General features: G+C 43.0%; 1 protein-coding gene across 2 annotated transcripts; it reads left to right on the plus strand.

The window, feature by feature from the left end:
• The first annotated feature begins 52515 nt into the window (after positions 1 to 52515).
• Positions 52516 to 113064, plus strand: CCDC50 (coiled-coil domain containing 50). Of its 2 annotated transcripts, XM_044289481.1 has the most exons (12): positions 52516 to 52788; positions 72679 to 72741; positions 73138 to 73267; positions 76363 to 76453; positions 85944 to 86037; positions 96094 to 96579; positions 97799 to 97896; positions 101060 to 101104; positions 103071 to 103169; positions 104936 to 105009; positions 107337 to 107452; positions 111197 to 113064. In XM_044289481.1, exons 1-12 carry the CDS (start codon positions 52740 to 52742, stop codon positions 111214 to 111216), a joined length of 1365 nt encoding a protein of 454 aa, XP_044145416.1. In that variant the 5' UTR covers positions 52516 to 52739; the 3' UTR covers positions 111217 to 113064. The 2 variants fall into 2 exon arrangements, with proteins under 2 accessions (XP_044145416.1, XP_044145417.1); XM_044289482.1 differs by lacking the exon at positions 96094 to 96579.
• The last annotated feature ends 31115 nt before the right edge of the window (positions 113065 to 144179 follow it).

Genomic DNA, 144179 nt, shown 5'->3' on the forward strand with positions numbered 1-144179 from the left:
TTTGTCAATTCAAAAAGAACAAATCACAACTACACCTTTATTCACACTCAAGGATAATAAAGTGGGTTTTTAGACTGGATTAGAAATATGGTGTGATGCACTGAGCATTCCGGCATAGTATTCATTGTCCTTCATTATAATCAGTCTTGTACTGAACTGAACACAACAAGCAAGATAAGGATACAATAAACTCTCATTCACTTTAGCCAACTATTTTATATACAATAGTTGTGAATAGGGGGAAAAAACACACACACATATATATATATATATATATATATATATATATATATATATACATACACACTCACCTAAAGAATTATTAGGAACACCTGTTCTATTTCTCATTAATGCGATTATCTAGTCAACCAATCACATGGCAGTTGCTTCAATGCATGTAGGGTTGTGGTCCTGGCCAAGACAATCTCCTGAACTCCAAACTGAATGTCAGAATGGGAAAGAAAGGTGATTTAAGCAATTTTGAGTGTGGCATGGTTGTTGGTGCCAGACGGGCCGGTCTGAGTATTTCACAATCTGCTCAGTTACTGGGATTTTCATGCACAACCATTTCTAGGGTTTACAAAGAATGGTGAGAAAAGGGAAAAAGATCCAGTATGCGGCAGTCCTGTGGGCGAAAATGCCTTGTTGATGCTAGAGGTCAGAGGAGAATGGGCCGACTGATTCAAGCTGATAGAAGAGCAATGTTGACTGAAATAACCACTCGTTAAAACCGAGGTATGCAGCAAAGCATTTGTGAAGCCACAACACGCACAACCTTGAGGCGGATGGGCTACAACAGCAGAAGACCCCACTGGGTACCACTCATCTCCACTACAAATAGGAAAAAGAGGCTACAATTTGCACAAGCTCACCAAAATTGGACTGTTGAAGACTGGAAAAATATTGCCTGGTCTGATAAGTCTCGATTTCTGTTGAGACATTCAAATGCTAGTGTCCGAATTTGGCGTAAGCAGAATGAGAACATGTATCCATCATGCCTTGTTACCACTGTGCAGGCTGGTGGTGGTGGTGTAATGGTGTGGGGGATTAATTGGCCATCGTTTAAATGCCACGGGCTACCTGAGCATTGTTTCTGACCATGTCCATCCCTTCATGACCACCATGTACCCATCCTTTGATGGCTACTTCCAGCAGGATAATGCACCATGTCACAAAGCTCGAATCATTTCAAATTGGTTTATTAAACATGACAATGAGTTCACTGTACTAAAATGGCCCCCACAGTCACCAGATCTCAACCCAATAGAGCATCTTTGGGATGTGGTGGAACAGGAGCTTCGTGCCCTGGATGTGCATCCCTCAAATCTCCATCAACTGCAAGATGCTATCCTATCAATATGGGCCAACATTTCTAAAGAATGCTATCAGCACCTTGTTGAATCAATGCCACGTAGAATTAAGGCAGTTCTGAAGGCAAAAGGGGGTCCAACACCATATTAGTATGGTGTTCCTAATAATTCTTTAGGTGAGTGTATATATATATAAATATATATTGTAAGAAGGTACAAGGAACCATTGTGGATAATAGGTAAGTGTCACTGAGGTTCCTGGCCAGATGGAGTAAAGGTGGAGTAAAAGCCGGTTTTTATGTGTCAGCAGCAGTTGCTGTTTGACACCTTAATACTTAGTATGGCTTTGTAGCTGATCCGGGACGGCTCTTACTGGGAGTAGTCAAAGAGCTGTGTAGGTGACTACTCCCCATGTTCCAGGCTGGGTTTTGCCAGGCCTAAAAACCAGCCAGCACTGCCAGGAGATGAGGATTATCTCAGTATGACAGTGGAGTTTAGGAGGTGTGTGTGCTGGGATCTGAGGCTTGTGCCGTGCTGGAGGGCTGAGACCCGTTTGTAAGGGAAACGGGCCCCCTAAAAGCCTGCTATGGACTGCTGGAGGCAGAACTGCCAACAAGGTGATTTTTTAAGTGTGGAAAAACAACACTAAAAAACCTACAGTATTTGTGCATTAACTCATGAAATAATACAACCCCATAGGCACTAAAGCATGTACTAGGGTTTCACCGGGTATCGAATTATCTATACCCAATCGATACTTTTGTACTGGTATCGATTCGATGCCGGGATTTGCCATTTACCTGATACTCTCTACTGCGCAGCCTAGTGTCAGAGAACATGGAGCATGCTGCTCTCAGCGTACGCCATTTTCCCTCAGCAGCACAGGGGAAGAGGAGTCACTCTCTCCCTCCCCCTGTGCCACTACCACCAATGAGAAGGGAGAGGGGCGGAGGAGGAGGGGGGCTGTGGCCACGGCGCCACTAATAAAGATAAGTAACTCATTAATACAAATACAGGAGGCGGGTGCTGGCTGCAGAAACACATAGCCAGCACCCGACCTCTATGACAGAGACCTCTGATCAGCGGCAGTTAGCCCCTCAGGTGCGGCACCTGAGGGGTTAACTGCCGCTGATCGCAGCTCCCTGTCATAGAGATTGGGTGCTGGCTATGTGTTTCTGCCGCCGACAACCGGCTCCTGTATTTGTATTAATTATTTAAAAACATTGGTGGCGCAGTGCACCCCCCCCCAGTATTAAATTATTGGCTGCGCAGTGCCCACTAGTATTAAATCATTGGTGGCACAGTGTGGCCCCCCAACCCTATTAGGGTGAAAAGGACAAGATATTAAAAGATCCCAGGTTCTAGCCCCTAAGGGGAGAAAAAGTTATTACATAAAAAGTTTTAAAAAAAACAACTAAAGTATAAATCACCCCCTTTCTCAATTTTACATATAAGGCTACTTTCACACTAGCGTTCGGGCGGATCCGTTCTGAACGGATCCGCTCATAATAATGCAGACGGAGGCTCCGTTCAGAACGGATCCGTCTGCATTATTTTAGCATATAACAGCTAAGTGTGAAAATAGCCTAGTACGGATCCGTCCAGACTTTCAATGTAAAGTCAATGGGGGACGGATCCGCTTGAAGATTGAGCCACATTGTGGCATCTTCAAACGGATCCGTCCCCATTGACTTACATTGAAAGTCTGGACGGATCCGCACGGATCCGCACGCCTCCGCACGGCCAGGCGGACACCCGAACGCTGCAAGCAGCGTTCAGCTGTCCGCCTGTCCGTGCGGAGGCGAGCGGAGCGGAGGCTGAACGCCGCCAGACTGATGCAGTCTGAGCGGATCCGCCTCCATTCAGACTGCATCAGGGCTGGACGGCTGCGTTCGGGTCCGCTCGTGAGCTCCTTCAAACGGAGCTCACGAGCGGACCAGCGAACGCTAGTGTGAAAGCAGCCTAAAATATATTAACAATAAATAAATAAACATAAACATTTTTTTATTTATTTAATTTTAAAGGCATTTAGTGGTATGGGGCCCCTTTGACAAAGCAAGGTGAGAGCAATTACTTGGTAGCCAGAGTATATGAAAAGAAGTGTTGAGCGAATCAAGCTTCGGATCATAGATCCGAAGATGATTTGTTCAAACACTTTGTATTAATGCTGTACGGAGACCTGTCTCCACATTAAAATGTATTTCCTCCGATGAGGACAAGGAAGGGGACATAAACCAGGAATTTTATACTCAGCTAGGTGGTTTATTTGCCCAAGTGACAGGAAAGGAACAGGAAGAGCATGAGGAGCTAGAGGGCAACGACGAAGACAAAGCAGATGACCCGACAGACCATGGCAGTATGCAGTGGAGGCAGGGAGGCCCTCAGAGTCCCTTACGCAACTAGCCAGATGCTGTCCTGTTCGAGTAGTGACAGCCGCATTGTCATGATATGACAGAGGGATGACTACTGGCTATCCACATTGTTAGACCCTCGATATGGGTCAAATAATGGGGCATGCAAAAATGCACTACTATAGAGACATGCTGTGTAGTGGGTTGGTCGCTGCCTATGAGTGCCATTGCTCGTCCGCAGGAAGGTCTGACCGAGGGTACCCTCTGCGCTCAGGGTCCACTGCGAAGAGCAGCACCAGCTCCATAAGCAGCAACCTCAGTCTGGAGTCTCTGATGAGCAGTTTTCTTCAGTCGCCTACTGGGAAAAAAAACAGCAGCAGGACCTCAAGCAGCAGGTGGTGTCATACTAGGACAGCACCCTGTCACCCCTAATCTGATGCAATAGAATAGATCATTCTGCCACTAATGATCATAGTGTAGGGTGCTGCCACACCGGAATATTCTGCACAGTGGGCCATTACTTCTGGCCACGTGCTGCCACCATTCTGATGCTGCAACTTGCCTGATGTTGCCCACCTACTGCCTCTACTGCCATTCCTGCAATGGGGCTTCTTGGCCTACATATTACATTTTTAAAAGGATTTGCATGCCACCAGGCCTTCCTGTCACACTGCTGTTGCTAGGTTCTGCTATTACTGTGATCTGCCACCATCTTGTTCTATATGCCAGTGCTATTGCCCCCCTCCCCACTCTGCCATGGGGTGACTATTGTAACTGTCACTGTTGCCCCCCCCCCCCCTTTCCCCACTCTTTTATGGGATCACTATTGTCCCTGTTGCTGACACTGCTGCTGGCCCCCATCACCACTTTGTTATGGGGCCACTATTGTCCCTGTTACTGCCACTGCTGCTGGCCCCCATCACCACTTTGTTACGGCATCACTATTGTCCCTGTTATTGCCACTGCTGTTGGACCCCATCACCACTTTGTTATGGGGCCACTATTGTCCCTGTTACTGCCACTGCTGCTGGCCCCCATCCCCACTCTGTTACGGGGCCACTATTGTCGCTGTTTGTCCGTGTTGACTTCACCATTTATTTTTCAGTTCTTCTGATCCGTCAGAAGAACAGGAAAAAAAAAAAGTATCCTGTATTTTGAGCATCAGTAAGGGCTCTTTCACATGGTCAGTATTTGGTCAAGGTTCGTGAGCCAGAAGCAGTAGTGGGTCCAAAACACAAAAGAGATGCAAATACCCTGTATTTCCATTACATTTTATCTGTTTTGGACCCACTCCTAGTTTTGGCTTACAATTACTGACCAAACAGTGATGCAAAATACTCACTAAAAAGGCTTTATGGATTCCCAAAATACAGGATTTTTTTTCCCCGTTTTCATTTTTTCTGGTGGATCAGAAGAACGGAAAAATAAACAGTTATGTGAACACAGCCTTACTGCCACTGCTGCTGCTCCCCCGCCACTTTGTTATGAGGCCACTATTGTCACTGTTATTGCCACTGCTGTTGCTTCTGCCACGCTCCCCATTCTGTCATGGGGCCACTATTGTCACTGTTCGCCACTGCTGTTGCTGCTGCTACGCTCCCCACTCTGTCATGGGGTCACTACTGTCACTGTTACTGCCACTACTGCTGCTGCCATCCTCCCCACTCTGTTATGGGGCCACTATTGGCACTGTTACTGCTACTACCATCCTCCCCACTCTGTTATGGGGCCACTATTGGCACTGTTACTGCTACTACTGCTGCTGCCACCCTCCCCACTCTGTCATGGGGTCACTACTGTCACTGTTACTGCCACTACTAGTGCTGCCACCCTCCCCACTCTGTTATGGGGCCACTATTGTCACTGTTACTGCCACTACTGCTGCTGCCACCCTCTCCACACTCTGTCATGGGGCCACTATTGTCACTGTTACTGCCACTACTGCTGCTGCCACCCTCCACACTCTGTCATGGGGCCACTACTGTCACTAGTACTGCCACCCTCCCCATTCTGTCATGGGGTTTCTACTTGAATCTTGGGGCACTGCATGGTTAAGTCTACAGTGATAAATTAGACCTGATGCCAACATTGACCTGTAATACCTTGCAGCGGTTTTGTGTCCGGCATAGGAACGCAACAAACCAGAACGGAATGCTTTCAGAAGGGCTTTCAAAAATAACTAAATAAATAATAATCATCAATAATAATAATCCATTTGACCGCGAAAAGGCCATGGTGGCCATCTTGACTGAAGACATTGCGCGAAATCTCACTCGTTGCGTGATGCTGTCATCATGCTGGCCGACATAGTGATGTCATACGTCACGGCACACAAGATTTCGTGAGGTGGCTTCAATCAAAAGAACCGCAGTGGCTCAAATGGATGAAGTATGTATTTTTTTTACTGCCATTTCAGGGAAAATGTATTCGTTACCACAAAGCACAAAGAAATTCGGCTTCGCTGCAAATTCCTGAAATTTGGATCGAAGTCCAATTTGGATACTTCAATTGACTCAACCCTACTCAGCTGAAAAAGAAAAATAAAGAAAAAACGGATCCTGTAAAAAAATGGATTCTGAGCTACAGTTATGCACATTTGGTATTTCCGTCTGAGATCCGTTATTTTAGACAGAAAAAAAGTCCTGCATGCCGTTTTTTTTTTTTTTTACAGGAACGTTTTTTTTTTTTATTGATGGATCAGAAGAATAAAAAACAAATGGTGATGTGAACTCGCCCCCAGTTATAGTTTATTTATTCCTCCGCACTTTCTTAGGATTAGGATTCCAGTGGGTGTTCCTACTTAGTGATTGACATACCTGCATAACACTTAGGGCTCATTCACACGGGCGTAGCTGGGCCATTCCGTGCATTGGGGACTGCAATTTGCGGTCCCCAATGCACAGGCAACCTTCGTACGGCCGCCAAGATGAATCCAGGCCCATTCAACTTGAATGGGTCTGCATTCGTCCATTCCCCAAAAAGATAGAGCAAGTTCTATCTTTTTGCAGAACAAAAGTACGAAACAGAACCCCAGGGAAGCACTCCGTAGTGCTTCCGTAGTGTTCCGTTCCGTGATTCTGTTCCGCATCTCTGGATTTGCGGACCCATTGAAGTGAATGTGCCCGTGTATTACGGATCTGCAAATACAGCCCACAATGCGGCAAAGGAGGGGCAACGGTCGTGTGAACAAGCCCTTATACAAAGAAAGATTTCAATCACTGACCGGACCATCCAATGTACTCCCAAGCATAGGAAGAGCAAGGATTTTCATGACTTAGCATGTTTTGGGGTTTCCTGAACAGAGCAAAATTTAATCTTTTGGAAAGCTGCATTCTAATGATGAATGTTTTTTGTTTTTTTTTGTTTGTTTCTCCGTCTGCTCCAATGTTTTTTGAAGGACAGACCCCCCCATAGACCACTCCAGATGCCCATTAGACCTCTCCAGACCTCAGTGAGACCCCTCCAGACCCCCCATTAGACCTCTATATCAGACCTCAGATCCGACTGTAAAATAATAAAGTAACTTACCTCTCCTGCTGCCACTCTCCCTGTCCTGGCTGTCTTCTCTTCTCAGGGCCCGCTGCAGTCACCTGAACTCCTGCAGTGTCAGGTCAGAGTGCGCTCTGTACGTCCTGGCTCTGCAGGAAGCCACTACACAGCAGCGAGGGCCCTGAGAAGAGCGAGCAGGAGGAGGGGTAAGTACTGTACAGCATACAGCACTCACAGCGCTTCTCTCCCCCTCCTCCTGCAGACTAGTGAGCGCTTCCATTATGGAAGCGCTCTCTAGTATTCCCTTTATAAGATGCACTGCATCTTATAAAGGGAAAAGTACAGTACCACTGGCCAGGGGGCTTAGGGCCTGGTCGCAACCGCTGCGACCCCTATAGTTACGCCAGTGCCTGTGTGTCTATTGCAAGTCCACTCCTGGTTTGATGTGACAGGTCCCCTTTAAAGTTTTTCAATTTTTTTTTTTTAAGTCAAAGCTCATTTGATATACAAAATGCTTCTCTGTGATTAGTATAAAAGCCGTTTTTCAGTTTAAGAGCTGTGCTGATCGCTGAGCCTTTTACGGAGATTTGCATGTCTTGGCTGGGATTCAATTACTTCAGGCCACTTATTTAATGGACAATTTTGTAAATCAGACGGAATACCAAATATAGAAGTATAAAGCAGATCAATTATGTAAATAAATGGTGAAATGTGCAAGAGCTAAGTAATATAATTATTTATTTCTTAATTACTTCAAAAATTCATAGGGCTGTAAATCAGTCATTCAGCTTTACGTATGGTCTTCATATAATATATTACTAGGCAGTAGAGTAGATTTAATGTTGTATACCGTACCAAAGTCCCAGTAATGCATTATTTTCCATCATTCTAGGATCATTAGCTTTTTTTTTATAGCTATGTCAATTTAAAACAGGCTTAGGCTACTTTTACATTAGCGTTTTTTGCGGATCCGTCATGGATCTGCAAAAACGCTTCCGTTAAAATAATAGAACCGCATGCAACCGCCATGAATGGATCCGGTTGTATTATGTCTTCTACAGCCATGACGAATCCATCATAAACACCACCAAAGGTCACTGGGAGACGGATCTGTTTTCTATTGTGTCGGATCCGTCTTGCTCCGCACCAAATGGTGGACAGAAAAACGCTGCAGGCAGTGTTTTGGTGTCCGCTTCCAGAGCGGAATGGAGACTGATCAGAGGTGAAGTGATGCATTCTGAGCGGATCCTTTTCCATTCAGAATGCATTGGGGCTAAACTGATCCATTTTGGACCGCTAGTGAGAGCCCTGAACGGATCTCACCAACGGAAAGCCAAAACGCTAGTGTGAAAGTAGCCTTATGTGGAGGATTGTTCAAGGGAAAAATTCACTGCCTAGTGCATGGGCCAAAGGAAGGTTAATGTCAAACGATTCTAAGAACACCAAAGAAAGAATCTTGGCATTATTTTGTGCCCCCTCAGCATCAATTTTGCCTGGAGTTTTATTCTAAAGAGAACCTATCACTATCTTCAACCCCCACCTCTTCACAATGTAAAGGCACTTCAATTTCATGCAACCACCACTAGGGGGAGCTCAATGCAAAGTGAATATTTCAGCCTCCAGTAAACGGAAACTGTATCAATTCTTATGCACTGAGCTCCCTCTGGTGGTGACTGCAGGCAGCCAGGTTTTATAATAGAAGGTAAGCCGATTTATCAATATATTAATGCTAGTTTTCTGGCGTGTTGTTCACCATAAGCACCTGTTACACTTTTTCCCACATAGAAGTCAGTTAAAGTGGTTTTTAGTACAACTATATTAATTAAAATTTCTTATGCTTAATAAAAAAAAAAGGATAGGCCATCAATATAAAAATCCCATTAGAAAGAACCTCATCCCTTAGTTTTATTTTGGGTTTTCCTTGCTGAGCCAACAAATAACTTTTACGCGAGCATCTCACTGGTTTCTGAGTCACAGCACATTATAGCTCTTATAATCACTGTAATATTACATAATATTGCATACAATGCTACATTTTAGTATTACACTTATTTCATTGTCATATCTGCAATTAATAACTGTATAATTATATTTAGATTAGAAAGTGAACTAGAGCTGATGAGTCTGAGACGCAGTGGATGTGCCATTGTCATTTAATGAGGATAATCTGTAATTCTTCCTTTAGGAAAAACACGCTCACTATGGCAGCGCGGACAAAAAACTAGATTTTTCCACTGCAAACAGTCTGCTGCTTCACAACCTACAGTATTTCCTAGTGCTAAAGAACACGATTGTGGGAAACCTGTCACCATGCCACATCATCTATTTTTCTCAGCACTGTTACCGAACAACCTCTTTTGGAAGCTTCATGTCACAGTTCTTTCTATATTATAAAGTACAGTGAACTGAATAAGCTGCTATTTGTGAGATTGTGGATAACCTCTGCCTGTATAATGTTCATGTTTAATTTGTATTGGAACTGTCATTTGGCATTCCGGGCACTAGAGGCCACTGTTTTGCAGCACAGTCAGCACACTATGGGATCTGCATATGTAAAGCAGATGATGACTCATGCTTCCTGCTTCTGAAAACCAGGAAGTGCTGATCTGACATTGTGGAAGCACTGCTCTTTGAGAGACTGAATCCGATTCGATCCTGGCTTGCCGAAGTCCGGGAGTGAATGGACACGCAGAAGAAGGACATTAGCTGTTGTCCCCTTACTGGATCCGGCTCTTTGAAAGAGATATTGTTCCAGGAAGACATTGTACAGAGTGTGGGCAGAAGTGTTATTATCAAGCAAGGCTGAGAGGTTAGTGGCCATCCCGGGCAAGCGGCATCCTCGGGCCCCGAACGGACGCAGGTCAGTACACCTGGTTACTGATTGTATTCCATTGTGTGACGCCTAAAGTAACAGAGACTACCCTAGGCCTTATCGTAGTTAGATAGTTAGGGTTACATGTTTTGCTAGGCCTTACTGTACTGGACTGCGGCACAGTATTTGAATTGCAGGCTCTGCTGCGTCCGCCACCGGCTAGGTGTGTCCTCTTTAGCGGCACAGCAAGACTTTCAGGCTCTGCTGTGTGCGCCATCGGCTAGGCCTGTCCCTCGGACAGGGACAGTGACTGTGGGCCTGGGGTATAATTTAGTCGTGTATACTTATATTTTTGTGTGTTCACTATTGTTAAAGTAAAATTTCTGTTCTTGCATATAAAGCTGGTGTCAGTGTTGCTTTTCTTGTCTGTGACTTCGCTGCATCCTGGGGAGCCCACCCCGGTACACGGCTTACATATTGACCTTTCATGTGAACAAATATGGGAAGCTTTAACTCAAATAAGCAAATGTAGGCTATGGCCAGGATGTTTCCCAGATTCCCATAACCAGCGTCAACTGTGTCCTGAACAGTGCTAGAAAAGAGTAATTCTGAGTTTTTCTGATGACAGTCTTTTACAGTTTATTAAATTAGGTATTCTCATGTAAGATATTTATGACATAGCCATAGGAACCGGGGAACCCTGGTTTTAGAGATACTGTAGGTGCAGGTCCCAAAGATTGGACCTGAATCTATCAGACATTTGATTCTAGAACTGCAAAAAATTCAACATCGATTTTTTTGACTCAGGGGCCATGGCAACTTGGCAATTGCTGCTGCAATCCCATTTAGTTCAATAGCTGCACTATTAAACAGTGATATTTTCTCACTGTGTAGCCCCATCCTTAGACCATACAAGTTAAAAGACATCTACATTTCTGCTGTACCTTTAAAAAAAAAAAAAAATACTCAGTATCATAACACCTGACAAGCAGAGCAGAAAGCAGATGAGGCAGCTCTTTAGCTCAGTGGTGTGAAGTCACTTGTCCTGCTGTGTGATTAGGACAGGTTTTATGTGTACTAATAGGATGGCAGCATTTTATTTCTCCTCGTGATTGCTCCCTAGACAAAACAAGCCATTATAAATCAGCGGTCCCCAACCGCCGGGCCCTGGAAGATTGCTTGCCGGGCCGCGGCGATCAGGGCAGTCTTTAACGCGGTACTAATCAAGCGCTTCTATTATAGAAGCGCTTTATTAGTACAGGAGGACCAGGAAGCGGTGAAGGATTTGTACTCTCCGCTTCCTGGTCCTTGGCTCGGCTATCGGCTGTGCAGGGCTGCGCATAGCCTGAGGTCGCTGTGTGACCTCACACTGTGCACCGCAATACACAGCCGACAGCAGGATGAAGAGGATCGCGATGGTGACCAGGAGCAGGAGAGGTAAGTGTTTTTTTCTTCTTTTATTTGCCCTGGGGGCAAGGGCTAATGGCTGACATAAGGGGCTGATGGCTGACATGGGGGGCTGGGGGCTGAAGGCTCACATAAGGGGCTGATGGCTCACATAAGGGGCTGATGGTTCACATATGGGGCTAATGGCTGACATAAGGGGCTGATGGCTGACATAAGGGGCTTATGGCTGACATGGGGGACTGATGGCTGACATGGGGGGCTGATGGCTGACATAAGGGGCTCATGGCTGACATAAGGGGCTTGTGGCTGACATAGGAGGCTGGGGGCTGATGGCTGACATAAACGGCTGATGTCTGACATAAGGGGCTGATGGCTGACATAAAGGGCTGATGGCTGACATAAAGGGCTGATGGCTGACATAAGGGGATTTATGGCTGACATAGGGGGCTGATGGCTAACATGGGGGGCTGATGGCTGACATAAGGGGATGATGGCTGACATGGGAGCTGATAGATGGCTAAAGGTTGGGGGGTTGATCTGAGGCATTGGGGGTCTGATCTGAGGTCTGATTAACATTGGGGTCTGATTGCGTGTCTGACCTGAGATGTAATAAAAAATATTTTTTCTTATTGTTCTACTCTAAAACCTAGGTGCGTCTTATAGGGCGAAAAATACGGTACAGTGCAGCAGAGACCAGGTGCAGCAGAGACCCTAGTCAGTTTATATAGTCGTTATATAGTGTTATATATTTTAATATGCACCTTGTGTTTTGTTATGCGTGTGAATCAGTCAGAGCCGACAAGGACCCCATAAGCGCAGAAACACAAATGCAATCGCACTCTGCAACCAGCACTCTGCCCTGACTTTATGCTGCCCTGCCTCTATGTGCCCCCCATGTCAGCCATCAGCCCTGCCTATCCCCTAAGCCCCCCCCCCCCAGTATTGTGCACTGCTCTATATCAAATTGTTTCTCATTAAGCAGTTCATTGTAGTTGATAACCTAATCTGTTAAGGTCCTTTTACACAGGGCGACAAAGCAGGAGATTGCTGGGAAGGACGCATTCCTTCCCGAAAATTGCCTTCACTTTAACGGAGGAGAACCATTGTGTGGGGAGCAGTGATCACTACTGTCATTGTTCTTCCCCATACTGACTAGTTGTTTGATGGCAGCAGATGATTACACAGCACAATCTACTTCCAGTAAATGATCATTTTTATGTGCACACAAACGATCGAATTACGATACCCGATGAATGAGCGTTTCATTCATCAGGTAATCAGCCTACATGGCATCCACTGCAGCCAATACGCCAAAGAGCTACTAAAGCGAGCAACTCGGTAACCTGTGACACAGTGAACTACACTGTGACAATATGTCTATCTTTGTTTTTTTTACATAATAAAGCATTTTTTTAAAAATCATGTTTCCATTTCTAAAAGCCATATATTTTTTTTCTGCCAATGATCTTGTGTAGGGGCTCCTTTTTTGCAGGACGAGTTTGTAACACCCCAGAGTTGGGTTACTAAACGCTTTTACCCCGCTACAATCTGCAAAGAGTATTAACATGGTCATTTGATGTGATTTCCCTCATGTCATTCACAACTGTGCAGATAAAACCATTTTAAATGTGATATTTTCCTTGTAATGTTTCAGGTCTACCAGCAGGTGGCAGCATCATTGGTAGGAATAGTTTTAAGGTTATGGCCATTCAGAATGGAACGCTCCTGTTCTGTTCTGCCTCCCTGCTTAAGGGAAGTGGAGTTTCTCACATCCTGCAGCAAGGGAGGAGAAAACCAGTTAGATCCAGTTCTAGCTCTCCTTGCATGGGGAGGGCTGTGTGTGTAGGAGCTCCCAGATTTAGGGATCCAATCCAGGATCTTGTCTAGGATGAGACAATTGATCATCATTCCCAGCCTGAGCCTTGCAGCCTCAGCTGGTAGAAGCAAGCAGCCACCTCCAGAACTCCAGGAAGAAGCATACCCTGTGAGAGCAACTGTGAGTACCGTCCAGAGACCACGGGAAGCCAAATTCCTCCTCAGCTAGTCAGTCCCAAGACAGCAGAAGATAGTCAGTGCAGAAGATAAATCCCTGCCACATTACAGAGCTACTAAGCAGACGTCCTTTTCCTGCAAGAGCTCCAGGCACATGATAGAGCAGAAGCCAGATTCCTGCCACACGTTGCCAATAACTGCTGGGACCAAAGACTATTGCTTTATCTCACTTGGATGAAAGCTGCATCTAGTAAAGACAAGTTTGAACTTTATTCCAAGTCTGGATCTCAATTATTGCTGCAAATCCCTCAATTACTCCTACTAGCAACACGCTCATTTTATTGCAAGTGAGCCAGGATCCAGGAGTCCAGCCGTACCCAGGTAGGAGACACCGTTGACACCATCGCTATTACCACACAGAGACATTACACCACACTGGCATTCCTAACCTGATACGTGAGTTACAACACCTTAAAGGGCCCGAACAGGACCATAGACTATTATGTACATTTCCTGACCCACTGCATAATTTGGTGTCCGTGTAACTGCACCCACGGTCCGGCTCTATTGCAAGTTGACATATTTATTGTTGCATTTTTTGGGTGCATGTGTTTTTTTGATCGTTCAATGTTACATGGCTATTTTTTTGTGGCATTCACCTGAGGGGATAGGTCATGTCATTTTTAGGCTACTTTCACACTCACATTTGGTGTGGATCCATCATGGATCTGCACAAACGCTTCTGTTCAGATAATACAACTGCATGCATCCATTCAGAACTGATCCATTTGTATTATCTGTGACATAGCCAAAACGGATCCGTCTTCAACACCATTTAAAGTCAATGGGAGATGGATTTGTTTTCTATTGTGCCATATTGTGTAGTGAAAATGGATTTGTCCCCATTGACTTACATTGTGTGTCAGGACGGATCCGTTTGGCTCAGTTTCGTCAGACGGACACCAAAAAGCTGCAAGCGGTGTTTTGGTGTCCGCCTCCAAAGCGGAATGGAGACTGAACTGAGGCAAACTGATGCATTCTGAGCGGATCCTTTACCATTCAGAATGCATTAAAGCAGTGGTTCTCAATCTTTCTAAAGCCGTGACCCCTTAATACAGTTCCTCATGTTGTGGTTACCCCCAACTATTACATTTTTTTCCTTGCTACGTCATAACTAATTTAACTAATTTTGCTACTGTTATGAATTGTAATGTAAATATCTGATATGCAGGATGTATTCATTCATAACCACAGAACTTTAGCATAAATACAAAATATTTGTAAACCAAATAAATAACTTTAAAATAAATAATAAACAACAAATACCCCCTAAAAAATAAATCAGTGGTGCGCACAGTACCCCCCCCCCAAAAAAATAAAATAAAAAAATCTGTGGTGCTCAGGGTACCCCTCAAATAAATAAATCAGTGGTGCTTCAAGTCCCCCCAAATAAATAAATCAGAAGTGCTCAGGGTCCCCCAAATAAATAAATCAGCGGGGCTTCAGGTCTCCCCCAAATAAATAAATCAGCGGTGCTCAGGGTCCCCCCAAATAAATAAATAAGTGGTGCATCAGGTTTCCCCCAAATAAATAAATCAATGGTGCTCAGGGTCCCCCAAATAAATAAATCAGAAGTGCGCAGGGTCCCCCCCAAATAAATTAATCAATGGTGCTCAGGGTCCCCAAAATAAATAAATCAGCGGTGCTTTAGGTCCCCCCCAAATAAATAAATCAATGGTGCTCAGGGTCCCCCAAATAAATAAATCAGCGGTGCTTCAGGTCTGCTTAAATAAATAAATCAGAAGTGCTCAGGGTCCCCCAAATAAATAAATCAGCGGGGCTTCAGGTCTCCCCCAAATAAATTAAGCCTTGCTCAGCCAAATAATTAAAATAAAATTAGCCAGGCTCAGCCAGGCTCAATTAAATCATTGGTGGCAGTGGTGCTCAGCGGCGGTGTCATTAACGAAAAAACTCGGACCTCAGCAGACAGGCGGCCCGACTTACCCGTCCAGACGTCAGGCTCCTTCAAGCACAGGCAGTGATAGGACATCACTTCCTGTGCGCGAGGATAAGGGGCCGCTGCCGTTGTGCGGGCGACCCACAATAGGAAGCCTCAGGCGACCCCCCGGAAAGGGCCGATCGACCCCCAAAGGAGTCGCGACCCCTAGGTTGAGATCCACTGCATTAAAGGGATTCTGTCACCAGGATTAACGATATGTAGATATTTATATGTGCCCATTAGTCTTCATGCAGTGTTTACAATGATCTCTCTGTTTATGCTCTGTGAGCCTTAAATTCTTATAAAAAGTGATCTTATTCATATGTAAATCACCTCTGTCAGGAGCCCAAGGGGTTGTCCCACGATCTCCTGGAGTCCAGCACCGCCTATCGATCCGGAGCCCAGCACCACCTACTACTTAATTTATTCACTGCACTATCCTGACATCATGTAATCTCTGCTCTGTAGTCTCGCGCAGGCACAGTGGACACTGTAGTCTGTGCCCGTGAGGACTACTGGCACCGGCTTCAACTTGTCCACTGCGCATGCGCCGGCATCATGCGCACCCCGATCGGACCGGAAAAGACTCTTTCTCAGCGCAAGTCAATCCTAGGCGGAGGAATCTTCTGGCAGCAATCGCTCCTTTGACAATTTTGACCGACTTGCGCAGAGAAAGAAAGTATTTTCCGGTCCGATCAGGGTGCGCAGGGAGCCGGCGCATGCGCAGTGGACAAGTTGAAGCCGGTGCCAGTAGTCCGCATGGGCGCAGACTACAGTGTCCACTGTGCCTGCGCGAGACTACGGAGCAGAGATTACATGACGTCAGGATAATGCAGTGAATAAATTAAGTGGTAGGCGATGCTGGGCTCCGGATCGATAGGCGGTGCTGAGCTCCAGAAGATCGTGGGACAACCCCTTGGGCTCCTGACAGAGGTGATTTACATATTATTAAGCTCACTTTTTATAAGAATTTAAGGCTCACAGAGCATAAACAGAGGGGTCATTGTAAACACTGCATGAAGACTAATGGGCACATATAAATATCTACATATCGTTAATCCTGGTGACAGAATCCCTTTAAGGGCAAAACTGATCTGTTTTTGGGCCGCTTGTGAGATCCCTGAAGAGCAGGTCGTTACAGACGCAGCGATGCCTAATATGTCTATTTTATTTTTATTTTTTCTATTAAAAGGGATTGTCTCATCTGAGATAATGGGGGCATATTGCTAGCATATGCCCCCATTGTCTTATAGGTGTGGGGCACACCGCTGGGACCCACACCTATATTGAGAACAGAGCCCTGAAAGTGGTGGAGGGCACACTGCACATACGCAGCCGACCTCCATTTATTTTCTATGGGGCCGCCACAAATAGGCGTGCGCTGGCTCGGCTATTTCCGTTGGGCCCATAGAAATGAATGGGAGCGTTGGCTGGTCGTGAGCAGTGTGCTACTATTCACTTCTATGGGGGGACCACTTGGTGGTGACCGTACCGGAGTCCACCAGTCACCACCTTGTGGGGCTCCGTTACTGATATAGGTGGTACCCACATCTGTAAGACAAACCATATGCCCCCTTTGTCTGAGATAAGACAATCCCTTAAAGTTTTACACAGTGAAAGATATCTTTTTGTGTTACCATTTTCTGAAAGCCATATGTTTTACATTTTTGGGCAATTGTCTTATGTAGGAGCTTGTTTTTTGTAGGATGAGGTGACAGTTTGATTGGCACCATTTCGGAGTACATACAAGTTTTAGATTGCTTGGCATTAGACTTTCTTTTGGCACTGTTTTTATTTAGTTATTTTATGGCATTCACCTGAGGGGATAGATCGTGTGATATTTTTATAGAGCAGGTCGTTACAGAAGCAGCGATACCTAATATATGTCTGTTTTTCTTTTGTTTCTGTTATTTATGATTTTATATGACTTTATTATGGGAAAGCTGTCTTTAATTTTTTTTACTTGAAACCTAGGTATCCTACAGGTTAATACAAAAAACTAAAACAAAAAAAAAAAACAACTAAAGCACAAAATGAAACAAAAAATACAGTTTTTTTTTACATTTACGTCTACGGAGCTGTGTATGGACTCATTTTTTGAGGGGCCGATCTGTACTATACCAATACCGTATGTTGGAGTGTGTATGACTTTCTTAGCAATGTTCATTAAAATTTTTGTAGCTTTGCAATCATAATTGTGATGTAAAATTACAGCATGGTGCAGGAAAGCTACTACTCTCAGCAGGTCCTGAAGGTTTGCATTTCACAGGGCATGCTAGGAGTTGTAATTTCCACAGGGGAATGCAGTAATAGTTCCACAGATAGTAAAATGTGAAATTATATTTTTATAAAATTATAGATTTACCTATATTTACCTGAAGGGCTTATCTTGGCCTATCTTGTGTGATACACGTATGATACGACCATGATCAGCTGTGTATGAGTCAGTACAGGCTTTACATAGAAGCCTGTACACTCAGAAGATGGACGGCAGTCCCGATGCACGCACAGTAGTGTGCAGGCATCTGGACCAGGGAAGGCCAGCAGTAGGCGGTCATGTCAGTAATGACACACCATCTGCTGCTACAGAGAGGAAGACTGTGCTGGAGCGGAAGCCCTGAAAGCCCAACAGGATCCTGGGAACGCTGCTGCTGGTGGAGGTAAATATGTCTCTCTCAATCTTCTCTTCACAGGTTAGATTTGGCTCTCATTTTTATGACAGGTCAGAGAACTCCTTTAGGCCCCCTTCACACGGGCATCGTGGGTGAGGGCCGGATGCGATGCAGGTGCGTTCAGGGAAAATTGTGCGAGTAGGCATGCAATTTCAGTCAGTTTTGACTGTGATTGCGTTCCATTGTTCTGTTTCTTGAGCGCGAGTGCAATGCTTTTTGCACAAGTTTTTTTAATGTGGTACCCAGACCCGAACCCGGACTTCTTCAAGTTTGGGTTTGGGTTAGGTGTTCTGCAGATTTTATTATTTTCCATTATAACATGGTTATAGTGGAAAATAATAGCATTCTTTAATACAGAATGCAAAGTATAATGTCAATTGAGGATTAAAAAATAATAACATTACTCACGTCATCCACTTGATCGCGCAGCCGGGATCCTCTTCTTTGTTCTTCTTGAAGGACCTGCAAAAGGACCTTCGCTGACGTCATCTCGCTCACCACGTGGTGAGCGTGGTGACGTCAGCGAAGGTCCTTTTGCAGGTCCTTCAAGAAGAACAAAGAAGAGGATCCCGGCTGCGCGATCAAGTGGATAAGGTGAGTTATGTAGTGTCCCACTAGGTAAATGTGGGCACTACACAAGGGTAGGGACCGGACTTGTTCCTTTTTCCCAGTGGAGCTGCCTGATATGTATTGCAAATGTAGATGTGTGTGCAGTGGCGTATCTATCACGAGGCAAACAAGGCATTTGCCTAGGGCGGCACTTGCCAATGGGGCGGCAAAATGCCTTGTTATATGCCGCCGGTATACTCAGAAGATCCGATGGTATATTCTAACCTCCAGGCATTCCCATAGTGACGGGGACGCTTGCCTGGGGGTTAGAATATACAGGGCCACGCCGCTCACAAGAGACAATTGACAGGAAGGGGTGGGTCAAATTTATATTAGGGGGGTGCCCGGGTTTAGTCTCGCCTAGGGCAGCACAAAACCAAAATACACCACTGTGTGTGTGCCTGCTTTGCATTATGCAGTACATGCAGCTAGACAGCCCAGGCTTCTAGTTGCCACCAGGAAGCTAGTGAATGCAGTCCGGCCTGCCTGAGGATATTGAGCCAGAGTTAGCTCAGAAGATTGTCACCAGGGGAAGAGTTTACCTTCTGAGAGAAACCTGCAGTTCCCATAATCAGAGAGCAGAGCAGAAGTGTTCTCCAGCCAACCTGAGAGGAGCTGAAGGGCAGAAGGATTTTACCTAAAGCAAGGGATATATAACTGAGGAAGTTTTCTACCAAGGATAAAGCCAGAATTAGGGTATACATGCCTTGGAATCAAGACAGACAGGAGTTCTGAGGAATAGTGCACAGGATTTCTGAGGAAAGGTGCAGCCTGTTCTGTAAGTGTTTTTAACCCTCTGAGTATCTTGCAAAGAACATTATACCTGCCATTGATGTGAAAGCCTGCTTATGATTGCTGCTGCCATGAACTGAACATAAACTGTATAAAGTTAACTGTTTCCGGTAAAGGAAGTTTTGGTACACCATACCAACGTGTGTTCCTCCATTATTCCTATCATCAAATCGGTGTGCCACCGTTACCGGCACTGGCGTCACGAACTTAAAGGGATCTTGCCACCGGCACTTTAAACCTGCAACATCCAGGGCACCTTACCTACCACCGGCCTGGTCCCTATATACAGAGAGTGCCCCAGAGGATCCAAGTGCCAGCCTCTCCATCACTGCTGTACGCCTGCCCAGGGTCTCCCATAAACTGTAAGTAACCAAGAGCAACCCTCGTTTGCCAATTAACCGTGACCTCACCATCGCAATACCCTGCAGGGCTGCGTACTGCAGTTATGTTTTTTTTTTATTTTGTAATCCTCAATTGACATTATACTTAGCATTCTGTATTAAAGAATGCTATTATTTTCTATTATATTCTTGTTATAATGGAAAATAATAAAGTAAATGGGGTCCCGGGTCATACATCCCTCGTCAACCACTTGCTTGAGTATGCGATGCTATTTTCACGCAGCCCTATTCATTTCTATGGGGCCTGCATTGCGTGAAAAATGCTGAATATAGAACTTGGATTTTCACCCAACGCACAAGTGATGTGTAAAAAACATCGCTCATATACACAGCCCCATTAAAATGAATGGGTCCGGATTCAGTGCGGGTGCAATGCGTTCACCTCACACATTGCACCCGCGTGGAATACTCACCCATGTGAAAGGGGCCTTAACCACCTCCCGACCGCTGTACGCGTATATGCGTCCGGGAGGTGGTTGCTTTATTCCTCCTGGACGCATATACGCGTCTTCTCGCGAGACGCGAGATTTCCTGTGAACGCGCGCGCACAGGCGCGCGCGCTCACAGGAACTGAAAGTAAGCGAGTGGATCTCCAGCCTGCCAGCGGCGATCGCTCGCTGGCAGGCTGGAGATCCGAATTTTTTAACCCCTAACAGGTATATTAGACGCTGTTTTCATAACAGCGTCTAATATACCTCCTACCTGGTCCTCTGGTGGTCCCTTTTGTTAGGATCGTCCACCAGAGGACTCAGGTAGGTCAGTACAGTCGCACCAAACACCACACTACACTACACCCCCCCCCCGTCACTTATTAACCCCTTATAAACCCCTGATCACCCATGATCACCCCATATAAACTCCCTGATCACCCCCCTGTCATTGATCACCGCCCTGTCATTGATCACCCCCCTGTCAGGCTCCGTTCAGACGTCCGTATGATTTTTACGGATCCACGGATACATGGATCGGATCCGCAAAAAGCATACGGACGTCTGAATGGAGCCTTACAGGGGGGTGATCAATGACAGGCGGGTGATCACCCATATACACTCCCTGATCACCCCCTGTCATTGATCACCCCCCTGTCAGGCTCCATTCAGACGTCCGCATGATTTTTACGGATCCGATCCATGTATCCATGGATCCGTAAAAATCATGCGGACGTCTGAATGGAGCCTTACAGGGGGGGGTGATCAGTGACAGGGGGGTGATCACCCTGATCACCCTGATCACCCCCTGTCATTGATAACCCCCCTGTAAGGCTCCATTCAGACGTCCGCATGCGTTTTGTGGATCCGATCCATGGATCCGTAAAAAATCATGCGGATGTCTGAATGGAGCCTTACAGGGGGGGTGATCAGTGACAGGGGGGTGATCACCCTGATCATCCCCTGTCATTGATAACCCCCCTGTAAGGCTCCATTCAGACGTCCGCATGCGTTTTGTGGATCCGATCCATGTATCCATGGATCCGTAAAAAATCATGCGGATGTCTGAATGGAGCCTTACAGGAGGGGTGATCAGTGACAGGGGGGTGATCACCCTGATCACCCCCTGTCATTGATAACCCCCCTGTAAGGCTCCATTCAGACGTCCGCGTGCGTTTTGTGGATCCGATCCATGTATCCATGTATCCGTAAAAAATCATGCGGATGTCTGAATGGAGCCTTACAGGGGGGTGATCAATGACAGGGGGGTGATCAGGGAGTCTATATGGGTGATCACCCCCCTGTCACTGATCACCCCCCCGCCCCCCCTGGTAAGGCTCCATTCAGACATTTTTTTTGGCACAAGTTAGCGGAAATTTTTTGTTTGTTTTTGTTTTTGTTTTTTCTTACAAAGTCTCATATTCTACTAACTTGTGTCAAAAAATAAAATCTCACATGGACGCACCATACCCCTCACGGAATCCAAATGCGTAAACATTTTTAGACATTTATATTCCAGACTTCTTCTCACGCTTTAGGGCCCCTAAAAAGCCAGGGCAGTATAAATACCCCACATGTGACCCCATTTCGGAAAGAAGACACCCCAAGGTATTCCGTGAGGGGCATATTGAGTCCATGAAAGATTGAAATTTTTGTCCTAAGTTAGCGGAAAGTGAGACTTTGTGAGAAAAAAACAAAAAAAAAAATCAATATCCGCTAACTTATGCAAAAAAAAAATAATTCGAGGAACTCGCCATGCCCCTCATTGAATACCTTGGGGTGTCTTCTTTCCAAAGTGGGGTCACATGTGGGGTATTTATACTGCCCTGGCTTTTTAGGGGCCCGAAAGTGTGAGAAGAAGTCTGGGATCCAAATGTCTAAAAATGCCCTCCTAAAAGGAATTTGGGCCCCTTTGCGCATCTAGGCTGCAAAAAAGTGTCACACATGTGGTATCGCCGTACTCAGGAGAAGTTGGGGAATGTGTTTTGGGGTGTCATTTTACATATACCCATGCTGGGTGAGAAAAATATCTTGGTCAAATGCCAACTTTGTATAAAAAAATGGGAAAAGTTGTCTTTTGCCAAGATATTTCTTTTTTTTTTGTCGCAAGTTAGTGGAATATGAGACTTTGTAAGAAAAAATAAAAAAAATAAAATCATCATCATTTTCCGCTAACTTGTGACAAAAAATAAAAAGTTCTATGAACTCACTATGCCCATCAGCGAATACCTTAGGGTGTCTACTTTCCGAAATGGGGTCATTTGTGGCGTTTTTCTACTGTTTGGGCATTGTAGAACCTCAGGAAACATGACAGGTGCTCAGAAAGTCAGAGCTGTTTCAAAAAGCGGAAATTCACATTTTTGTACCATAGTTTGTAAATGCTATAACTTTTACCCAAACCATTTTTTTTTTTTTGCCCAAACATTTTTTTTTTATCAAAGACATGTAGAACAATAAATTTGGCGAAAAATTTATATATGGATGTCGTTTTTTTTGCAAAATTTTACAGCTGAAAGTGAAAAATGTCATTTTTTTGCAAAAAAATCGTTACATTTTGCTTAATAACAAAAAAAGTAAAAATGCCAGCAGCAATGAAATACCACCAAATGAAAGCTCTATTAGTGAGAAGAAAAGGAGGTAAAATTCATTTGTATGGTAAGTTGCATGACCGAGCGATAAACGGTGAAAGTAGTGTAGTGCAGAAGTGTAAAAAGTGCTCTGGTCATGAAGGGGGTTTCACCTAGCGGGGCTGAAGTGGTTAATGTCCCCTTACTGAGTCCTGTTAGAATAGTAATGTCCCACATTGTGCCCTGTTATAATAATAATGTCTCTGCTATATAGTAATGTTCCTCATTGTGCCCTGTTATATAGTAGTAACCTATAGTGTCCTTTGCAAGACTAAAATAAATAAAAATTATAATAAATCACCTAACCCTGTTCCCACAATGAGCATCCACTTCCTCCCGCTCGCTGTGAGCTGACTGGTGCAGGTGGTGTGATGCAGTGACTTCATCATGCCACCTGACATCTTCTGGATGCTTTTGACCTCCTGGGAGCTCAAACTCCATACATCTGGTAAGTAGGGTGGCCATTTGCTTCACCCTCACCAGCCGGACACTGTAGCCATGCCTCTGAGTCCGCCAAGCCACACCTCCAATTCTGCAAGCCATGCCCCCAGTTGCCGGGGAAGGGGAGGGATTAGAACTGGAAGATGATGAGGTGAGCTACACTGGGGACGGGAGTGCTTCTCTCCCCCTCAGTCAGCCAAAGAGAGCCATGTCCGCTTGCCCTAGGGACTGATTGGAAGTGAGAGAAGCCTTAGTCAGTTAATATGTTGCTGCAGCTCATGCTTAAATAGCACAATACTGCTGACTACACGTGAGCAGCTGAAAGTAAGGACATCAGTGTGTCCGTCTAGGCCCTGTGCCGGATGGAGGACAGGGAGCTAGAAAACTGGACTGTCCGGCCTAAAACCGAACGTCTGGCCACCCTACTGGTAAGCCATAGGCCTAAAACAGCCTGTGGCTTACCAGAGTAATTGGCGGGGCAGGGAGCCAAATGTCCTCTGCTTCACCACAGCTTTCAACTAGCCCAACATCAAGATGCAGATACAGTAAAAGCAGCACTTGCCTTTCCCCCCTAGGCCCAGTCGTGGTTGCATCCCCTGTGATTATTAAACAACTGGTCTCTAAACATCAAAGTGCTTATTTTACAGTACTTTGAATCTGAAACTATGCCATAAAAATACATTAAAGTGAAGGCAGGTAAAAAGTCAAAGCCTAGTGCGGTAGTTTATAGTACAGTGAACTTTGTGGTTTGCCCCCAAGTCCATATACACACAGATGTTAAGAATTGTTCTTTACTGTTTCCATGCTGCATGATCCCTTGGCCACAAGGGTTAACATGTATACAGTTCAGAAATAGCAGTACTGTATAGCTTTCCCTTCTCCTGGCTCAGAGGAAATTGAGAGTCTGCCACTAACACTCTTCTGTGAGGTGGGGCTAGTCTTCACCTGCTAAGACACACTGACCTGCAACAGACGGCTGTGTTTAGACTTCTTTATGGTATAGGTCTTTCTTCATTAGGGTCTCTGACATATCCCACACTTTATCGTGGTAGCCCAAACATTGAAAACTAAGTGTCAGGAAGAGCCCCTGTTTAATAATTTGTCATGTGCCAGCGGGAACACCCCAGCACCTGTGCCACACGCAACACTTCCCATAATCATGGCAGATGGGGCTGATACTCCTCAATGCCAATCCCGAACAGAGGAACATTGAGATATGATGACTGATAAGGGAAAGTCACCTGAAAACATACAGTCACACAAAACAATATTTTACACTTTGCTAATCTTTTCCATGTAAAACGGTGGTGGACAACCTTTTCTGGTGAGAGGGCCACATTGTCAGATCTACCCAATCCCAAGACCACAATTAAAGTTTAAAGTGTATTAGCGCCTGAAACATCTATGACAGAAATAATCAAAATTATATCAGTTAGGAAACCCAACTATCAAGAGAACGGGGGGCCCCTTCTTCTCTGCTCACATTCCAGAAAAGAAGAGGCCTTGCTTGCATGTGTACTTGTAATGACCGGCGTCACGCAAAGGGAGGGAAAAGGGAAGGCCCTGCCCAAGGGAGAGGGAAAGGTGGTGACCCCTGACTCACCTTGCGGCTGGCACCTGACTGCCCTGACGTCCCTAGACGGGTTCCTCACCCGTACGCCGATTACATGCCTAAACCCTGGCTTTCCCTAAGATGAGCCCTAGGTAGTAAACGGGGAGGTGGGATCACTAGTCCGCACCACTGACACTAAGAGGAAAACACCAAGGAGAGAACAGACAATACAGACAAACATATAATCCCAGGTGGGCGACAACAGCAAACCACAAAGGCCCAACAGGGATCCGGAGGGTAACGTTCTGGAACAACAACCAGGGAACACAGCAACACAGCTCCAGTGGGTCAGTATAGAAGTCCAGGCAGGAAGCTCTATATCTGGCAACCAGAGAAGTGGGAGAGGGGAATATAAGGAGGTTGGGAGTGCTGGACAAGGAACAGCTGAGGAGAAAAAGCTACGGATCCCTGAGTGAGCCAAAAAGGGTTGCAAAGCAAACCCAGAAAGCTACCATAAAGAAACAGCCCTATCTTACTACATAGAGGGCGCAGCCAACCACTGCGATTTCCTGGCCCCGGGTATAACGGAGTCAGGCGTGGTTCTTGACACCCTCATGACAGTACTTTATGTGAGTTACTGAAATAGCCAAATGTTTTAGAAACTCCAATAAGTTGCAATGAAAATAGTTGAAATCATGCATGGTACCTCTCCACCTCATATAGTTTTTTCTTGAGTACCACACATAGTCAGGATACCCTATTCTGCCAATATGGAGGTCCTAAGCATATAGTGCACCATTAGTACTTACCTGACCCTGCTTTCTTTCTCTCTTACTGGACACAGAAAAGCATATCTGTGACCAGACGGTTGGGGGCCACATAGAATAGCACAAAAGCCCTCATACGGACCCCTGGTTCACAATCTGTGCACCCCTATTGTAAAAGAACACATTTAATTCCTTAAAGGGACGTTACATCATCAGGTCTCATCTTGACTACAGAGGATGATTACAAAAATGCAATGTATATACACTCACCTAAAGAATTATTAGGAACACCATACTAATACGGTGTTGGACCCCCTTTTGCCTTCAGAACTGCCTTAATTAATTCTACGTGGCATTGATTCAACAAGGTGCTGATAGCATTCTTTAGACATGTTGGCCCATATTGATAGGATAGCATCTTGCAGTTGATGGAGATTTGAGGGATGCACATCCAGGCCACGAAGCTCCCGTTCCACCAAATCCCAAAGATGCTCTATTGGGTTGAGATCTGGTGACTGTGGGGGCCATTTTAGTACAGTGAACTCATTGTCATGTTCAAGAAACCAATTTGAAATGATTCAAGCTTTGTGACATGGTGCATTATCCTGCTGGAAGTAGCCATCAGAGGATTGGTACATGGTGGTCATGAAGGGATGGACATGGTCAGAAACAATGCTCAGGTAGCCTGTGGCATTTAAACGATGGCCGATTGGCACTAAGGGGCCTAAAGTGTGCCCAGAAAACATCCCCCACATCATTACACCACCACCACCAGCCTGCACAGTGGTAACAAGGCATGATGGATACATGTTCTCATTCTGTTTACGACAAATTCGGACTCTACCATTTGAATGTCTCAACAGAAATCGAGACTCATCAGACCAGGCAACATTTTTCCAGTCTTCAACAGTCCAATTTTTGTGAGCTTGTGCAAATTGTAGCCTCTTTTTCCTATTTGTAGTGGAGATGAGTGGTACCCCGTGGGGTCTTCAGCTGTTGTAGCCCATCCGCCTCAAGGTTGTGCATGTTGTGGCTTCACGAATGCTTTTCTGCATACCTTGGTTGTAACGAGTGGTTATTTCAGTCAACATTGCTCTTCTATCAGCTTGAATCAATCGGCCCATTCTCCTCTGACCTCTAGCATCAACAAGGCATTTTCGCCCACAGGACTGCCACATACTGGATGTTTTTCCCTTTTCACACCATTCTTTGTAAAATCAATAATTCTTCAATGGAAAAGGAGGTCAGATCGAAAAATATCTGCCTTCTAGATTATCCGGGATATAATTATCATTCTGGAGGAATAATCTTTAAAACATAACATGTAATGTCTTTGCTAGTAAAAATCCTTGATACAATGTGCGAAAAAAAGAGAAAGAAAGATTGAATATAGTGAGATGAACACGGTGTAGGACCATTAATGGCTTAGGCCCATGGTCATCTCAGTATATTGATATTAAATTAGAGTGCGCGGCGGCACCGTGAGGGTAACCAGTGTGTCCTACCGGTACCCAGGGAAGGATGTCGGCTGCTTCAACACACGATGTTCCGGTAGTCGTTCGTCCTGTATGGATGGTCGGATGAATCTGATAGGGAGATAGCAACCGGTTGACAGTCTAACACATGTGTGTAGGGTCCCTAAGGAAATCCTATGGCTGTCTAACCGATACCCTAAAAACTAGAAGTGTGGTAGCAGCCTGACCACAGGGCACTCGTCCTTGAAAGGACGACCCTGTCTGGAACCTTTCCCTAACTCTATTAACTATATGTCCCTAACTATGCATGAGCATTGTCCCTACAAGCATGTTTCACTGCCCGGACATTAGGCAGTTCATCAGGGGAGATGATATAAAACAGGTCATTTCCAGATGAAATGGTAATACCTGATGACCAAAAAATGACACTGTCAGTCAAAGTGATTTTGACTGACAGTGTCATTTTTTGGTCATCAGGTATTACCATTTCATCTGGAAATGACCTGTTTTATATCATCTCCCCTGATGAACTGCCTAATGTCCGGGCAGTGAAACATGCTTGTAGGGACAATGCTCATGCATAGTTAGGGACATATAGTTAATAGAGTTAGGGAAAGGTTCCAGACAGGGTCGTCCTTTCAAGGACGAGTGCCCTGTGGTCAGGCTGCTACCACACTTCTAGTTTTTAGGGTATCGGTTAGACAGCCATAGGATTTCCTTAGGGACCCTACACACATGTGTTAGACTGTCAACCGGTTGCTATCTCCCTATCAGATTCATCCGACCATCCATACAGGACGAACGACTACCGGAACATCGTGTGTTGAAGCAGCCGACATCCTTCCCTGGGTACCGGTAGGACACACTGGTTACCCTCACGGTGCCGCCGCGCACTCTAATTTAATATCAATATACTGAGATGACCATGGGCCTAAGCCATTAATGGTCCTACACCGTGTTCATCTCACTATATTCAATCTTTCTTTCTCTTTTTTTCGCACATTGTATCAAGGATTTTTACTAGCAAAGACATTAAATGTTATGTTTTAAAGATTATTCCTCCAGAATGACCATTCTTTGTAAACCCTAGAAATGGTTGTGCGTGAAAATCCCAGTAACTGAGCAGATTGTGAAATACTCAGACCGGCCCATCTGGCACTAACAACCATGCCACGCTAAAAATTGCTTAAATCACCTTTCTTTCCCATTCTGACATTCAGTTTGGAGTTCAGGAGATTGTCTTGACCAGGACCACAACCCTACATGCATTGAAGCAACTGCCATGTGATTGGTTGACTAGATAATCGCATTAATGAGAAATAGAACAGGTGTTCCTAATAATTCTTTAGGTGAGTGTATATCAACTGAGACAGTCCCCAAAAATAACCAGAGATAAAATATAAGGAGGAACTGAAAACATAAACATATAGAAACCCGCCTTCAGACAGGAAGCATGACTGCCGTTCCAATGTAACAGTCTGTAGTGAAATGTTCTATGTAGTTACTTGCTGTGAATTTTTCCCCAAAGAAGAATCAAAGTGGTGTCTCTGAATTGGACATTTATGGCATATGATCAGGCCTCACACCAATGTCTCCACTGGCTGCCACATCTAGGCAGAGAAACAATGGAGATATGGGAGCACGGCTTTTTCCATTCTCTTCTATTGGATTTAGGGAAAGAATGGAGCAGCTATGCTGGACATTGAAGTTCCCTGCACAGTTATTGGTGTTTTACGGGTCTTAAAAGATTAGGGGCACAAGTCCCAAGGCATATGTACTGCATCCTCTCCCCCCCATCCAAACACAACATTTACATGCAAGTCATATGTATATGCTACATATTTTTTTCATTAAATGCAGCACTACAGGCCATACAGGAGAAAACAATAACACTTAACAGTTATATCAGGTAACTCACAGGTGACGTTTTCTCAGATTGTAAATGTTTGCTTTCTTATTTTCTCCATTCGGTCCAGACTATCATGACACTTCATCTGCAGAAATATCACACAGACATCTTAGGTTTGTCACTTTACCATCATGCCCACATCTTTTTAACCCAAATTCCCCATCTTAGGGCTGTTTCACACAAGCAAGTCCATTGCGGGAATCACACTCCGTGTGTGAATGTGATCCTCCGCTCTGGACTTGCAGAAACAAGTTTATAAGGGAAAATAATAGCATTCTTAATACAGAATGCATAGTGCAATAGTGCTGGAGGGGTTAAAAAAAATTATATATAATTTAACTCACCTTAATCCATTTGCTCGCGCAGTCGGCATCTCTTCTGTCTTCTTCTTTGCTGTGTACAGGAAAAGGACCTGTGGTGACGTCACTCCGGTCATCACATGGTCCATCACATGATCCATCACCATGGGAAAAAGATCATGTGATGGACCATGTGATGACCACAGTGACGTCACCACAGGTCCTTTTCCTGTACACAGCAAAGAAGAAGACAGAAGGGATGCCGGCTGCGCGATCAAGTGGATTAAGGTGAGTTTAATTATTATTATTTTTTTTAACCCCTCCAGCACTATTGTACTATGCATTCTGTACTAAGAATGCTATTATTTTCCCTTATAACCATGTTATAAGGGAAAATAATAATGATCGGGTCTCCATCCCGATCATCTCCTAGCAACCATGCGTGGAAATCGCACCGCATCCACACTTGCTTGCGGATGCTTGCGATTTTCACGCAGCCCCATTAGCTTCTATGGGGCCTGCATTGCATGATAAACGCACAATATAGAGCATGCTGCGATTTTCACGCAACGCATAAGTGATGCGTGAAAATCACAGCTCATGTGCACAGCCCCATAGAAATAAATGGGTCCGGAGTCAGTGCGGGTGCAATGCGTTCACCTCCTGCATTGCACCCGCACGCAAATCTCACCCGTGTGAACTCAGACTTATGCAGCAAGCCCTTGAAGAGCGGCTGCATCCTTAATAAGGATGAGTTACAGTACATCCAACTGTTGTCTGTACAAGGTGCAATGTCTCTATTCTCAGATGATGAGGTATGGTGGCATGCAAGATGGCAGACAATAGCACTCTAGAGTAGTCCTTCTCTCTCTCCTGATTCTCTTACTAACAGTAATATTGTAAGTTGGAATTTGTAGATATAGGTGTCCACTTGTGAAATGAAGGCTTTTGAGTGTGCCTTTCCTGAACTGTGATAATCGAGTGTCTTAACTTGCTATCCCCTCACCTGCAGTGAGGTCTGTAAGCTATAGTTCTGATCACTCTACTGTCTGTAAATGCTAAATGGCAGTTACTCTGTGGTCTGGGACTTGGCAGCTTCCGTGGAGTAGTGGTCCTCAGAAGAGCTGTATCTTTAGTCCCTAGTCCCTTGGAGTGGAAGCAGATGGACACACTCCCTCACTCCAGACTTGCTAAGCTAGCTCTCCCAAGAATTTTCTAGAGCTCACCCTCCTGGGAGGAAGCAGGACCAGCCCACTGCTAACAAGAAGGGACGAATGGAATGGTACATTCCTAAAGCCAAACATATCTTATCATTCTGAAGTAGAAGGCAGATACATAACATAATATGACATTACAATATATAATAAACAATTGCAGATACTGTATTTAGGTCAATGTCATCCTACTACTACCCATAATACCATGCCTGCTGTGCTGCCCAATCTACCTCAAAACTGTACTGCAGAAACATTAGTGCCATACAGTCCTCCTGAAAATGCTATACCACACCAATAGGGCCCCGTATAATAATTAGTGCCACACATACAGTAGTGTCCCCATAATTTATTGTGCCCAGCAAAAAGTGCACCTGACAATCACAGTTCCACAGACATAGTGGGAATTTATGAATCTGTGCACTCCACAGATCTGTCTTAGGGCTCTGTCACCCAAGCAGGTTTTCCTCTCATTTCAATGGGTCTGTGTACATGAACAGTGCTTATCACTGATCTTCTCTGTGTTCAGGAAAAATCACAGCATGCTCTATAATATGGTAAATTTTTCATGCATTTCTGGCTGCATAGAAGTGGAGCCTTTCTTCAGTGTTTCTTCAAGTGAGTGAAGAACACATGCAATCCAGACACAATCTGGATGGAAAATATGCACACACTGAATGCAATCTCTGAAAAAAACGGATTCAGCTTGTGTGCAAAACCATCAGTTTTTTCCTGAACAGATCCTGACACAATCCGTATCGCACGTGTGAAAGAGCCCTTAAAAAAACATTTTATACTCAGTCCAGGTTGGCAAAGTGGATCGGAAAGTGGATGTGGTTAGCTATGTTAATTAGCTTTACTCCAGATTCACCACCACAACTTTTTTTTAAAGGTGCAATCTTAGCCCCCTTGCAGACGAGTGTGTACAGAGTAAGGACCGGATGCTTGCGTCTGCGATCAGGGAAAATCGCGCGAGTAGGTACGCAATTGCAGTCAGTTTTGACTGCGATTGCATTCCAATGTTCAGTTTTTATCGTGTGGGTGCAATGCGTTTTGTACACGCGTGATAAAAAACTGACTGTGGTACCCAGACCCAAACCCGGACTTCTTCACTGAAATTGTATTATTTTCCATTATAACATGGTTATAATGTAAAGTAATAGCATTCTTTAATTCAGAATGCTAAGTAAAAGGTCCATTGTGGGGTTAAAAATAAAAATAAATGTAACTCACCTCATCCACTAGATCGTGCAGCCGGGTTCGTCTTCTTTCTTCTTCTTCTTGCAGGACCTGGCTGGAAAAGGACCTTCGTGACGTCATCGCGCTCACCACATGGTGAGTGTAGTGACGTCAGCGCAGGTCCTTTTGAATGAAGATAGAAGAACCTTCTATCTTCATTCAGCAGGACCTGCGCTGACATCACCGCGCTCACCACGTGGTGAGCGCAATGACGTCACCGAAGTTCCTTTTCCAGCCAGGTCCTGCAAGAAAAAGATGAGCCCGGCTGCACGATCTAGTGGATGAGGTGAATTACATTATTTTTTATTTTTAACCCCACAATGGACCTTTTACTTAGCATTCTGAATTAAAGAATGATATTATTTTACATTATAACCATGTTATAATGGAAAATAATAAAGTAAATGGGTCCCAGGTGTAACCGATCTCCTGGCATCCCGACCAGGTACCTCCGTCGATGGATGCTCCTAGTGCTTCCCGAGGACTCCAAGCACTCCACTTGACACCATAAGCGCTGCAGACCCCACAAACCACCAGAGCTTGGTTGAGGTCTCACCGTCTCCTACCCACCCTGGATGTACGACAAGGCTCCAGGCTCCAGTGGGTGAACCTCTCCTAAATCCAGAGAGCAGGAACAGCTCTTACAAGAGCTAGGAGTTATAGCCAGGGGAGTATACAGCGTATAGCAATCCCCATACACATGAGACAAGGCTCTATGTTGAATGTAAAACAGGAACTCTTTATTGAACACACAAACATTGACTTATACACATTTTCCAACAAGGTTATCACCCACAGGGTTTTGTAAAAACAACCAATAAACACGTACAATACAGTAAAACACTCCCACACAAAATCCTCCCCTCTGCCTGTGATACAATTACATTACACAATGGGTTGATGTAATTATCACAGGCAGGAGAATACACAATGTCTTCTGTCATGGAGACAACTGAGGAGTAATTCAATTAACTCCCAGGACAAAGGGAAATCGCCAATACACACGTGGAGACAATAGGACAGAAATCACTACTCAAATATACAATGTCCCAACCATTACAGTAAACATAGACATTTAACATATCCCCAGATGGCTAGGATTTGAGCACTCAATATATCCAAACAGCGCCACAAACACAGTCAAATCGCCATGGGGTTTAAGTTTAGCATTGGCTGATGAGAGGGCCCATAATCCTGGGGCAAGAGGCTGGCAACCAGGCTTCTCCACCACCCAGTGTCGGTTTCGCCACACCAGGTAAATCATCCCTCATCTCCTTAGCAACCATGCGTATAAATCGCATTGCATCCGCATTTTCTTGCGGATGCTTGTGATTTTCACGCATCCCCATTCATTTCTATAGGGCCTGCGTTGCGTGAAAAAACGCAGAATATAAAACGTGCTGCGATTTTCACAAGTGATGCGTGAAAATCACCGCTCATCTGCACAGCCCCGTTGAAGTGAATGGGTCCGGATTCAGTGCGGTGAGGTGAGGTGAACGCATTGCACCCGCACGGAATTCTCGCCCGTGTGAAAGGGGCCTTACTCAAGTAGGAAGGTGGCATAGAAAAACTAGAGTAACATCTTCTGTCTTTAAAATGTGACAAATTTACAGTATCAAACATCATGTGACATTTGATAAATTCAGTGCAAATTACACCAAAGCAAACTCAAGCAATATCGACTCAAAGCTCGCCCCCATACTGTCTAGTGGTTTGTTGGCAGCAGATCTGCCTCCAGAAAACACTGATTTTTAAGCGTGCTTAAAAATCACAATTGCGCAATGAACGAGCATTTTGGGAAATCAGTGGCAGTATTACACTGCAAGTGATTATCGGCTGAAATATCGGCCAGTGTAGTACAGCCTTAAAGGGAACCCGTCACCAGGATTTTGGGTATAGAGCTGAGGACATGGGTTGCTAGATGGCCGGTAGGATATCCGCAATACCCAGTCCCCATAGCTCTGTGTGCTTTTATTGTGTAAATAAACCGATTTGATACAAATTAACCTTACATGAGTCCTGTATGTGAGATGAGTCGGGAACAGGACTCATCTCAGGTTAATTTGCATATGTATCAAATCGGTTTATTTACACAATAAAAGCACACAGAGCTATGGGGACTGGATATTGCAGATGTGCTAGCGGCGATCTAGCAGCCCATGTCCTCAGCTCTTTGCACAAAATCCCGGTGACAGGTTCCCTTTAAGTTCCCCCCAAAAATTATTTTGACAAGCAGAGTGCCCCCAACAGTAATAATTATCCTTTAAGTGATCTTTAATCTTTAATGCCCTCACAGCAATAAAAGAAGATAAATATGCCCGGTCCACTGGCTCTGACACCACCCTCAACATGTCCCCTGCTCAGGAAAGTGGCGAGGACGGTGTTGAAATGTGCCTAAGGGCTCATGTACACGATCAGTCTTTCACTGATCCGTTGTTCCGTATCTGAGGTTTTTTTCTCTCTGATTTAAGTCCTCTTCCGTTCCGATATTTCACGAAACATATCCGTATGGTTTCCGTATTTGATCCGTTTTTTGCGGATCGTATACAGAAACAGTAACATATTAAAGGGTTTTTGTTACCAGATGTAACCCTATTACGCTAGCTGACCTTAGCGATGTGCTAATGTCAGCTAAACCTAACTAGCCTATTCCTACTTTTATCTATGCCCCCGTTACTCCAGAAATCGAACTTTTATGATATGCTAATTAGCCTTTAGGAGCAGGGGGGGGCGTTGTTCTCCTAGAGGCTCCGTTCTCCGACCTTTGTCGCTTCCCTCCAAGTCCTGATTGACAGGGCCAGGTAGTGCTCGCATCCGTCTGCCAGCCCTGTGCTCTGGGGAAATCTCGCTCTGTTCATCATTCAGCGCAGGCGCGGTGAGGGAAAGACGCTGGCAGGCTTCCTCATCGCGGCTGCGCCGAAAATGACGTGAGGGGAATGGCAACTTCCCCTATGTATTTAACTGTATCAGCAAAGTACTGGATAATCCCTTTAATGTAAGTAAAAATAAAAGTAAAAAAAACATTTTTTACTTTATCTAAAAAAATTATTACATTTAGAAATTATACTCATCCCCTTTCCTCATAATAAAAAAAAAAATAAGCAATAAAAAAAAGATTATAGGCACTACCGCATCCCAACACATCTATACTATTAAAATATAAATGTAATCATCCCGTAAGTTGAATGCCATAAAGGGAAAACAAGATTGGCGATTCAACAAATAATGATACCTCATACAGGTCCGTTACGGAAGTCAGAATACGACAATAAGAAGAAAAAATTCATTTTTATCAAGTTTTTATTTTTTCAGTATTAAAACACAAGAAAAGTATATAAATGTGATGTAATTGTACTGACCCAGAGAATGAAGCTGGCATGTCAGTTTTACTGCATAGGGAACGCCCTAAAAACAAAACCCATATAACTGTGGCAAAATTGCCTTTTTTTTTTTTTTTTTTTACCAGCTTCCCAATACATTGTATTCAATATTAAATGGTGACATTAGAAAGTCCAACTTGTCCCACAAAAAAGCAAGCCCTCATATGGCAATGTAAACAGAAAAATAAAAAAGTTATGGCTCTGGGAAGGCAGGGAGTAAATAAAATAAAATGTAAAAAACTGAAAATTGCCATGTCAGGGTGTGGTTAAAAGGGTTTTCCAGGACTTTTTAACTGATGACCTTTCCTCTGGATAGGTCATCAGTATCTGATCAGTGGGGTCCGACCCCTGACGATCAGCTTTTTTTAGAAGGCACATGTGAGCGCTGCTGCCTTTTCGAAGCTCACCAATCACAGCGCCGTATATTGTATGGCGGCTCTGCTTGGTATCGCACTCAGCCTCATTTACTTGAATCGGGCTGAGCTGATCCTAGGCCATGTGACACATAAACATGTTGTCAATCGGCCTAGGAAACACAGAGAGAAAACATTTAATAGCCTATCCCCAAGGTAGGCCATCAATATCTAATCTGCTAGTGTCTGACACCCCGCACCTCTACTGATAAGCTGTTCTGCAGTAGCTCTGGAAGTAGGTGCTGGAACTATATAGCTCCAGTAGGATCTGGTTACTGCAATGCTGCTCTGATACACTCCAATGGGAGCAGTGCTGCTGATATACTCCGATGGGAACAGTGCTGCAGTAACCAGTTTTGTCCACTATGCAGTAGATGGAGCTGTGTACTGTAGCTGCGGCACTAAAGCTTCTGCAGAACAGCTGATCAGAGGCAGGCTGTCAGACCCATGCCAATCAGATATTGACAGCATTTCCTGAGGATAAGCCATCAATATAAATGTACAGGACAATCTTTATAAGGTTCAGTCAAATTTTATTGACAACAAGCTAGCAAGAAAATCCAAACCTCCACAGGTTACACAGATCAGAAACCTGAGTCATGCGCTTTCTCCTGAGATCCGGGAAAGATATATCTTACACAATAGGAAATGTACCCGGCACTGCCCAGGTATAAAGTGTGCATGTGCTGTCTGTGCATTCATTGGATTTGTTCCAAGGGTGCGCAGGAGGCCAACTAGTAATCCCTAGTAACCAGTGGCAGATTACAATAGGGACGTTCGGGTCAGCAGCCCCGGGCCCAGCACCGCTGGGGGGCCCAACACCGACCCGAACGCCCACATACTGCGGCGGGGCATGGGAGCGCATAGTTCCCTGCCGCCGTCCGCCTATCACCGCCATAGGCTTCAGGCTCAGTAGGCCTGAGGCCTATGCGGTAGTGAAATCCATTTTGCGGACAAGAATAGGCATGTCTACAATGGGCATGTCTACAATGGGTGGCTTCAGTTTTTTGCGGATCTGCGGTTTGCATGTAGCCTTAAAGGGTAAAACTAATATATGAGACAGACTCATTACATGCAAAGTGAGATATTTCAAGCCTTTATTCGTTATAATTTGGATGATTATGGCTTGCAGCTTATGAAACCCCAAAGGTACAATTTTGAGGTACCCTGTGCTCAGGGGGTATGGATTAATTAGCTGACTAGAGTGTGACACTTTGGGCCTAGAATATTCAACCTTTTCAGAATATTCTAATTTTAAGCTGCATTAATACAACTCCTTTTAATTTGCATTACTGAAATAAATGGTCTTTTGCACAATATTCTAATTTATAGAGTTTCACCTGTATATTTGGGGGAAATTACTACAAACCGGATTCCAAAAAAGTTGGGACACTATACAAATCGTGAATAAATACTGAATGCAATGATGTGGAGGTGCCAACTTCTAATATTTTATTCAGAATAGAACATAAATCACGGAACAAAAGTTTAAACTGAGAAAATGTACAATTTTAAGGGAAAAATATGTTGAATCATAATTTCATGGTGTCAACAAATCCCCAAAAAGTTGGGACAAGGCCATTTTCACCACTGTGTGGCATCTCCCTTTCTTCTTACAACACTCAACAGACGTCTGGGGACCGAGGAGACCAGTTTCTCAAGTTTAGAAATCGGAATGCTCTCCCATTCTTGTCTAATACAGGCCTCTAACTGTTCAATCGTCTTGGGCCTTCTTTGTTGCACCTTCCTCTTTATGATGCGCCAAATGTTCTCTATAGGTGAAAGATCTGGACTGCAGACTGGCCATTTCAGTACCCGGATCCTTCTCCTACGCAGCCATGATGTTGTGATTGATGCAGAATGTGGTCTGGCATAATCTTGTTGAAAAATGCAGGGTCTTCCCTGAAAGAGATGACGTCTGGATGGGAGCATATGTTGTTCTAGAACCTGAATATATTTTTCTGCATTGATGGTGCCTTTCCAGACATGCAAGCTGCCCATGCCACACGCACTCATGCAACCCCATACCATCAGAGATGCAGGCTTCTGAACTGAGCGTTGATAACAACTTGGGTTGTCCTTGTCCTCTTTGGCGTCCCAGATTTCCAAAAAGAACTTCGAATCGTGACTCGTCTGACCACAGAACTGTCTTCCATTTTGCCACACTCCATTTTAAATGATCCCTGGCCCAGTGAAAACACCTGAGCTTGTGGATCTTGCTTAGAAATGGCTTCTTCTTTGCACTGTAGAGTTTCAGCTGGCAACGGCGGATGGCACGGTGGATTGTGTTCACTGACAATGGTTTCTGGAAGTATTTCTGAGCCCATTCTGTGATTTCCTTTACAGTAGCATTCCTGTTTGTGGTGCAGTGTCGTTTAAGGGCCCGGAGATCACGGGCATCCAGTATGGTTTTACGGCCTTGACCCTTACGCACAGAGATTGTTCCAGATTCTCGGAATCTTCGGATGATGTTATGCACAGTTGATGATGATAGATGCAAAGTCTTTGCAATTTTTTGCTGGGTAACACCTTTCTGATATTGCTCCACTATCTTTCTGCGCAACATTGTGGGAATTGGTGATCCTCTACCCATCTTGGCTTCTGAGAGACACTGCCACTCTGAGAAGCTCTTTTTTATACCCAATCATGTTGCCAATTGACCTAATTAGTGTTAATTGGTCTTCCAGCTCTTCGTTATGCTCAAATTTACTTTTACTTTACTTTTTTGGGATTTGTTGACACCGTGAAATTTTGAATCAACGTATTTTTCCTTTAAAATGATACATTTACTCAGATTAAACGTTTGATCTGTCATCTACGTTCTATTACAAATAAAATATTGACATTTGCCATCTCCACATCATTGCATTCAGTTTTTATTCACAATTTGTTTAGTGTCCCAACTTTTTGGGAATCCGGTTTGTATATTGGGGCATCTGTATGGGGGTAAATTACTATTTGGGGAAAAATTATTATGGAAAGATTACTATGTGGGGGCTGTGTGGGGCCAAATTATTATGGGAGGGACATAACTATGTGGGGCAGTGTGGGGGAAACTACTGTGTTGGGGCAGTGTGGGGGAAATTACTATGTGGGGGGAAATTACTATATGGGGCAGTGTGGGGGAAACTGCAGTGTGGGGTAAATTACTGCGTGGGGGCAGTGTGAGAGAAATTACTGTGTGGGGGGAAATTACTACGTGGGGCAGTGTGGAGGAAACTACTCTGTAGGGGTAGTGTGGGGGAAATTGCTATGTGGGAGAAATTACTATATGGGGGAAGTGTGGGGGAAATTATTATGTGGGGGTAGTGTGGTGGAAATTACTATATGGGGCAGTGTGGGGGAAATTACTATGTGGGGGCAGTGTGGGGGAAATTCCTTTTATAGGGGGTAGTGTGGGGGAAATTACTGTGTGGGGGCAAATTACTATGGGGTGATTACTATGTGGGGGCAGTGTGGGGGAAATTTACTATATGGGGGGTTGCTATTGGGGAAGCACTGTAGGGGCCATTCTATTATTTTTGGGACACTATACAGGGATTACTGCCTAGAGCACAATATAGGGTGTTACTATTTCTGGGGGCACTCTAGGGGACATTATAGCTGCTGTGCACACTATAGGGACATTTGGGGTAATTTATCAAACTGGTGTAAAGTAGAACTGGCTTAGTTGCCCATAGCAGCCGATCAGGTTCCACCATTCATTTTTGACAGCTCTTTTTTAAATCCAGTTACACTTTACACCAGTTTGATAAATGGCCCCAATTATGTCTATTAGGGTCTCTATTTTTTCAGCAAGCAGTATAGTACCTGGGACATTGGGGGGCACAACGGGCACAGTATTGGGAGTGGCAGCAGGATGACACTGTTGGGACACCGGGGTGGGGAGGTGGATGGAAATTTCTTTGAAATCTAACGTGTCTGTATTACAAACTCTGTAGAGACAAAATGCGGCTGAAAGAATTTGCCATGGCGGTCTTGGTCAAATGGAGGAGAAGAGGAAAGAGAAGGTCTAGATGACAGGAGATGTCACTGGATGTAAGAGGTACGTGGTGCTGTGTTCTCCTCCAAGTCTTTTTAATTATAATTATATGTATTTTAAATTTGGTGACCACATTTTTCAGTTTCGGACCCAATTTGGGGTAATTTGAGGTATTTTTTTTAGTCTGAAGATGTCATATGGCCTAGGAAGAGACTGTGGTGCTCACGATGCACCGCAGCCTCTTCATACAAAAAATACTAAACCAAAATGGAGGGAGGGGCCCAAGTTGGGTAGACAGGCCCAGGCTGCCCCTGCTAGCAACCCTATATCCCCCGGCAGTTATACGCTGCTTATTTCATCTATAACTTCCTAAACAGCTAAACTGGTAGGAAATGGAGCCTGGAGATAACCAAAATTGCCAAGTGCATAGACATAACGATTTTTACCTCTCCTAAGGCCTCATGCACACAACAGCATTTTTTAATGGTCTGCAAAACGGGGTTACGTTGTTCCGTGATCCGTTTCCGTTTTTGTTTCCGTGTGTCTTCCTTGATTTTTGGAGGATCACCAGACATGAAGGAAAGTATAAAAAAATATAAGTCAAGTTTGCCATGCAAATGATAGGTAAAAAACGGACGCGGATGACAATCTTGTGTGCCTCCGTGTTTTTTCACAGACCCATTGACTTGAATGGGTCCGCGAACCGTTGTCCGTGTCACAGACCCATTGACTTGAATGGGTCCGCAAACCGTTGTCCGTGCAAAAAATAGGATAGGTCCTATTTTTTTGACGGACTGGAAACGCGGGTCACGGACGCGGATGGCAAACGGTGCACTATCCGAGTTTTCAACGGACCCATTGAAAGTCAATGGGTCCGCAGAAAATCACGGAAAACGGAACAACGGACACTGAACACAACAACGGTCGTGTGCATGAGGCCTAAGGCCTCATGCACACGACCGTTTTTTTTTTAAGGTCCGCAAAAACGGGGTCCGTAGGTCCGTGATCCGTGACCGTTTTTTCGTCCGTGGGTCTTCCTTGTTTTTTGGAGGATCCACGGACATGAAAAATGAAAAAAAAATCTAAGTCAAGTTTGCCATTGAAATGATAGAAAAAAACGGACACGGATCACGGACACGGATCACGGACACGGATGCCAATCTTGTGTGCATCCGTGATTTTTCACGGACCCATTGACTTGAATGGGTCCGTGAACCGTTGGCGTGAAAAAAATAGGACAGGTCATATTTTTTTCACGGCCAGGAAACACGGATCACGGATGCGGCTGCCAAACGGTGCATTTTCAGATTTTTCCACGGACCCATTGAAAGTCAATGGGTCCGTGGAAAAAAACTGAAAACGGCACAACGGCCACGGATGCACACAACGGTCGTGTGCATGAGGCCTAACTCTGTAGAAGCCGACATACAATTGTACAAGCAAAAAAACACAGGGTAGATTTATCAAAACTGGTGTAAAGGAAAACTGGCTTAGTTGCCTTTAGCAACCAATCAGTTTTCACCTTTCATTTTTCAGAGGTCCTTTGAAAAATAAAAGGTGGAAGCTGATTGGTTGCTATGAGCAACTAAGCCAGTTTGCCTTTACACCAGTTTGATAACTCTCCCCCGCAGAGACAAATTCCGGGTGACAGGTTCCCTTTAAGTGCAGGATATCCATATATGTGTAAATTCTGCCATTTTTCTGTGAGTGTCTGCCATCATACTTCATCTTTAATATTTCTATTATCACTTTAAGAGCTCATGAACATGACCGTTGGATGTTTTGCAGTCCGCAAATTGCAGATCCGCAAAACATGGATACCGGGCGTTTGCAACAGAACAGCCGTCCTCTAATAGAACAGTCCTATCCTTGTCTGTAATGCTGACAATAATAGGACATGTTCTATCATTTTGAAGAACGGCCATGCGGACATACAGACACAGAATGCACACAGATATTTTTTTTTGCGGCCCCATTGAAGTGAAGGTAACGGTACGGACATGGAAAAAAAATAAGTTTGTGTGCAGGAGCCCTAAGGTGGGCCCCCAGAATCAGTTACACTGGTGGACCCTAGGCACCCCAGTCCGACACTAGTTACATGGCTGCTGTAACAGTTAATAGGCCAAGATGTCTCTTTAAAGCAATTGTCCTCACACTGCACTTCTGTAGTTGACTTTAGCATAAGCCAGAAATAGGGGTGCGACACTAAACCAGAAATAGGGGTGTGACACTAAACCAGAAATAGGGGTGTGACACTAAACCAGAAATAGTGGTGCAATACTTTCTCACTATGCAACCATGAGGCACACCCCAACATCAGACTAGGTTCTGCACCTTTCTCACAGGTTGCAGTACACACAGTTGGATGTAGTATGGCGGGCATATCCAGATTTTGCCTATTTTAAGCTTGTCCAGAGCAGAAAGCCTTTTACTTTTTGGACCTTAAGTTCAGGTTTGGGTTCAAGGTTGTGTAGATTGTTTTATTTTCCCTTATAGCATGGTTATAAGGGAAAATAATAGCATTCTGAATACAGAATGCATAGTTCAATAGGGCTTGAGGGGTTAAAATTATTTATTTTTTAACTCGCCTTAATCCACTTGTTAGCGCAGCCGGCATCTCTTCTGTCTTGTTCTGTGAGGAATAGGACCTTTGATGACGTCACTACGTTCATCACATGGTCAGTCACATGATCCATGACCATGGTAAAAGATGTGGAAACAAGTGGATTAACGTGAGTTAAATTATATATTTTTTTTTTTAACCCCTCCAGCGCTATTGTACTATGCATTATGTATTAAGAATGCTATTATTTTCCCTTATAACCATGTTATAAGGGAAAATAATAAAGATCGGGTCCCCATCCCGATCGTCTCCTAGCAACCGTGCTTGAAAATCGCACCGCATCCGCATTTGCTTGCGGATGCTTGCGATTTTCACGCAGCCCTATTCACTTCTATGGGGCCTGCGTTGCGTGAAAAACGCACAAAATAGAGCATGCTGCGATTTTCACGCAATGCACAAGTGATGCGTGAAAATCACCGCTCATGTGCACAGCCCCATAGAAATGAATGGGTCCGGATTCAGTGCGGGTGCAATGCGTTCGCCTCACGCATTGCACCCTCGCGGAAAACTCGCCCGTGTGAAAGGGGCCTAAGGCTTTCTTCAGGGCTGTGTTCTGCTGTCTCAGCAGTCAGCACGCTACACTGTACAGACTCCCACGGTCTCTACACTGAATGCTTCTGATTTCACCACTCCCTATGGGACGGGTGTAAACAGCCCCACCTAGCAACTGGATGCTTAGGCCTGTTAACCAAGTACATGATAAAGTGCAATTTTAACCCTTTTGCAGCATAAATACAGGAAACACACAGAAAACCCATTTGCAGTGACACACTGCTGTAGCAGTGGGACATTGCAGGAGCATTATATATTCTGGCACTACAGGGGACGAAACTGGCACTACTGGGGGGACAGAGAAGCATTATATTTACTGGCACTATGAGGGAAGAGCATTATATAAACTAGCACTCCAGGGGATGGAGGATTATATATACTGGCACTACGGGGGAGGGGTAAAGGAGGAGCATTGTGTATATCCAGGCACTACAGAGGGGACAGAGAAGCATTATATATACTGCCACTACGAGGGAAGAGCATTATATAAACTAGCACTCCAGGGGATGGAGGATTATATATACTGTCACTACGGGGGAGGGGTAAAGGAGGAGCATTGTGTATATCCAGGCACTACAGAGGGGACAGAGGAGCATTATATATACTGCCACTACGAGGGAAGAGCATTAGATAAACTAGCACTCCGGGGGATGGAGGATTATATATACTGTCACTACGGGGGAGGGGTAAAGGAGAAGCATTGTGTATATCCTGGCACTACAGAGGAGCATTATATATACTGGCACTACAGGGGACAAAACTGGCACTACTGGGGGGACAGAGAAGCATTATATTTACTGGCACTATGAGGGAAGAGCATTATATAAACTAGCACTCCAGGGGATGGAGGATTATATATACTGTCACTACGGGGGAGGGGTAAAGGAGGAGCATTGTGTATATCCAGGCACTACAGAGGGGACAGAGGAGCATTATATATACTGCCACTACGAGGGAAGAGCATTATATAAACTAGCACTCCGGGGGATGGAGGATTATATATACTGTCACTACGGGGGAGGGGTAAAGGAGAAGCATTGTGTATATCCTGGCACTACAGAGGAGCATTATATATACTGCCACTACGAGGGAAGAGCATTAGATAAACTAGCACTCCGGGGGATGGAGGATTATATATACTGTCACTACGGGGGAGGGGTAAAGGAGAAGCATTGTGTATATCCTGGCACTACAGAGGAGCATTATATATACTGCCACTACGAGGGAAGAGCATTAGATAAACTAGCACTCCGGGGGATGGAGGATTATATATACTGTCACTACGGGGGAGGGGTAAAGGAGAAGCATTGTGTATATCCTGGCACTACAGAGGAGCATTATATATACTGGCACTACAGGGGACAAAACTGGCACTACTGGGGGGACAGAGAAGCATTATATTTACTGGCACTATGAGGGAAGAGCATTATATAAACTAGCACTCCAGGGGATGGAGGATTATATATACTGGCACTACGGGGGAGGGGTAAAGGAGGAGCATTGTGTATATCCTGGCACTACAGAGGGGACAGAGGAGCATTATATATACTGCCACTACGAGGGAAGAGCATTAGATAAACTAGCACTCCGGGGGATGGAGGATTATATATACTGTCACTACGGGGGAGGGGTAAAGGAGAAGCATTGTGTATATCCTGGCACTACAGAGGAGCATTATATATACTGGCACTACAGGGGACAAAACTGGCACTACTGGGGGGACAGAGAAGCATTATATTTACTGGCACTATGAGGGAAGAGCATTATATAAACTAGCACTCCAGGGGATGGAGGATTATATATACTGGCACTACGGGGGAGGGGTAAAGGAGGAGCATTGTGTATATCCTGGCACTACAGAGGGGACAGAGGAGCATTATATATACTGCCACTACGAGGGAAGAGCATTAGATAAACTAGCACTCCGGGGGATGGAGGATTATATATACTGTCACTACGGGGGAGGGGTAAAGGAGAAGCATTGTGTATATCCTGGCACTACAGAGGGGACAGAGGAGCATTATATATACTGCCACTACGAGGGAAGAGCATTATATAAACTAGCACTCCAGGGGATGGAGGATTATATATACTGGCACTACGGGGGAGGGGTAAAGGAGAAGCATTGTGTATATCCTGGCACTACAGAGGGGACAGAGGAGCATTATATATACTGGAACTACAGGGGACGAAACTGGCACTACTGGGGGGACAGAGAAGCATTATATATACTGGCACTACGAGGGAAGAGCATTATATAAACTAGCACTCCGGGGGATGGAGGATTATATATACTGGCACTACAGGGGAGGGGGAAAGGAGGAGCATTGTGTATATCCTGGCACTACAGAGGGAACAGAGGAGCATTATATATACTGGCACCGACAACGGATGCGGAACACAAACGGATGAACTATCAGCATTTTTTTGCCGACCCATTGAAATGAATGGGTCCCCATCCTATCCGCAAAAAAAATGGAACGGAGGCCGAGAAAAACAACTGTCGTGTGCATGAGGCCTAAGTGTTATAGCAAAGGGTCTGAATACATATGCCCATGCCAAATTTTATTTGTAATAAATTAGCAAAATGAATAAATCAATACATTTTATAATAAAATTAATAATGTTTTAATACATTTCTAAAGTTCCGTTTTCATTTTTTATTAATGGGGATTATGTGCAGATTGATAGAGGGAAATCCTGATTTTTCATTTTATTTTAGCACAAGACCACAACATAACAAAATGTGTAAAAAGTCAAAAGGTCTGAAGACTTTCTGAATGCACTGTATATGCTGGCACTACAGGGGGGAAAGTGGAAACATTATAGATACTGGAACTACCGGGGAAACATTGTACATACTGGCACTAAAAGGGGGGTTATAACTGCCAGGGGGCATTAGAACTACAGGTTGCATTATAAATACTAGGGGCAATATTATTATTGACCACAATATGGAGGACATTGCTACTAATCGGGGCACACTTGGGGGGGTACTATTACTAATGAGAGAACTCTGGGATTGAATCATTACTATGGGTGTGACTTTGGACAGCACTATTGCTAGGTGGGGGACTATGTATTGGACTATTATTTTTATACTGTCTGGGGGGGAAGCTGCAGGATGTCACTGTTACAGCACCAAGAGAGGGAGCATGGTGGAAAGGCAAAGAATCTCAGATGTGGCGAACTCTGCAGAGACGAGACGCGGCTGAAAGAATTTGTTATGGCGGTCTGGTCTAAATAGAGAAGATGAGGAAAGAGTGTCTAAATCGAAGGAGACATCACTGGATGTAAGAGCTATTTAGTGTATTCTTGTTGGCCTTCTTCCAATGTAAGCAGGCTGTCTAACCCTGACGTGCCTATGGTTCTCCGCAGTAAGCTCTTCACAACCTCTTCCATGTGCTGTCTGCATTTTTTACGAACCAGAGAATTGAATGGCTCTGCGTGCAATCTGCAAAAAATGCAGATTGGGTGTGGACCAAAACTATGGTTGTGTGCATGAGGCCTAAATGTGAGTATGTTACAATATTTTACTTCGGGTCTCCCTTCAAAATTTGCCCAGGGACACATTTTGTCTAAAACCGGACCTGGCTGGAGATGGAGCCTTCATGTTGTCTCGACAACAGCCTAGTGACTTCCGGCAAGGTGGGACCTGTACGGTGGCTCAGTGGTTAGCATTGGTGCCTAGCAGCGCTGGGGTCCTAGGTTCGAATCCGACAATGGGCAACATCTGCATGGAGTTTGTATGTTCTCCCTGTGTTTGCGTGGGTTTCCTCCGGGTACTCAAGTTTCCTCACACACTGCAAAGACATACTGATTGTGAGCCCCGTTGGGGACAGTTGGATGCTAATGTCTGTAAAGCGGTGTGGAATATAGTAGCGCTATATAAGTCCATAAAATAATAATCTATGTGCCAAATTTGGGCACAAATTGTTCAGGCGTTTATATGTCTATAGAGGACATTCACTTTTATAGTATAGCTTTTTTGGCACAAAATGGCATATCTTTAGCCGACCCCTTCCCCATACCGCCCACCCTATATTTCCATTAAGCTCCGCCCTCTTGACCCTGGAAAAAAACTAAATGTAGCCCCAAGTTGTAGGCAAATCCTAACTGACAGAAGGTGGGGCCAGCAGTACCTTAGTGCAGCACAAAATACCACAGTGCAGCATAAAATACTGCCTTAGCAGAACCAAATACCACAGTGCAAACCAAAATACTGCTGCCCTGCCACAGTATTCAACTGTATCTCAGTCCAGGTGCATACAGTCCCTGACAAAAGTCTTGTCGCTTGTGTACAAATTGACCTGCAGTGCCGCTAAAATATATTTCTAATCAAAATTTTGTTACAAGAAATGGGTCATTTTAATCCCAACAGCTTTTGTAATAATGTTTCAGTGCAAAACAAAACTGACAAAAAGTATTCTAATATTCACCGCTTGGTAAAGCCCATTGAGTCAATTTTGTCAAGTGTTGTCGCCTTGTCATATGAGCTTCACCTGTGACTAATAATGGATCAATTAGGTCTCAGGTGTGTATAAAAAGAACCCCAGTACACTAGACCTTCATATCAACTGCAACTAGACCTCTGCAAACATGCCTAAGAGTCACCCGGAAACTGTGTGTTGATTATCAAGAGGCTGAAGACCAGATCCACTGCTGATGTGGCAGACACCTTCAATGTGTTTCAGCGTCAAGTTCAGAGGATAACAAAAAGATTTGAAGAGACTGGAGACGTTTTGGACAAGGCCAGGTCAGGCCGACCCCGCAAGGCAACTGTTCGAAAATCCAAGGCCAGTCCATTTTCCACTGCAGCAGAGCTCCACGAGACCTGGTCGCCTGAAGTCCCTGTGTCAACCAGAACAGTTTGTTGGATTCTGTCTCGAAATGGCCTCCATGGTCGAATCAGTGCCCATAAGCCAGCACTAAACAAAAGACAATTGAAAAACTGTGTGGCATTTGCTATGTTCCACAGCCTGCTAAAAGGATAGATGCTGGAAAAGATTTTTCAGATGAATCTTCTGTTGAATTACACCACAGTCGCCGCAAATATTGCAGGAGACCTACTGGAACCCGCATGGATCCGAGATTTACCCAGAAAACAGTGAAGTTTGGTGGAGGCAAAATCATGGTCTGGGGTTACATCTAGTATGGGGGTGTGTGGGGATCTGCAGGGTGGAAGGCAACATCAATAGTCTAAAATACCAAGAAATCTTAGCTACCTCTTATATTCCCAACCATAAAAAAGGCCAAATTCTGCAGCAGGATGGTGCTCCATCGCAAACTTCAATCTCCACATCAAAGTTCCTTAAGGCGAAAAAGATCAAGATGCTCCAGGATTGGCCAGCCCAGTCACCAGACATGAACATCATTGAGCATATGTGGTGTAGGATGAAAGAGGAAGCATGGAAGACGAAACCAAAGAATATTGATGAACTCTGGGAGGCATGCAAGACTGTTTTCTTTGCTATTCCTGATGACTTCATCAAAAAATTGTATGAATCCTTGCCAAACCGCATGGATGCTGTCCTTCAAGCTCATGGAAGTCATACAAGATATAAAATTTGGATCTCACAGCACCACTACTTAATTTGCTGACATATTTTTGGATTTGCAGTAAAGTTGTTCAATTTCTGTATAGGCGACAAAACTTTTGTCTTGCCAAAATTTGACCTTTCCGTCTTGATTAAATGATAAATCTTTTTTTTCAGTGACACAAATTTATTTCAGTGCATTAAACATCATTTGGGAGGGCTTTAGCTTTTCATATGAGCTATTTCTAACACCAATTGATTAATTAAAAGTCAGGTTAAAAGCAGAAGTTTCTACAAAATAGAGAAGTGACAAGACTTTTGTCAGGGACTGTATGTATCTGGTGCTCCAATTATTCATTTATACAGATAGCATCAGATAATGTGGCCGGCAGGTGGCCGTCAAGAGGGCTTGCATGGCCCTATTAGCATCGGCCGAACGGGAGATTTCCCTGCAGGGTCTATGGGCAGTCCGTGCCCCACGTTAAACATTTACATCTGCTGCCCCCTCCACAATATTCAACTATATCACAGTTCAGGTGCATATACAGTACAGACCAAAAGTTTGGACACACCTTCTCATTTAAAGAGTTTTCTTTATTTTCATGACTATAAAAATTGTAGCGTCAAACTGAAGGCATCAAAACTATGAATTAACACATGTGGAATTATATACATAACAAAAAAGTGTGAAACAACTGAAAATATGTCATATTCTAGGTTCTTCAAAGTATCCACCTTTTGCTTTGATTATTGCTTGGCACACTCTTGGCATTCTCTTGATGAGCTTCAAGAGGTAGTCACCTAAAATGGTCTTCACTTCACAGGTGTGCCCTGTCAGTTTTAATAAGTGGGATTTCTTGCCTTATAAATGGGGTTGGGACCATCAGTTGCGTTGTGGAGAAGTCAGGTGGATACACAGCTAATAGTCCTACTGAATAGACTGTTAGAATTTGTATTATGGCAAGAAAAAAGCAGCTAAGTAAAGAAAAACGAGTGGCCATCATTACTTTAAGAAATGAAGGTCAGTCAGTCACAAAAATTGGGAAAACTTTGAAAGTGTCCCCAAGTGCAGTCACAAAAACCATCAAGCGCTACAAAGGAACTGGCTCACATGCGGACCGCCCCAGGAAAGGAAGACCAAGAGTCACCTCTGCTGCGGAGGATAAGTTCATCTGAGTCACCAGCCTCAGAAATCACAGGTTAACAGCAGTTCAGATTAGAGACCAGGTCAATGCCACACAGAGTTCTAGCAGCAGACACATCTCTAGAACAACTGTTAAGAGGAGACTGTGTGAATCAGGCCTTCATGGTAGAATATCTGCTAGGAAACCACTGCTAAGGACAGGCAACAAGCAGAAGAGACTTGTTTGAGCTAAAGAACACAAGGAATGGACATTAGACCAGTGGAAATCTGTGTTTTGGTCTGATGAGTCCAAATTTGAGATCTTTGGTTCCAACCACCGTGTCTTTGTGCGACGCAGAAAAGGTGAACGGATGGTCTCTACATGCCTGGTTCCCACTGTGAAGCATGGAGGAGGAGGTCTGATGGTGTGGGGGTGCTTTGCTGGTGACACTGTTGGGGATTTGTTCAAAATTTAAGGCATACTGAACCAGCATGGCTACCACAGCATCTTGCAGCGGCATGCTATTCCATCCGGTTTGCGTTTAGTTGGACGATCATTTATTTTTCAACAGGACAATGACCCCAAACACACCTCCAGGCTGTGTAAGGGCTATTTGACCATGAAGGAGAGTGATGGGGTGCTGCGCCAGATGACCTGGCCTCCACAGTCATCGGACCTGAGCCCAATCGAGATGGTTTGGGGTGAGCTGGACCGCAGATTGAAGGCAAAAGGGCCAACAAGTGCTAAGCATCTCTGGGAACTCCTTCAACACTGTTGGAAAACCATTTCAGGTGACTACCTCTTGAAGCTCATCAAGAGAATGCCAAGAGTGTGCAAAGCAGTAATCAAAGCAAAAGGTGGCTACTTTGAAGAACCTAGGATATGACATATTTTCAGTTGTTTCACACTTTTTTGTTATGTATATAAGTCCACATGTGTTAATTCATAGTTTTGATGCCTTCAGTGTGAATCTACAATTTTCATAGTCATGAAAATAAAGAAAACTCTTTGAATGAGAAGGTGTGTCCAAACTTTTGGTCTGTACTGTATATCTGGTGCTCCAAGCATTAACAAATGGCCACCAGGAGGGCTCGGATGGCCCTATGGGCATTGGCCGTCCAGGAGATTTCCCTGCAGAGTCTATGGGCAGTCTGCCCTTGCCTCTTTCCTCAGTGATCTGCATCATCTTTAGGGTCTTGCTGCTGCTGTGTGTGCAGGTAATATTGGCATGTAGCTATACAGTGGGCCCCCAGAATGAATTTTACTGGTGGTCCTTAGGCGCCCCGGTCTGACACTGACCCTATGCACAAGTAGACTGATTGCACTACATATCGATAGGCAGCATACAGCATCACAACCTGCCTATGCGTCCACATAGAAAAGCTGTGTGGATCATTAAAGAAACTCCCCAGTGTGTTATTGTAGACCCGATCAGAGCCGAGATGACTTCTAGGTACAGAGGAAAGCTGCCAGTGTCCTCTTTTCCCCAGGACCTACCTTCTCCAAGTTGCTGCAAGGGCCTCCATAATCAACCATGTGTGATCAGGTAATATTTGCATGTAGCTTTACAGGGGCACCCAGAATGAATTTCACCGATGGGCCCTAAGCTTTCCAGTCTGACGCTTCCTGTGTGTCCTGCATTTTATATTTCCCATAGACCAGGGATGACCAACCTGAGGCTCTCCAGCTGTTGCAAAACTACAACTCCCAGCATGCCCAGACAGCCTACAGCTATCAGCCTACAACAGGGCATGGTGGGAGTTGTAGTTTTACAACAGCTGGAGAGCCGCAGGTTGGCCATCCCTGCCACAGACCTTCAGCTAACATCTGGAACTGGCATACCTAAAAAAGGCATATGCAAAATACGCCACCAATTTATTTGTGAAACCAGCCTAAGGCTGGAGTTCCCACCAATGATTAGCTGCGGATTTTCTGTGGCAGATTTTTGCGCTGCAAACCTGCAACATTGTACAGTACAGTCAAAGTGAATGAGTTTTTAGCAATTCTCATCCACACGTGGCAGAAAAAAAAAATCTGCAGGCGAAACTGACCCGTGGTGTGAATTTTATGGCTAGGTTCACATGTGACTGATTAGCTGCGTTTTTTCTCCGGCATAAAATCTGCTGCGTTTCTGCTTCTAATCTGCAGCAGAAAAAAGGCAGGGTGAAAGCCGCAATGAAATCCATTTAATAAATTGACGTAGATTTAGGGTGGCTGCATACGATGCGGATTACGGTCGGTTTTTCCTGTGGATTTCATGTAAAAAAACGCAGCATAAAGCCTCATGCACACATCTGTGAAACACGGACCATGTGATACCGGCCTGGATTTCTTCTGAGACCAGAAGCGCACGGTGTCATTGGTTGCTATGACCCCGTGCGCTTCCTGCTGCCGCCGCAGTACATTATTACGCTAGTATGATCTATACCAGTGTATTACTGTACTGCGGCAGCAAGAAGCGCACGGCGTCATAGCAACCGATGACGCTGTGCGCTCCTGCACTCAGAGGAAATCCAGGCCGGTATCACACTGTCCGTGTTTCACAGACGTGTGCATGAGGCTTTAGGATCTATTCACACGTCCGTGGTGTATTGCGGATCCGCAATACACCCGGCCGGCACCCCCATAGAACTGCCTATTGTTGTTGGCAATTGCGGACAAGAATAGGACATGTTCTATTTTTTTCCGGAGCTGCGGACTGGAAGATCGGGGAAGTGCTCCGGAAATGCGGAGAGCACATAGTGTGCCTTAGTGCGCCATGGATGGGTGAGAATTGGTGAAATACTCATTCACTTTGCTGGTACTGTACAACGCTGCAGTTCCGTCACACGAAAACCGTCACGTGCGAACCCCGCCTAAATGTCAACAATGCATATCTCCAACATGAGCCACTATATATAGGATGTTCCTCTCACTTTTGTGATCAGTGGGGAAAAAAAATTCTGAATTTGAAAAAATAAAATAAAATCTGGAGTTACTGTACTAATGTAATAAAGCAGAAGTTATATAAAACACTATATTACCTCATAGTCCAGGCCAGGGCTATGATTCCTATTCAAACTAACTATAAAGGGTGCAGTCTATACAAAAGAGTGAAGCAGTAATGTGTACGGGGCACAGCAGAGCGGCGGCGGAGGAGTTAAACCTCCCGAGCACATGATGTCATGCGATTGTTTCAGTCGCCCAGCCCTGCACGTATTTTGTCCTCTCTGCCTCGCCATACAATGCTAGTAAGGCTTTCCTGATTACATTGGACAGCTTTCCATCTCGTCCATCGTGCGATCTGATCAGCCGCCGATGACGGCCCCCCGGCCTGTGGGCTGAATGACGGAGGGCCGCAGACATGACGGAAGTCACTATCGACAGCTCCAAGCTGCCCGGAGTCAAGGAAGGTAAATGCGCCGCGTGTTCGGCCGGCTTAGTGCCCCCCATTAACCCTTCCATGTGCAGAGCTGTGGTCGGGCAGGCCTGCTGCTCCTGGCACACATGGGGCTTCCTCAGACGACATGTCGCCGGGCATGTAGTGAGGTAAGACACAGCCCAAACTTTCAGCTTTCTACTCAGTCTATGGGTTAATGAATCCGTATGTGACTTTTTGCAGTTTTTTAGCGTCTCTGTGTGTTTTTGAGGTGAAACATGATTTTTTATTTTTTTTTTTTATCAAAAAACTGAAGCCATGTCCACAAAACATCTTGGGGGCCACCAAGTAAATGCGGTGCAAACCTCCCCGAAAAATGGGATGAGATCACGTAACCGGAAAGGAAGGCGACTCATCTCCTGGGGTGTGAAGGGTTTGAGGACCCCCCCCCCCCCCCATCCCATAAAAGAGCTCAGGTTTTTACGCCATAGCCCTTTTTAGGGTAGCGGAATACGCTCTGCGAGGAAAAAACGCAGTGTAGTACGGTACCAGCAAAGCGTATGAGATTACGCTAATGTTGTGCACATTTCGCGGGTTGTTTCCGTGCAGAAATTGACCTGCTGTGAGGATTTAGAAGTCCGCGGCACGTCAGTTCTACTTACGGTTTTGGCTGCTGATTTCACCCTTTCCCAGTGAAGGGTCTGAGATCTGAGGCAAAACCGCACCAAACACTGCTGTTAGAAATTGCGGTTTTAGTGCAGAAGCGGACAGAAATCCACAAGGAAAGTTTAGCTGATCTTTTGCGCGTTGACCTGAACCCGTGTACAGGTACTCGTACGGTCGGAACCACATTGGAAACAAAAGGATTTTTGTCGCCTGCAGAAGTTCGGAGTGGTACAAGTATATGGGGCTCCAGCGTGTAATGTTAAAAGGGGTTTTCCGAGATGTTAATACTGATGACCTATCTGGATAATAATCAGTATCTATCTGATCGGTTGAGAAGGCAGCGGCTCTCGCAGTAGCGCCGTGGCTTTTTGTCAGCTTTCCCTAGGCCAGTGACGTCACGTTCATCGGTCACGAGGCCTAGATGCAGCTCGGCCCCATAGAAGTGAATGAGGCTGGGCTGCGATACCAAGCACAGCCGCTATACGGATACGGAATAGACATGGAGTCATTTCAGTTTTTTTGAGGCCCCATTGAAATCGATGGTTCCTCATACAGGCCAAAACAAAAAGGAACAGACACGGACAAAAAAATGTTTGTGTACATGAGCCCTGACCCTGAGAAACCTGAAATTTACTGAATAAGGCCTCATGCACACGACCGTTGTGTGTTTTGCGGTCCACGGAACGGAGCAATGGATGCGGACAGCACACGGAGTGCTGTCCGCATCTTTTCGGCCCCATTGAAGTGAATGGGTCGGCATCCGAGCCGCCAAAACTTCGGCTCGGATGCGGACCAAAACAACGGCCGTGTGCATGAGGCCTTACACTGACAGCAGCACGTGTCTCGTGTTAAACTCGCTCGCCTCTGCAGCACGCTCGCGAATCTGTGTCGTAAACCCGACACGTGTGTATTGAGTCCATGCTAGGACCCCTAGCCTAGTCTTTTCTAGTGCTTCAGAGCTGGAATCTAGCTAAGGCCAATTGCTCCTTTACCGTTAATAAATCTTGCGCAGTGCTGTCTTTGCGACTTCTCTGCGTTTTAGGGATTCCAGTTTGTGTTATTGAAAGTATTTTGGATGAAGGGGATTAGGAAATGCTCCCAAATGAATGCTGTAAAGGGGATCTTTGGTCTTTCCCTTTAAGAGTAAGGTTTATCGTTCTGCATCTGCCGTCTTTTTCGGCTGTGGTATAAAAATAATGTGATATGGCTGCAGCGGGGGTTACAGGTCCGGTTCTCCCAGGCACCTAGCAGACTTCTTATATGATATCTGATATCATTTCTCAGGCTCAGGGATGTAGAGATTTCCGTACCTGTCTGCTGCCCCTCTATATCCTGTCATGTCCATCCTGCCAGGCTCGCCATACTTCCTCCCACAGTATGACCATTGCATCCCTCGCGGCAGTCCGTCTTCCTCCTCATTCTTAAGAAAACAAGCCAGTGCTGAAACTGGTCTTTACTAACAATAAGTGGAGACATTCAGTCGTCCCAAAAAAAATAAAAATCACAATTCTCATTTTTTAACCAACACCTTTCAGTTAGAGGGCTATCCATATAGAAATCATCTTAACGTAAGGCCTCCTTCACACAACCGTATGGCGCTTTCAGTATTTTGTGGTCTGCAAAAAAATGGATCCGCAAAAAATACGGATGACATCCATCTGTATGCATTCCGTTTTTTGCCGAACTGAACATCTGGCCCCTAATAGAACAGTACTTTCCTTGTCCGTTATGCGGACAATAATAGGACATGTTTCTATCTTTGGAACGGAAACGGAAGGCATACAGAATACCTTCCGTTTTTTTTGCAGATCAATTGAAATGAATGGTTCCGTATATGGAACGCAAAAAACTGAGCATAAACGGGGGACCTGCCTGTAAACGGGAATTATGCATATTAAACTGTCAGATATTAGTGCCGATCCCACTCCTATTGGACACTTATGGCATTCCCTGTGGACAGCCCCTTTATGGCTGGAATCATACACATTGTTTTTTATGTTTGTTATGCATTTTTCACTGCATTATTTGGGCGCAAAAACGTAACAAGATGTGTAAGTACACCTGCCCACTGCTGTTGTGGCACACAATGAAGAGGCGGTAGCGCTGGCACAGTGCATGTCTTCTCCTCAACCAACTGAAGGCAGGGGTCCGATCTATATTGACGACCACAGATGCAGTGTGTACTAAAGGCCCCTTTACACTGGTCGGCACAGGCAATTATTGGGAATGGACTGTTTGTTCCTGATGTCTGCTCATCAGAGGGGGCGAGCGCTGCGGATCGCTGTTTACACGGCAGAATCTGGTGCTGAAACGATGGTTTAGGTGACTGCACCAGCGATGCTTTAATCATCAGGCCGAGAACGCTTCTTCCTCATAATTGCCCTATCGCTGACCCATGTATAGGGGTCTTTAGACTATTTTGGTTGTTGAAAGTTATCCCCTAAATACAGGATAAGGGACTATAAGATGGGTGGGGGGTCCTACTGCTGGGACCCCCACTGATCACAAGAACAGTTACCTGTACCTCTCGGAGCCCCCTGAATGAATGAAGCAGTAGGACAGGCATGCAGACTATCTCTCCATTCTGGAAATAGCGGAGTGCAGTACTCTGCGGTCTCCGGAACTGCTGAAGCAATGAATGGCGCGGCAGTCCACGTGCTCGACCTGTCGCTCTGTTCATTTTGGGGGCTCCAAGGGGTAAAGAGTAAGGGTCCATTCACACGTCCGCAGAATGGGTCCACATCCGTTTGGCAAATTGCGGAACAAGTGCAGACCCATTCATTCTCTATGGGGCAAGAATGGATGCGGACAGCACACAGTGTGCTGTCCGCATCCGCATTTCCGGAGCGTGCCCCCGATCTTCCGGTTCATGGCTCCGGAAAAAAATAGAACATGTCCTATTCTTGTCTGCGGAGAAGAATAGGCATTTCTATGGGGGTGCCGGCCCGGTGTATTGCGGATCCGCTATACACTACAGATTTGTGAACGGACCCTATTTGTTCTTGTGTTTGGTGACAATCCCAGTGGTAGGGCCCTCTCCGATCTAATAGTCCTCTCCTATCATGTGGATAGGGGATAACGTAACAACCAGAATACCCCTTTAAGTGTAATTTGCATTGTCACCCTGACCAAAAACCTCTGTTTCTTCAGGCTCCACTCTGCAGCAGGTACAGGGAGATGTGATGGGACCTAGGAAGGTCCCTCTCGTTACTGCTGCTTATGGAGGGAGATCTAGGTGTTATCTGGAGACAAGTCTTCAAAATATTAGACTGTGGCTCTGGGAGATCCCACTGCTGTTACCCAGAGCTGTTAAGTAAACATGTGGTTAATTATTAACCCACTCACGTTGGTGACAGATTGTGCGGCCATTGACCAGAATGCTGCTGCTTGTAACCCTCTTAGATTTTTAGACAATTGTAGGAAGCTTTGTGTCATGTCCGTCCCTGGTCATAAATTATATTTCAGTGGCTGTGTCATTGCCACTGAAGTCACCACAACTGTTAGGAACTGATCGGTGTGGTATGGTTGGTTTTATTTGGTGGTCAGATATCACATGAGGATGAGAATTCTTTACCAGAATCGCCCAGATAACAAAGCTTCAAATAAAAAAGATGCAAAAACGCTGCTCATGCACTTGAGCTGATCACACAAGGGGGAACGAAGGGTGTTAGGGACTGATGGCAGGGGGTCTGATGAGTTTTTATAAAGGGAAACAGACTATCAATTTAATTTTTTTCATTGTAAAAAATAATCGATAAAATACTCGATTACTAAAATAATTGTTTACTGCAGCCCTAATTAGGGCAAAACTGATCCTTTTTGGACCGCTTTTGAGAGCCCTGAACGGATCTCGCAAACGGAAAGCCAAAACTGTAGTGTGAAAGTCGCCTAATTTGCATTTAGTAAAAAGTATTCTAACTCTGGGATGGAGCTTTGGATCAACGGAAGAAAATGATTAGCATTGATCAAGTGGACCACAAACGGCCGGATAGGGAGGTCGCTGGTGACAGATTCCCTTTAAGTAAGTCCTCTTGCTCCACATTGGCTACTGGGTCACCTTCCATAAAGTCGCCATATTCACCGTCCCGAACTCCCTCCGATCAGGCGCTGCTGCTCCCTCCGGTTCTTTGTTGCAGATCTCGGCATACTTCTTAGCTCCTTCGCAGTCTGTATCTGAGGAAGCCCCTGCTTCTGGATTATTATACCTGCATTTCAGTGGATTCATATGAAATGAAGTCATAGGCAAAACTATTCTTCGCTTGAGTGGCAGGTTCTCCTCAGTACATTACATGGTATGACATCCTACTTGTGCCCCTCTGCCGTGTATCCCTTGTTCTTCTGACAGCAGCCTCATGCCATATACCTCTGAGGCCAGTGATTTTCTCCAGAGGTGGCATACCGGTCCTCTTATTGGTACAGTGGAGAATGGAAAGTTCAAGAATCCTGTTCACTATTGTACATCCGGCTCATGAGGCCTGACACAAGACGAAGACGGTGCATGTAGCAATGTGCGCAGTGAGGGGCCAGTCGTGTTACATTGTGGTTATGTCATTTATGTAGGACTTCCAGGGCTTTAGAAGGGTGTCAGCAGAAAGTGGGTAGGGATAACTTTTCACACCCGGAATACCCCTTGAAAGAAAACATTTCTCCCATTATATTATTATTACTATAATGGCTCATGCACACAAATATATAAAAAAAAAATTCCCGTTCCATATTTTTACAAGTCCGTATGCTGAACCATTCCCTTTAATTGGGCTTGGGGGAAAAAAATAAACTAAATGCATTCCATGTCCGTTCCACAAAAAAAAATTATAAATAGAACATGTCCTATTCTTGTATGTCTTGCGGTCAAGGATAGGCATTATTACAATGGATCTGCAAAAAAATAAAAAAGATGCAACATGTTTTATTTAAAAAAAAAAAATTGCAGATCCGTGTTTGTCGTGTGCATGAGCCTAGTATTGTTATTATGCAGGATTTGGACATTTCTCAGGTGGACTGTTGTCACCCCCAGGAGAAGTTGTCTGTATATAGATGCTATGTCGAAATTCCCTAGACTACAATCCTCCATATTCGTATGTACTGAAACGCGTGACCATCCATTATAGTGCGGCGGCCAATGCTTTAGCTGTCTATAGTGCAGTTAGATTTATTTCTAAATAGTTTCTGGGCAATAAGGAACATTTCCTGGTGAGTAAGGGGCTACAAGAGACCCTTGTGTTTGTCTACAAGCATGTTTGAGGAAATATTTCCTCTCATAGGAACAAAAGGTTGTAAACTCTCTGTATGAGTTGATGCATTCCCTTAAAGGGGTATTCCAGGATTTTAATATTGATGGGGTCCAACACGCTGCTCTTCAGCCGAGCTACTGTTTCAGAGAAGCTACGGTTTCAGAAGTGTGCACCGGAACTACACAGCTCCGCCCTTTGTGCTGTGGGCGGAGCTTATAACTTCAGCGCTGCCTTCCTTAACTTCAATGGGAGTCTACTAAATGGACGGAGCCGTGTAGTTCTGGTGCCTGAGATATTCTGAAACAGCTGATTGGTGGAGGTGCGGGGTGTCAGACCCTGACAATCTGAGACTGAGGATAGCCTGGAATACCCCTTTAAGCCATATGAACCCAGGATTTTAAAGGCTCATTAAAAAAAAAAAAAAAAAAGTCTAAGAAAACATCTATGACCCAAAAATGCTGCCATATATTTCATAGGATGGAGTGCATGAGACCTTTTCAGTGGAGCAAAAGACCCGATATTGTGGGGAATTGTGTATATATAGGCTACTGTCACACTAGCGTTTTTTGCGGATCCGTTATGGATCTGCAAAAAACGCTTTTGTTACAATAATACAACCGCATGCATCCGTCATGAACGGATCCGGTTGTATTATGTTTTCTATAGCCATCACGGATCCGTCTTGAATGCTATTGAAAGTCAATGGAGGACAGATCCGTTTTCTATTTTGCCAGATTGTGTCAGTGAAAACGGATCCGTCTCCATTGACTAAAATTGTGTGTCAGGACGTCTTTCTCCGCACCACATGGCGGACAGAAAAACGCTGCAGGCAGTGTTTTGGTGTCCGCCTCCAGAGCAGAATGGAGACTGATCAGAGGCAAACGGATGCATTCTGAGCGGATCCTTATCCATTCAGAATGCATTAGGGCAAAACTGATCCATTTTGGACCGCTTCTGAGAGCCCTGAACGGATCTCACAAACGGAAACCAAAACGCCAGTGTGAAAGTGCCCCTATATGATTCCAGATTCCCTGCAGTTTTGGCGCAGTCTGGACGGCACGCTCAGCATTCAGACTGTCTGTAGCCTAGCACTGGGAGTTCTACATTCTGCTGCAACCACTGCACCAGTTTATCAAATGAGCGATATCTCCAGTGGCCGCTCCCTTACATTGAAAATAGTCACTATTTGTTTTGGTTGCACTTTCAGTTGAGCTTTGGGTAATGTATTACTCAGGCCCGAGCAGGAACAGGGAACTCTGACATCAATGGATTGAATTACTGACATTACATTATAGCTAACTCTGTAAAGTCCCTCCCCCACCTCTCACCACTGCCACCTCATCACTGCAGGGACAGTTTTTGGTAAGTGCATGTTTAATACTAAGGAACTAGAAGGCAGATGTATGTCTATTAACTTGGCCACTTACTGTTTAATGGGCTGTCGTCTGCCTAGAAAAACAGTCTAGGTGCTTGGCACCACATTGGATGGCGTTGACATTTGCATTGCCTGGCTGATGCATGTTTGCAATTGGGCCTTATGCGCGCAACTGTATTTTTGGTTTGCAGCTAATCCGCATTTTTTGTGGATCGGATATGGACACATTTCATTATAATGGGGCCAGATAAAATGCTGACGGCACAGCTGCGTTGTCCGCATCCGTGTGTCCGTTCCACCGAGCCACAAAAAAGATAATGTCCTATTTTTGCCCTTTTTGTGGCGGCAAGCACATGGCCGGGATCACATACGGTCGTGTGGGTGATGCTTTAAAGGCCACTCTAGTCATTTCAGGCGAGCAGCAGGGGTAGAGGGTATGGGGTCCCTGTTCTTGTGATCGGTGGGGGTCCCAGCAGTAGGACCACCACTGATCTGATAGTTGTGGAAGAGGATAACTTTTCCTACTGGAACACCCCTTTAATGTGTGTACTTTGCCCTTGTAAAACACTGGGTGGATCCTACGCAGACTAAATTAGTAAAGGGAAGACTTCAATCTCTGGCTGAAATAATAAAAAAGCATGCAAAGAAAAACACACCAAACTGCACTATGTGGACAAGGCGTAACGGAGCGCTCCTGATATACTGTGTTATGGCGAGTGCAGGGCGATACGTGACCCAGGAGTTCTCATCCGCTACGCATGACCGCATGTAGATGGTTTGCCTGGTATATTCCTAACGAGTAGAAGTTATTGGTCAGATGTAACCTGTTGTTCATGAGTTCCACTTTCAGGTGCCCATATGCGCTACATTCTGGCCGAGGGATCAGCATGTGGATTGTCAGTACTTAGCAGGCTGGATCCGTACTCGCTACAGCGCACCAATCGGCTGTAATCTGCACGTGGATCGCACAGTCAGACCGCACTGTGTATGGACACCCTTAGGCCTCTTGCACACGAACGTGTGCGCCCCGTGGCCGTGCTGAGGCCCGCAAAATGCAGGCCGCACTGCACAAACGCCGACCGCGGGGCAGCCGCAGCGGATGTCGGACCCATTCATTTTAATGGGTCCACGATCGCCCATTCCGCAAAAAGATAGAACATGTTCTATCTTTTTGCGGAACGGAAGTACAGGACGAAACCCCACGGATAGGGTTCTGTTCCGCACCATTCCGCATCTCCAGATTTGCTGACCCATTGAAGTGAATGGGTCCACATCCGTGATGCGGAATGTCTACGGATCCGCAATACGGCCACGAAGCGCACACAAACGTGTTTGTGTGCAATAAGCCTTATGCAACAATAGACCCATTTGATGGACATGATACCAGGCACCTGAGAAGGTTTTCTTGCCGGCTTATACAATGAGGCTAGGGCTACATGACTACACTGGTCAGCGGTGATTCCATAGAAATGAATAGGATCCAACACTGCTTTCTATGGGGTCACTGCTCCTCTGAGATTCCGGCGGTAGCAGCTGTCGCCTGAGCACACGTGTGCTGTAGAAACAATGGAAGATCTGGTTGTAATTTTAAGTAATTGTTTTACCAGATGGTCTTCAATACTGCACATGTCTATATTTGTCCTATTCCTAAGCAAAGATTTCACCCTTTGTTTCCTTGCTGAGGTGGAGCACGCTAGTGTAACGTTAGGACATCTATTATGTATGGAACAAAATACGGAACGTTCCAGTAAAATCAAGTGCTTCTTTATTTCTTCATATTCAGATATGTTAGGAATATGTGCAATATGCAAACTCCCAGATCCATACGGAAGTAGGATAATTATCACCACCCTACAGTCTATTGTGTATGGCCTGTGAGTGGCCGAGACACCAGGTAAGTACTTTACATATGGTTGACTTGTTATTATGTAGTTTCCTCCGGTGAGGGCTTAAAGGGGTTTTCCAGGCTACGGACATTGATGACCTATCCTCAGGATAGGTCGTTAATATCCGATCGTTGAGGGTCGTGTGTCACACACTCCCACCGATGAGCTGTGGACTTTGAATGTAAAAGAAAACACAGCTCCATTCAAGTGTAGTGGCCATGCCGCGTTACTGCAGGTCACCCCACATACACGTCAAACTTATATTTAAAGGGGCAGTCTGGTTACATTAAGTTACTTAATGTAACTATAAGGCTACTTTCACACTAGCGTTCGATCGGATCCGTTCTGAACGGATCCGATCATAATAATGCAGACGGAGGCTCCGTTCAGAACGGATCCGTCTGCATTATTTTGGCATATAAAAGCTAAGTGTGAAAATAGCCTCGGACGGATCCGTCCAGACTTTCAATGTAAAGTCAATGGGGGACGGATCCGCTTGAAGATTGAGCCTTTTGTGGCATCTTCAAACGGATCCGTCCCCATTGACTTACATTGTAAGTCTGGACGGATCCGCACGCCTCCGCACGGCCAGGCGGACACCCGAACGCTGCAAGCAGCGTTCAGCTGTCCGCCTGTCCGTGCGGAGGCTGAACGCCGCCAGACTGATGCAGTCTGAGCGGATCCGCATCCATTCAGACTGCATCAGGGCTGGACGGAAGCGTTCGGGTCCGCTCGTGAGCCCCTTCAAACGGAGCTCACGAGCGGACAGCCGAACGCTAGTGTGAAAGTAGCCTTAGATAGGTGAGAGTCCTACTACTGGGACCCCTACTGATCACAAGAACTGGGGCCGGTCGGGCATGCGTACAGCTGCCCCATTCATGTCTATGGGAATTCTGGAGATAGCTGGAATTCCCACATTTATCAGGAGTACTGTAAATATAAACTCTTATTCTGCCAGTCACTGCTCCTGCAAGTGCCCAGGAGGCGGTCCCTCCCTCTGACGTGCTCTCTGCAAAGGGCACGCATTTAGTCATCTGCCAGTGTAATATACAGTAGTTACCTAATTGGTCACATTGACTTTTTAGTAATGGCTCTGTGTGTGAAGCTGTTCACACACACTGTAGGCATACGTATCCAAGCAGAGAAGCTTCCTTTACAAAAGCTGTATGCAAATATGTCACCCAGGTAACTTCTGCCTGGATGAGCAGTCTTACAGCGCATATAGACAGTCATTGTAGAAGTAGCTGCTCCTTCTGCTGTAAGAGACAAATATGAAGAAGGCTCAACTGGAATAGAGGGTCAGGGTGAAGGAAGAACTGCGTTGAGGATTTGGAGGATCACTGTTATAGTAACAATCTCATATATAAAGCTGAGTGTATGTGGGTGTCCGCTAAAGGAATCCGCACCATCACGTTTACAACCACGAAATTTGTTCCCCCCCTTCACAGTAATGATGCCCACTGTGCCCCCTTCACAGTAATGATGCCCACTGTGCCCCCTTCACAGTAATGATGCCCACTGTGCCCCCTTCACAGTAATGATGCCCACTGTGCCCCCTTCACAGTAATGATGCCCACTGTGCCCCCTTCACAGTAATGATGCCCACTGTGCCCCCTTCACAGTAATGATGCCCACTGTGCCCCCTTCACAGTAATGATGCCCACTGTGCCCCCTCTGTATTGGAAAAAAACACAGTAACTACTCACCTTGTCCCGTTCCTGAAGCTCGCATACCTCTCTTCCCTTCAGGCACCGATCACTGTGTGGGTGGAGCTTATGCAGATTTCCAGGCTGCAGGCTCCGCTCACACAGGCTGAATGGTGGAGCGGGGAGAAGTCTTCCTGCATCACCATTCAGAGCGCCGCCGGCCTGAAGGAGGGGAGGAGCGCGGGGAGCTGAGCGGTGAGGGACAGGACCGCAGCTCCCAGTGCTCCAGCAATGAGTGCTTCCATCTGTATTGAGAGCCGGCACCCGGGGCGGACTTTCCCCCCCTTAGTACGCCACTGGTCCTTGCTTCCCATTCCTCGCTGGCTGGCAGGCTGGATATCTGGGGTTTGGCTCTTCTAACAGACGTGCCTAGCGTGATGGGTCTGCTGAAGGAAGTTTTTTTTTTCTTCTTTTCTTAAAGCTGCAGCGTGGCGGTGGAACAAGTCGCAAATGACGATAAGATGAATGGTACTGTGCTGCACTGAGGTGTAATGCCAAGGGCAGCCACTAACACATAGCACAGAGCTGTGCCTGGTAAAGGAGGGGTGGCATTCGTTGGAGTCTCTCAGTTGATCGGCAGGGGTGTCAAGAGTCAGACTGCCACCAGACTTGGGGCTAATGCACACGACCGTATGTATTTTGTGGTACGCAAAACATGGATCTGAAAAAACAAACTGATGACATCCGTGTGGCATGTGTTTTGCAAAACGGACAAAAATAGGACATTTTATTAATTTATAATTTTTTCTCCCCCCCCCCCCCCCTTTTATTTTATTTACATTTTTTTTTTTTTTTCTATTGTATATTCTTTAACCCCTTAGGGACCCATGACGTACCGGTACGGCATGTTTCCCGAGTCCTTAAGGACCCATGACGTACAGGTACGTCATGAGTTTAAATTGAGATTGTGCCGCCCCAGGGGTTAATCCGCACAGAATGCCGGCTGAAATCATTCAGCCGGCATCCTGTCACAACGCCTGGGGGGGTCATATGACCCCCCCGTATCGGCGATCGCAGCAAACCGCAGGTCAATTCAGACCTGCGGTTTGTTGCTATTTCTGCTGTTTCTGATCGCCGCGGTCCCTGACCGCGGCGATCAGAAACTTTAGTGTGGCACAAATCTATAGTGATCACCCCCCCTGCACCCCTGCATGATTTTAGCCTGGTGGGAGGTGCAGGGGGGGGTGTTGCGGGCGGTGCGGGAGGCGGGCGGTGCGGCAGGCGGGATCGCGATCCCCCGCCCGCCTCCCGCCGAATAATCGTTGGCTTCTAGTGGGTATACCAGGGTGCCAGCACATTGCTGGCACCCTGGTATAAACGGCTGACATCTGTGAATGGATGTCAGCCGTTTAACCCTTTCCATACAGCGGTCCGTACGGACCGCTGTATGGAAAGAGTTAACAGTAAGATGCGGCTCCCTCCCTCTCCCATCGGGGGGCTGCTGTGCCTTTGCAGCCCCCCGATGGGAGAGGGAGAGAGCCCCCAGACAGCCCCCCGAAGCCCCAGTCCTTACCCTTCCCAGTCTGCGAAGTTGTGGCAGACGGGGAAGGTTCCCATGGCAACAGGACGCCTGCTCAGGCGTCCTGCTGTCCATGGTGCTGAACAGATCTGTGCTGAAAGCATAGATCTGTTCAGTGTAAGTAAAATACAGTACAGAACCCTATATAGGTTCTGTACTGTATTATGCAGACACCAGACCCACTGGATCTTCAAGAACCAAGTGGGTCTGGGTCAAAAAAAAAGTAAGAAAAAGTGAAAAAAAAGTGAAAATCAAAAAACACATTTATCACTAATTAAAAATGAAAAAAATAAAATTCCCTACACATGTTTGGTATCGCCGCGTCCGTAACGACCTGATCTATAAAACGGTCATGTTACTTTCCCCGCACGGTGAACGCCAAAAAAATAAAAACTATGAGAAAATTTAAATTTTGCCCACCTTACTTCCCAAAAAAGGTAATAAAAGTGATCAAAAAAGTCGCATGTACGCCAAAATAGTGCCAATCAAACTGGCATCTCATCCCGCAAAAAATGAGACCCTACCCAAGATTATCGGCCAAAAACTGAAAAAACTATGGCTCTTAGACTATGGAAACACTAAAACATCATTTTTTTTGTTTCAAAAATTAAATCATTGTGTAAAACTTACATAAATAAAAAAAAGTATACATATTAGGTATCGCCGTGTCCGTATCGACCGGCTCTATAAAAATATCCCATGAGTTAACCCCTCAGGTGACCACCGTAAAAAAATAAAAATAAAAACGGTTTAAAAAAAGCAATTTTTTGTCATCTTACGTCACAAAAAGTGCAATAGCAAGCGATCAAAAAGTCATATGCACCCCAAAATAGTGCCAATAAAACAGCCATCTCATTCCGCAAAAAATGAGACCCTACATAAGATAATCGCCCAAAAACTGAAAAAACTATGGCTCTTAGACTATGGAGAAACTAAAACTTTTTTTGTTTTAACAATGGAATCATTGTGTAAAACTTACATAAATAAAAAAAAGTATACATATTAGGTATCGCCGCGTCCGTGACAACCTGCTCTATAAAATTACCACATGATCTAACCTTTCAGATGAATGTTGTAAATAACAAAAAAAAAAAACTGTGCCAAAAAAGCTATTTCTTGTTACCTTGCCGCACAAAAAGTGTAATATAGAGCAACCAAAAATCATATGTACCCTAAACTAGTACCAAGAAAACTGCCACCTTATCCCGTAGTTTCTAAAATGGGGTCACTTTTTTGGAGTTTCTACTCTAGGGGTGCATCAGGGGGGCTTCAAATGGCACATGGTGTAAAAAAACCAGTCCAGCAAAATCTGCCTTCCAAAAACCGTATGGCATTCCTTTCCTTCTGCGCCCTGCCGTGTGCCCGTACAGCAGTTTACGACCACATATGGGGTGTTTCTGTAAACTACAGAATTAGGGCCATAAATAATGAGTTTTGTTTGGCTGTTAACCCTTGCTTTGTTACTTGAAAAAATATATTAAAATGGAAAATCTGCCAAAAAAGTGAAATTTTGAAATTGTATCTCTATTTTCCATTATATCTTGTGCAACACCTAAAGGGTTAACAAAGTTTTTAAAATTAGTTTTGAATACCTTGAGGGGTGTAGTTTCTTAGATGGGGTCACTTTTAGGGAGTTTCTACTCTAGGGGTGCATCAGGGGGCTTCAAATGGGACATGGTGTCAAAAAACCAGTCCAGCAAAATCTGGCTTCCAAAAACCAAACTGCGCACCTTTCACTCTACGCCCCGCTGTGTGGCCATACAGTAGTTTACGGCCACATATGGGGTGTTTCTGTAAACGGCAGAGTCAGGGCAATAAAGATACAGTCTTGTTTGGCTGTTAACCCTTGCTTTGTTAGTGGAAAAAATGGGTTAAAATTGAAAATTAGGCAAAAAAATGAAATTCTCAAATTTCATCCCCATTTGCCAATAACTCTTGTGCAACACCTAAAGGGTTAACAAAGTTTGTAAAATCAGTTTTGAATACCTTGAGGGGTGTAGTCTATAGAATGGGGTCATTTTTGGGTGGTTTCTATTATGTAAGCCTCGCAAAGTGACTTCAGAGCTGTAGTGGTCCCTAAAAATTGGGTTTTTGTAAATTTCTGAAAAATTTCAATATTTGCTTCTAAAGTTCTAAACCTTGTAACATCCCCAAAAAATAAAATATCATTCCCAAAATAATTCCAACCTGAAGTAGACATATGGGGAATGTAAAGTCATCACAATTTTTGGGGGTATTACTATGCATTACAGAAGTAGAGAAACTGAAACTTTGAAATTTGCTAATTTTTCCAAATTTTTTGTAAATTAGGTATTTTTTTATGCAAAAAAAAAAAATTTTTTTAATTCATTTTACCAGTGTTATGAAGTACAATATGTGACGAAAAAACAATCTCAGAATGGCCTGGATAAGTCAAAGTGTTTTAAAGTTATGAGCACTTAAAGGGACACTGGTCAGATTTGCAAAAAATGGCCAAGTCCTTAAGGTGAAATAGGGCTGAGTCCTTAAGGGGTTAATGGTATAATACAGTGTATGTTAGAAGATGATACAACTATGTTAGGGAGGCACTATTACGATTGAGCAGGATAGATAAACGCAGTATGTAGTATGAACGGAGTCAACACCAATTGCTAATTAGCTACTGGAAACAGTTACACCCAATATAAATGTGTAAGCGATTTGCTTTTGATGATCCGGTCCAGAGATTTGAACCTACCTAAGAGGGTTTAGGTCCCAGTAATCATTCATTATTTTTGTAACACTGAAGAAGGAACAATAAGTTCCGAAACACGTCCGGTGGCGGTTTCCAAGCTGAAGGTGTGCATCGATATCTACCAGTGTTGCGGTACAGCAGAGCCCCGGCCGGCTCTTGGCGTCTTGACGATCCCAGTACGCAAGCGCAGGAGAGGAGAGGAGATGCTGCATATTCAAGCCATGTAACGAGGTCTGTCTGTGGGAGACAGACGCTCATTGTAACAAATACCTGAAGCATTGCTGAAAACGGCTACGGATTAAAGAAAGTGCTTTACTAATATAATATATGCACATTGCTGGCAAAGAATACTATAAGCCACTTAACCACAGGGGAACATTGGAGCAGACTGTTAGCATGTTTTATTAGTTTGTTACCAATTAAGAGAACCTTGCAATTCAGTTGGCTACATGCACACGAACGTTATTTGTTTCCGTGTCCGTTCGTTTTTTTTTTTTTTTTGCAGATAGGATGCGGAGCCATTCATTTCAATGGGTCCGGAAAAAATGCGTACAGCACACCGTGTGCTGTCTGCATCAGTATGTCCTTTCCGTAGCTCCGAAAGAAAAATAGAACACGTCTTATTCTTGGCCATTTTAGGCATTGTTACATTGGATCCGTAAAAATAAACGGATACGCAATTTGCAGACTGCAAAACACATACGGTTGTGTGCATGTAGCCTAAGACTACATGTACACGACCGTGCCGTTTTTTTCGGTTCGCGGATCCGCAAAAAGCGGAAGCCGCCCGTGTGCCTTCTGCAATCTGCGGAACGGGCAGCGCATTGTAGATATGCATATTCTTGTCCGCGAATAGGACATGCTATATTTTTTTATTTTTTTATTTTTTTTTTGCGGGGCCTCGGAATGGAGCAACGGATGCGGACAGCACATGGAGCGCTGTCCACATATTTTGCAGCTCCATTGAAGTGAATGGGTCCGCATCCGAGCCGCAAAAGCTGTGGCTCGGGTGCGGACTCGAAAAATGGTTGTGTGCATGAGGCCTAACGCTGAAGAGATACAATTGGCAAATATCAACTGACATTACTAACTGCACGCCAAAGTGAAGAACTACAAGACAAGGAAACTGTGTTTTAATTTTTCTTTATACATATGAATTTCTTATATGAACATTATATATGCGAGCGCTCCGCCTTTAAAGGGACTATCATCCTATAATGGGGTGTATGAATTCTGGGTTTTTTAAATTTATATTTATGTATTGTTTTTTAGTGTGTTGTATTATACATGAATTAGTAAAGTAATATGCAAATTACTGTGAGCCAGCCATTTTTTAGAAGAATAGGAGATATATATATTTTTTTTTTTTTTTAAATCTATTTATTTAGAATGGTTCCATATGTGGACCTGTAAAAAAAAAATGGAATGGAAACTGTAGATAGAGCAGAAATAAATGGAGGAAGTGTTGGCAACTTTATTTTTTTTATTTTTTTTTGCATTTCATATTCAGTGTTCCTTTATGGCATTTCAAGAAGTCTACAACAAGTCTTAAAGGGGTTCTGCAGTTTGTTTAAACTGATGAGCTATCCTCTGGACTCCCGCCGATCAGCTGTTTGAGAAGGCAGCGGCGCTCCAGCAGTGCCGTGGCCTTCTCGCTGTTTACCGCAGGCCCAGTAATGTCACAACTAGTATCAACTGGCCTGGGCGCGGCTAGACACTGGTCACTGGGCCTGCGGTAAACAGCGAGAAGGCCACGGCACTCCTGGAGACCCGCTGCCTTCTCAAACAGCTGATCGGTGGGAGTCCAGAGGATAGATCATCAGTTTAAACAAACTGCAGAACCCCTTTAACTTCTGATGTTTATTTTTCCTTGTTTCTTGGACTCTAGAAAGACTCACAGAAATCCATGGGCTTCAGTGACTTAAAGAAGTTTTCCAAGATGTTAATACTAATGACCTATCCTCTAGGATAGGTCATCAGTATCTGACCAATGGGGGTCTGACACCCGGGGCCCCCACCGATCAGCAGTTTGAGAAGACAGAGGTGCTTGCAGTAGCACCCCGGCCCCCTCTCAGCTTTCCCTAGGCCAGTGACCACACGTTCATGCGGTCACGTTGCCTAGGCTCAGCTCAGCCCCATAGAAGTGAATGGGACTGAGTGAAATAACAAGCACAGCTGCTATACAATGTAACCGCTGTGCTTGGTAAGCTGCGAGATGGCTGCGACGTTCACAGGAGTGCTGGTGCCTTCTCAAACAGCTGATGGCGGTGGTCCCAGGAGTTGGCCCCCACCAATCAGATACTTTTATCACCTATCCTGAGGCTAGGTCATCAGTATTAAAATTTCAGAAAACTGTATTAATGGGGCTCACAGAAATCCATGTGCTTCCTGCCAAAACAACCCCACTCAGTGACTTGGGGTGCTGCATACGTGCAAACAAGTAGTAAGTGTAAATATTGCACACCCATAAAAATAGCTGAAAATGTCATCTTTATTAAAAAAGACCACCAAGAAGTCGTAGTTTTATTCCGGCCGAACCTCAGGCGGCACGCGTGCACTAGCGGCAGCACGGATCCAGCAGGCTGTTCACCCGCCAGAACAGCCTGCCGGAGAAGGCTAAGGCTACTTTTACACTGGCGTTTCTGGGTCCGCTTGTGAGATCCTTTTCAGGGCTCTCACAAGCGGCCCAAAACGGATCAGTTTAGCCCCAATGCATGAATCCGTTCAGAATGCATCAGTTTGCCTCCGTTCAGCCTCCATTCCGCTCTGGGGGCGGACACCAAACGGATCCGTCCTGACTTACAATGTAAGTCAATGGGGACAGATCCGTTTTCACTGACACAATATGGTGCAATTGAAAACGGATCCGTCCTCCCTCTGACTTTCAGTGTAAGTCAAAACGGATCAGTTTGCATCATCACGAAGAAAAAAAAATGGCAATACAAACGTATCCGTTCTGAACGGATACAAGCGTTTGCATTATAGGTGCGGATCCGCCTGTGCAGATACCAGACGGATCCGCACCGAACGCAGGTGTGAAAGTAGCCTTGAAAGCCAAACAGTCCTGGAATTTCTCTGTGTATGTTGATTTCGTAGTAGATCGACTGAATGTTACATTTTGTAGCTTGCCCACTTGATGCCAAACCTGCCAGCTTCATCTCATGGGGAGGAGGTGTATTTTTGCATATATTCTTCTATGTATTTTGATGAACACCTTGCAAACCTTTTTATGGCTCGTTTTCCATGACCTTCAGGCAGTTTTAATCTGCTGACATTCCTTCTATTGCCTTGACCTCTCCATGTTCTCTCCAGGTTGGGTTCCATCACTGTAGGATTGCTAATCATTTGCTGGGAGCCCTGTGTCGTAAATCTTACTAATCAAATATGTCAAGGAGGAGGACTGGGATGATGGCCTTAGCTGCAGGAGCCCACTGAATGATCAACTCCAGAATGTATCGACAGGTCAATGATTGGAATCGGCTCCTCCTCGTGCCTAATGTTTCCCAGGATTGAAGCTAATCCGTTTTTCTAGCATACCACGTTTCTGAAGTCTGGATAGCACTGTGGACCTGTTGAAGAAAACGTTGCTTAAAATGTTATGGTTATGTTCACATAATCCCCACCGCAGATTCCACAGCGTAATGTGCCACCAAAATGGCAACAACGGCTTTGCATTGAATTTGATGGGGAAAATGCCAGCATGTGTACATTGTGGCATCCCCCCCCCTTGTCGATTTCCAGTATGCTTTAGGCTACTTTCACATCTACGTTTTTAATTCTGGTTTTGAGATCTGGCAGCGGGGACAAAACTGATCAGGATGCATCAGTTCAGTTCAGCTGCATTTTGGGTCCGGACACAGAACCACTGCAAGCAGCGTTTTTGTGTCCGGTTTGCAAAACTGAACAAATCTGATCAAGCATGAAAATCAATGTAAGGCTACTTCCACATCTATGTTTTTGCTGTACGGTTTTGAGATTCGGCATGGGATCTCAAAACCACAGAAAACGCTTCCGTTATAATAATACAACCGGCTGCATCCGTTCAGAAGGATTAATTAATAAACTGGATCCAGCGCTAAAACTATTGTAAGTCAATGGGCGCTGGGTTTTACTCAACCCCCCCAAACAAAAAACTGATCAGACACCCTTGACTTGCATGATTTGGCTTCTTCAAAAATGCTGCTTACAGAAAAAAACTGATCAGCTGCCCATTGACTTAGAATGATTTTCATACCTGATCAGGTTTGTTCCGTTTTAATACAACCGGAACCGACTGAAACGGGGCCATCCGGATGTATTAAATGGAACGTATCCTTTTTTAATTCAGATTTTGAGATCCTCTGCCGATTTCAGCTGTATTTACCCCCTCCTTCATGGCACCAATTCTGCCATGGACTGGCTGCCTGACCAGTTGTGCTCCTCAGTCTTCCCGTTCAACTGCATTTACATTACGCAGCTAGACAGAAACTGGTCAGAACCTCAGTGATAGAGCCCACATTTAGTCCAGATGGTCACCTGAGCGCAGTGGATAATGGCCTAATCTGTGGTGCAATGCTGAAACGATCTTGCGTTCATAGGTTAGAAGACACAGGGGTTTTGGCAAAAGCCAGGAGAATCCCTTTAAAGTCCAAGATCACTGCTTTCAACTGTTTTCTTGTGATCTAGACTCCCCGTGACTTAATTGCCCGATTCGCTGCCCCATGTAAAAGGGCCTTATCGGGAACTAGGGAGCCAGTAGACCTCATCTGTATTGTAAGATGTCTGTTCTACTTTAATGCTGCCTTTTTTGTTAATACTTTAAGTGTGCTGTCTTTTGTCTCCACAGTATGTAGAGATTTTGCGGTGCTGGAAGATCACAGTCTTGCACATTCCTTACAGGAACAGGAAAGTAAGTCATTCATTTTTAATATTCAGTTACTGTATATGTTGAGCTGCATTTCTTTTGTAAGCATTTGTTTCTGATATTGAGGATCTGCTCTCGTATATTGGAAAGCCCAACAGAAACTCTGATGGACCTCATTAGCACCAACATAGACAGGTCCTAAGTCAGAGACGAACCTTTCCTCTAGCTTCATTCCTTATGTAGTCCACTAGCCTCCTTCTCTGGCCTCTGAATCCTATTGACTAAATACAGAAACAAGAGGCATAATGTCAAGAGATAATGGCATAATTCATGTGCTGTGTGATCCAGTTTTATACCTGTAGCTTTGAGACCAGGTTTATATGAGGAAAATGTCAGCAATTATGCATGTGATTATTTAATGTGTTAATTGTTTTTTGCCAGTTGAACATCATCTCGCGACAAACGTACAGAGGAACCGCTTGGTGAAACATGACCTAAAAGTGGCCAAACAACTTCAGGAAGAAGAGGACCTAAGAGCACAAGCCCAGATTAAACACCATCAGGATGAACTGTGAGTAGACCATAGCTACAGTACATGCAAAATCCAATTAATAGCAAAGGGGTTCCCACCCACGTTAGGATAGTAGATAAGAGTCCGATCATGGGGTCTGATTTGTCCTGTTTTATACAGTTTGAATGGGGCAGCATTATTACATGTCTTTTGTCACTCCATTTGACCCTATAGGACCACCATAGATGGCTAAAGCTCTATTCAGCTACCTTTTAGGAGTCAGACAGAAGTGAAAGGAGGGGGCTAAGGTGTTTGGAGGAAAACTTTTAACCCATTCCCAACCGCCTTACATATAATAAATACACACACACACATATCACTGGTCGGGACTTTAAATATGGGGCCTGCTCGAGCATGCAAGGGGTGCCATTTATATACATACACACTGCTGGTCGGGACTTTAAATATGGGGCCTGCTCGAGCATGCAGGGGGTGCCATAGCCGCCAGGTGTCTGCTGTTTAAATCAAGGGCTAATGTCTACAACTGTGTTAACCTGGAGGTACAAAAACCCGGAAGTGCTCACTTCTGGGTGCATTCTGGCTCCCCCTAGATTGGGGGAGCCGGAGTGTGTGTGGCATCGTGACTGACAGGTGGCTGCCACACATTAGTTCCTATGGAGAGCCTGCCTGGCTCCATAGGAACTTAATGTAATTCTTATAGACTCCAATTCTAATGCATTCAAGTCTATGAGAAAAGTAATCTAATGATTGCTTTTTATAGTTCCCTAGGCGAACTAGAAAAAAAGTGTAGAAAAAAAGTGTAGAAAAATAAAATAAAATAAACATTCAAATCACCCCCCTTTCCCAAAGTTCAAATAAAAGTACATACAGTAAACAATTAAAGAAATAAACATCATGGGTGTCGCAGTGTGTGTGAAAACATTATACATAAAATATTTATCCAAAACGGGAAATGGTACAACGCCATTTTTTGGTCGCTTTAGCTCCCACAAAAAAATGTAATAAAAAGTAATCAAAAAGTCATACACAACCCATTGGTATCAATGAAAAGTATAGCGCATCTTCACACAGCTCTGTACAAATAAAAAAGTTATGGTGGTAAGAAAATGGTAATGAAAAAACAAAAATCATCATTTTTTTCTAAGTTTTTATTTTTTGTTCAGTATTAAAGCACAACAAAAACTATACATGTGGGGTATTGTTGTAATGCTACTGATACAGAGAATGAATGTAACAGGTCAGTTTTACTGCATACAGAACGCCGTAAAACTTTTATTTTTTATTCCACCTTTTTTTTTTTTTTTTCCTCACTACATTGTGTAGAACTATAAATGGTGCCATTAGAAAGTACAACTTGTCCCTTTAAAAAACATACGGCTATGTGAATTGAAAAATAATACAGTTATGGCTTTGGAAAGGCTAGGAGTAACATAGTAACATAGTACATAAGGCCGAAAAAAGACATTTGTCCATCCAGTTCGGCCTGTCATCCTGCAAGTTGATCCAGAGGAAGGCAAAAAAAAAACCTGTGAGGTAGAAGCCAATTTTCCCCACTTTAGGGGAATAAAAAATTCCTTCCCGACTCCAATCAGGCAATCAGAATAACTCCCTGGATCAACGACCCCTCTCTAGTAGCTATAGCCTGTAATACTATTACACTCCAGAAATACATCCAGGCCCCTCTTGAATTCCTTTATTGTACTCACCATCACCACCTCCTCAGGCAGAGTGTTCCATAGTCTCACTGCTCTTACCGTAAAGAATCCTCTTCTATGTTTGTGTACAAACCTTCTTTCCTCCAGACGCAGAGGATGTCCCCTCGTCACAGTCACCGTCCTGGGAATGAATAGATGATGGGATAGATCTCTGTACACAGCCCAGAACTGTACACAGTACTCCATGTGTGGTCTGACTAATGATTTGTAAAGTGGTAGGACTATGTTCTCATCACGGCATCTATGCCCCTTTTGATGCAACCCATTATCTTATTGGCCTTGGCAGCAGCTGCCTGACACTGTTTTTTGCAGCTTAGTTTGCTGTTTATTAAAATTCCTAGATCCTTTTCCATGTCAGTGTTACCGAGTGTTTTACCATTTAGTATGTACGGTTGACTTGCATTATTCCTTCCCATGTGCATAACTTTACATTTGTCAGTGTTAAACCTCATCTGCCACTTATCTGCCCAAGCCTCCAATCTATCCAGATCCCTCTATAGTAGTATACTGTCCTTATCAGTGTAAATTACTTTACACAGTTTTGTGTCATCTGCGAAAATTGATATTTTACTATGCAAGCCTTCTACAAGATCATTAATAAATATATTGAAGAGAATAGGGCCCAATACTGACCCCTGAGGTACCCCACTAGTGCCAGTGATGCAATCTGAGTATGTACCATTAATAACCACCCTCTGTTTTCTATCATTGAGCCAGTTACTTACCCACATACAAACATTTTCTCCCAGTCCGAGCATTCTCATTTTATATACTAACCTTTTATGTGGTACAGTGTCAAACGCTTTGGAGTGAAAAACAAAAATGAAAGCATGAAAAATTTCCTGGTCATTAAGGGGTTAAGTCAGCCTCTACGCTGTGGTGTTTTTGTTTAATTTTTTTGGTTCCAGACTTGTTTTGTTTTCTGGGACGTAACTCATTCCATTTTGGTCATATTACCATAGGAAAATGATCTGGTTCCAGGGGCGATTAGTAAAAGGCTATCCTAAATACCATCAACGCCCCTAGAAGTCTGTGCGTTCAGAGTATATCTGCCAGGAATGCAAAACGTAGTTTAAAGACAAAAGTCTGCTCAAGCAGACAGAGAACGGTAGAGTGCGCAGTATGGAAACGTTATGTCAAGCCCAATAAAAAGCATGTGTGTTGGATTGTGCGGAAGGTACTGATTCTCCTTGAGGAGACAGAGGAACAGAGAAGGCTGTTTACTAGTACAGGTTTTTTCTGTCTTTATTATTCGGCAGTGGTCTCGGGGACCACATGAATAGATTTGACCTCCTCTATGGACGTTCCATTGCTCTCTAAGATGCCTGGTGTGCACGAGTTGGGTATAGGGGCAGTCGTATGGTTTCAGAGATGGCTTGTGCAAGATTTTAAACCATTAATATTTGGTTGTTCTCTCAGTGAACTTCTAGATGGTGAAATTGCTCAGGAAATTCAAGAAAAGCTGGTGATTGACGCAGAACGCAAGCGTTTGCAGGAGGAAAAGGATAAGGTAGGTGTGCTCCAGATTCTTAGAATTACGTTCTGTATTTCTTCAGTTGTCTGTGTAGGTGGGGAGTTCCAAGAAGGAAGAAGAGTCAATTACAAGTTAAGATTTTTTAGTTTATTAGTAGGAGGATGAAAGGTATATTGCCACCAAAAACATATGGCCTATCCACAGGATGGAGGTAAAGCCCCTGTATTGCTGTGATGGCCTAGTTGTGGGTGCGCACTGAAGGGGTAGACTAGAAGGACTGTATGTTCTCTCTGTTCATATCTATGGGAACAGGCGAGCAAGGGTGCATGACATGTTGGGGGTTGCAGTTTCACAGCAACTGGAGTACGACCCCTGGCGTGAATGGTTGACCTTGTCAGGGTCCACATTGGGGTTTGAGGTTAGAGGAAAGAGCAGGTTAAAATATCCCATAATGTGTCTGAAAACTGGTTGGTTGTGCTTGCGCCAATTATTATTTTTTTTTGTTGTTAATTATCGCTTGTTAAAATAGCAGGTTTCTAAAAGTAAGTCTTTCCCAGAACTGCTTTCTCCAAAAATAAAACAGTAACGGGACTTTTTTTGCATTGCTTTCTTTTTACAGGATAGGTGAGCATTTGCAACACCAGCATCTACTACTTTATATGTGTTGCCCCAAATTTCTTCTTTGTCAAATAGTTTTATATAGGTAAAAATATCTGTGTAAAAAAACCTGAGATGCCTGAATGAAGCTGTAAATCTACAGAGATAAATAGGTCCGGCTAGCTAGAAACATACCTTCAAGTCATTCTTTAGTGTCGCTGGCCGTTAATAGGTAGTGTTTTCCTTTCTGCCTTCCAGCAGTCCTTGTATTTTACTGCCACTTCCCTGCCTGGATTGTTTCCTTCTCTCCATCTCTTTTCCCATAGTGGATTTATTCACTGTCTGCAAGGGGGTTCCTGAAAATGGTGAGGCTTTAAAACATGAAATATATTCCGACAAGTCAGAGACTAGAACAGACATTAGTTGGTGGTCTGTGCCCTGTTGCCCCAGCCCGGGCTCCTTCGAGCACTATGCCTCTTCATCCTCTGACTCTGAGATCTTCAAATGTATAGTCAGAATCTCCTTTTATAAAGTCTGTAATGGGACTGTAAGGCCCCTTTCACACGAGCGCGTATTCTCCGCGGGTGCAATGCCGTGACGTGAACGCATTGCACCCGCACTGAATCGGGACCTATTTATTTCAATGGGGCTGTGTACATGAGCGATGTTTTTCATGCAGCATTTGTGCGTTGCATGAAAATCGCAGCAGGTTCTATATTCTATGTTTTTCACGCAATGAAGGACCCATAGAAATGAACAGGGCTGCATGAAAATCTCATAGCATCCGCAAGCAAGTGCGAGTGCGGTGCAATTTTCACGCATGGTTACTAGGAGATGATGTTAGTAAATAGGGATGAGCAACCCCAGACCCCATTAAAGTCAATTCACTGTATTATTTTCCCTTCTCACATGGTTATAAAATGTCCACTGAGGGGTTAAAAAAAAATAAAACTCACCTCATCCACTTGATCGCGGAGCCGGTATCGTCTTCTTTCTTCTTCCTGCAGGACCTGCAGAAGGACCTTCGATTATGTCACCGTGCTCACCACGTGTTGAGAGCGAAGACTTATTCGAAGGTCCTTTTGCAGGTCCTGAAAGAAGATGTGGATGAGGTGAATTATTTTTTAACCCCTCAATGGACATTTTACTATGCATTCTGTATTAAGATGCTATTATTTTCCTTTTATAACCATGTTAAAAGGGAAAATAATAAAATCTACAGAACACCTAACCCGAACTTCTGTGAAGTCTGGGTTCGGGTCTGGCTACCACATTCATATTTTATTTTATTTTTTATCACACGCGTGCAAAACGCATTGCACTCCAGCGGAAAAAACTGAACGGAACTCAATCACAGACAAAACTGACTGAAATAGCGTGCCTACTGCCGCAATGCACCCGCAACGAATCCGGACAAAATCTATGATGCCCGTGTGAAAGAGGGCTAAGGCACATCCCATCACGCCGCAAATAGTCTCAAGGGTTGAAGAGGTGTCTGGGATACTGAAGCTACTAAGCACCAAATGTAGTTTTACTGTTAGTAATAGTTAAAAGACCCCACTACTCTCCTGCACTAGGCAAGAGGCTTCAGAAACCGGAGGAGAAAATCCATGTTTGCCCTCATGCACACGACCGTATGTATTTTGCAGTTCGCAAAACACTGATCCGAAAAAAAAAAAAAGCATGACATCTGTGTGACATCCATATTGCATAATGGGGGGGGGGGATGTTTGTGTGAATGAGCTCTTTACGTGATGGTTGGTTTCCTTATTGGGCCGCTGTTTGTTTGAAGCATGTTTCCTCGCTGTTTTTGGGAACTATATGGCACTCTGGGCCCTGTTTAGCTATTTGTGGGCACAAGTTTGATCTGCTGTATATGGAAACATGCTGTATACAGTATAAACCCCTTATGTGAAAAGTGACATGTTTTTGGTGCTACTTCAAGGGGTTGTGTCACTTCAGCAAATGCCATTTATCATGTAGAGAAAGTTAATACAAGACTAATATATTGTTATTATCCATATTGCTTCCTTTGCTGGCTGGATTCATTTTTTCCATCACATTATACACTGCTTATATTCAGGGGTTACGACCGCCCTGCAATCCAGTATCGGTGGCTTTGTTTGCACACTATAGGAAAAAGCGCAGGCCTATGTGCACTCCCTCTGTGTCTTTCTATAGTTTGCAAGAACACCCACTGCTGATAGGTTACAGCGTGGTCGTAGCCCCTGGATATGAGCAGTGTATAATGTGATGGAAAAATGAATCCAGCCAGCAAATTGTAGATTCACACTGAAGGCATCAAAACTATGAATTAACACGTGGAATTATATACATAACAAAAAAGTGTGAAACAACTGAAAATATGTCATATTCTAGGTTCTTCAAAGTAGCCACATTTTTGCTTTGATTACTGCTTTGCACACTCTTGACATTCTCTTGATGAGCTTCAAGAGGTAGTCACCTGAAATGGTCTTCCAACAGTCTTGAAGGAGTTCCCAAAGATCCTTAGCACTTGTTGGCCCTTTTGCCTTCACTCTGCGGTCCAGCTCACCCCAAACCATCTTGATTGGATTCAGGTCCGGTGACTGTGGAGGACAGGTCATCTGGCGCAGCACCCCATCACTCTCCTTCATGGTCAAATAGCCCTTACACAGCCTGGAGGTGTGTTTGGGGTCATTGTCCTGTTGAAAAATAAATGATGGTCCAACTAAACGCAAACCGGATGGAATGGCATGCCGCTGCAAGATGCTGTGGTAGCCATGCTGGTTCAGTATGCCTTCAATTTTGAATAAATCCCCAACAGTGTCACCAGCAAAGCACCCCCACACCATCACACCTCCTCCTCCATGCTTCACGGTGGGAACCAGGCATGTAGAGTCCATCCGTTCACCTTTTCTGCGTCGCGCAAAGACTGGTTGGAACCAAAGATCTCAAATTTGGAGTCATCAGACCAAAGCACAGATTTCCACTGGTCTAATGTCCATTCCTTGTGTTCTTTAGCCCAAACAAGTCTCTTCTGCTTGTTGCCCGTCCTTAGCAGTGGTTTCCTATCAGATATTCCACTATGAAGGCCTGATTCACACAGTCTCCTCTTAACAGTTGTTCTAGAGATGTGTCTGCTGCTAGAACTCTTTGTGGCATTGACCTGGTCTCTAATCTGAGCTGCTGTTAACCTGCAATTTCTGAGGCTGGTGACTCGGATGAACTTATTCTCCGAAGCAGAGGTGACTCTTGGTCTTCCTTTCCTGGGGCAGTCCGCATGTGAGCCAGTTTCTTTGTAGCGCTTGATGGTTTTTGTGACTGCATTTTGGGACACTTTCAAAGTTTTCCCAATTTTTCGGACTGACTGACCTTCATTTCTTAAAGTAATGATGGCCATGCGTTTTTCTTTACTTGGCTGCTTTTTTCTTGCCATAATACAAATTCTAACAGTCTATTCAGTAGGACTATCAGCTGTGTATCCACCTGACTTCTCCACAACGCAACTGATGGTCCCAACCCCATTTATAAGGCAAGAAATTCCACTTATTAAACCTGACAGGGCACACCTGTGAAGTGAAAACCATTTCAGGTGACTACCTCTTGAAGCTCATCAAGAGAATGCCAAGAGTGTGCAAAGCAGTAATCAAAGCAAAAGGTGGCTACTTTGAAGAACCTAGAATATGACATATATATTCCCCGCCGCCTCCACAACGGCATTCCCAGGAGGATGACTCCGCCTCCAGGACCGGAAACAACGAGGAAGCACAGGATTTAAGGAGCCTCCTCCCCTTACCTTGCCATTTGTTGTTTCCTGTCCTCGGACGTGCGTGGAATCTACTCCTGGGTTTATCCAGGAACTTGGATATCGCACCGGTCTGGTCCTTTCCCTGTCGTTCAGGAGGGCTGGTGCAGGGATTGGGGACCCCGGGGACGCATTGCCTCCCTTCCTCGATCCTTTTGGAGTAAGTCCTGATCTCGGGCATCCCCGGGCTTGCGAGTCCGCCGGAACTTGCGCGGGATCGGGCGTTGTGACGTCACCGGAACGAGATCTCCTTGGGCAAGAGATTCTCGCGGGAAGACGGCCCCTGCGCGCGGCAAGAGATTTAAAAAGGAACGCTCACATCCACCGCCGCCTGTGATCTGCAGAGATGCCTTCCAGCGACAGAGAGTCGTCTAAACGCTCTGGTGATCCAGCTGTCTTGGCCCTCAGCCCGGTAAGCCTCCTCCCAGGGGGGCCAAGAAGGGCTTGGTTTCCGCTCCTGCTCAAACTATCAGCCGCAGTTTATTGGATACTGCCGTCAAACCCAGACCTACTCCACCAGGGACGAGTAAATCATCCCAGTGTAAAGCAACTCAGTTTGCCGGCCTGGAATCTGAACGCATCCTACTAAAACAGAAGGGCCTGTCAGATGCTGTTATTTCCACGATTCTAAAAAGCCGGAAACCCGTAACTTCAAGGATCTACTTGAGAACCTGGAATGCCTTTTTGTCCTTTTTGGGAAGTGTCTGTTCTCCTGATATTCCTCAGGTACTTCAGTTCTTGCAAGCTGGGTTGGAAAAAGGCCTCCGCCCGTCAACTCTAAAGGTACAGATCTCCGCGCTCAGCGCCGCCTTAGACGTAAAACTGACAGATTCCCCTCTGATCAAACGTTTTTTGAAGGGGGCAGTAAGAACTTCTTTCTCCCCTCGTCCGGTGGTTCCTCCTTGGGACTTGGGCCTAGTTCTTTCTGCTCTCACTACTCCTCCGTTTGAGCCAATTAATAATATCCCTCTAAGGCTCCTCACCATGAAGACGGTTTTCCTAGTTCCCATAACTACTGCCAGAAGAGTTGGAGAAATTCAGGCATTCTCATGCAAGCCTCCCTATCTTACAATTCTGGATGATTGAATAATCCTCAGGCACTGTCCTGCCTTTCTCCCGAAAGTGGTATCCAGATTCCATCGTGAACAGGAAGTCTCCCTACCTTCGTTTTTACAGCCTCCATCTACTGACTCGGAGGGAACTCTCCATAATCTGGATGTCAGGAGATCAGTCCTCTCCTACCTACAAGCCACTAAGCCGCTAAGAAAATCGGACCGTCTTTCTGCAATTTCAAGGCCCTAATAAGCAGCTAGCAAATCGACCATAGCTAGATGGATTAGGAACGTAATATCCTCTGTCTACATTACCGAGAACTGTCAGCCACCAGGGATATTGAAGGCTCATTCTACAAGGGCAGTGGCCTCATCCTGGGCAGAGACGAAAGCAGTCCCTCTGGAACAGATCTGCAGAGCCGCCACATGGGCCAACCCTATGATTGTTTTCAGGCACTATAAGCTAGATATAGTAAGGGATCAGGACTTGTCCTTTGGTCGTAAAGTTCTATCTGCTGTGCCCCCCCCCCCCCCCCCGATATTGATTACTCTTAGTCCTCCTGGGAATGCCATTGTGGAGGCGCCGGGGAAAAGGGTAAATTACTCTTACCGGTAATTGGATTTTCCAATAGCCTCCACAACGGCACTGGTTTCCCTCCCAAATTTTAAATGTTTTTTGTTGACGAATGATGTAATTTGTTTACTATAATATATAATTTTTCTGCATCACTTCTGTGTCCTCTTATTGACTGGTAAGTGGAGGAGGCTCCTTAAATACTGTGCTTCCTCGTTGTTTCCTGTCCTGGAGGCAGAGTCATCCTCCTGGGAATGCCGTTGTGGAGACTATTGGAAAATCCAATTACCGGTAAGAGTAATTTACCCTTTTCAGTTGTTTCACACTTTTTTGTTATGTATATAATTCCACGTGTGTTAATTCATAGTTTTGATGCCTTCAGTGTGAATCTACAATTTTCATAGTCATGAAAATAAAGAAAACTTTGAAATGAGAAGGCGTGTCCAAACTTTTGGTCTGTGCTGTATATATTATAATATACACAGTGTCTGAAGAACCTTCCTTGGCACATATTAGAGACTGCATGATCATACAATACAAATTAGTACCAAAGGCGACCTATAATTAGCTGAAGATCTTTCCTTTAGGACAATGTACCCCATTACATGTATTTGGGTTTTGTGATTGAACTCCCGTTTTGTGGTTGTTCACTGAAATATGGGGAGTATACAGCTAGTAGTAACCAACCTGAAATTCTTTATTTTAAGTGAAATCGCCCTTTGGCCAAGGCATGTATACTCCTTGGCATCGTTCCATATATGTGTGTCTGGGCAGTGTGCCAGGCCTCTATAATTTAGTTACGATGCTGCGTTGCCATTAGAAAATGACTTTGTGACCTACTTGAAATGCACTCGCTAGTTCCTATTGAATGCAGAGAGCTAGATTCTTTGTCAGGTAGTCTTCAGCTGGCATCAGTATTACATGGAAGAGTTCAGTGGCCGACAATGCAGCAAACCATGACCAGCCCATTGCCATGTTTTGAGCTTCAGTGGCCTGAGTTTAAAGGAAATATCTTAAATATTAGATTTTTAAGTATGTAAAGGAGAAAACTGTGCATTAGCGTTAAAGGGAACCTGTCACCGGGATTTTGGGTATAGAGCTGAGGACATGGGTTGCTAAATGGCCGCTAGCACATCCGCAATATCCAGTCACCATAGCTCTGTGTGCTTTTATTGTGTAAAAAGAACTCATCTCAGGTTAATTTGCATATGTATTGGGTTTTTTCCCATAATAAAAGCACACAGAGCTATGGGGACTGGGTATTGCGGATGTGCTAGCGGCCATCTAGCAACCCATGTCCTCAGCTCTATACCCAAAATCCCGGTGACGGGTTCCCTTTAAACGTTGTAGACATTTTTGGGGCAGCCATATTGGACATGCACACTGTGTTGTCACTATAGGCAGTATGGCAGGGTGTAGAACCAAAAAATAAAAGCCTCACTATAATACTATAAGGTAGGGCAGACGGAAAAACAACTGTGTAAACCTAAAAATTTTGCTATACAAACAACCAGAGAATGTATTCAAAAATATATATTTTATTTTATCATTAATAGATCATGATTATACAGATATGAAAGATGACACACAAAAAAAGTTTTGAAAACATCAGCAATGAACCCGGATACCGTAGTCCCCCGGCCAGTGTCTCTGTAGCCCGCCAAAAAGGTGGAACACATGTCAGTCGTATGTATACTATGCAGTGGGTATATGGTACTAACCACACAGGAACAGGCTGAAAACACCCCGACGCGCGTTTCGCCTCAGCTTTGTCTGGTTTTTTTTTCAGCCTGTTTTTTTCAGCCTGTTTTTTTCAGCCTGTCCGCGCGTCAGGGTTTTTTCAGCCTGTCCTTGTACCTGCTGTTTCTGCCCTCCATCATGTCACACGGTATGTCATAATTATCCATCAGATACCCACAGGCGAGCTTTGGTTTTAGCCTATATCAGATGGCTTGATGTATGGGGACTTGTTTACTTGAGCACTTTAGATAGACATCAACTTACTGTTGCTGCTATTTGTGTCTTAAAGGGATTCTGTCACCTCCCCTAAGCCAAAAAACGATTTTAAAGCAGCCATGAAGCACAGCTTACCTGGATTAGGCTGTGCTCTTTTATCTTGAAATCCGTCCAGCAGTTACTGCAAAAAAACGACTTTGATTGATATGTAAATGTGTCCTGAAGGTGCCCAGAGGGGCGTTTTTTTCTTCTTAGAGAGCCCAGTACCGCCCCTCTTACAGTGCCCAGCCCGCCTTCCTTGTACTGTCTATCCGCCCCCAGCCTGCCACAGCCTCTCCTCCCTCTCCTCCCCCTCCCTCACGCCGAACGAACTCTCGCACAGGCGCAGTACCTACTGAGGGCTGCGCCTGTGCGATCAGCAGGAGACTGAGGGCAGGAGCTTCATCCTCGTCACTGGGCATGCGCCGAGCCCAGTGACGTCCGATGCTCGCTCTTCCCTGCTGACTGAGGGAAGAGCGAACATCGGACGTCACTGGGCTTGGCGCATGCCCAGTGACGAAGATGAAGCTGCTGCCCTCAGTCTCCTGCTGATCGCACAGGCGCAGCCCTCAGTGGGTACTGCGCCTGTGCGAGAGTTCGTTCGGCGTGAGGGAGAGGGAGGAGAGGCTGTGGCAGGCTGGGGGCGGCGGTTAGAAAATACAAGGAAGGCGGGCCGGGCACTGAAAGAGGGGCGGTACTGGGCTCTCTAAGAAGAAAAAAACGCCCCTCTGGGCACCTTCAGGACACATTTACATATCGATAAAAGTCGTTTTTTGCAGTAACTGCTGGACGGATTACAAGATAAAAGAGCACAGCCTAATCCAGGTAAGCTGTGCTGCATGGCTGCTTTAAAATCGTTTTTTGGCTTAGGGGAGGTGACAGAATCCCTTTAAGGATTCAACATAGATATACTCGTCTAGTGGCTATACAGTGGAGTGATGATCAGATATTATTTTAGTGGTTAGTACCATATACCACTTCTGCATAGTATACATACGACTGACATGTGTTCCACCTTTTTGGCGGGCTGCAGAGACACTGGCCGGGGGACTACGGTATCCGGGTCCATTGCTGATGTTTTCAAAACTTTTTGTTGTGTCCTCTTTCATATCTGTATAATCATGATCTATTAATAATAAAATATATATTTTTGAATACATTGGGCATTCTCTGGTTGTTTGTATAGCAACATTTTTAGGTTTACACGGTATGGCAGGGTGTGTTTGCTTTATTGCGCTGCACTGAATGAAGGTGGGACAGTTTCTTACGTTTTATTAGTTTCACACAAAAACATTTGCAACCTCACTCCAGTAGGAAGTGGGGGTAAGAAAACTGGAGTAGCATTTCTAGAGAAAAGTGTTAGATTTAAAGCTGCACCAACCGTATCGAACAGCGTACTACATGTGATTCCCTGATGAAAAAAACTTCCCCCTATGTGACTATGCTGATCCTGCTATAGTGGTTTGTTTTACACACATACCGCAGGTAAACTAAGCTAACCTGATACGTTTCCATGTGCAGGATATTGCTCGAATATTGCAAGAAAGAGAAGAAAAAAGAAGAAAGAAATATCCCCCACGAAGCCCAGAAGAACATTATCATCCTGACCATGAAGGTACAGTTTTTTTTTTTTTTTTTTTTTTTTTTTTATCCTTAAATATACTCAAAACAAAATATATATTTTTTTTTTTATTTTTTTAAACACAAAATGACCATACAGCAGTACTTGGGGTGCTTTCACACTAGCGTTTTTTGTTTTCCGGTATTGAGTTCCGTTACTTGAGCTCAATACTGGAAAAGAACTGATCAGTTTTATCCTAATTCATTCTGAACGGAGAGCAATCCGTTCAGGATGCATCAGTTCAGTCCCACTTAAGGCTGTTTCACACGAGCGGATTCCGTGCGTGACATCTGCTCCGTGACTGACAGCCAAGACCCGATGCAGACAGCAGAGACACAGAGCGTTAACATGATTGATAATGCTCTGTGCCTCTCTGTGACCTCTTTACTACAAAATCACAGTGAGATAAAGTTGTCACTGTGATTTCGTAGTAAAGAGATCACAGAGAGGCACGGAGTATTATCAGTCATGTTACTGCTCCGTGCTTCTGCTGTCCGCATCGGGTCTTAGCTGTCATTCACGCAGCGGATGTCACGCACGGCATCCACTCGTGTGAAACAGCCCTTAAGTTTTTTGCATGGAGAAAATACTGCAGCATGCTGCAGTTTTCTCTCCGGCCAAAAATACTGATCACTTGCCGGAATTCTGGATCCGGCATTAATTTACATTCACGTGTATTAGTGCCAGATCCAGCATTAAGTGTTCTGGCAAAAATAATCTGGCTTTCCATTCTGCGCATGTGCAGACCTTTAAAGTGCAAAAGAAATTGATACCGGATCAGTTTTTCCGGATGACACCTGAGAGACGGATCTGGTATTTCAATGCATTTGTCAGACAGATCCGCATCCGGATCCGTCTGACAAATGTCATCCGTTTGCATCCGGATTGATGGAAGTGCCTGCCAGAATCCTCTGCCGCAAGTGTGAAAGTACCCTTAGGCTTAAAAAGATGTTCCCAGAATTGACCACAGCATAGGTGATGAGTGTCTGATCTCTGTGGATCCCCCCCACTGGGACCCCATAAATTATGAGAATGGTCGCTTGTATCCCCCTTCCCTCCTCAGTGCAACCCCACAGGGAGAAGAAGCTTGACAGGGTGACATCCATTCATTGTCTGTGGGGCTACCAAAGTGAAGGTTAGCACAGTGTTGGTTTTTCTTAGCCCTTAGACGTGAATGGAGTACCAATGCCCATGCTTGGCTGTTGCTCCTTCTCGCTGCAGGGGCATGTACCTAGGAGGAAAGAGAGTGAGAGGACCAGTAGTGGAACGGCCAGCCATCGAACATTTACCATTTATATTATAGCATTTATTAATGAAAAGAACTTATAACTTCTCCCGACATGTCTGTTTTACTGACTACTTACGTTACCAATGTTACCAGTTGAGGGGGGGGGGGGGGGGTGTCCTTCCACATTTTGATATTGGAAGCACTGATTGGATAATGTCAATCTGTGCAGGGAAACACCCCCAACCCAATTGGTAATACCCAGCCCGGCCTTAATTGCTAACTGCTAGTAATTCATTCATAACTTCTAGCAGTAATACTAAAGGAATGGCACAGCATAGAGCCATATGAATAGATGCTGCAGTACCATTATTGTAAGGGAATGCAAGTCGTTACTAAAGCAGACATGTCGGGGCAGGTGACACATCCCCTTTAAATCAGGGTTTACCAGTCAGAGTATTGTGTAATTGTCCCATATTTTAGAAGAATGTATACGATAAACCATATGATGTTCACAGTTGATTTTCAGGCATGGGAGTCTCAATTCTTAAATCGATTGCACACATTCAGAACATCATCTTGCTTTTTATTTTATTTTTTATTTTTTTAATAATATTTGTATCCGAAAAACCGAACTTCCACTGCTACAAACAGGGCTCCAAATCTCTGGACATAGATAAAAGATACCGCTGTATCTGTTCTCGGGAACTGGAGCTCTGTATCATAAAAGTGGAAGTGCAACTGCTCGAATTAGTAGGAAATGAATCAGCAGAGAATGTCGGATCTGAAAATGAAAATGTTAAAAGCTGGAAATTCCCACCAAGCTGTAAATACTGCGTTATGTACCTGACTTTGAGAGATTGCTGCAGTGCTAACCTCATGGGGAGTTTTCAGCCTATGAATATATCCACACCAACAAACCTGCTACAGATGCAGGTCTAATGCAGACTATTTACTAGGACATATTTACTAAGCTAAGTGTCAAGAAAACTGGCCTGCATGCCTTCCACCATATTTATTCTCTATGCCTTGCAGCGCTGGGGTCCTAGGTTCCAATCTGACCAAGGACAACATCTGCATGGAGTGTCGATGTTCTCCCTGTGTTCGCGTGTGTTTTCTCCGGGTAATCTGGTTTCCTCCCACACTCCAAAAACATACAGATCATGAATATAGATTGTGAGCCCCATTGTGGACAAAGTTTGCTAATGTCTGTAAAGAGCTGCAAAATATGTCGGTACTATATAAATGAGTAAAGAGTTAGCGACACATACCCTTTTTTTCTAATCGGTTTTTATTTTCTGATTTGATTTTTTGTTTTCTTATTCTTTCTCCTGAACATGATTATGGGGCTACTATCTTGCCTACGCTGTTCCTAACAGCATTTACAATATGCTTTACAGCGGCCACCATGAGCCATATATACATTGGACAGGAGATGACTTATTGATGCTTCAGCAGAGTTTTCAGGGCATGATCATAGGCCATTTTACAAGCAAGGAGTAGATAAGTTTCGACAATCATCCATTGTGAATGGTAGATCCTGTATTAATAGGCGATTCATGTCATTCTAATCCTGCCTGTAATGATGAGCAGATAACTGCAGAGCGTGATCTCTACAGACTAAGAAGTGGTGCCTGTTATTAGGCTCAGTGGCCAGTGTGAAAACTGCAGGATTTTTAACATAGATATTGACATGAAAAATTATAAGTAAAATGACCAAAAATTATTTACAAATATGTTTAACATCAAAATATGATTTAAACAATAGGTCATTTTCTAATTACACATTAGGCCAATAAGATAATGGGTAGCATCAAAAGGGGCATAGATGCCCGTGATGAAAACATAGTCCTACGTTTCCCCTCTAAAATAAGGAAATTGGCTTCTACCTCATAAGTTTTTTTTTTTTTTTTTTTGCCTTCCTCTGGATCAACTTTGTACGATAACAGGCCGAACTGGATGGACAAATGTCTTTTTTTCAGTCTTACAAACTGTGTTGCATGCAGGCTTTGTTGTATGCTTCAGTTTATGAAGAAATGTTACTTCTTTTTTCAATGTACATTTGTCAGGGCTGAGTCATGGTCTGGTAGTAGTGGACCGTGACACTTGAGCCGTGCATGCTTGTTGCCGGTGGCAGTTTTTAGCATGTTTACACACTTCCCCTTTTAAGGTTGTTGTCCCTTCCCATTTTGGTGGGTATGGGGTTAAAGTGTGAGCAAGGTGTAGCTGGATATGGGCTTTTATAGTATTTGGGCTTGGAGCCTGAGGTTCCCGGAGGGGTAACCACTAGTCAGTAGCAGTTGTTGTTTCATCCAGTTGTGGCAGGTAAGTGCTGTTGTTTGTTTGACAGGTAAGCACCCAGCGCATTCTGGTTTATGCTACTGTCTGTCCCTTTCCTTGTTGCTAGGCCTGCTGGAGACTCCGGTTCATCCGTGTCATGGATGAACAGGTCGTCTCTTAGCCCTGACCTTATTACCAGGGATCTCTAGGGATAATAGGGTCCGAGGATCGGGTTCGGGGGGGGGGGGCACTCTGCCTTCTGGCGATATATGGACATGCTTTTAGTAAAAATAAGTGAATTTTATTAGGATATATGTTTATACGACAAATGCACCAGTGTATTAAGTGGATGTCACGTGATGGATCACGTGGTATAAAAGCATGCATCCAGACTCATGCTAGTGGCGCTTATCCATAAGTTCACATAAAAATACATATATCATGAAATATAAAATAGTCTAGTAAGCGCTTTGATGAAAACAGAACAAAAAATATACAACTTAAGATTAGAGTATAGATAAATTAAAAAAGGGGGATAAATAGTGTATAAGTAATATATAAGCTGATCGCTTTTTTTTAGGCCAGTAATATAGTGATCAGGTAATATCTTCAGTCTATTACCAACTGCTGGTTGAGGGACGACGTTCTTTGTAGCACACATAATGTGTTAGTTCATTACTACCGTGGAACCCTTAGGTTAATAAATCCACCTTGAAGGCACTCATATCACAAGTTTTTTAATTGTCACATTTGTGTACAGATATTAGATTGTAATATTGTAAGCATGCTCTTGCAAGATAATTATTATACGATATCCATGTAGTTATCGCAGTATTTTTGCAGTGTGCTTAGTCAAAACTCTATTATATTGTTCGATATACAGGTATTGTGGTATAGGGTACTTTACCAGTCCTGCGGGATCGATGTACCCTTGAATTCCGTAACTGCTCTTGCCGCTTGTTGGCTCTTGCCAGCTTGCCTCTTTACCATGTCCCGCGTGGCATCTCGCGTGATTTAAACCTCCCATGTGGCGTCCTACGTGATATGGGTAGGTTTGTTTCTTCTGGGTCCTGAAGTCCGGGCTTCAAGTGCGCTTTTCTATATGGCAAGCAGTGTGGATGATTGGAAATTGAAGAGAAAAATGGAGGAACAAATGATCTGTATTTAAGCAGAGTGATCTGTATTTAAGCAGAGTGTTTCCCAACCAGTGTGCCTCCAGCTGTTGCAAAACTACAACTCCCAGCATGCCCGCACAGCCAAAGGCTGTCCAGGCATGCTGGGAGTTGTAGTTTTGCAACAGCTGGAGGCACACTGGTTGGGAAACACTGTTTTAAGGGATTCTACAAATGTGGACGATGCCAAAATTGCAAGATTACAACATTCCCAAAGAAAACCATAAAAGTATCATCCACACAAAATACATTTCATTTAGAGATAAAGGAAGGTCTGACGTGTGATTCTTCTGATGTATGCTTACTACAGTGTCCGTATCTTAAACAATATGTGGGTAGGATGAAACGCCCACTTAAGAGAATAGCGGAACATTTAGCTAATATCAAGAAAGGTTAAGCGTTACACTCAGTTTCAAAGCGCTACAAAAGCTTCCATAACTGTGACCCCTCCACACTCAGATTCATGGCCCTAGAAAAAATTTAAAGCCCATGGAATTGGGGGGGCTAACCAGATTGCGAACCATGTCCAGAAGGGAATCAAAGAGCATTTTCGACTTCAACACATTGATACCAGCAGGCCTTAATGCGGAAATAGAATTATTCGGTTTTCTATAATTATGGGGTGGAGGGCTGTCTGGGATGGGACATCGAGGTCCGGCTGTTTACTAGCACCTCGATCTCCACCTCCACACTACATTGAATCGGTCTCATCCCCCAGCCTATACATTCTAGTCTTCTCATCCCTTAGTCTATATATGAAAGTGCCCTCTTCATTCATAGCCTACACATTGAGGTTCTGCCTCACCTCCCAGTTCACACCATGACACAAATTAAAAACATGGAGACAGGAAATTCTGAAAAAGAAAAAGGAAGAACAAACACACAAAAATATACGCATCTGTAGATACAATTTTCTGAATTACACATATAAAAGGGTACATTTGGACCCAAAAGAAGTGATTTATTGATAAATACACAGAAAACGCATAGAAACCGCATATGCGCTTTTTATCTACACACATGTTTTTTGTCCAATAAAGACACCATTTCTTTCTAGTGTGTATGTATGTATAATATATATATATATATATATATATATATATATATATATATATATATATATATATATATATATATGCATCTAACATTTGCTGGATATTTTATGTCATTAATTGAATTTTCCACTTTTTTATATTAATATGGCAATGTTTTGAGATTTATAGTAATCCTACTGCTTAAAGATACATTGGGTAAACTACCTCACTAAGACTAACGCGAATAGGCGAATATACACTCACCTAAAGAATTATTAGGAACACCTGTTCTATTTCTCATTAATGCGATTATCTAGTCAACCAATCACATGGCAGTTGCTTCAATGCATGTAGGGTTGTGGTCCTGGTCAAGACAATCTCCTGAACTCCAAACTGAATGTCAGAATGGGAAAGAAAGGTGATTTAAGCAATTTTGAGCGTGGCATGGTTGTTGGTGCCAGACGGGCCGGTCTGAGTATTTCACAATCTGCTCAGTTACTGGGATTTTCACGCACAACCATTTCTAGGGTTTACAAAGAATGGTGTGAAAAGGGAAAAACATCCAGTATGCGGCAGTCCTGTGGGCGAAAATGCCTTGTTGATGCTAGAGGTCAGAGGAGAATGGGCCGACTGATTCAAGCTGATAGAAGAGCAATGTTGACTGAAATAACCACTCGTTACAACCGAGGTATGCAGCAAAGCATTTGTGAAGCCACAACACGCACAACCTTGAGGCGGATGGGCTACAACAGCAAAAGACCACACCGGGTACCACTCATCTCCACTACAAATAGGAAGGCTACAATTTGCACGAGCTCGCCAAAATTGGACTGTTGAAGACTGGAAAAATGGTTTCTTAAACATGACAATGAGTTCACTGTACTAAAATGGCCCCCACAGTCACCAGATCTCAACCCAATAGAGCATCTTTGGGATGTGGTGGAACTGGAGCTTCGTGCCCTGGATGTGCATCCCTCAAATCTCCATCAACTGCAAGATGCTATCCTATCAATATGGGCCAACATTTCTAAAGAATGCTATCAGCACCTTGTTGAATCAATGCCACATAGAATTAAGGCAGTTCTGAAGGCAAAAGGGGGTCCAACACCGTATTAGTATGGTGTTCCTAATAATTCTTTAGGTGAGTGTATGCTGTATATGTCACTATAAGAATTTGAAAAGGTTATGTCCCATATTGTGGACATATGATCCAGGCCACACTTTAGAGATATCTTTCTCCTCATTAACAGGCCCTGGAGGCCTTTATGGTGTATAATAGGAACCTTTGGATTAATCACTGCTAACCACTGAAGAAGGAGCATTCTTGGCTCCGAAACACGTTTGGGGAATAGCAGTGAATACTATAAGATCACCAAACTCTGCTTAAATACAGATCATTTGTTCCTCCTTTTTTCTCTTCAATCTCCAATCATCTACAACTGCTCGCCATATAGAAAAGCGCACTTGAAGCCCGTACCTCAGGACCCAGAAGAAACAAACCTACCCATGTCACGTGGGACGCCACGCAGGACCCGGTAAAGAGGCAAGCGGCAAGAGCCGTTACGGAATTCGAGGGTACATCGATCCCGCAGGACTGGTAAAGTACCCTATACCACAATACATACCTGTACACCTGTATATCGAACAATATAATAGTTTTGACTAAGCACACTGCAAAAATACTGCGATCACTACATGGACATCGTATCATAATTCTCTTGCGATAGATAGATTCTGTTGAAATACATTCTGCTTTAGTGAGACCACAGTGCTCGCCCCATCCTTTATGTATGGTTACTTGCAGCACTTGTATTTATTTCCTGTTCAGATGTCCTGTGGTTTTTCTTGTTTGCTTTGGCCTTTTATCTCCTATCTGTCCGCTGTTTTTGACACATGGCGCCGCTTGTAATATACTTTTCATACAATTTATATACTCTGCATTTTTCGAACGTGCAAGATTCTATATTGAATTCAGACCATTGAGAATTTTTTATCTTTATTAGATAATCCTCTACAAGTTATTTTTATTTTTTTATACATTAAAGGACTTATCAGGGACTTATCCTTAGGATATGCCATCAATATTGGGTTGTGGGTGTCTGACATAGCTGTTTAAAGGAGCTGAGGTGCTACAGCAAATGCTGGTTCCCCATAGTTCTGATGTAACTTAGGCTACTTTCACACTAGCGTTTTTTGCGGATCCGTCATGGATCTGCAAAAACGCTTCCGTTACAATAATACAACTGCATGGATCAATCATGAACATCATTGAAAGTCAATGGGGGATGGATCCATTTTCTATTGTCAGAGAAAACGGATCAGTCCCTATTGACTTAGCAAATCATTTTGTACAAAATTATTTGAGCCCGGCTGCCACACGTCAAGGCGATCTCGGTTAGACGGGTTCCTAACACTAAATTTTACCTGTTGTGTGGCATGACGGCTACCATATAATTCAGGAAGTGCAGGTTCCACATGCATGCTGGATCTGCCTGAATTTCTGTCATTTTTGGTGCCAAAATGGCCTCCATTATATCCACGGAAAGCAGTTACCAATAATGGAGGCCATTTTGGCACCAAAAATGACAGAAATTCAGGCAGATCCAGCATGCATGTGGAACCTGCACTTCCTGAATTATATGGTAGCCGTCATGGCACACAACAGGTAAAATTTAGTGTTAGGAACCCGTCTAACTAGAGATCGCCTTGACGTGTGGCAGCCGGGCTCAAATAATTTTGTACAAAATGATTTGCCAAGCATCTCTAACTTATTAGTGTAGCATTTGTAATTATGATGCCATTTTGTACTTTATTTGGTTTGCAGAGAGCTGTTGCATTGCATGTTTTGTTTAACAGTCTTGTTCTCAGCCATAGCAACGTGCCCCTGCGCTTTGGGATGTGCTGACGGACCCCATTTTTTCTTTGCAATCCCTATTGACTTACATTGTGTGTCAGGACAGATCCATCTTGCTCTGCACCACATCGCGGACAGAAAAATTCTGTCTGCGATAGGGACTCAACCAAACAGAACAGAATGCATTCTGGTGCACTCAGTTTTGTTCAGTTTTGTCCCCATTGACAATGAATGGGGACAAAACTTACCGTAAGAGTTTTCATCCGCTATTGAGATCCTATGACGGATCTCTATAGCGGAATTGAAAACACTAGTGTGAAAGTAGCCTTAATAGTAGAAGGTCTTGAAATAAACTGTTCATCATTTTCCACTTGGTATTAAGTGCACATGGCTATATTCCTAGTGTAAAACTTGGTGTTTGACCCACATCAATTGCTAGAGTCAGGGGAGGGAAGCGCTCACAAAGCAGGCCCTCTTCTCTCTGCAGGAGACAGGCTTAACAGAAAGTCCAAGGGTCCATCTTTATTTAATCTCTCCTCATTCTAGTGATCGGTGGAGGTCTCAGACCCCACCGATCAAAACTTTTGCTATGACCTATCAAAAGTTTTTTTTCAAAGTTCAGTTTATCTTTCGGTGCTAGAGCAAACTCACTACCCATTATCTGACACGGATACCGTAGTCTTTAGATTTTAGTGGACCATTTGTAGATGATGATTTATTTGGCTTTCTGTTAGTTGACCGTTCCATATTCACATGCCCTTAAAAAAAAAAAAAATCTGTTTGCAATCAACTGATAAGCCTGTTTAAAGGTTGCAGTGGAAAATGTGATGTCTATGTGCAGCTAAAGTGAATTTTTCACACCGCAACCCTGCTTGTTATCTGGTTGCTGTGTATCAGAGAATTATAATGTATTAGCATATTCAAAAAAAAGCTGAAGGGACACTTCTGTCAGAAACTTCTAAATAGGTAGGCAGCCAACCCATGGTTAATTTACCGCTGCTGTGAGGGCAGATGTTATCTGTCATTATAATAGTAGATTGTAGAATTTGGATGGCAATATAACAGCTCTAGTGTTCTCTTTATAGTCCTAAATAAAGATGTCCACAGAAGAGCAGCGCACTTATCAGTGTAATGTGTGATGCTCTAATTGCGTTACTTACCCCCTTTCTTCTCTGGTTGTAGTCAGTGTTTTGACTTACCGTAAAAAGTGAAGCAAGGCTGATTGCATGCTAAAAGTCAGACAACTGAGGAAGTTAAGAGCCAACACAGGAGAAAATACATAGTGACTTAAATCATATTTTAGAAAGCCATCTACCTTTTTTTTTTTTGTACAAGAAATGACATAGAATATTCACATATTATGTGAGAAAAAAATGTCGCTGGTGGTGTCCCTTTAAATGACCGTGACTATACACTTTATGTAAAGTAATGCGCTGTGATGACTTTCATCTAATTGTTTCTTTGGTGCATTCCTCCATCACTCAGGCCACCATAGGGGTAGGCGTAAAGAACCTATATCTGAATATGATAGGCCTCATAGGCATGAAAGGCGTGAGCAAAATCGAAAGGAAAGGGGCACTCCTAAATCTGAGCGGTCTTCCAACTATGATGAGGATGATAGAAAACGGGGACGATCAGCTGAACCAAGATCACTTCCCAGAGATAACGCTTACTTACCAAGTCATGAAAATCAGATCAGTAAGACCTCTGCTAAAAAAGACAGACCTCAAAGGCCACCACCTCCTAGAACAAGTAAACGTGAGGATCATGATAACGAGAATGCAGATGAACTGTATCCTACTGAAAACCTGCCACGAAGGGTGAGATCTCAAAGTCATGACCTGGGCACAAAACATTCTGATATTAGAGAACATCAGGACAGTGCCCACAAAAGAGGTACTGGGGGTGACCACGAGAGGCGCAGGCGGAGAACACCTTCTCCACAAGATGAAAGGCGATACCGAGAATCAGGTATTAGTGAATTGGTGACGGTGGTGGTGGTGGTGGTGGTGGTAATTGTCAATAGTGATGTCACTCATCTTTCTTAATCGGTGTCTTCTTCAAATGTATACTCGGAGTGTGTGTATATAATGATTCATGAGCTCAAACTTGACTTCATTCAGGCTTGTATACTTCAGTTTTTGCATCATATCCTTTCTATTCATTTTTGATACTTTTACGATCAGCTGAATTTGTTTTGCATGTTGTGTTTCTTGACCTTCTACAATATATTGAATCAATTGTTTTGCTTCTTTTCAGTGTTCTTTGCCAAATTTAGATATAGTACTGATTTATGTTTGTGTAATACAATGCAACATCTTTAATACTTGAGTAAAAAAATCATCTCGTTATTTGTTTTCTCGTTATAACAACTTTTAGCTTACAGTGTGTATATGTCTAGACCAGTGATGGTGAACCTTTTACAGACAAAGTGCTATAACTACAGCCCAAAACCCACTTATTTATCGCAAAGTGCCAACACGGAAATTTAACCTGAATACTACAGTCCAGTATATAATATATCTTCCAAGTACTTTATCGATTAGCTATAGTAGCCTGCCTACATTAAGTGCGCTGCCTGTGCTGTTCATAGTGCGCCCTGTGCTGATGAGTTGCAAGAAAAGTTAAGGCATATTGGTACACCATAGACTTTTTCTACCATGTGGGTGCCCACAGAGAGGGCTCCAAGTGCTGCCTCTGGCACCCATGCCATAGGTTCGCCACCACTGGTCTAGAATAACTGCTCTGCGCTCTGTCCTGTGCGTTAAAGTGCACTAGTCAGCAAGATCAACACTTTTGGACCAGATATGCAGCCTGGTAGGGTTGCTCTTGATGACTAGTTGTAATTTTCCTGAAAAGATGTTTATTCTTTATGCACAGAGAGCTTCAGTGCACTGGAAAGCTGAGCTGCTAGTCCCCTCAGTACACTGAAGCCTGCATGCGCATAAAAAAAAGACTTTTTATTTTATTAATTTTTTCCCTCAGGAATGTTGCAAGCGATTTTAAATAGTATCTTTTTAATCAACTAGGCCAACCCTACCAAGGAATATGCCTTATTTAATAGGGTTGATTCTGCTGACAGATTCCAACCTGGTGAAATTATGCGAAACAATTGTAAAATATTTGTGTGTGTTTGTGTAATATGCATATTGCAGTTTTAGCGTTCTAATAAATTATGATTGTGACTCAGGTCATCGCTCAAAAGGTCACCGAGAGAGCCCTCAGACTAGAATCCAAGATACACGGGATGCTGAAATTGCTAGGAGACTTCAGAAAGAAGAGATAAGGGTAATGTCAATTATTGTAATGTAGTATTTAGTCTTTTTTTTTTTCCTTTTTCTTTCTCTTTATTAACATAAAAAAAATATATCAGCTTTACAAAGAGTTCATTATTCCGGTGTCGAAAATCGAATATAAATGTGAGACTCTCGGAAATGTCACAAAAAATATTGTAGGTGAAGACTGTCTATCATTTCTGTACAATCTAGGTTTCCACTGTTAGACTTTTTCATGTGCTGGACAAAATTATCTCCTGGGAAGGGTGGGGTTGCCCAAGGGATACAAATAAGGTACAAGGGTTAGGCTACTTTCACATTGGTGCGCGTGGTCTTGTATCTGGACAAACGGATCCGCACCGATAATGCAAACACTTGTATCCGTTCAGAACGGATCCGTTTGCATTATTCATTTAAAAAAAGTTCATAAAAAAAAAAACGGATCCGTCTTGACTTACATTGAAAGTCAATGGGGGACGGATCCTTTTTTTTCAGTTGCACCATATTGTCAGTGAAAAACGGATCCGTCCCCATTGACTTGCATTGTAAGTCAGGACGGATCTGTTTGGCTCCGCATAGTCAGACAGTCACCAAAACGCTGCAAGCTGCGTTTTAGTGACCGTCTAAAAAACACAACGGAGACCAAACACAACCAAATTGATGCATTCTGAATGGATCCTTACCCATTCAGAATGCATTGGGGCTGAACTGATCCGTTTTGGGCCGCTTGTGAGAGCCCTGAAACGGATCTAACAAGCGAACCTAGAAACGCCAGTGTAAAAGTAGCCTTAACGGTGTTTTCCCACAATAAATGATGACAAATCACTGCTGTATAACAAATTTGTAAAAAAAAAACTTTGAGTCCTCGCGCTGCAGTGGCTGGGACCCAATGGCAGATAAGGCAAGCCTGATGCCTTTTCATAGGCATCGGGGCTTGCCTTCTACAGAAGCCTCTGTGAGATCCAGCCCTGTCGGCATACAAGCTGACAGTCAATGCATTACAATACAGGTTGTATTGTAATGCATTGCAGATGGGATTAGACCCCAGAAGTTGAAGTCCCACAGTGGGACAAAAAATAAAAAGTTTCAAGTAAAAAAACTAAAAAAAAACAAACATGCACACGAGCGTTATTTGTTTCCGTGTCCGTTCCGTTTAGTTATTTATTTATTTTTTGACGGATAGGATGCACATTTTTTTTAAGTTTGCGGACAAGGATAGGCATTATTACAATGGATCTGCAAAAAAAAAATGATCAACAAAAAAAAAGATGCCATATGGAACGTTTTCCATTTTTTTTTTTTTTTTTTTGCGGAACACAAAACACATACGGTCGTGTGCATGTAGCCATGGGTATTGCCGCTTCCAAAAAGACCGGCTCTATAAAAAAAAATCACATGATCCACCCCCTCACCTGAATGCCGTAGAAAAAAATTCAAACTGTGCTAAATCAAAAAAAAAAAGTCACTTTACATCACAAAATGTGCAACGCCAAGTGATTAAAAATGTGTATACCCCCCAAAATGGTACGAAGCAGTCACCTCACCTCGCAAAAAATTAGCCCCTACATAACACAATCGGGCAAAAAATAAAAAATAAACTATGGCTGTCAGAATATGGAGACAATAAAACGTGATTTTATTATTTTTTATTTTTTTTGTTTGTTTCTAAAATGCTTTTATGCTAAAAGTGAAAAAATAAATAAAAATGTATGCATATTAGGTATTGCCACGTCCATAACGACCTGCTGTATAAAAACTGAACTCGGGACAAAAGTGTCACCTTACATCACAAAAAGTGTAATACCAAGCGATCAAAAAGTCATATGCACCGTAAAGTAGTACCAATCAAACCGTCATCTCATACCGAAAAAAATGTGCCCCTACATAAGACTGTCGCCCCCCACCAAAAAAAGGCTTTCAGAATATAGACCTTAAAAAGTCATATTTGGTATTGTCGCATCCATAAAAACCTGCTATATAAAAATAGCACATGATCTAACCTGTCAGATGAACACTGTAAAAGACAAAAAATTTAAATGGTCCAAAAACAGCTATTTTTTGTTAACTTGCCTCACAAAAAGTGTAATACAGAGCAACCAAAAATCATATGTACAATAAAAAAAGTACCAACAAAACTGCCACCTTATCCCGTAGTTTCCAAAATGGGTCACTTTTTGGGAGTTTCTACTCTAGGGGTGCATCAGGGGGTTTTCAAATGTGAATTGGCAACTTAAAATTATCCCAGTGAAATCTGCCCTCCAAAAACCATATGACATTCCTTTCCTTCTGCGCCCTGCTGTGTGCCCGTACAGCAGTTTATGACCACTTATGGGCTGCTTCTGTAAACTACAGAATCGGGGCAATAAATATTGAGTTTTGTTCGGCTGTTAACTCTTGCTTTGTTACTGGAAAAAGTGGATTGAAATGGAACATCTGCCAAAAAAGTGAAATTCTGAAACTTCATCTACATTTTCCTTTAATTCTTGTGGCACACCTAAAAGGTTAACAAAGTTTGTAAAGTCAGTTTTGAATACCTTGAGGGGTGTAGTTTCTAAAATGGGGCTATTTATGGGTGGCCCCACAAAGTGACTTTAGACCTCAACTGGTCCTTAAAAATTGGGTTTTGGAAATTTTTCTTAATTTTAAGATTTGCTTCTAAATTCTAAGCCTTTTAACACCCCAAAAAAAAGAAAATGTAATTTTATAAAAATGACCTAAACATGAAGTGGACATATGGGAAATGTAAAGTAATAACTATTTTAGGAGGTATCACTATCTGTTTTAAAAGCAGAGAAATGTAAGTTTTGAAAATTGCACATTTTTTCCAAAGTTTTGGTAAATTTAGTGTATGTATGTGTGTGTATATGTATGTGTGTGTATATATATATATATATATATATATATATAATTATTTTTTTTTTTTTTATTTTTTTTTTATAAATAAAAATGAAATATTTTGACTCAAATTTAGCACTATCATGAAGTACAATAAGTAAAAGCGTTTTAAAGTTTCAGCACATAAAGTGACGCATGTCAGATTTGCAAAAAATGGCCTGGTCCTTAAGGTGAAAAATGGCAGGGTCCTGAAGGCGTTAAAGACTTATTATGAATTGCCTGACACAGAAAAATAAAACACAAATGCTTAATCCTTTCCATTTCTTTAATATTTCCACTAGGTGAATACTGAAGATTATAGAGCGGCACAATTGGCACAAGATGAGGTGATGACTGATTTCAGTATAATTTTCTATGTATGACTAACCAAGCAAAGGAATATATTAGTATGTGGTAAAATGTGTGAGCGGATAAAACATTCCCTGGTGATCACACTTTACTGAAGGTTTCATTGCCGAGGGATTATTTTTTTTCCATAGGTTCTGTCAACATTCCTGATATGACTGCTTTAGCTCAAAATTATATGCCTTAAGGAATATCATTCCTTTTCTTAAGACTCTACATTGTGTGGTTCCTCTGTTATTCCTCTTAAGAATGTATGAGTAAAATGAGAACTGGGTGTTATCATCTAGGAATAGATTACAATATATGGAAATGCCCAATGAGTTCTGACAGTGTTTGTAGACCCCCGTTTGACAAGGAGAATGGTAATTTATTCATACATTTCTATGAGCAATAAGCTAATGGGTCCCCTTTAAGAGAAGGGGTTGTGAGGAGGAAAACGGGGCTCTATGATTTAGAGGTTTGTATGAATTGAAGCTGGATTTCTGAGTGAAAAGCAGAGTAAATCCTGAGAGGACTCCTGTTTACCCCACCCGTACACTGATTGACAGCCTGCTGTGTACATACACTGATATAAGGGAAACTGTCAGTGAGCCAGTGTGGAGGGGTTGAGCACATCTCTAGTGGTAGTTAGTGCCCTCCCCATCTCCACCAGCCCATTCAGTTCTACTTTTATGCGCTGCACCACCGAGTGAGTGTGTATGTGACTACAGTTTGACATTATATAGTTCTTATTGCATGTAAGTGGACACTTTGTGATGCATTTCAGCTTTGTGTTGCATCGTCTTTTCCATTTGATTTAATTTTATTCTACTCTGGGAACTTAAAGGGGCCCCAGAAAAAAACTAAATGGCCCCATGTTATAGGTGAGTCCAAATTGATAGGTGGGGCAACATAAGTAGGCGTTGTCATTGATACCATAGGACAGCCCAAAATACCGCCCCAGCAGAACAAAATCCCACAGTTCAGCACAATAAACTGCCCCAGAAGCTGCCCCTCTTCTGTGGATAATAGTTGCCGCGTTCTGTCGTCCTCCTCTAATTGTCTCTGATATAGAGCCGGGGACTTAGGAGTTCAGATGCAGCACACAGCACCTAGCCAGCCCTAACTAGCATGTTTTCTAGCCTTCCCGTAGTAATGACCCATATAGTGCCCCAGAAGTATGCTCCCCAAATGGCCAAGGAATGAAGAACAAAATTAAATACCTGACTCCAGTTCCAAGTCTCCGGTGCAGGCCTGAGATGCATATGTCCCTGCACTATTTGTGCCACCGCTCTTCCCTATACTGCATGATTGTTTGCCGGCAGCAGATCATGATTGGACAGCACAATCCGCCACCTGCGAACAATGATTTTTAAACCTGTTGAAACATTTGGATTGCCCGATGAGAGTGTACTTGTTAATCAAGTAATCGTCTACAGCATTACACTGCCAGATCATTCGTAGTAATGCTCATTAGCGGTCATCTGGCGGACAATTTGCTTGTCTAATTACAGCCTTAGGCTTCATTCAGACGTTCCTTCAAATGGGTACGCATCCGTTCCGCAATTATACGGAACGCGTGCAGACCCATCCATTCTATGAGGCCAGAAGAGATGCAGGGAGCACACTATGTGCTCTCCACATTAGCATTTCTGGAGCGTGGGCCCGATCTTCCGGTCCGCAGCTCCGCCAGAAAATAGAGCATGTCCGATTCTTGTCCGCAATTGCGGACAAGAATAGGCATTTCTATGGGGGTGCTGGCCGGGTGTATTGCAGATCCGCAATGCACTATGGACGTCTAAATGGAGCCTTAAGATGCTGTAGTTGTGTAGCGGGGATTTGCTCATTGCAGTAATTGCAGGTGGATCTTCTATAATGTATTGGGTATCGTCTTATTAATATTGCAGTGAAGACTTACTAAGCTTATTAATGATGTATATTAATAATCTATATTTTGTAAAACTCTAGGAACTGGCACGTTGGCTAATGGAGAAAGAACAACAATCATATAAGAAGTCTAAAGGAAGGGAAAAGACGTCAGACAGAAAGAGGCCAGATGAGCGGGAGGTATGTGGGAGCGGAGATCTCTGTTCCTCTTTAACATCTATATTTGTAAGACTGTTTAGTCATTTGTCTCCATGCTAGGCGTATAATTTACCAGAACCAAATTCATATTCAAATTAGTTTTTTCAAGCCGTCATGACAAATAACACCTGTCCTGGGGTTTCCTGTACTTATGGCAGTGATTCCTGCAGACTTTTAGGTTTATGATAGATATATATCTATCTATCTATATATACATATATATATATATATATATATATATCTATCTATCTCTCAACGCAGCACTCTTCTTGTAAAAAAAAAAACGCAGTGTCTTTATTCACACATGTGACACAAAATGGGCATCGTTTCAATCCCCTTCTGCGTTTTTTTTTTTTTTTTACAAGAAGAGTGCTGCGTTGATTTTTCATGAATATACAAGCCTGTTGTCAAAGGCGAAACGCTTGCACCGGATAACCCCTAAAGTGAGTGCTGCTGGAATTTATATGTGTATATATATATATAACGCTCTGAACTGGAGGAAACTGGAAGGACCGGACACTCCCAACATCATGACCACACATGTGGGGCATTATAGACACTGGGGGCACAGTATAGATACTAGATGCACTGTGGCAGTGTACTGGGGGCACTGCAGCGGTTGGGATGCTAAAAAAAAAAGCAATAAAATTCATCCATTTTTTTTTCCCAAGGCCATTAATAATGGTAGGTGGAAAATGAACAAACGGCCAGAAAATCGATGGCACACATGGATGCAGAACAGCCGTGAAAAGAACGACAGGGAGTCCGTTTTTCTGTGAATGTAGCCTAGTACTTTTCAGATGAGAAGTCCACATACAGTACAAGGAATAGGACTCGCCTTTGAAAAACTGGTGGTCATGGGAAAAGTGTTCTATGTTGCAGTTATTTTTTAATTTTGTCATTTTCACTGCAAAATGTTCATTACTAGTGTAACCTCTGAATGCTGATTTTATGAATGGAGTATAATCTACGAACTATGGGGCACATTTATTAAGACCGGCGTTATAGACACCAGTCTTAATGAGCCCCATAGCTGGCAGTGGATCGCCAAAGTTGTGTAGAGATGTCGGCCTCTACATAACTTCAGCGCATCCAATGCCGCTTCCTTTCGGTCTTGCATTTTAGACCATTTTCTACACCAAAATGAGGTGTAGAAAATGGTGAATGAGATGGGCCGCTCACGCCACGGCCACTTTTTTTCAATCTAGCGTGAGCGGTGAAGTCGTAAATTCTGCCGTACCATGGTGTGCAACAGAATCTGTGTCGGGTATACGCCACAAAAATGCTGTATATCTGGTCATAAACGACCACCTATCTCTACTATAACATAGTTCTGTTACAAAAGACTAGTGATGGCGAACCTCCGGCACTCCAGCTGTGGTGAAACTACGACTCCCAGCATGCACTCTTGCTTGGCTGTTTTTGGAACTCCATAGAAATGAATGGAGTATGCTGGGAGTCGTAGTTTCACCACAGCTGGAGTGCCTGAGGTTAGCCATCACTGATCTAGACCAAAGGTGCACAACCTGCAGCCCATGATGCCATTCTAGTCTTTCCTCGTTCTCTTCTGGCACATTGTATAGCCAGACAATGGTTTTGAACTACAGAATAAAAAAAATATGTAGTAGTGGTAAAAGTGCATTGACACTTTGAATGCTGGTCAAACACCTTGGCTTTTGCTTTATTGGTATTCATTATTTTCTATTCTGTTCTCTTATATTCGGGTTAACTATTATTTTGTGTTCTAGTTGAGTTCATATGAGCATGATAGACCGCGATCAAGAGATGAACAACACCGTTCCCGTAGTGATAAACCATACAGGTAAGGCTAGATTCACATCTGCGTCAGGGGCTCTGTTAGTGGGTTTGAAGTGGTTGTCTGAGATAATAAAAAATCTCAGACAAGCCCACCGGTATCCTAAAGTATAAAAATGATCTACTCACCCCATTCTCCAGGCTCCCACCACTACTTGTATACAAACTGCATAGATGACATGTCGGGATACAATACCTCAACACAGCCAATTGGTGTTGTCAGCGTTAGACCACTGAAGGCCGTGATTGGCTGCAGTGGTCACATGCAGTACCCCTGCATGTCACCGACACTATGACGTGCACAGTGACCACTGCAGGTAGTCGGTGTCCTAAGCATTAGACCACTGAGGACATTCATTGGCTGCAGCGGTCACATGCAGTACACCTGCATGTCACCAACACTGTGGCGGTCACGTGCTGTATATGCTTGTAAACGAGCGGAAGCTTGAGGACCGGACCAGCACCGCAGAGAACAGAGCTGGAGAAGGGGAGGGTATAACGTAATTTTTATTTTTTATTTTAGGCTATTGGAGGGCTTGTCCAAGATTTTTAATTATCTGGGGTCCAACGAGTGCGGTTTGTTACTGTCATTTAACTGCTTTGGTGCTTCTGTTAATTTTTGTATTCTGAGTCTATAAAGGAGCAGATCAGTGGAAATTGAAGCGCTGGTGAACTCTGCCTCAGGCCTCATGCACACAGCTGTTGTGCGGCCATTCGGTTCATTAGGGACCGCAAATTGGGTAACATCCGTGCAGCGTGCCGGACCCATTCAACTCAAATGGGTCCGCGGCATAAAACATATAACATGTCCTATTTATTTGTGGTGCGGAACAACGGAAAGAAACACCACGGAAGCACTCCGTAGTGCTTCCGGTGTTCTGTTCCATGACTCCGTTGCGCATCTCCCGAATTGTGGACCCATTCAAGTGAATGGGTCCGCATCCGTGCTGTGGGGTGCACATGGCCGGCGACCGTGGATTGCCGACCCGCCGTTTGCGAGCCGCCCAACGACCGTGTGCATGAGGCCTTAACATAATAGTGCATGATAATTTGTTTAAACTTCTATTGCTTTCACCTCTTTATTAACCCTCTTTCTGCCTCTTTCCAACTGATGGGATTTACAAGAGTGCGCTCATGACCTGTATGGGAACATGTGGCAGCAATTTGTCATTCTTGACATGATTGTAGGCTTTGTGCTAAGGAAAAGTGGAAGGGTTTTTCAGAGCTGTCAATCATATTGCAGCTTTTATTTTGAATGATTCTTATGGATAAATTCTCTACTTTTACTCATCCAGAAATTCTGATAAATATCACTATTTGTACATATAAAATCCCAACGGCACCGCTGTTTACCATATGCATCTTAGATATCGGTCATGAATTAAAGGGGTTGTTCAGCCACGTTCAGTGTGCAAGCTATTCCTATCTAAAGGAATAATACTTGGCTGCTGCTCCCGTATTGATACAGGCTCCCCCGCCAATCTCTGTTCATCTGCTTCCAGCTATGATTTGTCAACTCTGCATGTGACCTCTGTAGGTCTGATGTGTCAACAGCCCTGTGGTTAGTGGTGCGACCAACGTTTGTGGCATCGACACATCATCGTTGGAGCCAGGTGAGCGGAGACATGAACTCTCTAGGAGATGGGAGCGGTTGTACATTATTTTCTGGTACAAAACGGATAGTTGGGTATGGATAATAATATACCGGACCCATCCTGGCTGCTCTTTTATTATAAGGGGTACTGCAGTGTCCAGTATCTATTCTTCAAAAGTCTTCAAGATCTCTGCTTGCTGTCATTCATTGGAAACTGCTGTTTAGATCCAGTGGCTAAAAATCTGTCCTGGTCATGTGATGGACACACACGTGCAGGACCGTTTACACATACAATACGCGTGCACCTGTGTGTCCATGTGTAAACGGTCCTGCACGTGTGTGTCCATCACATGACCAGGACACATTGTTATTGATACAGGAAGTGTGTAAGAAAATTGTGAATAACCACTGTAGAGAGGTTGTCCAGAAACAGCGCTCACATCTGTTCACAGGTTGTATGTGGTACTGCAGCTCGGTCCCATTTTAATTCACTTGTGCCAAGATGCAATACCAGATACAACCCGTAGTCAGGTGTGGTGTCTTTTCTGGAAAGCAGCCATATTTTGCTAATCCTGACTCTTTTTAGTAAAGGGAAGGGTGGATCTCCTGATCCCATATAATTGACACACAGGGGAGGAATAAGTCACATCTTTTCATCTTGTATCTACTTGGACTGAGTTTTTGCTACTGATAATTTACTTCATTTCTGCACTAAACCCATATTGAACCATTAACTACAGGCCGCTTCCTCCAGCACCTGATGAAGATCATGGTGAGGATTATGGTCATGATTACCAAAACCTTAATCCTCATAACTCCCCAAGATCCGGCTCAAAGTCACAGTCCTCCCATAAGGGTATGTAAAAAAAAAAAAAAAAAATTAAATTTTGTATAAATTATTTGTCAAATATGCCGCAGCCCATTTATTGTTTACATGGACATCAGGGCTCGTCCGTACAATTGTTAGTGCTTGCTACTGCAGCTCCTCACGTTCCAGTGAATGAGATACCAGACACAGCTACAGGGTGTTGTGGCCCCTACACTGTACTGACTTCCCAGGGGTAGGACCCCCTTAAACCACTTGAGCCCCGAAGGATTTTTTATTTTTTGCATTTTAGTTTTTTACTCCTGGCCTTTCCAGAGCCATAGTGGGTTTTTTTTGTTTTGTTTTTTACATTTCACATAGTCATATGAGGGATTGTGTTTTTGTTTTTGTTTTTTCCATGACAAGTGGCTCTTTCTAGTGGCACCATTTAATACTGCATACGATGTAGTAGAAAGCTGGAAAATAATTCCAAATGGAGTGGAATTGGAAAAAAAAATTATTTCCGCCACAGTTTTATAGGTTTTATTTTTATGGCATTCGCTATGTTTTAAAACTGACCTATGCCTATGACCTATTTTTTCATTTTTTTTTTTCAAAGCTCCCCTCGAGAACTTGCACATGTGATCATCAGATTGCCTCTATCATAGACTGAGAATAGGGAGGGCTCCATAGGAATGTAGTGTATTTCTCCTACACTCCAGTGCTAATGCAATGAGAGAAGCAATCTGAACTAAAAAAAAAAGTAAAAAATAAAATAAATATATAAAAGTTCAAATCGCCCTCCTTTCCCTAAAATGAAAAGTACATAAACAGTAAAGAAAAAAAAACATGGGCATCGGCACATGTGAAACAGTCTGTACTTTTAAAATATAACAATATTTATCCCAGGCGGCAAACGGTGAAACGGAAAAAAAAAGTCAAAATGGACGGTTTGCCATTTTTGGTCAGTTCACCTCCCATAAAAAATTAAATAAAAGGTAATAGTCATACACACCCCAATGGTATCAAAAAAAGGTACAGATTGCCCTGCAAAAAATGAGCCCTCACATCATATGCAATATTAAATGATGGAATTAGAAAGTGCGACTTGTTCCGAAAAAAACAAGTCCTCATATGGCTATGTGAACAGAAAAATAAAAAAGTATGGGTGGGTTCACATCACGTTATTAGCTTTCCGTCCGAGGTATACGCCAGGAGGATTCCCGTATACCTATGACTGAAGGCTGTAACATATCCAACATCCTCTCCTACCTGGCAGCAGGCTCACAGCGCAGGGAACGTTGAGCAGTGAGGAGTCGCATGACTATCCTTGTTTTGGTCCCTTCCCCTGCACTGTGTGTCAATCTGCTTTATCAGTTAACCCTTTCCCCAGGCAGTTCTGCAGCTCACAAGCTGCTGAACTGCCTTTGCCCCTGCTATCACTTACCACCCGCCATACTCTTAGGATGCTCTTTTGTCCTACATCTGACTAATGAAATCCCTATGGACACTTTTAGTGTGTACATCTGGAGTTTCCCTGAAAAATGTGATGTAAACCCACCCTTATGGCCTCGGGAAGGCAGGGAGTGAAAAAACGAAGTTCTTTATAGAAATATGGCGGTTGCCACTATGGCACTGACCGACCGTACACATGGGGATAGTTTCCCAATACGTATGTCACACAGGATATATAAAGGGGTTTCCATAGTGATACACACTCCTTATTCTTATAACATGTAACCATACTCGTTATCCTGATATACATACCTATTTTGGTTAATGAGGATATGATGTCAGCACTGAGACCAGCTCTGACAGTGAAACTAGAATAATGTAATCTTCCATATGGTTTATTGAGAAACTGAAAAGAAAATTATGGGTTGGAATGGAAAATTAAAGTTATGGGTCTCAGAGTATGTTGATATAAAGCAATTTTTTTGAAGGAAGATTTTTCCTTTTTAAAAGCAGTAAAACAAAAAAAAAAATACAGAATAAAGTTAAGATGTCATTTTGTCTGTGGAGCTGTGTGAGGTGCCATGTTAGGGTACATGCAACTTTTTGATAATTTTCTTATTACATTTTTGGGGGTTTTGAGTTGACCAAACAGTGGCTATTCTGGCATTGGGATGTTTTGTTTTGTACGTGTTTTTTTTTTTTTTTTTTTTTACTGCATTCACCATGGGGACAAATAACATGCTGTAGTAACTTTTCAGACACAAGGATACCAGTTATTCTTTTTTTTTTTTTTTTTTTTTTTATTATTATTATTATAATAGAGGTTTGTTTTTGTAAATATTTTTTGTAAATAATTATATTAACTATAATATAATTATTCTGGAGCATCTTTTCCTAAAACTTTTGCAGTTCTTTCATTCCTTGGGTGTTACCATTTAGAGATGTGTCCCTGCACATTTTGGCCAATCGATACTGCCATTGTCAAACTGTGCAGGACACGCACCTTTGACAATTTCCAGTTCTAAGAAAAGATGCATTTGTGGGAAATACCATTTATTATGCAATTATTTAAGCTCTCTGGGGAAAAAAAAGTGTTATTGTATGTACGGTCGCATAGGCTATTGTTAAAGCATAAGGTAGAGTCTCTTGTGTATACCTATTGAAGTTAATGTACCGTTTATTGGCTGTAGTTTATGGTTTGTTTCATCACACTAAGGACAGCCAGTGATAGACCAGTGACATGAAATGCAGTCCCCCAACACCATGGAGATTCTCACACAGTACGTAAAGATGCCATAGGCTTGAGTGAGCGGAGGTTTTTAGCTCTGCAGCTAGTCGTTGTAGAGACTCTCCTAATATATTACTGCACTTCTGCGCCCATACATGAGTTCTTCAGCTGAACGAAGGATGGACGTATAGACAAACAAGGAAAGTGAAGCTGTTTGGTGAGAGAAGGTGTCCGAGCTGTCAGGAGGGATTAGATAGATGATAACATAATCCTGTAGTTCACAGGCAGTCACCAACACAGGAGAGACTGATCTCCTGTCTACCCAGGATAGCCAGCTCTGGACTGGTTTCATACGGGGTCACGCGACCCAGAATGTATGGATGCAACTGTGCCGAGATGAAACAAATTACACTGGTGGAATATTGTTGGTGAATAAGCAGTATGTATCTACAAAATGCAGAGTGCTTCTTTAAAGGGAACCTGTCATCAGCTATATGCTGACCTCACTGAGGGCAGCATAAAATGGTGACAGAAATGCTGATTTCTGCGGTGTGTCACTCATGAGCTAAAAGTAAGTGGTTGCCGAGAACCAGCATCATAACCATTGGAGCCCAGGCCTTGAAAAGGGTCAAATCTACCTGAGAAGAGTCCTGGTTATCCATAATCTCCTGCTCTCCCGCCCATCTGCTGATGATTGGCAGTTCTCTCCTACAGAGAAAGGGAGAAAACTAGGTAGAAGACTGTCAGTCAGTCAGCAGGTGGGCAGGAGAGCAGGAATTCATGAATAACCATGACTCTTCTCAGTTGGCCATGACTCTTTTCCAGGCCCGGTCTGCAATGATTGTGATGTTGGTTCTCGGCAAACACTTACTTATAACTTATAAATGACAGACCGCTGAAATCAACTCGCCTGTCTCCACTTTATACTGACGTTATTATGGGCAGCATAAAGAGGATGACAGGTTCCCTTTAAACATACATGTTCGAAGTGGTGACAGGTCTACTTCAACAGTGTGACTGTAAGTTATACATGTGAAGAGCTAAAACTGATAAATATCGCAGAAAATATTGTCTCACCTTTTTCTTATGCGCTTTCTGTGCTTCTTTTTCAGGCTCCCACTATAGACAATGAATGGGTCCATTTTGCCATTGATGCTCACAAGACTAAAGAAACCCCATTACTGATGCATCATGGCACGGATTGTCTGGTCAGACCTGTGTCTACCGCACTCTTGACAAACACTGTGCAGCATTATATGGCTTCAAGCAGCTAGCCACGCTTATATTGCATATGAAAGGACTACATATTAACTAGACCTTCAAAGTGACTCTGTTGGGAAATCCTTGCTGTTTGTAGTCTTGTTTGCCACAAATATTAGCTACTGTAATTTGTACTATTAATGTGAACGAGCAAACCTACTGTGGCTGGCCTTTTATAGAACCTCTTACCATACAAGCAATGAAAACTCTCGTTCTGATGCTTACATTCTATCAAGCCTTGCAGGGTCTCCGTTTACTTTGAATTAATCAGCCAGACTAATGACATCCATTTTGGTTTGAGTCAATGCTTGTGAGAAGAAGTTCTGTCAATTAACTAGTAATTAGTATCATGGAGCCGGAAAGAAGAACTTGTGAAATGTTCACCAAACGTAAACCTTTTAAAGGGAATGTATCATCCAACAATTGCCTCTCAACATATTCTTTTTTGGGGATCTTCTTTCTAATTTTTCAGGTCTTTATTTAAAATAAATAATTAAAAAAAGACCTGAAATCTTGCAAATGTCACTGTCCACTGAGCCACACAATAGGCTCTGTTCCGCAGAGATCACTCCTCAGAAGTCATTTCATTATCAGCATTGCAGTGATGGGTAACACTTCTTTTATAACGTTGGGGGCAGATAACACCGCATCCACCATTGACAATAGGTGATAGAGAACCTGAGACATAGCTTCCAGTCATCAGCCCCAGTAAGGTGTAACACGGTAATAGAAATTTTGAGAGTTTCCATCGGGAATACCCTCAGAGGCACTGAGGACTCTGACTTTGATGTAGATTGTGATTTTTATCCATACTAATGTCCGTTCTACTTTAAGCAGAAACACAAGATAAATAACCTTCTGTTTATTCTGATATATCAGGGGAGATTTATCCAACTTTGTTTAATGGAAACCTGACTTAGTTGCCCACAGCCACCAATCAGATTCCACCTTTTAATTTTTCAGGGCTGCTTTGAAAAATGAAAGCTGGAATCTGATTGGTTGCTGTGGGCAACTACACCAGTTTTCCTTTGCACCAGTTTTGATAGATCTCCCCCCCTCATGTCCATATTCCATTTTTCCGAGGCATGATATTTTGGCCTAGTGTATCAAGGCAAATGGAAAGTTATTGATTCAATCATGGCGATCAGAAGCGTGCAACCTGCGATAGATTTTTCTATTTGCTAGCAAATGCCTTTGATTAGGCATCCCTTACCCTTTAATAGTAAAAATACTGCAATTCAAGAAAAAGCTGTGAACACACAAATATAGTGTCTTCTTTATTGTTAGTAGTTACAAGAGTGACCCCATCATGGAACAGTCCTATGGGCATTGTTGAGTAGGTGGGCACTGCTGGACTATGATATTGCTGGACTTGGCTTGATGTGAATTGTAAGCACATAGAAGTATCCAATTGTTATCACTGATTCATCACTTCTCAGTTTCACAATGGAGCTAGTGGTATCTTTATAAATTCCTAAAGTAATCCCGATTTGCATATCCTCAGGAAAAGCTGCTTGTTCCACCCAGTCGATGCTGTATTAGGTTTGTCATCCTTTCGTGAACCAATATCCAGTGTTATGACTAAAACTGCACAATGTATGTACAGGAAAAAGAAAAATAATCAAAGTGCCATTTTTTTTTATTGTTAATTTTGTACGCTTTAAAGTTTGTGTATCCTCTGGGCAGCCAGATTTTGCTGCAGAATACCATGTATTTTATATTTTTATTCATATTTATTGTTATAATGTGAGCCAGTCAGTTGTCAAGGTTGTAAGGTGTTTGTGACCATTTTAGGACTTTTGAAGAGATTCATTAGATGCTGCAACGTTTTCTCCCATAAGGGTCAGGGACTTCCGTTGGCTGAGTAGTTATTTTAGGCTTCTTTTTGTTTTAGAGGTTGAAAGCTAGACCACTATTCATGATCTTTCATATGTTCAAGGTACACCAGGTTATTATTTAACAGATTCCTAGTCCATCTTACCAAAAGTGATGTAAAACCAGCGTGAGGCAGTTGCTCATAACAAACAGATCCTTAGTTTTAGCTAAGAACAACCACTCCTGTTTTATTTGCTGGATTTACCATACGTTTGATTGGGTCGTCCCAGTGTAGCAGATGTCCGCAGTGAGTGTGTGATGCCTGTCAAATACAGTGGAGGAAATAATTATTTGACCCCTCACTGATTTTGTAAGTTTGTCCAATGACAAAGAAATGAAAAGTCTCAGAACAGTATCATTTCAATGGTAGGTTTATTGTAACAGTGGCAGATAGCACATCAAAAGGAAAATCGAAAAAATAACTTTAAATAAAAGATAGCAACTGATTTGCATTTCATTGAGTGAAATAAGTATTTGAACCCTCTAACAAAAAAAGACTTAATACTTGGTGGAAAAACCCTTGTTTGCAAGCACAGAGGTCAAACGTTTCTTGTAATTGATGACCAAGTTTGCGCACATTTTAGGAGGAATGTTGGTCCACTCCTCTTTGCAGATCATCTCTAAATCCCTAAGGTTTCGAGGCTGTCTCTGTGCAACTCTGAGCTTGAGCTCCCTCCATAGGTTTTCGATTGGATTAAGGTCCGGAGACTGACTAGGCCACTCCATGACCTTAATGTGCTTCTTCTTGAGCCACTCCTTTGTTGCCTTTGCTGTGTGTTTTGGGTCATTGTCGTGCTGGAACACCCATCCACGACCCATTTTCAGTTTCCTGGCAGAGGGAAGGAGGTTGTCGCTCAGGATTTCACGATACATGGCTCCGTCCATTTTCCCGTTTATGCGAATAAGTTGTCCTGTGCCCTTAGCAGAAAAACACCCCCAAAGCAAAATGTTTCCACCCCCATGCTTGACGGTGGGGACGGTGTTTTGGGGGTCATAGGCAGCACTTTTCTTCCTCCAAACACAGCGAGTTGAGTTAATGCCAAAGAGCTCTATTTTGGTCTCATCAGACCACAGCACCTTCTCCCAGTCACTCTCTGAATCATTCAGGTGTTCATTGGCAAACTTCAGACGGGCCTGCACATGTGCCTTCCTGAGCAGGGGGACCTTGCGAGCCCTGCAGGATTTTAATCCATTGCGGTGTAATGTGTTTCCAATGGTTTTCTTGGTGACTGTGGTCCCTGCTAATTTGAGGTCATTAACTAACTCCTCCCGTGTAGTTCTAGGATGCTTTTTCACCTTTCTCAGAACCATTGACACCCCACGAGGTGAGATCTTGCGTGGAGCCCCAGAGCGAGGTCGATTGATGGTCATTTTGTGCTCCTTCCATTTTCGAACAATCGCACCAACAGTTGTCACCTTCTCTCCCAGCTTCTTGCTAATGGTTTTGTAGCCCATTCCAGCCTTGTGCAGGTCTACAATTTTGTCTCTGACATCCTTGGACAGCTCTTTGGTCTTTCCCATGTTGGAGAGTTTGGAGTCTGCTTGATTGATTGATTCTGTGGACAGGTGTCTTTTATACAGGTGACTAGTTAAGACAGGTGTCCTTAATGAGGGTGACTAATTGAGTAGAAGTGTCTAACCACTCTGTGGGAGCCAGAACTCTTAATGGTTGGTAGGGGTTCAAATACTTATTTCACTCAATGAAATGCTTATCAGTTGCTATCTTTTATTTAAAGTTATTTTTTCGATTTTCCTTTTGATGTGCTATCTGCCACTGTTACAATAAACCTACCATTGAAATGATACTGTTCTGAGACTTTTCATTTCTTTGTCATTGGACAAACTTACAAAATCAGTGAGGGGTCAAATAATTATTTCCTCCACTGTATATGATTAGGAATGTGCAGGTGGTGATGGTTGAAGGGGTTGTCCGACCAGTACTTGCTGACCCCCACTTGTCATAAGAAGTTGTAGTAATATTCCAGTGCATGTCTTGTACTGGTCCGGAGTTAAATCGTCTATTATACTCCAGAGCTTCATTCACAATACTTCTGTTTGCTAAAGGAGACAAACTTCTTTACAGACGCCATCCCAACTGCTAAGGTGAGCTCATGTAATGCAGAGGTATATTCAAGCATGGGTGGTTTCACATATAGGTTTTTTTAGTGGCATTTTTAGCACCAGTTCTTTTTGCTCCTTTTTTATAAAATGTATTTTATTTAATTTTTTTATAAAAAAAAAAAAAAAAAACTGAAGGTTTATGGCAAAAGAAATGCAGGACACACAATAAACCCTTTTTGCTCCTAGCGGATTTCTAAATTGGTTTGAGTTTTTAGTTTCTTTTCAAAAATGCAACATGCGGTAGCTCTTAGACCTCATGCACACAACTGTATGTATTTTGCGATCCTCAAAAAATACGGATGACGTCTGTGTGCATTCCGTATTTTTCGTAACGGATCAGCTGGTCCCTAATAGAACAGTACTAGCCTTGTACATAATGAGGAAAATAATGGGGCATGTTCTATTTTTTTGCGGAATGGAAATACGGATATATGGAATGTACATTTGTTTTTTGTTTTTGCGGACCCATTGAAATTAATGGTTCCGTATACGGTCCGCAGGAAAAACGGGACGGACACGGGAATAAAATAAGTTTGTGTGCATGATCCCTTAGCGTTTTCACATCACCTTCTCTGTAGGGAAAAGCGCTATGCAGGAAACACGAGTGGTAAGGCACAGTGTACAAAAAAATACTAAAAAAAAAATGCCATAAAATCTCGGGCAAAAAAACCCAGTGGTGACAAAAAAAAAAAGTTTGCGTGTATTCTGCCTTTTTTTTACTGGTAAAAAATGCCACCGCCTAATTCGTGTGTGGACCTGAAAGCTACCCTTTTCCACTAGATGAAAGATGTCGCAAGCTGCTGCAGGTTTTCCACCCAGATTTTGTGGGTGGAAACTCAAGGGCGTATTATAGTAGCAGCCAAGTGGATGAGATTGTATCAAATGCATCTACAGAAATCTGCCTGTAGTGTGGACGTTAAATCCATGATGTCATTTTATGCAGATTTTACTCTTTGTGAATCCATGGCCAAAATACAAAAGCATCTGCAAATAAACTACACGTAACCCGTATTTTGCCATTGATTCATTGGTGATTTTGCTGTTAATCCATAGCTCAATTTGGGTCGGCTTTGTTCCGCTGAATTTTGGTTTCATGTGAAAGTGCCCCAGTTCAGGGTGCAACTCCGGACCAATGCAAGAAAAGTAAAACAATTTGTTTTACACATGAAAACTGGTAAGATGGTGTTGAAATGTGAACGTGCCCTTTAAGGAAGTTTATTCTCTGACACACACATACATATGATCACTAAACCATGGACTATAATCTCAGGGCATCAGATGTCACCTGAAATGATCTAAGACAAAGAATGTTTTGCGTGTAACTTCTATATTATGCTGATAAGCATCCATGTTTGACTCAGATTTTTTTTTTTTTTTTTTACATTTGTCCTCCATCTGTATAAAAAAAAATTGCACTGGTGTTAATTCTAGAACAAATGTACAAACATACTAGTATGTTTTTTTTTTTTTTGTTTTTTGTTCTCATCTTCCAAAAGTCATTTTGGGTTGTGCCAAACACGTACAGTCAGGTCCATAAATATTGGGACATGGACACAATTGTAACATTTTTGCCTCTATACACCACCACAATGGATTTTAAACGAACAAGATGTGCTTTACCTGCAGACTGTTTTAATTTGAGGGAATTTACAATTTAGCTTTTTGTCTGCACAAGTTTTTCAGAAATGTGGCTGGTGGGTTATGCCCTTGTGATGTCCATAGTGTAAGTTAACTGAGAATCTACTCCTAAAATGATGGAATTATATATGGGACACCATATATAGACTTAAGGAAAATGAAATTGTTGTTTCAAACACTTCTGTGCATTCAAAATGTTACCACAGAATAATGTGAAATATTAGAAAATGTACAGATGTAAAAGTCAATTAAATAAAGAGGCACAACCTTGCAAAGCCCAGTCTAGGTTTCCTTGGTTGTTCTTAACCTTTACTTTGTTTAGATGATACTCCGTGTAGGATACAAAAATCTGCTATGGGTCAAAGTGGTGTTTTATCGGTGTAGTGCAAATACAGCCAGGTCCATAAATATTGGGACATCGACACAATTCTAATATTTTTGGCTCTATACACCACCACAATGGATTTGAAATAAAACAAACAAGATGTGCTTTAACTTCAGACTGTCGGCTTTAATTTGAGGGTATTTACATCCAAATCCGGTGAACGGTGTAGGAATTACAACAGTTTGCATATGTGCCTCCCACTTGTTAAGGGACCAAAAGTAATGGGACAGAATAATAATCCTATATCTCTCATTACACAGTAGAGAAGAAAATTGTGGGGGGAGACACTGCTTATCATAGTGCTATACATTAGTGGAATCGATGGTGTGTGTTGGAGGTTACTTCCTATGCAGGTTAGAAGAGAGGAAAAAGGGTGATGCAGGTGCTTGAGGAGCATGTGATGAACCACTGCTTGCCACTAATTAAGAAAAAAATAAAATATCTGAAGACAAGTTGTGCACACAATTACTTTAACTAAATCAAGGAAAAAAAACTCCAAAACACTGGTCTCCAGTGTAATTTTGCTCCTTTTTAGCTTCTTCACACACCTCTCTGCAGCTCTGGTCTTTTCAGTGTCTTGTCGGAAGGCAGTGGTTCATCACATGCTCCTCAAGCACCTGCATCACCCTTTTTCCCATCTTCTAACCTGCATAGAAAAAAACCTCCAACACACACACAGATTCCACTAATGTATAGCACTATGGTACGCAGTGTCTCCCCCCCCCCCCCCCCCCACAATTTTCTCCGCTGTGTAATGAGAGATATAGCTATAAAATTAGAAGTGGGGAACAAATGAATGAAAGGCTTTTGGCCCACTTTACCATGTGATCACATGTCAGCACTGAGAGGAGGAAGGGAGCAGGGAACCTACTGAACATGTGGTCAACCATTGAATACAGGAAAGAAAAGATAAATGTAATGTACATCAACTTAAGATGTTTATTGCATTTAGATTTCAATAATACTTCATTTGAAATGCCCTATTCATTGCATAATACTACTTTTCATCGGATAACCCCTTTAAATAAAAACAAGAAAGAACTTATGACTTGCGTCATCAACAAAAGTACAAAATAAGCAGGACTTTTACATGTCGCCACACCCTTCAGAGGGTACAGTAATTGTACAATTTACCATTTGAGGGTTATAGAAATGCAGCAATGTGTCCAGGTAAAGTAAAAGCACAATACGCTTTACATGCAAATATCGGGATTTGTCAAAATATAATCTTTAATCTCAACCTTAGACTTTCTGTTCTTTGGCATTTTTTGTATTCGTTTGTTTTCATACTTTTCAGTCTTTTTACTTTGTACTTGGTTAGTAAAATAGGTTTTTATTTCTTAACGCTGATTTTCAAAGAATGACAGTCGGTGAAAACATAATTTGATTTATCTAATACTTTAAAGATAAACTGTATGTTCTTGGCTCTTTAGGTTTGTTTCAATAGACCATAATCCTAGCGTTTGTACCATGGCTCCAACACTTGGATCCCATCACAGGGTTCTATAGAAATAAAAGTTTGGTTCAGTGGACCGTATGATAAAGATATTTATTTACACCCCACTGACATCTTGAATTACAATATCTTACAGAAAAAGTATCTGTAGCTATTGTAAAATGATGACCATTCTGTGGCTGAGAGGGTCTGCTGGGATTTCTTAGCTACATTGCATCTGTAGAGCCACTGGTAAAAGAGGATATCATATCTCAGCAGACTGTAATCCCCAGACTGTCTAAAATGTTTTTGTATTTTTTGCATAATTTTAGCGAGGGCAATTTTGTTATCGATAAGCTACAGAATAACTATTTGTACTTAGTTCATTTTTGTTTGCCTACGTTATAATCTGCTTAGAAATATCTATTTAGCAATAAACATTATTGGATAGCTACATGAGCAAATCATTTACTTGGATTTTAAGCTCATTCTTATACTATTCTTGTTCGTGTTTTGTTATTTGCGGGGTTTGAATGTCTTTCATGCCGTTTTCTCAATCTAAAGTTTGGGGAAATCTTGATTTTGTGCTATGGCCGTTGAGTACTGGAAAGTTCCATTAATATCTATTATGAATAAGTACTTATTAACAGGTATGGTGGAAGACTGAAATCGGCCATTTGTTCTAATGGTATATTGTGTGACACTGTTCCATTACAGCTCTAATAAAGGTTAATGCACAGTGGACAAATTCAGGTAAAGGGATTCTCTGGGATTTTGCTCTTGATGGCCTATCCTCAGAATAGACCGTCAATATCTGATCAGTAGGGGTCTGGCACCCTTCCTGCCAATCAGCTGTTTAACCTCTAGTGTTGTAACCTGTTGCAAGCGCTTGAACTACATAGATTCCTCCATTGTGTAGCGGAGAGATCTGGTAACTGCAGTGCTACGGTACTTCTATTAACTACAATGGGAGCAGTACTGCAGTTATCAGCAATGGATGGAGCTGTATAGTTCTGGAGCTACAAGCTAACAGCTATTTAGCAGAGGTGTAGGGTGCTGGTAGACCATCAAGATCCTGGATAACCCCTTAAAATGCCCATCGGTTCTTTTTAATGCACACTTCCTATCATCTATGCAATTCCTGTTTCAACTGTTCATGCTGAATGTAACAGGTTTTGATATATCACATATTTTTTGACCAAAGCATATATTGAATGTATTCATACTTATGCTGAACTTCTGAATGTCTATTGAATGTCATCTGTAGCTTGTCTTGTTCAATAAATCTTATTGATACAATGTGTTCATCATTCTGTGTGGTGTCCCTTAACATATATGCTAAACTTACTTAGGGGGGTTATTTACTTATCAGAATTGCACCTATTTTAGGCTTAACTTCTCGCTCACGCTAGGTCTAAAAACGTGGGTGTGGGCGAGGAAGCTGTCTTACATTTAGAAGTGGCGGTGGATGCGCCGAAGTTATGTAGAGGCCGGTGCCTCTACATAACTTCGGGGGATGCACTGGCAGCTATAGGGGATATTAAGGCCGGCGTCAATAAATGGCTGCCTTAATGTTTACAGATGTATGGGGAATATTATGGGAATGAAATGGTCATGCCATTGAGAAATGAAGAGTCCCTCCTGGCTCAGTCACTCTTTACTGCGGTGATCAAGGAATAAATGGGCGAGATTCCAGGGTAACACAAATGCGTGAGCTCATGTTATAAATTGTTAAAACACAGCAATGTCGAATAATTCCCATAAAAAAAAAAAAAGCCTTTAAAAAGACGTATTGCAGTCATGATAGGGTTTTCAACGAAATGATCTTGGAGATAATTTTTCAGGATGTTTTAACATTATTTTGGTACAAGAATGTAAGTGGCATTCAGCCAAAAATATCTTGAAAATGTTCGCCTAGCTAGAAATATACTACAGAGCCTGTATGTTACATTACAGTGGAAGGAGTTTTGCAAACTGCAACTCGGACTGCTGCATACCCTGTGAAGTTTCTTTTTTCTTATGGTTCTGTTTCTTTTTTTCCATGCAGGAATAATGGTAGCACAGGATTCCAAACCTAAAAGGAGTCTGTCAGCAGTTTTGACCATTCTAAACTGCTGGCAGCACTAAGTAGAGGCTAGGGAGTTCAAGACAAAAACAGTCAGGTCCATAAATATTGGGACATCGACCCAATTGTAACATTGTTGGCTCTATACACCACCACAATGGATTTGAAATAAAACGAACAAGATGTGCTTTAACTGCAGACTGTTAACTTTAATTTGAGGGTATTTACATCCAAATCAGGTGAAAGGTGTAGGAATTACAGCAGTTTGCATATGTGCCTCCCACTTGTTAAGAGACCAAAAGTAATGGGACAGAATTATAATCATAAATCAAACTTTCACTTTTTAATACTTGGTTTCAAATCCTTTGCAGTCAATTACAGCCTGAAGTCTGGTGATGTCTATGCGTTCCAGACGTCTTCAATTCCTGTTTGTTCTTGGGGCATTTTCCCATCAGCTTTGTATTCAGCAAGTGAAATGCATGCTCAATCAGATTCAGGTCAGGTGATTGACTTGGCCATTGCATAACATTCCACTTCTTTCCCTTAAAAAAAACTCTTTGGTTGCTTTTGCAGTATGCTTTGGGTCATTGTGCACCTGCACTGTGAAGCACTGTCCAATGTGTTCTGAAGCATTTGGCTGAATATGAGCAGATAATATTGCCCGAAACACTTCAGAATCCTGCTGCTTTTGTCAGCAGTCCCATCTATAAATACAAGAGAACCAGTTCCATTGGCAGCCATACATGCCCATGCCATGACACTACCACCAACATGCTTCACTGATGAGGTGGTATGCTTAGGATCATGAGAAGTTCCTTTCCTTCTCCATACTCTTCTCTTCCCATCACTCTGGTACAAGTTGATCTTGGTCTCCTCTGTCCATAGGATGTTGTTCCAGAACTGTGAAGGCTTTTTTAGATGTCGTTTGGCAAACTCTAATCTGGCCTTCCTGTTTTTGAGGCTCACCAATGGTTTACATCTTGTGGTGAACCCTCTGTATTTACTCTAGTGAAGTCTTCTCTTGATTGTTGACTTTGACACACCTACTCCTACCTCCTGGAGAGTGTTCTTGATCTGGCCAACTGTTGTGAAGGCTGTTTTCTTCACCAGGGAAAGAATTCTTCGGTCATCCACCACAGTTGTTTTCCGTGGTCTACCGGGTCTTTTGGTGTTGCTGAGCTCACCGGTGCATTCCTTCTTTTTAAGAATGTTCCAAACAGATGTTTTGGCCATGCCTAATGTTTTTACTATCTCTCTGATGTGTTTTTATTTTTATTTTATTTTTTTATCAGCCTAATGATGGCTTGCTTCACTAATAGTGACAGCTCTTTGGATCTCATCTTGAGAGTTGACAGCAACTTTTATCTGCTCATTGAAATTGGGATAATGAGGGAATAACACACACCTGGCCATGGAACAGCTTAGAAGCCAATTGTCCCATTATTTTTGGTTCCTTAACAAGTGGGAGGCACATATGCAAACTGCAAAAATTCCTACACCGTTCACCTGATTTGGATGTAAATACCCTCAAATTAAAGATGACAGTCTGCAGTTAAAGTACATCTTGTTTGTTTCATTTCAAATCCATTGTGGTGGTGTATAGAGTAAAAAAAAAAAAATTATGTTTATGTCCCAATATTTATGGACGTGACTGTACCTTTTTTGTGGAGTTTTTTTTTTTTTTTTCCTAATCAGAACTAGTGCGAATATGAAGTTTCTCTGCATTGAGGAGCTTCACCGCCCCTGAATGCAGTAACAGGAAGTGTTACATAGAGGATGTAAACGACAAGAGTGATTTGTTTTACGTGGTGAAAATGGGTTGGGAAAGCCCAAATTGGGGGGGGGGGGGGGGGGGGGCACTGAGCTATTACATGTAAATGCCTATACTCTGTAGTCATAGAAATGTAAAGCACAGATATATAGTATTTATTGCTGATATGTGATCATACACTGACTATATAAACCAAGGCAAGATGGCATTCTCCAAGTGACTTGGCAGCTCCATGCCTTCAGACCTGTTTTGCTGCTTGTTTTTGCTGCTAAAAGTGCACAGTGGTCCCTCAGTTACAATACTAATTGGTTTTGAGGCGACCATTGTAATGTGAGTCTATAATTCTATTGAAAAACTAGTAATTGGTTCCAAATCCCCAAAATGTCATCCCAAAATAAGAGAAAATGAACATTTGAAAAATAAGCAGAAACCTAAGACAGATAAATCTGTCCTTACATAGAACAATCTGGAATAGACCCTGGAAGCTGTAAATTAATTTCTATGATGAGGACAGGAGCTTCTTCAGGATCCTGTATAGCACACAGTACCAGAAAAATGGAGTCACCCTCACCTGTTGTCCAAAGGAGCAGCTCATCCTTACATGTAGTACTGCACTGAACTGTAAAGAGGAGCTACTAGACAACCAATACAGGTGATTTCCTGGAGCAATGGCCATGTCTATTAGTTGGATCTGAATCTGAGGCATTATTTGAGTCTTGTTTCAACTTTCAATGGCCTAGGAAAGACCATTGTATGTTGAAAATATTGCATCCTAAGGCCTGAAGGACCATTGTACTGTGATGTTTCATATAATGCGCCATCCATTCTAAAACTTCATGAATAAACTTTGTGCTAGTCAAATGTACAGTTCTAGACCATGCTGTCCTAGATCAAAGATTCTTAACCCATAGTACATGTGCTACGGGATACTTGCCAATTTATATACGGTATACTTTGTCAGTTTGTGCTTTGTCTACTGGGACATACTTACTCCCGATCCCCTCATACACATGCCACTTCACCTCGACTGAGCAAGCATGTGTTCATATTAGGAACAAGGGGAGCAAACCACTGTCTGACTCCTTGCACCAGTTTATCTCCCTGAGAACAAAAAGTTCAGGTAGTTAAAATCCAATATATAAATCCTTTATCTCTTGCAACATCTTATGTCGGGGGTGCAGGTCTAGTCACTGCTATGTTCAGCATAATATTCGGCAAAATTGAATATGAGTGGGCAAACCTCTAACTGCTCTGCTTACACTTTTCAGAGCATGAAGAAAGCACAAAAATGCACTCCATAATGTTATAAAACCACTTGGGAGACATGACATGTGTGACGTGTGCCAGTATATCTGATCACCAGAGGGGAGTGTGCTTCTCAGGCTGCCATAAGGGCTTGCCAGTTCCTCTGGTGATTCCATTCCTTCCTGCTGGGTTGCTCCAGGTCCCAATGAAATGAGGAGGTAAAATTAAGGGGGGAAAAAGGGTGTGAGGCACTTCCAATAAACTTAATTATTTGCAATAATGCAATATATAGGTCATATGAAAATACTTCAGAAATGTTCTGTCCTTCCTCAGACACATCTGATGCATCAGAGGAAGGAGACAGTGGCTCCAAAACGCCTTATACTTGCCCTATACATGGTTTGGGATAAAAACAATTTTAATAGTTTATTGGCAGCGCTCCATACATTATTTGAAATGTTATCTATGCGTCTGACACTTTGGGGTTCTACATCCTAGGGTCTGAAATGGGTGAGCAGAGTGGTTACATGTATAACCACTAATACTGCTTTTTGGATGTTTCAAAAAGATCATAATGATTATTTCACAGTTTTTGATGCTCATTTCTAAAGAAAGAGGTCTGGTGACAAGTACCCTGATTTCACTGAATGATCTATGCTAAGCTTAACATTGTTTATTGTACAAAGTGAAGCTTGCTTTTCTATTCTTGTGCAGGTGTAGGAGTCCTATGACTTGAGCGTCAGAACTAGGGTCCTGATTTCTGTATTCTTTTCCATGTAATATTCCATAATACTGTATGCACTGCTTGTTGTGTCTGCTCTGTACATCGTAGCCTTTACCATGTCAGTGACGTCTGCGCGGAAGCGCTTTGCATTTACAAAACACCTGATTTACATTATCCGGCAGCACAGAACTGCTAAACAAATGTGATGTAATGTGTTTACCGAGGAGCCGATAAATGAAATATGGTGCATTCGAGGATTAGCAGAGCTGGCGTTCAGCACGTTTATCTCAATTACCGGGCTGAGGTTGTTATGCTGCGGTTCAATCTAAACTCCTAGTATAAGCAAAATCTAAAGATTAAAGTTTGTCGCATGATGCAATTACACAGCGCTACAAAAATGTTGGGAACCAACGAGACCAGCGTAAACTTGTCAATCTTGTATCATAAATAGTCAGCGCTCTGCTAAGATGAAAACACATTTTTAGGAAAGCCATAAAGCATAGGCTTTGTTCCGATTCTATATACAGCATGGCATGCAAAATCTGTTTAACCTGCCGACTAAATACTGTATGAACTGTTCATCAACTGAATTGCAAGGGATCCTGGGAGTTTACTTGAGATCAAAACCTAAGCGAATTGTGCTGCAGGCGTTGTTTACGGGAAAGTAACCGACATCTGCTATGTGATGTGGTAGAGGGGCTACAAGACTTATGGCACTGTGGATCTGAGATTATATTGGTTTCAGTATGTGTGCTTGTGTAGCATACTGGGGCACTTACCATTGTAAGGGTACAGCCACACATGGTGGAAATGCTGTGGATTGTCTGCAGCCAATTCACAGTACATGTAAAATAGTTAAAATTTCTAAAATCGAGGCCACACTCTACAAAAAAAACTAAAAAAAAAACTGCACTGCAGGTTTTTAATCTGATGAATGTCAATTTAAACTGTGTTTTAGCCATGATGTCATTCTTTGCAGTACAAAGGTGGAAAGCAGCCAAAGCCCTGCTGTGCCTCCTGCAGCGATGCCGCTGTATAAACCTGCACAGAATTTTACAGAAACTAAAATTCTATGAAGGACATTCACTAATAGAGTTGGCCTGTGTGAAAGTACCCTTTTTCACTTAAAGGGGTTGTCTCTCTTCAGTAAATGGCATTTATCATGTAGAGAAAGTTAATACAAGGCACTTACTAACGTATTATGATTGTCCATATTGCTTCCTTCAAATGATCGGTGTATAATGTGATGGAAAAATGAATCCAGCCAGCAAAGAAGGCAATATGGATAATCACAATACATTAGTAAGTGCCTTGGTATTAACTTTCTCTACATGATAAATGACATTTACTGAAGTGAGACAACCTTTTACAGTTGGTGTTAATAATTTGTGTTGGTCTCTTTTCACATTGGAGTAGTTAACATTGATTCCATTTTTACATTATCCACACCATTGTTACAAATTTTCTTCTTTAAATAAATTCAAGATTGAATGTAGTCAAGATGCAGAACTTTTATTTAAAAAATCTTGCAATAACGTTTTCCTTTTTTTTTTCTTTAGAGACCATTTTTCAGTTAATAACCCTTTTAAATCTTTCCATCCATCTCCAGCTGTTTAACTTTCGTAACAGCCAGTAGTGTATTACACACATGTTTCTTAGGTCTAAGGAACCTTGCTGTAATAAGCATTCACAGCCTCCTACCTGTAGCTTTACCTAATCTCTAGTCATGTCATTTTTCCAGGATTTGGAAAGGTCCTATCAGATTACAGACCGCAAACCCTATACTTTGTGGGTTCATTACATAGATAATAGCAGAAGAAGATATGCAGAATGCTTGGAGTTTTAAGGAGAATTTAATTTCCAGAACAGGATGTATGACCCCCACCAATATCGTGAAAAGCGCCGTAATGCACAGTGAGCTGGACCGTACCTGTGCGTCACACTGCTTCTCACGATACTGAGCAGGGCGCAGCTAGCGGCAGGGCTTCAGGTAGAATGCACATTCCTGTAGATATGAAATCCACATTCCACCAGAAACTATGACTGAAATGTTGTTGTGTCATCACAGGCAAAGTTTCAAGCGGAACGTAGAATCCTCTCCATGTCCTTCACGGCCATACACACCTAGAATCGGATTATTAAAATGTTATCAGCTAATACCAAATACAGATACTGGCCCAGATTTACTGATCCTATAGAGATTTAACACAGTGGCTCAGACTAGATGCAGCACCTAATAATATTTTAGTTTTAGTAGCCACCTAGAAGGTAGTTTTTTCCTTCTATTCTCCGGACATGGTGCTAATGTTAGTTTCTTAGATGCCACCTGCACTCCTTCCTTCTGTTCTTAGAAAGGGAATACTGATGTTTGTACCTAGTACTGGAGTACAAGCATTAGGCTGGCTTCACACATAACTGATTACATGCGGATATGCCGTTGCAAATTTTTGTGCGGAAAATTGGTAGCGTTGTACAGTACCAGCAAAGTGGATGAGAATTTGAGTTCTCATCCACATGAAATCTGCAGCATGTATGTGTGTGTGTGTATAAAAACGTTTCAGCTCAGTATGAGCCTTTCTCAAGCCTGGCTTGAGAAAGGCTCATACTGAGCTGAAACGTTGCCTTGTCACATGGGTGAATAAAGTCTTGCATATTTTTTCACCTTTACCTTGGAGTGCTGCCAACTTTTTGGATTTTTTTATATTGGGTACTCTGTATCCCGTTTGGGCTGTGCACCCACTTTTTTCCTTTTTTTTGTTTTACTTTCCAGGTGCAGCCATCTTTTCTTTTTATTATTTTTTATATATATTATATTCATATTTCACCCTTTTCCAATGCATAGAATGAAACTGATCTGCAGCTTTTGTGCAACAAAATCCACAGTGTGTGCATTTGGTGCATTTTTTTCTGCGACAGATTAGAAGCAGAAATGTTGAAGATATACTGCTGTGAAAAATCTGCAGCTAATCCGTCACGTGTGAGCCCAGCCCAGCAGTGTGGGTTGCGCTGCATTTACACAAGCCAATATTCATCCACGTTATTGAGAATGACCATTCCTGTGGAACGGTTGTTCCTGACAATCTGCCTGTGTAAATGTGCCTCCGATGAACGGGCGAAACACTCGTTCATCGGGTGATCCTGTCGTTCATGCAGGCCCCACCGTTCATAGTTTCTGGGCAGCAGGTTGTGTGGTCCAAACAGCGATCCGCTGCCCAGAAACCATGTAAATGCGTGGTCTGCACTGAATGAGCAGCCAACTGTCAGGAAGGAACACTTCATTCCCGACAATCGGCTTCCAAATTGTCTAAATCCATCTTTAGAGTAGAGGGGAAGAAGGAATCCTCGACAGAGGAGACCACATTTACGCAAACCGAAAACTAGTAATACATTCAGTAAGTGCATTTTCTAGGGGTAGTTCTGAATTAGAGCTTGTTTTGCTGATTCACTGCCACCGCATTTTTTGTACTACAGTTAATGCAGTTATTTGATTGTCCTAAAGCTGTGCTGGAGAAAGCTGCAGGTATATACCTCATCAACATACTCCGCTTCTATGTGCAGTATAAAGAGCCCACAAACATGGTTATATACATCTCCAAGATCTAATAGTTATAGCAAAAGCTGCTAGTATGGAACCTCTAAAATGTCATCTTTTGAGAAGTTTCTATCCATTTCAAATCTATCTTGGCCAGCAGCGCAGACAGGTGAATGCAAACATCTACGCCATCTAAGGCTCCATTCAGATGTTGCAGCCCTCTAGTAGATGCAAAGCTACCGCTATGCACCCATGCTGAATGCAGCATTCCAGCCCCCAGACCCTCTATCATCTCATCTTTACAGACAGATACACCGACTGGCTTAATCTTTTATAACATTACTTTTCCTTAATCAACCCAAATATTTACTATACACAATCACCGCCATATGTAGGACAGCATGTAGCGATCAGATTGCGCAGTGAGCTGATGATATCACATACCTTTAGATATTAGAGACGACCCAATGATCGTTCCTAGTAAATGCACATCACAGCTGCCACAGGAAGAAACAAAACCCATTTAACAGCCTCTTTCCTTGTTTGGCTTCACTGATCAAAAGATACGAAGCTTTCAGGAAAAACCAGTTTGAGGAATGAATTGTCATATCTGGGTTTCAATTATTTTTTTTAGTGAAATACATTTTTTGCATGGTGAAAGTACATACTTTGCTACAAGGTATATGCATTCCTTTTTGTCACTAACCTTCTTACAAAAAAATATGGGCGTTGCTAGACTCTGATAAGACCTAGGGCACAGGGGACCGGTACAGAGCGAAAAAATATTGTCCTCATGTGTGTCCCACCTCTAAATAATCTACCCCAGGGATGCCCAACCTGCGGCCCTCAAGCTGTTGCAAAACTACAACTTCCAGCATACCTGTACAGCCTACAGCTATTACGGCATGCTGGGAGTTGTAGTTTTGCAACAGCTGGAGGGCCGTAGGTTAAGCATCCTTGATCTACCCCACAGACACTAATCGGTGACCAAATAACACCTCCAGGTAGTGAGTTATGTACAAAGACCATGTCAGTAGCCTTTCCTAGTGCTGATGTGCTACTTGTGAAAACTTTACATAAAAACATGTAACTTTTCGTCCTCATATACGGGACACTACACCAAGAAACTCCATTTCTTTCTTACTTTTTACCATTACAGTTTGCTAGGACTGTGACTGTATTTAGCTACAACTTCCAATATGAAAAAACCTTACATTAACAGGTCCTAGACCTGAACTACTCTTCAGTTTAATGATTGAGTATAGAATTTAATGTTGCTCTAAAAGAAGGTGGTAGTATTCAAAAAGTTCTAGAATGTATCTCTTGACTGCATTACTGTTTTTAGCCTGTAGATGGCACTATGGGCTTTTCCAACTACAAAATGCATTTGGATGGAGCCAGGTAATGCATCATTCTCTTAATCCTACTGCCTAAACATTGCTAAAATGAAGAGGTTAATTTGTAAAATTACAACCATGTATCTAATGTACAAGCTATCAATAGGCCCTGGATTAATTCCCAATGATATCCCTGCTGTCTGTATTTTCATTTATGGTGCATGTAGACGGTTTTCATTCCCTTTGCCGGGATGTGCTGTGCGTTTGGCAAAATGTCATATTGGAATGTCTTGAAAGTATTGAAGTATCTTACTTCAAGCAAAATCATTGAGCCTGAAAGTTTTTCTGTATTATAAGACCTTTATGGATCACACCCTTAGGCCTGGTTTACCCTTAGCCAAAACCAGGCATGGGTCAAAAACACAGAACATGTGCAGTTCTTTCCATTATACCTGATCTCTGTGTAGGGTCTGCTTCTGGTTTTGGCTCAAAATAACTGATGGAAATCACAGCTCAAACACTGACCAAAACACTGAAGTGTGAACTAGGCTTTTATACTGAGGGGTGAATTCATATGAAAGTTAAGCTTATTAGGTTGATATAACAGTATTATCCTTGATATGATGATGGGGTGTGTGGGGACTGGGAAGGAGGCAGTGGCTTTCTTCAGGATTGGCACTAAGGTACACTAGCGTAGAGGCACACATCTTGTGCACCCAAACAATTTTGTGGTTGTGGTTCCTTCTACCCTATGTCTATGACTGGACTTTCACTAAATATATCTTCAGGATTTAGTTTGCTTGCTGCTGCAGCACAGTGTCTGTCTCCCACTCTTTGCAGGTACTGTCACTGCTCAGTGGACCTTACCATCTGCACCCCCCAGTTTGGGGAAAATAATAGTCCATAACATGGGAAATCTGCTCTGTTCTACTCATCCACTCTCTTAAAGGCTGAGACCAGTGATTGGCTGCAGCAGTCATGTGTTATCGACGTGAGATCACTGCTGCAGGCAAGTAGACAGAGCAGAGGAGCGAAATCTGGCAGGTAAGTACTTACCCTTTCTTCATTGCTGTTCGATCTGGAGGGTTGTCATCCTGATTTCCGACCACTCCTTTTAAGGCTGCATTCACACACACACACACACATTTTTTATAGATTTTTTTTCTCTCCCCTTTAATGTTTTGGTGTCCATTTTTTTTAAAAGTAGAAATGCCATCTCGAGATGTTAGCTGAAAGTCTTTGGGAAAATCCAAATTAGAATTACCGGTAATTCGGTTCCCATGAGATCACCATGATGGCTTAACAAGGAGATTGACCCCTGACCTCTGTAGGGGCAGGAACATAGGTTAAAACACCCCCTCCGTCCACCGTACAGCAGTGCTTCCAAAATTACTAAAGAGCGAATTGGTGGTGATTAGATTATAGTGACATAATAATATAGAATAATATATTTATAATATAGAATCAGAAGGTATTACCATTAATTAATCTTTGTAAAATACTAAATTGGGAGGGATTAATGTGCAGTTATAGTGATCTCATGGAAACCGAATTACCGGTAAATCTAATTCAGATTTTCCATCTGATCACCATGACGGCTTGACAAAGAGATATACAAAATTATAACATTAAGGGGGGGCTACTGCCTGAAGGAGTTTACATCCAAAAGACAACTCAGAAGTATTGGAAAAATCTAAGCGGTAGTGCTTTATGAAAGTATGCGTACTGAACCAAGTTGCCGCTTTACAAATCTCTTCCAAAGAGTCACCTTTGCCTGGGATGAGGACATAGCTCTAGTTGAGTGAGATTTTAAGTTAACGGGACAAGAAAACCCCTGAATACTGTAGCAATAGGTAATGGTGTTTTTTTTTCTTTTTTATCCACCTGGCAATGGAGGATCAGGACACGTTTTCACCTCTATTCTTCCCAGAGAACTGAATAAGAAGGCTGTCGGACTTCCTGAAACTCTTAGTAGATTCTAGGTATTCCAAAACCGTACATCTAACATCTAGAGTGTGAAAGGTAGATTCCCTACTATTTTTTGGGTTATTACAGAAGGAAGGGAGGATAATCTCTTGATCCCTTTGAAAATTTGACAATGAGCAGGATACGGGTATACGCTGACGCCAAATTATGCAATGACTGGGTCAGGTGTAGATGATTGTCTATGTTTTGTTCATGACGCCAATTGCAGCATGCACAGGGTACTATCCCAGGACACTTCCAAGGTGTTCTAATGCACGTCCCAGGTTAGGAATGCCAGAGTGGTGTAATGGGCTATAATGTCTCTGTATGGTGATGATAATGGTGATACCTGGGTACGGCTAGACTCCTGGCTCGCTTGTAATAAATTGAGTGTAGTGATAGTAGGAGTAATAGAGGGATTTTGCAGCATAAATTGATATCCAGACCTTTTGGTGAAGTTCAAACTTGTCGTCTTTACTGAAGATCACTTTCATCCAAGCAGTGTACAGCTTTGGCAATGGTTGGCAGGACTGAATCTTCTGCACTATAGATCTGGAGCTTGCAGGAAAGGACGTCTGCTTCTTAGCTCTATAACTGTGGCAGGAATTTATCTTCTGCGCTTCTCTTTATCTTCTACTTTGTAGGGACTGACTAGCTGAGGAGGAATATGACTTCTCCTAGGTCTCTGGACTTTACCCACAGATAGGCTCGCAGGGAATGCTTTCGTCCTGGAACTCTTGTTGTCTGCTGTCTTGTCATCCAGCTGAGACTGCAGGGCTCAGGCTGGGGTTGTGATCAATGTCTCAGCCGAGACAAGATCCTGGCTTTCTTACCTATATAGGGGGAGCTCCTAACACACACACACCCAACCCCTAGCAGGGGGTGGGCTACACTACTTTCTAACTTCCTTCTCAACCCAAGTGCAGGATGTGGGAAAAGTCCACACCTCCACAGAGGGGGAGCTAAGCTGGAATGAATCATTCCAGCTTAAATATGCTAAACTGAAACTAATACCTTACCAACTCATTGCTGCCACCTGCTGCTGAACATGGAAAATTACAACAATAATTGTATTTAATACAGTGTTTAAATGCACAGTTGTGAAGACATGAGCAAAATCATATCAGATGACAATGTGAAAGCTCTTAGGAGATAGTAGTGGTGGGGAGTAACACAACTCTGGGGTGTTACACACCACCTTAGGAAGAAACCCCTGGTCCAGTCTAAGCACTATTCTATCTTCCAAGATTTTAAGATAAGGTTCCCTAATGGAAATAGCCGGAATTTTACACAGCCTCCTTGCGGACGTGATCGCAATTAGAAACACTGTCTTAAAAGATAGGAATTTGAGTGGACAGTCTTCCAGAGGTTCAAACTGACTCATTGTTTATTTTTTTTTAAATTTAGAACGGAGTTAAGGTTCCAGGAAGGGACTCGTGTTTTCAATGTGGGTCTAGATGCTGCTCTCATGAACCTCTTGATCTATCCAAGTACTGCACGGTGGCCATTGTTGCTTTGGTACCGTCCTGGTGGGTTGGTGGGGCCTAGTGCCATGGTGGCTTTGTCATACAGTGGGAGTGCTGTTTGACTGCTGGGTCCCTCTGCCTGCTGGGGTGGTGCTGCAGCATCGGCGGTCACCGTGCAGTGCTGTGCCAAATCTAGAATAGGGTCCCATTCAAAGAGGCAACCTTGTCGCGGTGAGTGGGCCTATGCTTTTTGATCAAATTGTATACTAATGCCTCATGTCTAGCATGCAGCATAAGGGTAGGTATACGATAAATTACGCTGATAAGCTATGTTTATTTAGTATATTGGGCAGACTAGATGGGCCAAATGGTTCTTATCTGCCAACACAGTCTATGTTTCTATGCTGAGAAGCAGTTAGATAAAAGCATAGTATTGAGGATGTGCGATCCAGTTCTGTTCCTTGTATTTATCCATCAATGATTGGCCAAGTCTGAATCAAAGAAACAGCTGAGTGCCTATACTTGTACTTTTATTGTAGAGGGTCTGAGGCCTAGCTCTAGTCCTTGCTGAAGGAAATCTAAGATCATTTGTATTTTTGGCCTCTCAGGGTTCGGAAATGGTTCCCCCGACCAGGAACAGAACTTCTTCCAAATTTTCAAATAGATGGCAGAGGTCACTTTTTTCCTACTGAACATTGGCTATAACCTTGTCTGAAAGGCTCTGGCGCCTCACAATTTAGACTTCTGGATCCAAGCTGTCAGTCTTAGGAATTCTGGGTGAGGATGTAGGATGGGATCTTGATGTAGAAGGTCCTTCTTGAGCGGAAGAGTCCAAGGGCTGATTATAGAAATTCTTTTGAGGGATGAGAACAAACTCCTTTACGGCCAAAAGGGGGTTATCAGAATGACTGTTGAGCTCTCTTGTTGGATTTTCTGAATCACCCTCGGAATTATCGGTATGGGTGGAAAAGCATAACACAGATTCCAATCTCATGTCGAGGAAAACGTGTCTAACGCCCAAGAATTGCCCCAGGGATCTAGGGAACAGAATATTTTCCCCTTCCTATTGTCTTTTGAAGCAAACAAGTCTATGTCTGGAGTCCCCCATCTGTCGATTTATCATTTGGAAGACCTTCAAATTCAGGGACCATTCTGTTTGGCCTATTTTGCGTCGGCTTAGATAATCCATCTCCTGATTCAGAGATCCCTTGAGATGGGTCGCTGAGATAGATTTCACGTTCTTCTCTGCCCACTAGAAAATTTTGTTTGATAGAGCTAGAAGCTTCTTCTTTGATTTCGTTCCTCCTTGTAAGAGGTAAGCAACTGTCGTGTTGTCTAAAAGGACCCTCAGATGGTGATCCCCAAGAATCTCTATCGCCATGTTTAGGATTCCCACACCGCACATACAGTCTATGGAAGATGTCCATATACTACAAGCTGACTTGAACACTGAGTGATTGGGCATCAACTTGGCAAATGAGGTTCAATGTGGACAAATGTAAAGTTATGCATCTTGGTAGTAATAATCTCTGTGCTTCATATGTCCTAGGTGATGTAACACTGGACGAGTCATAGAGAAAGATTTGGGTGTCCTTGTGGATGGTAGATTAAATCACAGCATACAATGTCAATCAGCTGCTTCTAAGGCCACCAGGATACTGTCATGCAAATGAGGCATGGACTTGTAGGGCAGAAGCGTCTCATCTGGACTAAGGAGAAAAAGTACTGGACGGTCCACAGTCCTGTTTTCAGATTAAAGTAAATTTCATTTGGAAATCAAGGTTACAGAGTCTGGAGGAAGAGTGGAGAGGCACAAAATCCAAGTTACTTGAGGTCCATTGTGAAGTTTCCACAGTCAGTGATGACTTGGGGAGCCATGTCACCTGCTAGTGTTGGTTCACTGTATTATATCAACAGAATAAAGTGGTCTTAAAGGCAGAAAATGCTCAAAACCCCATATGCTGTTGTGCATTTTTAACCGGGGGAGCAAATCGCAAGCATGTGGTCCATTGCTAACAGCAATCCCCAGCAAAAATGCATACAATGGAGAATGCCCGCAGTGGACCACATGTACCACAAAGACATCCTACAGAGGATAGACAAATGTGTGGATGTGGTTGGCTATATAAGACAGAGATTTACAAAAACGGGTGCACTACAATGGTAGATGCAATTGACAATATATGGCTAAACCCTCACACTGATTTTAAAATGAGACTTTTGCCAATATATTCTTATATTAAGAACATACCAGAGCTCGCACACCCCTTCAAGGTATCTCAAAGTGGCACGGGACATAACGCTAACCTACCTGTGCCGTATGGGCAATTATAGGGGTATAAGGTCTTACACACAGCAAACAACTCCCAGTTATCTCCAGTGTGAAATCACACATACAATGGGAGGAGGCTGTGAGTCCCACCTACCACTAACTCATGTGACGCAGGCCGCATAGGTGCACCTGAATGTTACACATAGATCAAAATCAAGGCACATTCAAACCTGGAGTTGCCACACCTCCAGGCGTGTATGTACAAACAGAATAACAGAATAAAGTGGCCTTAAAAGGCAGAAAATGCTCAAAACCCCATATGCTGTTGCACATTTCTGTATTATATCAAGTCCAAAGTCAGCACAGCCCTCTACCTGGAAATTTTAGAGCACTTCATGCTTCCCTCTGCTGACAAGCTTTATGGAGATGCTAATTTCATTTTCCAGCAGGACTTGGCACCTATCCACACTGCCGAAAGTACCAGTACCTAGTTTAATAACCAAGGTATCACTGTGCTTGATTGGCCAGCAACCTCGCCTGACCTAAACCCCATAGAGAATAAAAGGTGTATTGTCAAGAGGAAGATGAGACACCAGATCCAACAATGCATGCAAGCTGAAGGCCACTATTAAAGAAACCTGGGCTTCCTTAACACCTCAGCAGTGCCACATGACACATTGATGCAGTAATTCATGAAAAAGGAGCCCTGATCAAGTATTGAGTGCATATACTGTACATGCTTTACAGTATTTTTTATATGGTCTTATATAATCTAATTTTCTGAGATACTGGGTTTTGTGTCCATTAGCTGTAAGCCATAACCATCAACATTAAAAATAAATAAGTACTTGTAATAGATCACTGTGTGTGCAATGAATCTGTAAAATTTATGAAATTCACTATTTGAATTACTGAAATAAATACAATTTTAGATTTATATTCTAATTTATTGAGATGCACTAGAAAGGTGTGCAATAGACTGTCTGCAAAAATGGATAATTATTGGCTTTCGGGCCAAGGGTGGCAGGGTTTCTGAACTGTTTGGATGCTGCTGTGGAAAAAGTGTATCATGAGTGGACAAATAGCACCATTGTGAATTAGCAACGTGGAAACTGCGAAGCATCACGTGCCATTGATGTGAGACGTGAACATTGGCTATGAAGGTGCACAAGGGCGGACTGACATGTTACAGTGGAACAAGGGGCTACCAGAAGTGTGCCTAAAACAACAGTTCAGCAAACCCTGCTACATATACGTATGGGGTTTCTAAGCAGATGGATGGTCATTGCCCTTTGCAGAAAAATCTTCACGTTTTGCGGCAATATTGGAATTGGACCTCCATTGATTGGCAAACGTTACCTTTTCTGAGTCATGTTTTCCGCTTCATTGAAAGGATGGATGTTGGAGGAGATACATGCTGTCTTCCTGATGGGATCTTCCAGCAAGAAAATAGGACATGTCACACAGCTAGAAATTTCCAAGACTTGCAAGTACTATCCTGGCATCCTAATTCCCCAGACTTGAACCTAATCAAGCATCTGTGGGGCCACCTTGATCATCGTGTTTGCATTAGGGATCCTCCCCCATGCACCCTCCAGCAACTGGATAAAAAAGGCTTGGATGGGAATGAGCCCTTAACAAATTTTTTATTGTCCGATTACTTAGTAAAGCCCAAAAAGTTTTAATAAACGCATAGCTGAAAGAAAAAAAAAAAAGCTTATCAACACAAATGCAAGCTTCTTAGCATAGTTCCATCAACATCAAAAGTTGAAGAACCAGTTTGAATTCAGAATTTTAACCTTTTAGCAACATGCCATAGGTACAACATTCTGCGCAGATTAACGTAATCTATCTCTAAAGATAGATTTCGTTACGCAACAAACAGAGGTTCCAAAGTGAGAAGGGAACAGGGCAGTGGTGAATCCAGGATGAGTAAACTAATAAATGTAATTTGATTATATTAAGTGCCATCTAGCGGTGGCTACAGACAGATTCTGGATTCACCACTGCCCTGTTGCCTCCTCACTTTTGGAGCCTCTGTTTGTTGCATTTCCATGGCAAACCTACACACACAGCAGGAATGTCATGCCAGCGGGTTATTTAAATCTTTCTCTGACCGCAAGCAATCCCCTTTTTATTCAGGAACTGGCGTCCCTGCCATAGATTTTTTAATTAGTGTGTTCTACACTCAACTTTGCTACATTGGCCTTTCCACTACATCAGATTTGCTATATGAGACTTTCCACTATTTCAAATCTGCTAGATCAACCATACAGATCTCCTGCACCAAGTTTTCTTCAGCTCTGGTTCATCAGCATTGTACAGTGCTAATTCTGCTCAAGTACGCCAACTGTGTTCCAGTGCAGTTTCACTACTACAACTGCGCCACAGCAAGTGTTCCTCAGCTCGGCTTCATTGATGCTTTCCTTCTGCTCCAGTTGCACCTCCTGATCATCTACTTTTCCAGATCTGCTACATCTTAGCTTCTGAATAATTTGTGTTCCTGCTCTGCTGTACCAGTGCCACCTGTCCATGCCATTTAACATCTGCTCATTCAGACCAGTGGCTTAGCAGATCAATCTCACCAGGTGAGACACAAAATTCACTAAACACTAATCCAGTTTACTTGTTATGCAGTGATGACATCACATACCATACGCACAGGCATCACTACTGGGGCCAATGATTGGCTGTAGTGGTCATGCATTGTAAACAAAGACAATTGGGGAAGACCAAAACACTGGTGCTGGTGCATTGGGTCACATACCAAGTGAGTACTGTTTATTTTTTTTATCACATTCCCTGCTTTTGACTATTTTATTCATTTTTTATATCCTGGTGAACTCTTTTAGGATATGCCCAAACAGGACATAAATTCAGCTAGAAAAGATTAGTGACTTTAGCTGAACATTCCAGCTAAAATCCACATGAGTGAGTTATATGATTTGCATCAGGTGAAAGCCAAAGTGAAAATCTGTAACAAATTCGCATTCTGTGGATTTAAAATCCACACCCAGGTCATTTCCCATGCACTCTACGTGCATATTTCTTCTGCCACATGGAGCTATTCAGTCCACAAAGTCTGACGTGAAAATATGCAGCATATTTTCCCCCTGTGAATATTATTTTAAAGCATACCTAAAGTTTCTGATAACTTTTCAGAAGAAGCATGAGAAGCATGTGTATGTGAGTGATGGCATTATATCTGACCATTATATGACCTGTATCTGGTGTGTTTTAGCGGGTTTCCTCTCTTCAGGCAGCATCACTAATTTCCAGTAGCCTCTAGAATGATGGGTGAAAACTAGCTGCACATCATATCTTCCTAAAGACTACACGTGGAGACAGAATATTTTGCTCCCTGATTATCTCTCACTCAGTCAGTCAGAAGAACCATATAGGACATTATAGAGAAGTGCTGGGTAGCATTGATGTGAACAAAGCATTTTTGTGAGATATAACACTATCAGCTGCTGAATCATTTCTATCTCTTCTGTCTGCTTGCATCATTCTGTGCTTCCTCCCTTCAACGGGATGATGTATTTAGATCATTCAGTAAGCACGCACCTGGCCTTTATTACACATTTTACAGAGAAAGTTAGTTTAAAAAGGGAGGGAAACAGCTAAAAACTCTTGAACAGGGCAAGTTTTTTATATTCACCTGTAAAATTGCTTTAGGCAAAGTTGTTTGAAGGTACTGCACAATGATCATAGTTCCAGAAGATCAACTTCTGTTTAGGTTAATCAGTTGTGTCATAGAGAATAATAATGCTTGTTGTCTTTGTGTAGTAAGGTCCATAATATTGAATCTGTCCACTATGGGAAGAGAGCCGGGGAGCCTGAGCTTCAACAATTTATCAATACATTTGTGAAAATTTGTTGCAAATCATCATATGCACCAAAAGCGCAAAAAATAAGGGGATGTTTACTGGGAGATGCTTACTGGTATTTGCTGGTATTTATGGTGCTGAGGTGTTTAGAGATGCGCCTTCTACGTTCTTGTGTGGTTTTACCCACATAAATTTTCGGACAGCCACATTGTATGGCATATATTACTCCCATGGATTTACAGTTTATATATTCTTTAATCTGATATTTTTTGTTATCAGCTGGATTAAAAAATTCTTTTTTTGGTATCATTTTTCCACAGAAACTGCAATCGCCACATGACAAAACATGTCGGGGGGCAGAGAGTGAAAATTTGTTTTAGCCAGCAAGTGCCATGCCAAGCAAGGAGATTTGATACATGCACAAGTAGTAAAGTGAACACTAGGAGGGCACTCACTATCAGCAAGTAGCGCACTGTGAAACAAACAGTGTGCACTAAATAAAGTACGGAAGATGTCATGTGGCAGCAGTGTAGATAGCTAGACAGTTAAAAGTGAAGGCTGCCCTCTAGTGGTTTCACTATAATATTTAGACTATATACAGATAATTACCGGTGACAGAGCAGGCACAGCTGATAATTTTAACCACGTCAGTTCTAGTTAATTTTATGGACAAGTAATAAATGTTAAATTTTAGTACTATAATAACACGTGTCAATCCAGAGACATTAATGGTCCGAGTGACCAATTGTAAATAATCAGTTTACTAGAGACACCGGCAAAAACCTTTAGCCAAAGCCAGAAAATTTTGCGAAGCTACCCATTTTTATAACAGACAGAGGTTTTGTTTTCTGATTTGGGACAGACCAAAATGAACCAGATTCATTAAGGGACATGAACATTTTAATACATTTGATGGAATGGACATCAACTATTTTTTTTTTTCAGACACTGAGGGGCTGGGGGAAGATTTCAGGAGCAGAATTTTCAAAGTCAGTTTTGCATTAGTCTACAGTACATCACAATAATTTGTGGCAAATTTATCAAAATGCTGCTCAATGTTTGATAAATTTGGTGCATCTTTCAGTCTAACACTTCTGTCTTGAGATATTACTCCACATTCTTATTCACCCCTGAACTGGAGAAATATTGAGACAGTAGAGGGAATTTATCACCCCCTGCACTTCAAAATTCTATGTTAATGGGTAAGTAAGCATGCATAGCTACATTAAATAGTTTCACACCTTTTTCAAACCTCAATTCTCGGGCTTAAAGGGGGTCTGCACTTTCATTTACCTGATGATCTATCCTCTAGATAGATCATCAGCTTCTGATCGGTGGAGGTCCGACACCCGGGACCCCCGCCAATCAGCGGTTTGAGAAGGCAGCGGTGCTCCAGCAGCACCGCGGCCTTCTCACTGTTTACCGCCGGCCCACTGACATCACGCCTAGTATCAACTAGCGTGGGCGGGGCTAAGCTCCATTCAAGTGAACAGAACTTAACCCCGCCCACGCTAGTTGATACTAGTCGTGACGTCAGTGGGCCGGCAGTAAACAGCGAGAAGGCCGCGGCTCTGCTGGAGTGCCGCTGCCTCCTCAAACAGCTGACCCCCGCCGATAAGCTGATGATCTATCCAGAGGATAGATCATCAGTTAAATGAAAGCGCAGAACCCCTTTATTAAATTTCCCCCTTATGGTCCCTACACTGACTCATATACCAGGCAATCATAAGGAGCAAACTAAACTAATGTTTCTATAAACACTCAGAAAATTGGCCTGATTATCTGTCTGTGTAAAAGGACTTTAAGCCTTAATAAATCTGACCCTTTGAATCACAGGTTTTTCTGTTTCTTTCCCTTGGTCATGCAAAAGCATGGCACGTGGATAAAAAATGTATAAAATGATATATACTATATGTAGGATATAGTGGGTCTCATAGTTTTCAGGTTCCTGGATTAGTCATCTTGGTCTCATGAAGTTGCCTTTGAAGTCCCTAGACTTTTTCTCATATTTATTGGTCATGTGGTCCGGGCGCAGCTCAGTCCCATTCAAGTAAAGAGCTGCTATACCCAGCACAGCCACTATACAATGTCTGGTGTGTGTTAAAAGATATCAACAGTATCCACTATAACATAGTAACATAGTACATAAGGCCGAAAAAAGCCATCTGTCCATCCAGTTCGGCCTGTTATCCTGCAAGTTGATCCAGAGGAAGGCAAACAAACACTTGTGAGGTAAAAGCCAATTTTCCCCACTTAAGGGGAAAAAAATCCTTCCTGGATAAACAACCCCTCTCTAGTAGCTATAGCCTGTAATATTATTACACTACAGAAATAAATCCAGGCCCTTCTTGAACTCTTTTAGTGAACTCACCATCACCACCTCCTCAGGCAGAGAGTTCCATAGTCTCACTGCTCTTACTGTAAATAATCCTCTTCTATGTTTGTGAACAAACCTTCTTTCCTCCAGACACAGAGGATGTCCCTTCGTCACAGTCACCGTCCTGGTGATAAATAGATGGTGGGAGGGAGAGATCTCTGTACTGACCCCTGATATATTTATACATCGTAATTAGATCTCTTCTCAGTCGTCTTTTTTCTAAAGGGAATAATCCTAATTTTGATAATCTATCAGGGTATTGAAGTCCACCCATTCCAGTTATTACTTTAATTGCCCTCCTCTGGACCCTCTCCAGCTCTGCTATGTCTGCCTTGCTCACAGGAGCCCAGAACTTCACACAGTACTCCACGTGTGGTCTGACTAGTGATTTGTAAAGTGGTAGGACTATGTTCTCATAATGGGCATCTATGCCCCTTTTGATGCAACTCATTATCTTATTGGCCTTGGCAGCAGCTGCCTGACACTGGTTTTAAAGCTTAGTTTGCTGTTCACTAAAATTCATAGGTCCTTTTCCATGTCAGTGTTACCCAGTGTTTTACCATTTAGTATGTACAGGTGACTTGCATTATTCCTTCCCATGTGCATAACCTTACATTTGTCAGTGTTAAACCTCATCTGCCACTTATCTGCCCAAGCCTCCAATCTATCCAGATCCCTCTGTAGCAGTATATTGTCCTCTTCAGTACTTTACACAGTTTAGTGTCATCTGCAAAAATTTATATTTTACTGTACAGGCCTTCTACAAGATCATAAATATATTGAATAGAATATATCTCAATACTGACCCCTGAGGTACACCACTAGTGACAGTGGCCCAATCGCAGTGTGAACCATTAATAACCAGCCTCTGTTTTTTATTACTGAACCAGTTACTTACCCATGTACAGACATTTTCTCCCAGTCCAAGCATTCTCATTTTATATACTAACCTTTCATGCGGTACAGTGTCAAATGCTTTGGAGAAATCCAGATATATACGACATCTATTGATTCGCCGCTGTCAAGTTTAGAACTTACCTCCTCGTAGAAATTGATTAAATTAGTTTGACATGACTGACCCCTCATGAAGCCATGCCGATATGGCGTTATTTGCTTATTTTCATTGAGGTACTACAAGATAGCATCTCTCAAAAAACCTTCAAACAGTTTACCCACGACAGATGTTAAAATTACCAGCCTATAGTTTCCGGGCTCTGTTTTTGGACCCTTTTTGAATATTGGTGCCACATTTGCTAGCTGCCAATCCCGTGGAACACTCCCTGTCAGTATAGAGTCCTTTAATATCAAAAATAAGGGTCTAAGCCATATGGTCCTAGTGATTTGTCTATTTTAATCTTTTTAAGATGCCGCTGTACTTCTTCCTGGGTCAGACAAGGCACTTTTAATGGGGAATTTACTTTTACATTCTGCATTTTATCTGACAGTTTATTTTCCTCAGTGAATACAGTGGAGAAAAAAATATTTACCCTCCTGTTTTAGTGATTTAAATGCTTTCTTTTTGTCATTTATTGCTTTCTTTACAGTTCTATTTATCCACGTTTTTTTTCTTGTTCCTTAACCTTTTATTCCCATAAGGCATGTACCACTCACAATTAGATTTTAGGATGGTTTTAAAAATATCCCAATTTGTGGCTGTATTTTTATTTTTGAGGATTTATCCCAGTTAGTTAGGCCTATGGCCTATCTTAGTTGGCTAAATTTAGCTTTTTTGAAGTTTGGTATTTTTGTTCCTTCCTGAAGAAACACTCTTTTGAATGGCAATTGGAAGGTTATTACTATATTTGGCACTATTTTCCAGGTGTCCCCCAACCTGCACATCTGTTGTTCTGTCAGGTCTATTGGTTAATACGAAGTCCAGTATGGCTGTCCCTCTAGTTGGGTCCTGAACCAGTTGGGAAAGGTAATTGTCTTTGTTTATTGCCAAAAACCTGTTTCCTTTTTGAGATATACAGGTTTCCGTTTCCCAGTCTATATCTGGGTAATTGAAGTCCCCCATAATAACAACCTCATTATGATCTGCCACCTCGTCTATCTAGTTTAGTAGCAGATTTTTTGTGGACTCTGGTATATTAGGTGGTTTATAGTAAACTCCTATTAGTCATTTATTATTGTTTTTGCCTCTATGTATTTCTACCCACAGTGTCTCCACATGTTCATGCCCCTCACTTATATCTTCTCGGACTGTGGGCTTTAGAGAGGACTTAACATATAGGCAGACCCCTCTCCAGTTTTGATGATCCTTTCTAAACAGACTGTAACCTTGTACATTGACTGCCCAGTCATTGTTATCATCCAGCCATGTCTCAGTTATTCCCACTATGTGATAGTCCTCCTCACACATCACTAATTCCAGTTCACCAGTTTTATTAGTCAGGCTTCTGGCATTAATAGTCAGGCTTCTGGCATCATAGTCCTCCTCACACATCACTAATTCCAGTTCACCAGTTTTATTAGTCAGGCTTCTGGCATTATAATCTGTTCTAGTCCCTCCTTCCATTTCTTCCCCAGTCCCATTACTTTGCCCCCAATCCTCCCATCCTGTAATGTTATTACCCTTCCCCCCAGTCCCTAGTTTACACACTCCTCCAACCTTCTAGCCATCTTCCCCCCCAACACAGCTGCCCATTCCCCATTGAGGTGCAGCCCATCCCTACGATAGAGCCTGTAGCCAACAGAGAAGTCGGCTCCTTCCTACACCAGTTCTTGAGCCATTTGTTAACCTCCCTAATTTCCTGCTGCCTTTCTTGTGTGGCTCATGGTACAGGTAGTATTTTGG

The sequence above is a fragment of the Bufo gargarizans genome, chromosome 4 (assembly GCF_014858855.1).
Source record: "Bufo gargarizans isolate SCDJY-AF-19 chromosome 4, ASM1485885v1, whole genome shotgun sequence".
NCBI classification, from domain to species: domain Eukaryota; kingdom Metazoa; phylum Chordata; class Amphibia; order Anura; family Bufonidae; genus Bufo; species Bufo gargarizans.

What these genes read in the sequence shown, in the direction of transcription:
- CCDC50 (XM_044289481.1), top strand. Translation starts at nt 52,740, where the DNA reads ATGACGGAAGTCACTATCGACAGCTCCAAGCTGCCCGGAGTCAAGGAA. An exon ending in TTCCTTACAGGAACAGGAAA is followed by an intron (nt 72,742 to 73,137) that starts GTAAGTCATTCA and finishes GTTTTTTGCCAG; the next exon opens with TTGAACATCATCTCGCGACA. An exon ending in CGTAGTGATAAACCATACAG is followed by an intron (nt 105,010 to 107,336) that starts GTAAGGCTAGAT and finishes CATTAACTACAG; the next exon opens with GCCGCTTCCTCCAGCACCTG.